We start from the raw sequence: 144,179 nt of genomic DNA on the forward strand, positions 1-144,179 counted from the left end.
TTCAATTTGTATTCATTCATCTTCCAATGTTGCAAGCATAAACATAAGAAATTCCTGAGCCTCTTGCTGTACATTTTGTGTAAATTATGAAGAACCAGAGGATTTCGAATGCCAGAAATACTTTGGATTTTAGTTTTATCCATTCTCAATTTTTCAAAAATAGAATGTAACAAGGAACAAAACGTTTTTTCATGATTCTCCGTAATTTGTTGTTGGAGATTTTCTAGAAAAAATACGACGTTCACAACTGCATTAGCATAGCAGTTGATACCTGAGCTGTTTTCTAACTGATATCCAACAATCTCTTCAACAGTGTCCTTTTTCTTTTTGTTTGGAATCTCAACATTCTGTTGATTTTTTTCTTCTTTCCAACCTCACTACAGAGTTTCTCATAAGTTCTTTTCGACATACTAAATGCTTTTCATACATAGGATATTCACCTAAGTTGGGAGCATACAGTCTTTTTAACCCATTATACTCTCTTACACAATTTGCATCTGCACTAATCTTTCTCTCATCAAAATCAATCAAATACAATCCAGATAAAGTTCTGACTCGGGACAATCCAACATATGCCATCCCCTCTTTAAACACAGTACTTCCAATGTTTAGCAAAGCACTGTCTACACTTAAACCTTGAGATTTTTGAATGGTCACCGCATATGCTAAAGAAAGAGAAAACTGTTTTCTATGAACATACAAGTTTTTAACAAGCAAAAAACGAACAGAACAACGTCCAATCTGTTTTACCTCTTCAATCTGATCAAATTTAATCTTCACAAATTCAATTCCATCTCTAGTTTGATAATTATTAAAATCAAAAACTTTTGCCATTGCTCCATTCACTAAACCTTTTTCCACATCCAAATGATGCCATAAAATTACCCGACAGTTTTCACATACATATAAATTATTTTCTAAAGCAGCAGTCTTAGATATAGATTTTTCCAATAAATCCAATTTTGTTTTTAATTTTTCTGTCAAAATATTAGTAATTCCTTTGTGCTCTATTTTATCAATGGCTTCCATTTTTATTATTTGTTGGTTTTCCAGCTTTAAAAGTTCTTCATTGAATGTAGAACACTCTTGCAGTGTTGGCATTCGGCAGATTATAGATTTATTTTCTCCGATGTTATTGAACATTATTTCCGGAGCAACATTTTCATTTGGAAACAAGTTTGTAAGTAGCCGACTTTGCAAAGCTTCTTTACCATGTTCTATCAATACACCAATTCTTATATCTTGAAGAATGCTTCCATAGTCTTCATCACTTGCCTGTCACATATTTTTAATAAGTTCTTTGTATTCAAAATATGACCAAATGTTCACGTTTCCAATACTTCCCAAAGACTTACTGCTGACTTCATGCACAAGTGTTTTAAATACTGGTTGCCCTTTTACAGGAGTAAGTTGCAGTAGATCACCAAAAGCTATCACATGTTTTCCTCCAAATAAGACATCGTATTCGGTTTTTAAAATTTGCTGCATTCTTAAATGCACAAAGACAAGCATTACATTTGAGACCATGCTCACCTCATCAATAATCAGAAGTTTCATTTTTTTAATACTCTTGAAGCTTCTAAACAAGCTTCTCCAGAAAGCTTGTGATATTCCATTTTGTTTTCATGTTCAACAGGTTGCATTAGTAAGCAATGTAATGTAATTCATTTAATGTTGTGTGCTGCTAACCTAGTTGGAGCAGTTACAACACAAGATAAATATGATTCAGTGGTTTTCTGTAGACAACTGGTCAAAACTTTAATTAAGAAACTTTTTACTGTGCCTGCTTTACCACTGATATTCATTTGAAAAGGTTTAAAAGATGCGCATGTACATTCTTTTTTTTCATGAAGAAAACCATGGTTGATCTGTTGTCTCACTTGCTGATATATTTCTTTCTGTTCAATATTTAGTTGTTATTCCAAGTTTCCTAAGTCCATAAAATCATGTTGAGCTTGATACATTGCTGTTTCCACTTCACTCATGGCGATTGCTGCTTCATTTTCAAGAATTGGTTGTCCTAGTGCATCTTGACCCAGTTGAGCAGAACTTTGACTATCTTGAGAACTGCCTCTAGCAATCTCAGCTGCAATAGTAGCTTCTTGTTCAATTTCTTGTTCAACATTTTGAGATAATTTGGAAAAACTGTGCATTCAATGCTATCTTTACATGCATTAAAAGAAACTTCATAGCACTGAAAATCTCCAAGTAATGCCAGTTCCGTACGCCAAGGCTTGAAGAGTTGCAGAAGGGCTAAATAGTAAAATTCCCTTTTATCAGGAGTATCGCAACTCAGTTTCCTATGATTAATCAGATTTCCTTTACTATGTTTCACCAAACATCCTTCAGAACCAATCACTGCATATTTTTCTTCATTTATGTTCTCTGTAATATTTCTCTTAAAAGTGTAATATTGCAGTACTTCATAGAGAAATATGTTTTCAAGATGATGACTTCAATTTGGATAGTATGTATCCAACATGTTTGTTTGAACAATATCTGTGCATTCCGGTTCATTTAATGCTAAATATTCAATTTCTTGTATAGATTTAAGTACTCTATTTTGTGTTGCAGCAAGACCTAGACTAACTCAAATTATTCCTCTTGACTTTGAATATAAACTTGCAGAGGACAACTGATCCGAACATTCATAGGATCCAATCTCTCGTTGAGACAGCATCTTCAAACTAAAGCTGTACAATTTCTTACTAAGACTCTTCTCATGAGAAATTTCTTCCCACATTTCTTTCAACCCCGTTGTTTTTTGTTCTTGTAATGTATTATGTTACATACCGAGCAACAGCAATGGAATTATCCACAACATCAGCATCCATATTAGCATTCCACATTGAAAAAATAACTAGATTATAATCATTAATATACTTTGATTGTTCACTTCTTTTTAAATTGTAAGTATTTTTGGGAGATTTTCTAGTGATGGCATGTCCCACTGCTGACATGAAACTGTTCACTCTTCCTTTGGATATTACTGGATGTAGAAATCCAAAACGACATTTGGTATAAAACCTTTCCTTCGACTTGTATTTCCCTCAACAGTTTTTTGCCATATCGATGAGTTTGAAACCGTAACACTTGTTGCCTTAAGGTGTTTTCTTCTCTTGTTTTTGGTATAGCACATGTAACATAGTCTTCAATAAAAGATAAAACAGTCTCATCCAAATCAGTTCCAAATTTGGGTGCATCCTTGATCCATAAAAGCATATGTATATGAGGAGCACCTCTAGCTTAACACTCCTTTCTCCCCAAAAAATCAATAACTTTTCCAAGAAGAGGAGTGTTTTTATTGCAGATAAAGACATCATAGCTTGAAACCTATGATTAAAATATCTTCACACATTTACAGGATGCAAGGAACACAGTTCTCCAGGTGTCTTGAATTCAATGTTTTTAAGATTTGAATTTGCTTATCGAAGAAATTCAAGTAAATCGTCCCATGAGTATTCAGCACAGTTTAGCGTAACAAACCACGTAGGAGTTCCTAAGTTCCTTAACATACATTTAAGTTCTCCATGACGATTATACCAATACTCATTAGTATCACATTGACACGCCATCAAATTAATCAATTGAGACTCTAAATGATCATCTCTCTGATGTACTTTGTCCATGAGTTCCGTTGCAGAAACATTTTGAAGATGAACTCCTGTCTTTAATATGTGGATTACTGCATATGAAAGTCCAGACAAGTCACTTTCAAACAAAAGATGAAATATATATGAGATACATTGTCAAAATCTTGGATCTTCTAAGTACAATCTTGTTGTCCGATATTCTGATGCGGGAATCTGTACTGGTCGTTCATCATATCGTCCACCTTTTCCAGTGGGAAAGAGCTGTGGAAAACCATGAGCTTCCAAACTTTTTTACCAAACACTCATGGGAGTCCCCTTCGCTTTCTTCATTTGGAATAAGTCAATAGTATTTCCCATCACTTTGGAATGTAAAGTATGTACACTATAATGTTCATACATTTCTTCAGTTTTGTACATCTCCACTTTTTCAATTTGGCCACTTGAAATTTCGCTATCATCTCCTAAAACTATTTCTTCTTCTTCCACATACACATTTTTGTAGTAATTATAGTTTTTTATGAGATATCACGTAGCCTTTTGCACTTTGCTCATATCTACTAATTCTTGCCATATTTTCCGACTCTTCGTAGGAACACCATTAACTAGAATAACTACAGGTTCAGTTTCCTCTTCCTCTACACCAATAGTTTCAATATTTGTCATTAAATCTAAAGTTAAATACACAACTCTTCCTTTTAATCCTCTTTGTAAATCTGTGGGAGGCAACTTACCTGTTTTCGGCTCCATACGAACAATAGCCTGAAATGGGTGCACAGATTGAATCAGAATGGACTCATAAGTATTTAAATCTACCAGCTCCAGAGGAATAGCTACCAACTCTAGGTTATTATGTACAGCTCTAGCTGGTATTTTGTTATCCTCCAATTTGGTATAACAATATTTACAAATACGTTGATCACTACCCAAATCAAAGCAATCTTCTACCAACAAATAAGTTGCAAATTCCTTCCACTTATCATTGTTTTCTTTTTCACTTTTTAAATACAAATCAACATTCCTAGTTTGATTTTTATAGTGAGTTCGTCGACAACAAATACAAACATAATTTGGTCTTTCACAAAAAATTACCATAAACTTTGTAATTTCTTCTTGAAACTTCTCAGTACTACTATCTTGCACGTCTTCTTCAACACCTACTTCTATGAATGTTTCTCTTTCTCTACACTCTTGTTCGGGACCAAAGTAACAAAACTCTATTTATTTGCAAACTTTTTTTTTATCTGATACTGACCCATGCAAAAGAGCACTGTTCAAGTCACTTAAAATTATTGCTGGACTTTTTGCGTAATACAATCTTCTGATTAACTTCCGCATTTGAGAGTGATGTACTGCTAACATTCTGAAATGATGAAAAAACACTTTGACACACTTTTCTAGAAAGACAAGCCAGAGAATGACCTTGCAAACCAGTATTTTTTCTCACTTTGCAAGGATCTAGTCCGTGCAGCATTTTAATCTTTTGTTTAACACTTTTTTTACTATACGCTCATGAGAAATTTCGTAAAATATCAATAGACTCCTGTCGTATACTACAAATACTACTACAATCCCAAGTATACACTATATCCCTAGAACTTCATCAGCTATCACTTCTTCTACATTCCTAGGAACCATCTTTTCTTTTTCAATTGGACAACCATTCTTCACTTCATAAGCATGACCACTGGTATCAACTGTGTGCACTAATGTATTGGTTTGAAAATAGCTCTCTTCATTAAAAAAAGGCTCTGAACTTGCACTGTGCTTCCATTCACCCCAAAAAATATCACAAAAGTTAATTCTGTTAATTAGTCTCTTCTTTTTACTTTTGGCCTTCATAAAATGTATTGGCTTATCTAATGATCAAATTCTGCTTAAAACTAAAATGAATAATTTCCTTTTAAATTCAAAAGCCTTCTCAACAATAGTTTCAATCTGTTTCTTCTTTTTTTAAAAATGCTGATCTGTTTTTTATATTTCTTACCATCTTTTAATAAATTAAGTACTACTCTATTGTGAAACATTCTTTTCCTTATTTCATCAAATCGATTCTTTCTCCTTTTACCATAGATTGTTTTTTGAAAACGTGATTTCCCATAAATTTCTCCTTTTTTCTTTTCATTCTTCTTTGTTGTTGAGGTATTCTTTCTACTTTCTACATTGTGCAAACTGTTTCTAGTCTTTGACAGTCTTTTAATAAATTATTTTGTTCTCTTACCGCAAGACTTTTTCTTTTTTCCCACATGTTGTAGTTCATTTAATTCTTGCTATTGTCTTTTCTTTAAATAATACTCTTTCTTTTGTTGTTTCCTCTTTACTGTTTGTTTAGTCATGGTAAGTCTTTTTTAATGATGATGAAGAATATCTGTAAAAAAGAAAAATTTAATATGATTAATATAAATCTATCAAATATACCATTTTATTACTAAACAAACACATTCTACATAAAAACCATTTAAACGCTGTGTTTTGAAATCACAATACATTTACTGCGGTACACAGGTACTAACTGGATAATTGTAGGAGTGAATGAGTAGTGTTTAGGGGCCCGATTAACAGAACTAACTTAAGACAAAATCCTAAACTACTAAATTGAAAAAAATCCTAATTTTAAGACTTTCGGTATTCACAGAAGGCATTTAGGAGTCCTAAAGTTAGGAGTCCTAACTATACTACTACTAAACTGAGAAAAATCCTAATTTTAAGACTTTCGGTATTCACAGAAGGCATTTAGGAGTCCTAAAGTTAGGACTCCTAACTTCTGTGAATACCGAAATGAGTAAGTGCCTTCTGTGAATACCAAAATGAGTAAGTGTCTTCTGTGAATACCAAAATGGTAGTAAGTTTAGGATTTTGTCTTAAGTTAGTTCTGTGAATCGGGCCCGGAGTGTTTAGTGGACTGTATGGGCAGTGGAAAGAGGATTTTAATAGTGCATGTATTAGTACCTGGGTCACTGCATAAGTACATGGGTAGTGACTGGGTGATTAGAGTGCTGGAAAGAGAGTACATGTGAATTTATAAGTGCTTGAGTATCGGCGCAGTGATTGGATAAGTATGTGGTGCTGGTTGGGTGATTGGAGGACGGGAAAGATCCTTAACATCGCAGTCAGTACACCGCAATGCTGTTACATCGCGGTCGTTACAACAACTGTGATGTTACCACGCTATGCCATTACAACGCAAGTCTTTACATCGACTTGCACTAGATGGCGTGCTAACATTACAAATAGTGTAGTTTACTATCCCAGCACCTTCCCTACTGTTAAGTGGACTGGAGTTGGAATAGTAAATTAAATTTTTTTAATGTTAGTACGCCATCTAGCGCAAGTAAATGTAAAAACTTGCGTTGTAATGGCATAGCATGGTAACATCGCAGTCATTGTAACGACCGCGATGTAACGGCACGTGTTGTACTGACTCACGTTGTTACGTCATACATCCTTGGAGGACTGCATAGGTGGTAACAGGGAGATGACTGAACTGTATAGGTAGTGCTCAAGGGATTGTAGAAGTGCATGAGTTACTGCCTGACTCATTGCATGGGTACATGGGTAGTCACTGGATGATTAGAGTACTGCGAGGAGAGTGCATGGTGAATTTATAAGTGCTTTCGTTTTGGCAAACTGATTAGATAAGGACATGGGAGTGGCTGTGTGATTGGAGGAATGCATAGATAGTAACAAGGAAATTACTGAACTGTATAGATAGTGCTCAAGGGATTGTAGAAGTGTATGACCTAGTGCCTGGGTCATTGCATGGGTAGTGACTGGATGATAAGAGTACTGCAAGGAGAGTGCATGGTGAATTTATAAGTGCTTGGGTTTTGGCAGAATGATTAGATAAGGAAATGGTACTGTTTGGGTGATTGCAGGAGTGCATAATTAGTAACAGGGAAATTATTAAACTGTATAGGTAGTGTTCAAGGGATTGTAAAAGTGCATGAGTTACTGACTGGGTCATACCATGGGTAGTGACTGGATGATTAGAGTACTGCATGGTGAGTGCATGGTGAATTTATAAGTGCTTGGGTATTGGCGCAGTGATTCGATTAGTACATGGTACTGGCTGGGAGATTGGAGGAGTGCACGGGGAGGGACAGTGTGATTGCTGGACTACACTGGTACTACCTGGGTAATTGGAAGAGTAAATCAGTAGTCTGTAGGTAGTTAGAGAACTGCAGGGATAGTGCACATGTGATTGTAGCACTGCATGTGTTAGTGCCTAGGTCATTGCATGAGTACATGGATAGTGACTGGATACTTAGAGTGGTGCAGGGAGACTGCATAGTGAATTTATAAGTGCTTGGGTTTTGGCAGAGTGATTGGATAAGGACATGGGACTGGCTGGGTAATTGGAGAAGTGCAAGGTAGTAACCAGAAGATTACTAAACTGGATAGGTAGTAGTCAAATAATTGTAGAAGTGCATGAGCTAGTGCATGGGTAATTGGATGAGTACATGGGTACTAACTTGATGATTAGAGTACTGCAAGGAGCGTGCATGGTGAATTTATATGTGCTTGGGTATTGGCGGAGTGATTGGATTAGTACATGGTACTGGCTGGGTGATTGGAGGACTGCACGGGGAGTGACAGTGTAATTTGTGGACTGCATGGGGACTACTTGGGTAATTGGACGAGTGAATCAGTAGTGTGTAGGTGATTAGAGGACTGCATGGATAGTGCACATGTGATTCCAGCACTGCATGTGTTAGTGCCTGGGTCCTTGCATGAGAACATGGGCAGTGACTGGATGATTAGAGTACTGTAAGGAAAGTGCATGGTGAATTTATAAGTGATTGGGTTTTGGTGGACTGATTGGATAAGTACATGGTGCTGGATGGGTGATTGGAGGACTGCATAGTTACTAACAGGGAGATTACTGAACTGTATGGAAAGTGCACAGGTGATTGTAGCAGTGCATGTGTTAGTACCTGGGTTATTGCATGTGTACATGGATAGTGACTGGATGATTAGAGTACTGCATGTAAAGTGCATGGTGAATTTATTGAGTGCTTGGATTTTGGCACAGTTATTAGATAAGGACATGAGACTGACTGGGTGATTGGAGAAGTGCATTGGTAGTAAGAGGGAGATTACTGAACTATATAGTAAGCCTGGGCGAAGCACTACGCTAAGCTCGCGTAGTTTGCGAAGTTCGCGCTACTTCGCACTACGCGAACTGCACGTAGCAGTAGTGCCTGTGTCATTGCATGAGTACATGGATGGTGACTGGATACTTAGAGTGCTGCAAGGAGACTGCATAGTGAATTTATAAGTGCTTGGGTTTTGCCACAGTGAATAGATAAGGACATGAGACTGGCTGGGTGAATGGAGGAGTGCATAGGTAGTAACAGGGAGATTACTGAACTGTATATGTAGTGATCAAGGTATTGTAGAAGTGCATGAGTTAGTGCCTGGGTCATCCCATGAGTACACTAAGCATACATGCAACTGTATATATAGTATCTGAACACATATATAACTCATTATATACTATCTAGTTAAGTAGTTAAGGGCAACATGCCACAAAGAGTAATATATGGTGGTTTATTTTTGAGTTACATCTTGACCATTCAATCTACAAATATGCGACATCATTGAACTATTCCTCACAACACACTTAAGAAAGAAGAGCAATTAACAACAGATTTAATGATTATTTTTAAAATCACATGTATCTTCAGCTTTGTATCTAAAATGATGTGGCATCATTCAACTATACCTTTGCTTAAACTACAAAAAGAAACCTAATTAACAGCATCTTATTTCACCATTCTATCTTTAATTATATGCCATAATGTAACTTTACCTTCTGCACAAACTAATCACAGAAACCTAATTAATAACACCTTATATGATCAACTTTAAAACGCCACAGTTGTGCTGCATCGTTACCAAAGTATCTATAAATATGCAGTATCATTAAACTATACCTTTGTAGAGAGAAGAAAAATTAAGCCTTATAAACTACACCTTATATGAACATCTTTCAAAAGACACATTTGTACTGCATCTTCAACCAACTATCTAAAAATATGAGGAATCATTCAGCTATACCATTGAACAGACTAAAAATATACATTTCACTATGCAGACTGTTTTTTAAACAAACTTCAAGTACAATGAAACTAATTCCAAAATACATCTCTAAATTTAATAATATATTTCAAACAACACAGTTTTAGAATAATGTCAAATCTTTTTTAAATAAACCTCAAAAATATATAAATCACCTTGCAAATAAATCTGTTGAATAAAAAATTTCACACACTCAGACAGAATTTTCTTTTACACACAGTCAATATAAATCACAAGACTCTGCAAGGTGAAACCAGTAATGGCAAGGTTTCCCTCTCTTTTTCCATACAAATATACATAAGCAACAAATGACATTGCTTCTCAGAGATTTTCAAATTGTAAAACACATTTCCATTGGTCACAGATAATAACCCTTAGCAACAGACTTCTTCGCCCCTTCTGCATCCTGTCAGTTTCAATATCAACAGGTCATGCAACATTCAACTCACAGGTCACAAGTTCATCACACAATGTTGCAAATGAGAACAGCAGGTGTGGTTGGCATTGCAAAACACGACCTTATCCTTTCTGCTGTACCTTTCAAACATTTTTTACTAACCAATAAAAAATTATTTTTGAATGCACAATGTTCTTAAACAGCCAATACAATCTCTACTTTCTTAAAAACAGAATGTTGTCCACCATTTTAGATATCTCTCATTCTACCAACTGACTACCTCAGCTACAGACATCTTTTCATTACCTACAGTCATCACTTCAAGATGTTTTCAGTGTGGATTGTTGGGAACACAGCTAGGTTTTCTGGTGTAAAAGGTATGCTGAACTCAGGGGTATTGACAAAGATCGAGCTTTGCAATATGTAGACATTAAATGGATTGGACAGAGGGGATTAAAGTGGCACCAATTGATGCCTGTGGTTAAAACCTTTTTGCATCTCCAACGCCCTGACCTCATGATTGTGCACTGCGGTGGCAATGACCTAGGCACATTGACTGGGATAGGTTTGGAAATGCTAATGAAGGACACCTTTGCAGGATTGATGTTGCTTTTCCCTCAAACTGCCTTTGTAAACTCTAACATATGTCAAAGACAGAAATGGAAGTGGTCCCATCAATGATGTCCTCAGATTGAGAAAGCTAGAAAAAATGTCAATGAAGCTGTTCCTGCTTACGTCTGAGAGCATACAATGGGCTCCATATATAACAACAATCTATGTTTCCATATGGAGGGCATCTACAGGAGTTACGGAGTACACTTCACTGATGAAGGGAACAGAGTGTTTCTCAACAACCTAAAGCTGTGCATCTGCACTTACATGTAGTTGCAAGAAACTCATAATAAACACAAGGGCTCTTTTTAGAGCCACCGAATAACCCAACATATAACCTAGGTTTAAATAAAAAAATCTCAATTATTTTTGCTTGGAGTCGTTCACCCAGCGTGACTTAGAGCCGCGCACCCATTGCATTCACACTAGGGAGCCGCGCTGAGCGCCGTGCACCCCTCGCGTTCACACCAGCTGGAAGCCGCGCACCCCCATGGAGTTACTCACACACCTAGTTAGGGACTTAATCCCCCAACTTAAAACATGCCACAGGACGTGTTTGTATACATGTCACATCAGGCCCCTTAAGTCCCCTTGAATCCTCTGGGTCCTTGGGGTCCAACTAGCCCACCAGGTACCTCCAGTAAGCACCACAGAGCTGTGTTGCAGAGGGCTCCAGAAGGGGGGGAGTGCGGCCCCTCTCCCTACTAGTGCAAAGCCCTGTGGAGGTGGTCGTCCCCAGGGCTCGGAGGTCCATAACAGACTCTCGCATTTCCATATTTAGTGGCCCGGGGAGGTGGTGGTCCCCGAAGTATGTGGGGGCTCAAGCCCCCCGCACAGGTTTTTATTTTTAAAAATAGAGAGGTGGTGGTCTCCAGGGCAGCATGGGGGGATTGTGAACCCCCACACATTTTATTTCACAGCCCTGGGGAGGTGGCAGTCCCTGGGGCTCTGGTGGGGCTGCATGCCCCCCTGCAGTTGTTTCTGCAAGCCCAGGGGAGGTGGCAGTTCCCGGGGCAGCATGGGGGGGCTTGGGACCCCCCAAGCATTTTATTTCACAGGCCCGAGGAGGTGGCAGTCCCTGGAGCTGTGGGGGCCCCCGTGGGCACCTGCTAATTAATTGGCAGTGCCCCTGAGACCTGGCCCACCCAGGGGCTTTTTGACAACGAAGCTCAGGAGCCCACGCTTTGTTTTTGTTTAATAATTTTGGTGGGATTCGTGACCCCAACGCGATTTCTGCCGAAATTATTAAACAAAAATGCTTGTGCACTGAGCACTGCAGAAAGAACCAACAGACGTGCAAAAAGAAGCAAGAGCGGGACAGGAAAAGGTAGAAGAGGTGCACAAAGAGGCAAGAGAGGTACAGAAAGAGGCAGGAGGGGCGCAGAAAGAACAATGAAAAGTGCAGAAAGAAGCAACAGAGGTTCTGAAAGAGGCATGAAGGGCAGAAAAAACAAAACAAGTGAGGTGTAGAAAGACACAAGAGGTGCAGAAACAAGCAAAAGAAGGGCAGAAAGGTAAGAGAATTGCTGAAAGAAGCAAAAGAAGTGCAAAAAGAGACAAGTGAGGTGCAGAAAGAGGCAAGAGAGATGCAGAAACTGGCAAGAGAACAGCAGAACGAGGCAAGAGGAATGCAAAAAAGGGAAGAAGGGTGCATAAAGAAGCAAGAGAGGTGCAGAAAGAAGCAAGAGAATTGCAGCACGAGAGGTGCAGAAAGAGGCAAGAGCAGTACAGAAAGAGGCAAGGGAAGTGCAGAAACAGGCAAGAGAAATGCACAAAGATGCCAGAGAGGAGCAGAAAGAGGCAAGAGCGGTATAGAAAGAGGCAAGAGAAGTGCAGAAAGAGGCAGGGGTGCAGAAAGAAGCAATTGAGGTGCAGAAAGATGCAAGAGAGGTGCACAGATGAGCAAGAGAAGTGCAGAAAGAGGCAAGAGGATTGCTGAAAGAAGCAACAGAGGTGTAGAAAGAAGCAAGAGAAGTGCAGAAAGAGACAAGTGAGGTGCAGAACGAAGCAAGAGCAGTACAGAAATAACCAACAGAGGTGCAAAAGGAGGCAAGAAGGGTGCAGAAAGAGGTTGGAGAGGTGCACAAAGAAGCAACAGGGGTGCTAAAAGAGTCACGAAGGGTACAGAAAGAGCAAGAGAAGAGCAGAAAAAAGCAACAGAGGTACAGAATGAGTCAAGAGAGGTGCAGAAACAGGCAGGAAAGGTGCAGAAACAGGCAAGAGAATTGCTGAAAGTAGCAATAGAGGTGTAGAAAGAAAAAGGAGAAGTGCAGAAAGAGACAGGTGAGGTGCAGAAAGAAGTAAGAGCAGTGCAGAAAGAACCAACAGATGTGCAAGAGGCAAGAGGGGTGCAGAAAGAGGCAAGAGAAGTGCAGAAAGAGGCACTTGAGGTGAAGAAAGAGGCAAGAGAGGTACTGAAAGAGGTTCAAAGGGTACAGAAAGAGGCAAGAGAAGTGCAGAAAGACGCAAGAGAGGTGCAGAAGGAAGAGAGTGAGGTGCTGAAAGAGGCAAGTGAGGTGCAGAAAGAGGCAAGAGAGGTACAGAAAGAGGCAAGGGAACTGCAGAAACAGGCAAGAGAAATGCACAAAGAGGCACGAGAGGAGCAGAAAGAGGCAAGAGAGGAATTGAAAGAAGCAAGAGAAGTGCATAAAAAGGCAAGTGAGGTACAGAAAAAGGCAACAGAGGTGCTGAAAGAGGCAAGTGAGGTGCAGAAAGGGGCAAGAGAAGTACAGAAAGAGGCAAGTGAAGTGCAGAAAGAAGACAGTGAGGTGCAGAAAGATGAAGAAAGGTGCAGAAAGAAGCAAGAGAAATGCAGAAAGAGGCAAGAGAGGTACTGAAAGAAGAGAGGTTTGTGCACCATTAGTACCAGTTTAACACCCACATTTTGTAATAAGTACCAGGTGACCATTCCAGCTTTGCAAAGGGCCTACCACCATGCAGTAACACATGATGCTGCATTTTCGGGAACATTTGAGCCGTTTGAGCTAGAAACAAGGCTTTTTTGATCAAATCTGCAGATTAGGCTGCAGATGATGGAAAATTTGGCAAATGCAGAAAATGTTTAATTATGTGAAAATTGGTGCAGCCGAACAGTCACATAATTCCATTCGCCCTACTCATCCCTCCGACTAGGTCCAGAAGTGCTCCTCAGTGGTTCCTTTTATATTGCATCTCATTGAATTTATAGTTTAGCTTCTATGGAAATGAGGAAGACTAAACGTGTGGTTACCACTCCACAACACAGACTACAATACCACATAATTACTCTCCAAAACACATATTCCCACTCCACATAATTCCTATACACTAAATACCACATACTTTCTATTCACATAATTTCACTGCACAACATACCACATAATTCCACTACACACAATGTACATCCACGCTCCACCCAAAAACATTATTAAAAAATGTTTACATTTACAACGCCAATAGCTCTAACTCTCGCAAATGCGAAACATATTACATTGCAAATGCTTCATTAACCGGTGGTCACATTTGCAGAGTGGTGGAGAAAGGGTGCTGGGCCTCCGACCAGTGCTCAGGAATTCCACTGGGTAGGACTTACAGGAGGTACCAGGAGGGCTTCTTAGACCCCAAAGTCCCTCAGGAGTAAAGTGGACTTCATTCCCCATCCCGTAGTCTGCCAGGAGGCGTGTTTGCAGAGTGGAGAAAGGGTGTGTGGCCTCCAAAGACATCTTAGCAATCCCACTGTGTGGGACTTACTGGAGGTAACAAGAGGGGTAGTTGGCCCCCAAGGACATCCTTGGGGGCTAACTACCCCTCCTATTATCTCCAGTAAGTTCCAGAAACCAGGATTGCTAAGTTCTCATAGCAGGCCATGACTCCTTTGCCCACCACTCTGCAAATGCATTCTCTGGTGCCCTTTTGGATGGGGATGAAGTCCCCTTTCCTCCTGAGGGTCCCTGGGGGTCAACTAGCCCTCCTATTACCTCCAGTAAACCCCATACAGCTGGTTTGCTGAGAGTGCTTAAAGGCCACACCCCCTTTTTACATCACTCTGCAAACACCGCTCCTGGTGCACTGCTGCTCGGGGGATAAAGTCCACTTGTGTCCTGAGGTCCTCAGGACACAAGCGGACCTCATCACCCCATCAGCAGTGCACCAAGAGGCACGTTTGCAGAGTTGTACAAAAAGGGGCATGGCCTCGGACCACCTCTCAGCAATTCTACTGTATGGGGCTTACTGGAGGTACCTAGTGGGCTAGTTGGACCCCATGGACCCTCAGGAATGAAGGGGACTTAATCCCCCAACCCAAAATGCAACAGGAGGCGCGTTTTCACAAAGGTGCAGGGAGGGGGCAGGGCCTCCCACAACACCGACTTTTCTTTTTCTTTTGTTTTTTGAAGGGGGCTGTGTGGCCCCCCTTCCCTTAATTATTTTAGAGCCCTGGGGACCCAATCACCAAGGGCCCCAGCGTTTTATCCGTTTATTTAAAAACAGAGTGGGAAAGGGGCCACTTTTGGCCCTGGGGATGCCATCCCCCGGGGCTTGGCCAGACTGGAGCTTTTTGAGGGAAAGGAAGCCGCATGGCCCACCCTCCTGAGGCCAATTCTGGCCCCAGGACTCCATACCCTGGGGCCCAGCCTCATTAAAAAGAAAACAGGAAGGAGGCCACGTGACCCCCCTTCCCTGGGACACTATTGGCCCTGGCAACCCCATCCCCTGGGGCCTGCCCTCTTTTTTTATTGTTTAATTAGGAGAGGTGGGCCGTGTGGCCCCCCTTCCATGGGCCACTTCTGTCCCCGGGACCCCATGCTCTGGGGCCGACCCTTAAGTTGGAGACCGTGGGGGGCCCCAATGCCCCCACATTCCCTGCCAGCTCTCCACCTCCTGCGAAAGCTGGCATTGTTATTGGGCAAGGGGAGCTGCTGACCTGTAGCTCCCCTTGCCCAAAAGCAATTCTGCTTTGCTTCTTTGAAGCAAGATCAGGTGTCCTGCTCTCACTTTTAAGAAGCAAAGCAGTGTTTGCTGTGGCAGAGCGGGAACCATACTCCCGCCCTGCCTTAGCAAACAGCAATGTCCCGGGGTTGGGCACCCCAGGACATTGTAGGAGCGGGCCCTGTGGAGTGGCAGTGCCCCGGGGCCATCGAGGGCTCCATGAGCGGCCCCCCTCCCAACTGATTAAAGCCCCTGTTAGACCCCTGTTTTTAAATAAATAATGAGTTACCCAGGGAGGTGGTGGTCCCTGGGGCATTGTGGCGGGGCAGAAACCCCCAACAATTTATAATTTTGATTTAAGCAGGGAGGTGGCAGTCCCCGGGGCTTGGCTTGGGGGGCCCCCATGGCCACCCCACCCATAGTGATGAATGTACGGGGAAGGTGGCGGTCCCAGGGGCATCATGGGGGGCAGGAGCCCCCATGCAGTAGAGCATGAGGCGTGAGGAGCGCCCACCAAGCATTCACTGCACTTCATATTTTAAAAATACTCTTCATTGTTATTTGCACATGTGTTGATTGTTCACTCACCACTACTCTTGTACTGCTCATCTCCGCTTCCCTGGTCCGATGCCGGCATTTTCACCGTTCGATCAGAGGGAAGCGGGGACACACCCAACATTGGGACGTCCTGTCTTTCGGATCACTTTGACTTCTGGTTAGAGGACGGAGCCTAACCTACTCACTTGCCCGGCCAGCTACTTAGTTCCATGCTGGGCCAGACGTGCAGCGGAGCGTACGGCGTGAGGAGCACCCACCAAGCATTCACTGCTCTTCCCTCCTTAGGTACCTGGCACAACCTACTGCCAGCGCTTTTTTTACATGACTTGAAATCGTTTGAAATCGTGACTTGAAATCGTTTTGTAATCATTTTTTAAAAAACAACGAAGTAGCTCGTATATTTTGCATACTCTTTCCTGCTGTTTGCACATTTGCTGACTGTTTTTATATGATCGGAATTCTCTTTTAGAAAAACGAAGTAGCTTGCATATTTTAAAAATACTCTTCATTGTTATTTGCACATGTGTTGTTTGTTCACTCACCACTACTCTTGTACTGCTCATCTCTGCTTCCCCGGTCCGACGCCGGCATTTTCGCCGTACGATCGGAGGGAAGCGGACACACCCCCATCATTGGGCCGACCTGTCTTCTGGATCACTTTGACTTCCGGTTAGAGGGCGGAGCCTAACATACTCACACGCCCGGCCAGCTACTTAGTTCCATGCTGGGCCGGACGCGCAGTGGAGCGTAAGGTGTGAGGAGCACCCACCAAGCATTCACTGCACTTCCCTCCTTAGGTACCTGGCCCAACTTACTGCCAGCGCTTTTTTTACATGACTTGAAATCGTTTGAAATCATGACTTGAAATCGTTTTGTAATCATTTTTAAAAAAATCAACGAAGTAGCTCGTACATTTTACATACTCCTTCCAGCTGTTTGCACATTTGGTGACTGTTTTTATATGATCGGAATTCTCTTTTAGAAAAACAAAGTAGCTTCCATATTTTAAAAATACTCTTCATTGTTATTTGCACATGTGTTGAATGTTCACTCACCACTACTCTTGTACTGCTCATCTCCGCTTCCCCGGTCCGACGCCGGCATTTTCGCCATTCGATCGGAGGGAAGCGGACACACCCCCAACATTGGGCCGACCTGTCTTCCGGATCACTTTGACTTCCGGTTAGAGGGCGGAGCCCAACATACTCACGTGCCCGGCCAGCTACTTAATTCCATGCTGGGCCAGACATGCAGTGGATGCATACAGCGGGCACGCCAGAGGAGTGCCAGAGGCAAGCCTGTCTGTGCCCGTTCGCGCCAAGGCCATGAAAAGGGCAGGAAATGCTGCCCAAGGCAACATAAGGAGTGTCTACACATCAGAGGCACTGAGAAACCTCAATAGTAGGAGGGACTGCAAGTGCCAGATTCCTCCTGAGGAAATTATGGGGGCCTGTTCCTGCTATCTTTGTAAAACTGATCTGCCTACAGGCCTTCCCACCCCAGCCTATAGCCCTATCCCAATAACGGCAAAAAATAATATTCAACTTAAGGGGGACTAATAAATGCAAGATCATTAAGCAAGCACTGCCAAGACGTTAGGGAGCTAATCACAGACCAACAGCTCAACCTGCTATTTGTCACTGAGACATGGCTGAAAGACTGGTGCAACCCTGATATAGCGGTCGCTCTCCCGCCCGACTATACTATCCACAGGAGAGATAGAAAGGATGGTAGAGGAGGGGGTTTGGCTATCATTTTATGGGACACACTACACTGCACTAGTCTGGATCTCGACACCATCAAGGGAGCGGAAAGCCTTGGCTTTTGCCTCTCCCTAAATGCCTCCTTATCATTCTCAGGTGCTCTAATTTACCGTCCTCCAGGCCACAGCGCTACCTTCATAAACTCATTTAGGGATGGCTTGAGCCGCCTCCTGCTCAGATACGCCAATTTCACCTTACTTGGAGACTTTAACCTCCATTTGGAAGATAGAACCGAACCAGGAGCAGATAACTTTCTTCAAATCACAGAATTGCTTACTTTGGCCCAACTTGTGGAGGGCCCAACACACCGAGCAGGCCATACATTGGATGGGGTTTGTTCTAACTTTGCCCCATTATCAGTTGGCTCCCCTTTACCCCGATTGGTTGGACCATCTCTTTGTCCCCCTTACACTTATTGTTCCACAGATGAGCCATGCACCTAGGCCACTGCCTGAATCCCAAAATGGACGTAAATGGGCAAAATTAGCTTATAACCCTAGGTAAGCAACTACTGCCCAAATTCTTACTCCCGTTCTAACAGGGAACACCGGGGTGGATTCACGCTGCTTCCACTCCTGGCTCACCACAGCATGCAATGAGCTTTCTCCTTTGGAGAGACCTTGTAAGTACAAAAAACCTAAAATAAAATTAAAAAACCTGGTTTATGCCGACCCTGGCCCAAGTTCATTTACTATGTAAGCAGAATGAGCGTAAATGGAGAAGATCGTACAACTTTGATGAAAGAATAGCTTATAAAAATAGCAGAAGGCTCTATCATCAGCAGATCAAATGTGCTAAAAAAGAGTACTTCTCCAAGAAAATTCAGGAGGCTAATCAAGACCAAAAAATCATGTTCTCGTCGTAATATCATTCACTGACCCTAAATAGCTACAGAAAGAGATACCTCCTTCACAAAATCTTTGTGATGAAATCTCAGCATTCTTCGAAGATAAAATAAAAAAAATTCAGAAGGACTTCCCTTTGGACATTCCCCAAGATCAGGATGCTGGCTTCGAGCCAGTGTTCGCTCACTCTATTCGGTCCTTCAAACAAGTCTCACTAGAACAGACCCACGAGGCCATAAGAACATGCAAATCAGGATCACCCCTGGATGCCTGCCATCCGATGATTCTTCATAAAATAATAGATATAGTTAACCCTGTTATAAACCAGATAGTTAACTCCTCCATCAGCACAGGCATAGTCCCTGATAAGTGGAAGCTCGCGCGCGTGAAACCACTGAAAAAGAAACAAAACATTGACCCCTCCATGCTTTCTAATCTCCGGCCTACTTCCCTACTCCCACTACTAGGCAAAGTCACAGAAAAATTTGTACATAAAGAACTGTCTAAATTTATTGAGGACAACGATATCCTTCACCCCCAACAATCGGGCTTTCGCCCCAAGCATTCTACCGAATCGGCTCTACTTGAAATAACTGATGCACTAAAAACTATAGCCGATAATGGCAAGAAAGCTGTTTTGATTCTACTCGACTTGTCGGCCGCGTTCGATACCATCTCGCACAGTATTCTCATGAAGTGACTCGAACGTGGCGGCATCTCAGGCACCGTCCTAGATTGGATAAAATCTTTCCTTACCAACCGAAGACAAGCAGTTGCCCTGGGTACCTTCCTTTCAACAGAACGTAACATGACAACAGGAGTCCCACAGGGCTCAACCCTGAGCCCACTGTTGTTTAATGTTTACATGACCCCTCTTATCCACCTGATAGGATCATTTGGTATTGAAGTCACGTCCTATGCAGACGATACCCAATTAATCCTTTCCCTTGATAACATCTCTTCTATGACCAAACTTAACTTCAAACACTGCCTAACCGCAGTTATTCAGTGGATGAGAGAAATCCATCTTAGATGCAACACAGACAAAAATGAAATTCTCCCTATAGGGAAAAACGTCCTTTTCCAGCCTGGTAAGTGGTGGCCAGAAGTGGCACCACCCCCCCCTGACACAGTCAAGGTAGCTAAAAGTTTAGGAGTAACATTTGACACTGCACTCTCCTTCCTCCCGCATACCACGGCAGTAGCAGGGACCTGCTTCAGCCTTATTAAATCTCTAAAAAAAATCTTTGACCTAATCCCACTTACGGCTAGGAAATCAGTGGTAGTTGCCCTGATACTCTCTCGTCTTGATTACTGCAATAGCTTATTGGCAGGATCCAGCAAATCTACTTTAAAGAAGCTGCAAGTTGTCCAAAATGCCTCGGCTCCACTTGATCTCAAACTCCCATGAAGATCCTCAGCATCCGCAGCACTACAAGCCCTTCATTGGCTCTCAGTGCTCAAAATAATTATTTTTAAAATCCTTTTAATCACCTTTAGAGCCAAGCATAAACTTGGACCCAAGTATCTCTCTGCAAGATTCACTCCCTATACCACAACTAGGAAACTCAGGTCCTCTACTGCCAATCTCCTCAAGCCACCCACCTTCAAATACAAAACTAGGGGTGGTAAAACAGTGGCTGTTTTAGGATCCAAAGCCTGGAACCTATTACCACTCCATCTGAGATTGCTGAATACAGAGACACTATTCAGGAAGGCCCTGAAGACTTGGATATTCACGGCCCCAGACGAGTTGTGTCTCTCTCTTATTTAGGAATTTTAGGGCCCCCCCGTACCTCCGACTACTCAGCGCCAGGATGACCCTTACGGAGTGACAGTCTGCGCTATACAAAAGCCGCCTTACATTACATTACATTACATTGCATTTTATAAGCCCTGGTCCCTAGGGCTGCCCCCCACACATAATGGGTAAAGGCCCGGGGAGGTGACGGTCCTCGGGGCTGCGGGGGCCACCGCGGGTCCCGCTAATTTATTACACATTGTCCCTGGGACCTGACCCACCCAGGGGCTTAAAGAAAAGGAAGCGCAGGAGCCCGAGCTTCATTTTTTAAAATATTCTCTGCTGGATTCGCGCATCCAGCATGATAATGGCCGATTTCTTTAAAAACAAAAAAATGCTTTTGTGGGACCTTCTGAGCAGGCCTAGGGGGTCAGGGTGTTTCTAGCCTGCCCCCTTTTCTTGTTTTTTGTCAAGTTTTTTAACTGTTTTCTTGTGACTCCGTCACAAGATGGCTGCCAACACTTCCTGGTTTGGTGTGTTGGCAGCCAATCCAAATGAAGCTCGTGCTCTTGAGGGTTCGCAAATCCTCCTCGGTGCTCGGATAAGGATATTTTTATTTTTTGAATTTCTCAGCAACTACTGAACGGATTTACACCTTTCTGACAAATTTAGTTTAATTCCGTCCAGTAGTTTGGGCTGTAGCCTGTTCCAAATATTCCTATGGAAATTAACATGGGTAAAACGTGTTTTCTCCGCCCCCACTTGACAGATCACCCACAAACTTTTACAACAGGAGCTGACCTGAGCTGGTTATTAGTTTTGAAAAATTTGCAACGATTCGTCAAACGGCACCAAAGATATTGGCAGAAGATAAACGCTTCTTGAATAGAAACAAGGTCCTAACTATAACTACCTCCTGGCGACTATATATATATATATATATATATATATATATATATATATGTAAATGTATGTAAATGTATGTGTCTTGTAAAGCGCACTGCTGCCCTGAGGCGTCCTGGCGCTGTAGACCGCTGGGGAACCCGTCCTGGCTATCCCTGTGAGATGGTCCCTCCAGGGTATCTCCAAGGTGAAACCAGGCATCCCCAGCGAATGTGGGGGGCCGTTGTGGAGATGAGGCAAGCTAATGCCCAGAGTTGCCGAGTGTGTTCCTGGTTAGAGTAGGTACCGAGGCGAGAATTATCAAGTCCGTTTTGACCCTGGTCCACGACCCTGCCGCGTCGGGAATTGAACCCTGGTCCCTGGCCGATTCTCTGCTTACGGATCTGCCGCCTCTAACCAGTGAGCCACACCTCTCCTATATATATATATATATATGTGTATATATATATTCACAGAAAAAAACATAGGTTTCAGGCACATTATAGTTAGGAATTAGCATTTAAAAAACCTCAGAAATTCACTGAAAAAACCATAGGTTTCAGGGGTGTTATAGTTAGCTGGACTTTTCACTTGTACAAAACCATTGAAATTCCCCCGTTATAGTTAGTTCAGCTAACTATAACTAGCGCGCCCGCAATGCACTGCTGATGACGTCACATATTACATCACTCATGACATGGTCAGTGACATCACTCATGATATCACTGATGACATCTCAAATGTGAATTTCTGAGGTTTTTTAAATGCTAATTCCTAACTATAACGTGCCTGAAACCTATGGTTTTTTCTGTGAATTTCAAAGGTTTTTTAAATGCTAATTTCTAACTATGCCTACAGAGACAGGACATGTGAAGAAAGAAGAAAAAATGCACAGAAAGAAAAAAAGAAGTGCAGAAAGAAGCAACAGAAGTCCTCAAAGACGAAGAAAAGTGCAGGAAGAAGGATAACACAATGAATGGCCCAGCACTCTAAATACAATTGAAATGTAAAGCAAAATTACGACACAAGTTAATGTCAGTGGATTCTATTCCATAAGAACACAGGAGCTTTCAGCAGAGTTATTTTCCATCAGATCCTTTTATTCAGAGATTTCTTTTTAACATGTAAAACAGACCATAGCCAACGCGTTTCATCCTCGCGGACTTCTTCAGGGCTATAAACAATATATATATATTTACAAAATGAATATACATTATTTACATAAATATACAATATACACATTCTATACAGTACAAACAATATTTACACCAAGTTTTATTAAATACATAAACCATGTTGTTTCCAGTTTCATAATAGCTTCAATGGATCCATACTTTACACTTTTATAAAAACTTTTAAAAAAACTGATTATTTCGCTTATTTCTTCTTATGTATAAATATAGGATCTTGATCACTCTGCTGATTCAATTATTATAATACAGACAATATGTAAACTATTTCTAAAACATTTCATTGCTTTTCTTTGTTCATACTCCTTAAAAAAAATTTATCTTTTTTTTAATATATCAAACATTTTTCTTTTTTTATATATCAAACATTTTTACATTCTTTCGGCCCAATTTCATACTAGGTAAACCATAATCAATAATAATATTATATAAATAGGTTTTTGCTTACCACTAAAAAGTAGCTTTATTTTTCGTGGTCTGGTGCAAATTATGGTGCAAATTTCTTTCTTTTTCAAATTCTTTGTAAATTTTTGTTTGGTATCTATAGAAGGGATTATTTGTTTTTAGAATACAATACACGTATATCTAAGATATATATTGCTAATCTTTTATATAATTTAATATAATTTGAATCCTTTGAAACCCACAAGAACTTAAACTTTATATAAACTCCTTGACTAGATAGCAGGGATGTGCTGTATAAACTTGAAGATTTTATCTGGGATAGCAATGATTTATTGTTTGTCACGTTAGACGTTGAAAGCCTATATACATGTATAAAAACTGACGTTGGATTAGAGGCTCTCAAGCATTTCTTATATAAACGAAATGCATGTCACTTGGAACACACTCTCATGCTTCTTGAAATGACTCGTATGATTCTCAATATGAATGCATTCTTGCATGATGATAAATGGTTCCTACAAAAGCAAGGTACAGCCATGGGATCCAGGTTTGCTCCATCTTATGCAAACCTGTTTATGGGTTTGTATGAGACGGAGCACGCCTGGGGACCAGGCTCAAAAAATTGGAGTAATAATATTATCTTTTTTGGAAGATATATAGACGATGTTCTATTAATATGGAATGGAGGGGTGAAAGAATTATCTGAATATTATAATTACCTCAACCAAAACAGATTCAATGTTAAATTGACTATGAAGTATTCAAGGGAATCAATTGATTTCCTTGATTTAAAATTGTATATTGCAAACAACAAAATACAGAGTGAAATTTTTGTGAAACCCACTGCATGTAACAGCATATTACATGCTGAAAGTTCGCACCCTAGGGCTACGATTAATGCCATACCATTTGGAGAAATGTTAAGGGTACGACGAAATTGCAGTGAAGAAAGCAAATTTAAAACCAGCATCAAAAACATCAAACAAAAATTTAGATATAGGGGATATACAAAAGAATGCTTAAATCAGGCTGAACTAAGGGCAATAAAAATAGATCGTAAAACCAAACTACTTCCAAGTCAAAGAAAAGAAAAGAAAAAAATGAATTCTGAAGAAATCCTCTTTATAACACAATATAATGCATATAGTGATCATGTATACAATATTTTGCGAAAAAATTGGCACCTGATTGCCACTGGACAAATGCCCTGTGGTAGTATATCTAAAAAACCAAGGGTGGTTTATAAAAAGGGAGAAACGCTAAGAAAGATACTCTGCCCAAGTTATATCAAGAGTGCAGATAGCAAACCCATCACATGGCTGCCCTGCAAACCTTCTGGATTTTTTGTATGTGGATCCTGTATCTCATGTAAATTTGGAAGCAATAAAAAAACAAGATTTAAATATAATACACAAAAAGAGTATACAATTAATACATTTATTAATTGCAATACAACGTACACAGTATATGTACTTGGATGTGCCTGTAATAAAATCTATATAGGTAGTAGCATTAGAAGTCTAAAAATCAGGATCCAGGAACATATAAGGGCCATAAAAAAGAAATATGATCGCTATCCCGTGGCAATGCATATACAGGAATGCCATCCTTCAGAAACAAATATATGGTTCCATGCTGTGGAACACATAAAAACACCAGATAGAGGTGGAAACCGGGAAGAAATTTTAAGGAAAGCGGAGGCAGGTTGGATATGCCGCTTGAGAACAGTAACTCTGGGTCTGAATACAAATGATGAATTGTATCATTTTTTGTAAAAATCTATGCCCTGGAATGGTATCCATCATGAGAAAAAAGTTTTCTTTCCGTCAGCCTGCTTTTCCACCCCCTCTGATTTCTGACTAATAACTATAGTCAGTTTTTTGGGCCTGAGCCGATTTGATACCTTGTTGTTCTTATCACCACACTGAAGAAGAAGCATAATTGCCTGAGGTTTTGGAATTATCATAATGAGATAAAATCATTTTGCGAGAATGATCAATACAGATCAATGTATAGAAACTGACACTATATGATGAACAATACCGATACTGAGCCATGTGCAGTTGGAACGTAATTATGTTAAGGCATGTAATAAACTTAGAATTCTCTATCTCAAGATGGCGTTTGAAGATTATCTCTAAAAACGGATTTTTACCTATAGACGCAGTTATATAGTTTTGTGATCTAACACACATGCTCGGTCTGAAAATAAGCAAAATCCGAAGACTTTTTAACATTAAAAATAGTGTACTCAATAGTGCTGACAAACGTGCAACAATATAAATTAATTTATAAAATAAAGAACGGAGGTTTGTAAAGGCTTGCAGGGACCATAAAATTCCCCATGTTAAGATAGCAGCCCAAAATACTTTCACAAAATGCTTCCCTTTATTTATAGACGCAGGTATATAGTTTTGTGATTTAACACACATGCCCGGTCTGAAAATGAGCAAAATCCAAAGACATTTTAACATTACCAGTAGTGTATCCAATAGTGCTGATAAACGTGCAACAATATAAATTAATTTATAAAATAAAGAACGGAGGTTGTAAAGGCTTGCAGGGACCATATAAATTCCCTATGTTAAGATAGCAGCCCAAAATACTTTCACAAAATGCTTCCCTTTATTTACAGACGGAGACGTCTTACTTCTTGACCATATACATGCATGGTCGAAAATAAAGAACGGAGGCTTGCAAAAGCTTGCAAGAACCTTAAAATTTCCCCACTCTAAGATGGCGGCCCAATATACTTTCATAAAATGCTTCCCTTCATTTGTGGACAGAGATGTTCCGCTTCTTAACCAAATACATGCCTGGTCTAAAATAAGCAATTTATAGGACATTATATTTAAACATCACCTATAGGCTATACAATGGCGCAGATATGCATGCAATAATGTAAATTCAATTGCAATACAAAGAACGGAGGTTCGCGAAGGCACTCTAGGACCCCAAAATTGCCCATCCTAAGATGGCGGTTCCAAATACACTTCCACAAACGTAGATGTCTCGTTTGGTTTCCGAGGATGCATGCCCGGTTTTAAAATAAGCAAGTTAGGGGATATTAAATACAAGCTAATATGTTCTCTATTATGTAGCAATTCTTTTTTTAAATATACTTAAAAATAACTAAGGAAACTCTGGGAAAACACACTCCAAATTAGGATTTTCTCACTCCAAGATGGCGGCGAAAAATACGCTGACAAACAGGACTCGTAACTCTAATCAACACAGGTGTATCGTGTTGTGATACCTTCTGGCGGGTATTTAAACTGAGCATTCAGCTCATTACCTTTCAAACTGACGCCACGCGAGTATGCCGGCTGACTGAATAATCACAAGTAAGTTTTTGGGAATTAGGTATGGGGTAGTAAGCTTAAAATATTAGTTTGAGCTCATTAGTGGATAGGAACTTATGGGTGTAATCCTTTGAAACCCACAAGAACTTAAACTTTATATAAACTCCTTGACTCGTATTTGAATTCGGTCTGTTATGTGGATATACTTATCCTCAATTTTGGGAAACGTCTCTTGAGATATGATTTGAGTAATTTACATCAACGCACATGATAGGATAAGGTTTCCACAAAAGATATTGTATACAAAATAAATCCCGATATTAAGAAAGTAATATGTCTGTCAGAAGTGAACATACACACTTAAGACCAGCGATACACTAAATGTTTTCCTTTTTCCTGCCTACTAGATAAAAATCGAATGAGGGGGGCTGACTTTGAATAATCCAAATACAGGCAGAACATTGCGGATTGAAAAATAAGACATTTGCCATATCTCTTTTACAGGTAAGGTTATCAAATTATATTAAATTATATAAAAGATTAGCAATATATATCTTAGATATACATGTATTGTATTCTAAAAACAAATAATCCCTTCAATAGATACCAAACAAAAAATTACAAAGACTTTGAAAAAGAAAGAAATTTGCACCATAATTGGATAGTGCACAGACCACGAAAAATAAAGCTACTTTTTAGTGGTAAGCAAAAACCAATTTATATAATATTATTATTGATTATGGTTTACCTAGTATGAAATTGGGCCGAAAGAATGTAAAAATGTTTGATATATAAAAAAAGAAAAATGTTTGATATATTAAAAAAAAGAGAATTTTTTTTTAAGGAGTATGAACAAAGAAAAGCAATGAAATGTTTTAGAAATAGTTTACATATTGTCTGTATTATAATAATTGAATCAGCAGAGTGATCAAGATCCTATATTTATACATAAGAAGAAATAAGCGAAATAATCAGTTTTTATAAAAGTTTTTATAAAAGTGTAAAGTATGGATCCATTGAAGCTATTATGAAACTGGAAACAACATGGTTTATGTATTTAATAAAACTTGGTGTAAATATTGTTTGTACTGTATAGAATGTGTATATTGTATATTCATGTAAATAATGTATATTAATTTTGTAAATATATATATATTGTTTATAGCCCTGAAGAAGTCCGCGAGGATGAAACGCGTTGGCTATGGTCTGTTTTACATGTTGAAAAGAAATCTCTGAATAAAAGGATCTGATGGAAAATAACTCTGCTGAAAGCTCCTGTGTTCTTATGGAATAGAATCCACTGACATTAACTTGTGTCGTAATTTTGCTTTACATTTCAATTGTATTTAGAGTGCTGGGCCATTGTGTTGTATCTATAGTGATTTGAGGCAGTCTGCCTCAGGAGATTTAGGGGTTTTGGATCTCCGGTCATTAGCACCATCTATAAATAAAACTCCACTAGGGATAAGTGCAATTTTTCTGCCCCGAACCTTGTTTTCTGCTTAAATAGGAAGAAGGATAACGTGCAGAAAGAACAAAAAGAAGAGCAGAAAGAAGCCTTGTTGCAAAATCATCCTGTACCCTCAACTTTTTCAGACGGATACTGGTGGTAACTGAGTCTGACTAACCAGTCCTAGAGCCAGTGCTATGTTAAAAGACCCTTAGAATACAGTGAAAACACCTACATACACTAGGGAACATTATGCATTGGGGTCCCCCTGTGATTAGCATGACCTCCTCTGTAAGCCCCTAGTATATAATAGGGCAGGGGGATTAAAACTACCTCTTAAAACAGGCCACAGGGCGTTTTTGCACACGTTAACTCAGGCCCCGTTCCCTCCCTTCACCACTGTGTAAACACGCCCTGTGTCCGTTTTTAGTTGGGAGATTAAGTTCATTTGAATCCTGAGGGTCCCTAGGGTCCAACTAGCCCACTAGGTATCTCCAGTAAGTGCCACAGAGCTGCATTGCAGAGAGGTGTAAAAAGTGGCACGGCCTGGACAACCTCTCTGCAATGCAGCTCAGTGGCGCTTACTGGAAGCACTTGGTGGGCTAGTTAGCCCCCAGGTGCCCTCAGTATTGAAGGGAAATTATATCCCCAATTTAAAACGTGCCATAGTGCGTGTTTGCACACGTCACCTCAGGCCCCGTCCCCTCCCTTTACCACTGTGTAAACGCGCCCTGTGGCTGTTCTAAGTTGAGAGATTAAGTCCCCTTGGATCCTAAGGGTCCCTATGGTCAAACTAGACCACTAGGTACCTCCAGTAAGCGCCACAGAGCTGCGTTGCAGAGAGGTGTAAAAAGGGGCTTGGCCTCAGAACACCTGTCTGCAGCGCAGCTCCCTAGCGCATACTGGAGATGCCTGTTGGGCTAGTTGGCCCTCAGGGACCCTCAGTATTGAAGAGGAATTAATTCCCCAACTTACAATTCGCCAGGGGGCGCATTTGCAGAGTGCTGCAAGGAGGGGTCGTGGCCTCCGGCACGATGCCAGTCTTTTATTTATTTAAATTTTTTAAGAAGGGGGGCTGTGTGGTTCCCCTTCTTATTCTAATTTATTGGCCCTGATGACCCCATCCCCCAGGGCCTGTCTCCTAATTATATTTTTTTGACCCCAATCCCCAGGGCCGGCCACTGTTTTTTATTATTTTTAAAAAATATATATTTATAGACACACCTAGGACGTGCTGGACAAACTGTACGTACCTATCACCATGACGATTTGCGTGATATTCATTAAAAGACGACTATGCATACAATGAATCCACGTGGAATGTATTTACACCACTAGTGAAGCTCTGACATGTCTGATGCCCTACCGTGCCTAATCCCGGTAGACACCCTTGTAGTTTATTTATACAAACATGGGTAGCTATTGACGGGCACATTTAATACACATGCACACCAAGCCATTCAAAGGGGATTCGACAAAAATTCTACCAAAACTATGCAAGAAACCCCCCTCACGGTTAATAAAACACACATCCACTGCCGGATGTGTAATACTTTTTATTTTACTCTCTGGAAAGGGGACGAACATCACTTGAGAGTCACAGCGCACTCCTGGCAGAGCCCAATGCTGTGTTACACCCACCATTGCCTGCTGAGTGCCACACACCTCTGTGTTGTATTCCACTAGCTAGTGCATATGCTATGACACTCTCTAGCCCATGTGCACTGTAACACCACCCCGTGAATATGTCATGCCACACTTGTCTTCGCATGGGTTATATTGCCCCATCTAACGTGCCTTCCTCGATGGCTATGTTATAACGCACAGTGCTATGCCATACATATTACAATCTGGGATCCATATCTTTGTCACAGTGCATATGCAACGTTACACTCCCCAGCACATATTTTATATTACAACTTTAGAGACTAGTTAGGTTACACAACACTGCCCTGTGCATATTACACTCCAAGGCGCATATCGCATAGCACGCGCTAGTGCCTGTGCTATCTCGCGCTCTCCAATGAATCTGTAATTGCGCACAATGTATTGCATATTATATTTCACGCCCGGTTCATCTTATATCACACTTTTTGGTGCATAGTTTATACAATACACTATATCTAGTTTTCATTTTCAATCGTGCTCCCAGGACTATGTTCTATATAACACTGTGTTCACCTACCCTTTTCACGGGCATTACATTTTGCGATAGGGGGTGTAGGGTCAGGGGGTGTTTCTTCCAAGTGAGCCCGGAGTCACAGTCACAAACGTCCTCTTCTTCCTGAATAAAAGTGAGATTATGCTGCATACTTGTTCATATTTTAAGTAGTTCGCACAGACACACGTTTTAAAAACAATAAAGTTCCTAATACCCGCCTTCTCTGAACAGTTAGCTTGCTGCCCCATCCCCCTCCTCCCTATCCTCTGTTGTGTGAATCCATGGACTAGCCTCCTCCCTCCTGCCATGCATGGTCTGATGTGCTGCCACTGCCCTCAATTTAGTATGATGTACCAGTCCACTCCTCCTGCCCTCCATTTCCCAATTCTATGCCCCATCATTGACCTCCTGCTTAAACTCTGTGCTTAGCTTGCTGCCCCTATTCTCCTTCCCCCTGCCCTCCGATGTCTTTGTGCATGCCCCTGCTCCATCCTTTTTGCCCACCATGTTCCATGGACCTGCCACTCCTATCTACTCTGAGTGTTCTGTTGAGCTGCCACTCCCCTCCCACCTGCCTAGCATTGTCAGATGACTGTAACCTGTCCCTGCCTGTCCACATGCCATGCCCCTATCCTCTTCCTCCTGTCCTACATGGTCCATTGTACTGCCACACCCTTCTGCCCTCCCTGGTCTGTTGTGCTGCAACTGCTCCTTCTGCCTGCCCCGTGCGGTCTGTTGTGAGGCCCCTTCCCCTGGACCTTCTTGTCTGTGCACAGGTCCTGACCCTCCCTTCTATCCTCCATCGTCCTTTGTGCATGCCCCTGCACCCTCCTTCTTGCCCATCATAGCCATTGTGCTGCCACTAACCCTCCCACTTGCCATGCATGGTCTTCTGTGCTGCCATGGCCCCTCCCACCTTCCCTGTGTGGTCAGTTAGCTGCCCCTGACCCCCTTCCACCTTCCCTCCATGGTCTGTGTGTATGCCATCACAGGCTCAGTGTTGCTCTTCATGGTGTGTCTTGCTTCTAGTGCCCATCCTGCCTGACCTCCATGGCTATGTTGCTGCTCCTGCCCTGCCCCCTTGCCCCCAGCCCTCTGTTTACATGTGCAGACCCCTACTCCCTCCCTCCTGGCTTGTCTGTTCCATTGTAATGCCCCTGATCCGTCCCTCCTGCCCTTTATGGTGTGTTATGCTGCAGCTTTCTCTCCTGTCTGTCCATTATGGTCAGCTAGCTACCATTGCCTCTTGCCCCTCTGTTCTCTGTTGTCCATGTGCATGGTCCTGTCCCCTCCCTCTTGCTTTCTATGGATTGTTGTGCTGCACTCCCGTCCCGCATGCCCTGTGTGATGTATTGTGCTGCTGCAAACCCTGATGCCTGCCCTGCAGGGTCAGTTTGGTGCACCTCTCCATGTCCCTCCTGTCCTCTGTTATCCAGGTCCATGTCCCTACCCCATTTCCTTCCATGATCCAATGTACCATACTTGCGAACATTTTGAACTTGGCAAGAGGGAGATTTTGAAAAAAAACTGGGGTATTGATTTTCCCCTTTGAGTTACATTGAAAAAGAGGAGATTGTAGATAGGAGACAGATCAAATAAAGCCCATTTGAGCTTAAAAACATTGGACGTTTCCTGGCTGAAACGGGTCTGTTGGCATGTATGGTTGTACTACCACTGCCTCTTCCTTCTGCCCACAATGGTCTATTACATTGCCACAGCCTCTCTTGCAAGTCCTGTATTGTTGGTTTGTTGCCCCTACCCCCCTTTCCATTGCCCTCCATAGTCTGTTGTGCTGCCACGGCCCTTCCTGCCTGCTCAGTGTGGTTAAATTGTTGCCTTTGCACCCTCCTACCTGCCTTCAATTTTCAGAGTCCGTGCCTTTGGCCTCTGCCTCTCAACAGTATCCTAATGAACAACTAGATTGCTAACATTCTATATTTATTACAAAAGTGTGGAACGCCTGACGTCATCTTGATGTAATCAAAACTGTAATACCTAGAGCATTTCCTTTAGAAATTACATATATGAGAGGGTATTATCGGCATCAAAATTATGGTTAGTGCTCTAAAACACTAAAATAAGGGCATATTTTCTGAGTTTTCAAATAGCGACAAAGCACTTTTAAATTATTTGTTATCTTTATGTTTTTTTATCCAGTTGACCACTTGATTAAATGTTGCACTTAGGGTAGAGGATGTGGTGTTACTTCCAGGACTGCAGACTTTGCAACTGGGGAACCAGGTTGGAGTTTCTGCTTCAGCTCGACATTCTGTGATTCTGGTCAAATCACTTAGTCTCCCCATGTCTACAACCAAAATGAATTTGTTCTTGTGTGATGTAACCAATGCTCATGTAATACCTGACAAGTCTGCACTATATAACACTGCAAAAACACAAAATAATAAGTGTTTTGCACACTTCTGTCATTGGGCTATATTTGGGCTACATCTGGGTGATTTTGGGCTACATTTGGGCTCTTTTGTCTCCGGTGGCCATCTTGGGAGATTTATTTGTTATGAAGTTTCCTAATTTCCTCATGTACTGCAGTCTCCTCAGTAGGAAATGCTTTCAGTTTTTTACTTTGATTCCATCATGAAGGTATTCAGATATGTCACACATTTGCCATAAATTCTGAATGTTAGCACTCTAGTTGCTCATTAGATCACTGTAGTAAAACTACTGTTCACCATGGAAGTCTGCTCCTGGTATTAAAAGTGCATGTTTCAGTCTGCATGTCAGAATTTTTTAATGAAATAGAAGAGGATTTGAGAAGTCACTCAAAATGTGCCCTCATTTTCTTTCTTCAGCATTAAACATAATTTCTATGGCAAAATTAACCCCCTCATTGTGTTCCTTTTTAAATTAAATGTTTTAAGTGTTACCAGTTTATTCCAATCAAGATGGGTTCAGGTGTGCCATACTTTTGTCATAATGAAGACAGTAGGCGCTCTAGTTGTTTTTAAGAACACTCTGCGACATTCTGTCATTGGGCTATACTTGGGCTACATCTGGGTGATATTTGGGCTACATGTGGGCTCTTTTGTCTCTGGTGGCCATCTTGGGAGACTTATTTGTTATGAAGTTTCCTAATTTCCTCATTTACTGCAGTCTCCTCAGTAGGAAATACTTTCAGTTTTTTACTTTGATTCCATTAAGAAAGCATTCAGATGTGTCACACATTTGCCATAAATTCAGAATGTTAGCACCTTTTTTGCTCATTAGATCACTGTAGTAAAGCTACTGCTCACCAGGGAAAACTGCTGCTGGTATTGAAAGTGCATGTTTCAGTCTGCATGTCAGAATGTTTTAATGAAATAGAAGAGGATTTGAGAAGTCACTCAAAATGTGCCCTAATTTTTCTTTCTGCAGCACTAATCATACTTTTTATGGAAAAATGAACCCCCTCATTTTGTTCCTTTTTAAATTAAATGTTTTAAGAGTTACCACTTTAATCCAAGCAAGATGGCTTCAGGTGTGCCATATGTTTATCATAAGTAGGACTGTTAGCACTCTAGTTGTTCTTTGGAACACTCTGGGAAGCTGCAGTAGAACACAAAGGAATCAACTGACAGTCTCTGCCCTTGTTGGATGTACATGTTTTACTGAGAATGTCAGACTTCATTCTCACATGACTGAGAAAGATAATGTGAATTTACAGAAAATAAGCTCTCAGTTTAGCTTATAGATCACCTTTCAAACCTCTGTGGGAAAAGCATGAGAAATTATTTTTCTCTCAATCATGATATCCCAGCAGAAGGCTTTTTCACATGGTGAAATCACCTTAGAACATACCACAATTCCTAAAATGAGTATGGTACCAGCAACAAATGATTTATAATGTAACTAAAGTCTTAAAACCTTCTATTAACTGCAATGCTTTTTAATGAGGTGCTATCAAGTATATCGGTCCCAAGATGGCTGCCAACACTTCTTGGATTAAGTGCTGACAGCCAATCAGATCTCAGGATGAGATGTGTGGTTAGGATCCGCCCACATATGTATATGATTTTACTTTTGATTTTCTCAGGAACTACTGAACAGATTGACACCAGACCTGCAAAAGGCACTTCCCTGACCTGAGGACCTCCACTCTGCCAAATTTCAAGTAATTCTGTTCAGCCGTTCGGGCTGTACCTTGGACTAAAGGTCCCTATGGAAAATTGCATGGGGAAAATGCGTTTTGGGACCCCCCCTTTTTTCTCAGCCCCCGCTTGACGAATCCCCCCAAGACTTTCAGGGTAGGAGCGGAGCGCCCCACCTATTTTGAAAATTTCGCGAGGATTCGTCAACCGGCGCCAAAGTTATTCCAAATAGAATGTTGCGGATTTCCTATGGAAACACGGTCCTAACTATAACTATCTACTGGCGACCGCCAGTAGATAATATATATATATATATATATATATATATATATATATATATATATATATATTCACTGAAAAAACCATAGGTTTCACACATGTTATAGTTAGCTGGACATTTTACTGATAAAAAACCAATGAAATTCCCCCGTTATAGTTACTGCAGGCAACTATAACTCACGCGACCGCAATCTTCTGCTGATGACATATGTATCTTTATGAAAAAAAAATATTTGTAATATATGTAAAGCTAAAATTTAATGGAAGAAGACATGGGCAAATAAGTGTCTAAATACAGTATTAGCATCAGCAGAGGATTGCGGTCGCGTGAGTTATAGTTGCCTGCAGTAACTATAACGGGGGAATTTCATTGGTTTTTTATCAGTAAAATGTCCAGCTAACTATAACATGTGTGAAACCTATGGTTTTTTCAGTGAATATATATATATATATATATTCACTGAAAAAACCATAGGTTTCACACATGTTATAGTTAGCTGGACATTTTACTGATAAAAAACCAATGAAATTCCCCCGTTATAGTTACTGTAGGCAACTATAACTCACGCGACCGCAATCCTCTGCTGATGCTAATACTGTATTTAGACACTTATTTGCCCATATCTTCTTCCATTAAATTTTAGCTATACATATATTACAAATATTTTTTTTTCATAAAGACACATATGTCATCAGCAGAGGATTACGGTCGCGTGAGTTATAGTTGCCTACAGTAACTATAACGGGGGAATTTCATTGGTTTTTTATCAGTAAAATGTCCAGCTAACTATAACATGTGTGAAACCTATGGTTTTTTCAGTGAATTAGCAAGGTTTTTTTAATGCTATTTCCTAACTATAACGTGTGTGAAGCCTATGGTTTTTTCAGTGAATTTGTACGGTTTTTTAAATGCTAAGTTACTTTACGCCATTTGTGGCGTGCGCGCCCACTTAACGCAGTTCGTTCCGTGCACGGTTTTTATCAACTTTAATAAGCCCTGTACATTTGGTGGCCTTCGGCCACCAAAAGCACAGGGGGTGAGGTCAATGTGGATAGTGTTTTTTTTATTTCGATTTTATAATTTCATGTTGCCAAAATTACGTTTTTTTCTCTATTAATAAGCCCTGCACATTTGGTGGCCTGCGGCCACCAAAAGCACAGGGGGTGGGGTAAGTGTGGATAGTGTTTTTTTTATTTTTATTTTTTTACCGTAAGCGTACGGTAAGCTTACGGTAAGCGTACGGTAAGCGTACGGTAAGCGTACCCCACGAAATTGCCGAAAAAAAAATAAAACCGTTTTTGCTCTTGGGGGATGTTTGGGGACTCCCTCAACATGACTATGTGGGAGGGAGTTGTCAAAACAGCCCCGTAACATGTTTTTGGCCATCATGTTTGATAAACAACACTCAGTGCGAGAGACAAAATGGCGGACGCCGCTTCCTGGTTTCGGCCGATTCGAATGTTTACTAAGATCTAAGAGCCAATCAGAATCGCGCTCGCGCACGCCACCGTAAGCTTACGGTAAGCGTACGGTAAGCGTACGGTAAGCGTACCGTAAGCGGGCTCAGATATATATATTGATTTAAAGGCTATTTTCTCAGAATCTACTGAACAGATTTACACCAAACCTACAAAAGGCACTTCCTTGACCTAGGGACTACCTCTCTGCCAAATTTCTAGTAATTCTGTTCAGCCGTTCGGGCTGTAGCTCGTTCTAAAGGTCCTATGGAAAAATGCATGGGAAAAACGCGTTTTGGGACCCCCCTTTTATCTCAGCCCCCGCTTGACGAATCCCCCCGAGACTTTCAGGGTAGGAGCGGAGCGTAGCGCCCCACCTATTTTGAGAAATTCGCGAGGATTCGTCGACCGGCGCCAATGTTATTCAAAATAGAATGTTGAGGTTTTCCTATGGAAACGTGGTCCTAACTATAACTACCTACTGGCGACCGCCAGTAGGTAATATATATATATATATATATATATATATTACCTACTGGCGGTCGCCAGTAGGTAGTTATAGTTAGGACCCTGTTTCCATAGGAAATCCGCAACATTCTATTTGGAATAACTTTGGCGCCGGTCGACGAATCCTCGCGAAAGTTTCAAAATAGGTGGGGCGCTACGCTCCGCTCCTACCCTGAAAGTCTCGGGGGGATTCGTCAAGCAGGGGCCGAGAAAAAAGGGGGGTCCCAAAACACGTTTTCCCCATGCATTTTTCCATAGGACCTTTAGACATAGCTACAGCCCGAACGGCTGAACAGAATTACTTGAAATTTGGCAGAGAGGTAGCCATAAGGTCAAGGAAGTGCCTTTTGCAGGTCTGGTGTAAATCTGTTCAGTATTTCCTGAGAAAATAGCATTTAAAAGCATATATATATGTGGGCGGAGCCTAACCACACATCTCATCCTGAGATCTGATTGGCTGTCAGCACTTCATCCAAGAAGTGTTGGCAGCCATCTTGGGACCAATATACATGATAGCACCTCATTAAAAAGCATTGCAGTTAATAGAAGGTTTTAAGACTTTAGTTACATTATAAATCATTTGTTGATGGTACCATACTCATTTTAGGAATTGTGGTATGTTCTAAGGTGATTTCACCATGTGAAAAAGCCTTCTGCTGGGATATCATGATTGAGAGAAAAATATTTTCTCATGCTTTTACCACAGAGGTTTGGAAGGTGATCTATAGGCTAAACTGAGAGCTTATTTTCTGTAAATTCACATTATCTTTCTCAGTCATGTGAGAATGAAGTCTGACATTCTCAGTAAAACATGTACATCCAACAAGGGCAGAGACTGTCAGTTGATTCCTTTGTGTTCTACTGCAGCTTCCCAGAGTGTTCCAAAGAACTACTAGAGCGCTAACAGTCCTACTTATGATAAACGTATGGCACACCTGAAGCCATCTTGCTTGGATTAAAGTGGTAACTCTTAAAACATTTAATTTAAAAAGGAACAAAATGAGGGGGTTCATTTTTCCATAAAAAGTATGATTAGTGCTGCAGAAAGAAAAATTAGGGCACATTTTGAGTGACTTCTCAAATCCTCTTCTATTTCATTAAAAAATTCTGACATGCAGACTGAAACATGCACTTTCAATACCAGCAGCAGTTTTCCCTGGTGAGCAGTAGCTTTACTACAGTGATCTAATGAGCAAAAAGAGTGCTAACATTCTGAATTTACGGCAAATGTGTGACACATCTGAATGCCTTCTTGATGGAATCAAAGTAAAAAACTGAAAGTATTTCCTACTGAGGAGACTGCAGTAAATGAGGAAATTAGGAAACTTCATAACAAATAAGTCTCCCAAGATGGCCACCAGAGACAAAAGAGCCCAAATGTAGCCCAAATATCACCCAGATGTAGCCCAAGTATAGCCCAATGACAGAATGTCCCAGAATGTTCTTAAAAACAACTAGAGCGCTTACTGTCTTCATTATGTCAAAAGTATGGCACACCTGAAGCCATCTTGATTGGAATAAACTGGTAACACTTAAAACATTTAATTTAAAAAGGAACACAATGAGGAGGTTCATTTTGCCATAGAAATTATGATTAATGCTGAAGAAAGAAAATGAGGGCACATTTTGAGTGACTTCTCAAATCCTCTTCTATTTCATTAAAAAATTCTGACATGCAGACTGAAACATGCACTTTTAATACCAGGAGCAGACTTCCATGGTGCAGTAGTTTTACTACAGTGATCTAATGAGCAACTAGAGTGCTAACATTCAGAATTTATGGCAAATGTGTGACATATCTGAATACCTTCATGATGGAATCAAAGTAAAAAACTGAAAGCATTTCCTACTGAGGAGACTGCAGTACATGAGGAAATTAGGAAACTTCATAACAAATAAATCTCCCAAGATGGCCACCGGAGACAAAAGAGCCCAAATGTAGCCCAAAATCACCCAGATGTAGCCCAAATATAGCCCAATGACAGAAGTGTGCAAAACACTTATTATTTTGTGTTTTTGCAGTGTTATATAGTGCAGACTTGTCAGGTATTGGAGTGCTTTACATGAGCATTGGTTACATCACACAAGAACAAATTAATTTTGGTTGTAGACATGGGGAGACTAAGTGATTTGACCAGAATCACAGAATGTCGAGCTGAAGCAGAAACTTCAACCTGGTTCCCCAGTTGCAAAGTCTGCAGTTCTGGAAGTAACACCACATCCTCTCCCCTAAGTGCAACATTTAATCAAGTGGTCAACTGGATAAAAAAACATAAAGATAACAAATAATTTAAAAGTGCTTTGTCGCTATTTGAAAACTCAGAAAATATGTCCTTATTTTAGTCTTTTAGAGCACTAACCATAATTTTGATGCCAATAAGACCCTCTCATATATGTAATTTCTAAAGGAAATGCTCTAGGTATTACAGTTTTGATTACATCAAGATGATGTCAGGCGTTCCACACTTTTGTAATAAATATAGAATGTTAGCAATCTAGTTGTTCATTAGGATACTGTTGAGAGGCAGAGGCCAGGGGCACGGACTCTGAAAATTGAAGGCAGGTAGGAGGGTGCAAAGGCAACAATTTAACCACACTGAGCAGGCAGGAAGGGCCGTGGAAGCACAACAGACTATGGAGGGCAGTGGAAAGGGGGGCAGGGGCAACAAACCAACAATACAGGACTTGCAAGAGAGGCTGTTGGAGGGAAGATCTATTATGGGTCAAGGAAGCTAGGGGCGGTCCCCAGATCCCCGGGAGCCACCACAGAACTGAGCAGGAGAGTGAGTCAGGGACAAAAGGGGCACCTTAATTTGAGCCGGGGTGCCTAGGAACTCTTGCTCCAAAAATGAAGAAAACAGACATATGAGACATGGAATTGGAGGCAGAATACAATGGCAGTTTAATGAGAAGATGCAACTTCAAAGAAACCGCAGAATAGAGACATAAAGTACAAAATACAGAATCCAGATAATCATACAGCTGTCATAATATTCTCTGTATCTCAATTAATGTACTGACAGAGAGAGAGAGAAAACACATCTATAAATGCATCATGAGAAACAAGTTACACCAAGGAAAATGTTACCTAGGAACACTCACGTTTACTCTTAGAGCAAGCATTCCTGCAATTACAATACAAAATCTTTTAAATGCAAAAGTAAAGAGAACAATGGTTAAACATAACATGACATTTCATATAGGTAAAATAGAATAAGATACTTCAAGCAAAGCAGAGCAAGACATTTTAAGCAAAGGAAGACAAGAGCTCCCAGCTCTTGGGGAAAACCTGCACTGCCTGTTAACCTACATACAGACGGCGAGGTAGTCCGTCGATATCTGTGGGTGCTCCCTTTTTATATCATTTTGTGGGCTCCTTTGCACGCTACATCTACCTACGTATGCTACCCAAAAGCTTCGTCTGCAGATTTTACCAGACATTTCGTCATTTACCCACTTAATGCTGACAATGGACTGGGTGAAAAGGTCAGTCTCTCAGGCCAATCGCTTATCGTAAGTTCCATAGAGCAAGCAGAAAATAATGGGTATTGTACGGGAATTCAATATATTCATGTATAAAATCTCCTCAGTTCTCCTAACTTGACGCTCTGCGGTTGCCACTTCCTTAAAAGCGGGAAACCTGCCCAGGAAGCAAGTACCAGTCCAGGATGCAGCCTACTGTATGTCGACAGCTTCAGGGGGATGTTGAACTTTGATACCGAGCACGGAGCACTCGGGTAGGGTGGGGGCTTCTAGTTTGGATCAGAAGGCCTCGCAGACCTGCCTTCAGACTGCTATACACTAAAATTGCAGAGCTATGGTCAATTTAACAAAGAGGCCTACATATTGAACAGAAGGGCCTACACAGGGGTTTTATGCTGGCTGAGTGGTAAGGATGTCTCAGGATAATTATATAGCAACACAGGACCCGCTGGTCAATTTAATACGGCCTACAAATGCAGCTGGCAGGGCAAGGACAAGGGTCTCATACTTCAGGTGTGGACAGAACGGGTCAGGGGCCCCCTGTGATACAAAATCTACCCTCCTTCAAGGCTGTGGCAATGTAATAGACCATTGTGGGCAGAAGGAAGAGGCAATGGTAGTACAACCATACATGCCAACAGACCCAATTCAGCCAGGAAACGTCCAATGTTTTTAAGCTCAAATGGGCTTTATTTGATCTGTCTCCTGTCTACAATATCCTCTTTTTCAATGTAACTCAAAGGGGAAAATCAATACCCCAGGTTTTTTTCAAAATCTCCCTCTTACCAAGTTCAAAATGTTCGCAAGTATGGTACATTGGATCATGGAAGGAAATGGGATAGGGACATGGACTTGGATAACAGAGGACAGGAGGGACATGGAGAGGTGCACCAAACTGACCCTGCAGGGCAGGCATCAGGGTTTGCAGCAGCACAATACACCACACAGGGCATGCAGGACGGGAGTGCAGCACAACAATCCATAGAAAGCAAGAGGGAGGGGACAGGACCATGCACATGGACAACAGAGAACAGAGGGGCAAGAGGCAATGGTAGCTAGCTGACCATAATAGACAGACAGGAGAGAAAGCTGCAGCATAACAGACCATAAAGGGCAGGAGGGACGGATCAGGGGCATTACAATGGAACAGACAAGCCAGGAGGGAGGGAGTAGGGCTGGGGGCAAGGGGGCAGGGCAGGAGCAGCAAGATAGCCATGGAGGTCAGGCAGGATGGGCACTAGAAGCAAGACACACCATGAAGAGCAACAGTGAGACTGTGATGGCATACACACAGACCATGGAGGGAAGGTGGGAGGGGGTCAGGGGCAGCTAACTAACCACACAGGGAAGGTGGGAGGGGCCATGGCAGCACAGAAGACCATGCATGGCAAGTGGGAGGGTTAGTGGCAGCACAATGGCTATGATGGGCAAGAAGGAGGGTGGAGGGGCATGCACAAAGGACGATGGAGGATAGAAGGGAGGGTCAGGACCTGTGCACAGACAAGACAGTTCAGGGGAAGGGACCTCACAACAGACCACACGGGGCAGGCAGGAGGAGCAGTTGCAGCACAACAGACCAGGGAGGGCAGAAGGGTGTGGCAGTACAATGGACCATGTAGGACAGGAGGAAGAGGATAGGGGCATGGCATGTGGACAGGCAGGGTGGAGGTGGCAGGGACAGGTTACAGTCATCTGACAATGCTAGGCAGGTAGTAGGGGAGTGGCAGCTCAACAGAACACTCAGAGTAGATAGGAGTGGCAGGTCCATGGGACATGGTGGGCAAAAAGGATGGAGCAGGGGCATGCACAAAGACATCAGAGGGCAGGGGGAAGGAGAATAGGGGCAGCAAGCTAAGCACAGAGTTTAAGCAGGAGGTCAATGATGGGGCATAGAATTGGGCAATGGAGGGCAGGAGGAGTGGACTGGTACATCATACTAAATTGAGGGCAGTGGCAGCACATCAGACCATGCATGGCAGGAGGGAGGAGGCTAGTCCATGGATTCACACAACAGAGGATAGGGAGGAAGGGGATGGGGCAGCAAGCTAACTGTTCAGAGAAGGCGGGTATTAGGAACTTTATTGTTTTTAAAACATTTTGTCTGTGCGAACTACTTAAAATATGAACAAGTATGCAGCATAATCTCACTTTTATTCAGGAAGAAGAGGACGTTTGTGACTGTGACTCCGGGCTCACTTGGCAGAAACACCCCCTGACCCTCCACCCCCTATCGCAAAATGTAATGCCCGTGAAAAGGGTAGGTGAACACAGTGTTATATAGAACATAGTCCTGAGAGCACGATTGAAAATGAAAACTAGATATAGTGTATGGTATAAACTATGCACCAAAAAGTGTGATATAAGATGAACCTGGCGTGAAATATAATATGCAATACATTGTGCGCAATGACAGATTCATTGGAGAGCGCGAAATAGCACAGGCACTAGCGCGTGCTATGCGATATGCGCCTTGGAGTGTAATATGCACAGGGCAGTGTTGTGTAACCTAACTAGTCTCTAAAGTTGTAATATAAAATATGTGCTGGAGAGTGTAACGTTGCATATGCACTGTGACAAAGATATGGATCCCAGATTGTAATATGTATGGCATAGCACTGTGCGTTATAACATAGGCATCGAGAAAGGCACGTTAGATGGGGCAATATAACCCGTGCGAAGACAAGTGTGGCATGACATATTCACGGGGTGGTGTTACAGTGCACATGGGCTAGAGAGTGTCATAGCATATGCACTAGCTAGTGGAATACAACACAGAGGTGTGTGGCACTCGGCAGGCAATGGTGGGTGTAACACAGCATTGGGCTCTGTCAGGAGCACGCTGTGACTCTCAAGTGATGTTCGTCCCCTTTCCAGAGAGTAAAATAAAAAGTATTACACATCCGGCAGTGGATGTGTGTTTTAATAACCGTGAGGGGGGTTTCTTGCATAGTTTTGGTCGAATTTTTGTCGAATCCCCTTTGAATGGCTTGGTGTGCATGTGTATTAAATGTGCCCATCAATAGCTACCCATGTTTGTATAAATAAACGACAAGGGTGTCTACCAGGATTAGGCACGGTAGGGCATCAGACATGTCAGAGCTTCACTAGTGGTGTTAATACATTCCACGTGGATTCATTGCATGCATAGTCGCCTTTTAATGAATATCACGCAAATCGTCATGGTGATAGGTACGTACGGTTTGTCCAGCATGTCCTAGGTGTGTCTATAAATATATATTTTTAAAAAATAATAAAAAACAGTGGCCGGCCCTGGGGATTGGGGTCAAAAAAATATAATTAGGAGACTGGCCCTGGGGGATGGGGTCATCAGGGCCAATAAATTAGAATAAGAAGGGGAACCAAACAGCCCCCCTTCTTAAAAAACTAAAATAAATAAAAGACTGGCATCGTGCCGGAGGCCATGCCCCCTCCGTGCAGCACTCTGCAAACGCGCCCCCAACAGGCATCTCCAGTATGCGCCAGGGAGCTGCGCTGCAGCCAGGTGTTCTGAGGCCAAGCCCCTTTTTACACCTCTCTGCAACGCAGCTCTGTGGCGCTTACTGGAGGTACCTAGTGGTCTAGTTTGACCCTAGGGACCCTTAGGATTCAGGGGGACTTAATCTCTCAACTTAGAACAGCCACAGGGCGCGTTTACACAGTGGTGAAGGGAGGGGACGGGGCCTGAGGTGACGTGTGCAAACACGCACTATGGCACGTTTTAAATTGGGGATATAATTTCCCTTCAATACTGAGGGCCCCTGGGGGCTAACTAGCCCACCAAGTGCTTCCAGTAAACGCCACTGAGCTGCATTGCAGAGAGGTGGTCCAGGCCGTGCCACTTTTTACACCTCTCTGCAACGCAGCTCTGTGGAACTTACTGGAGGTACCTAGTGGGCTAGTTGGACCCTAGGGACCCTCAGGATTCAAATGAACTTAATCTCCCAACTAAAAATGGACACAGGGCGTGTTTACACAGTGGTGAAGGGAGGGGACGGGGCCTGAGTTAACGTGTGCAAAAACGCCCTGTGGCCTGTTTTAAGAGGTAGTTTTAATCCCCATGCCCTATTATACACTAGGGGCTTACAGAGGAGGTCATGCTAATCACAGGGGGACCCCAACGCATAATGTTCCCTAGTGTATGTAGTTGTTTTCACTGTATTCTAAGTGTCTTTTAACATAGCACTGGCTCTAGGACTGGTTAGTCAGACTCAGTTACCACCAGTATCCGTCTGAAAAAGTTGAGGGTACAGGATGATTTTTCAACAAGGCTTCTTTCTGCTCTTCTTTTTGTTCTTTCTGCACGTTATCCTTCTTCCTGCACTTATCTTCGTATTTGAGGACTTCTGTTGCTTCTTTCTGCACTTCTTTTGTTTCTTTCTGTGCATTTTTTCTTCTTTCTTCACATGTCCTATCTCTGTAGGCATAGTTAGAAATTAGCATTTAAAAAACCTTTGAAATTCACAGAAAAAACCATAGGTTTCAGGCACGTTATAGTTAGGAATTAGCATTTAAAAAACCTCAGAAATTCACTGAAAAAACAATAGGTTTCAGGGGTGTTATAGTTAGCTGGACTTTTCACTTGTACAAAACCATTGAAATTCCCCCGTTATAGTTAGTTCAGCTAACTATAACTCGCGCGCCCGCAATGCACTGCTGATGACGTCACATATTACATCACTCATGACATGGTCAGTGACATCACTCATGACATCACTGATGACATCTCAAATGACATCACTGATGACATCACTGATGACATCATCCTTGTGATAGAGTGGCAGACCTCCTCTCACCCTAATATAACCTTTGTTATGTTATGTTATGTTATGTTATGTTACTGAGTTTTGTACCGCGCACAGCTGCCCCAGCAAAGGGGCGTCCTGGCGCCAAAGGTGAACACAACAACACAGTATGTAGTGGGATTACTTTGATTTATTAAAAAGAAACGTTTTAATAGCCCCTCTAAACCTGGTTAGATTATCCACAGCACGGATATCAGCGGGAAGAGCATTCCAGAGCTGGGCAGCTACCACTCGGAAGGAGCGGCCACCCGTCCTGGTCAGCCGAAAGCGAGGAACAACCGCCAAGTTCTGGCCCAAAGATCTCAACGAGCGAGAAGGAATGTACGGAGTAAGGAGATTCATAAGGATAGGAGGGGCCAAGCCCTTCAAAATTTTGAAGGCCAGGCACAACACCTTAAACTCAATACGCCGCACAACAGGTAGCCAGTGAAGAGTATATAATACTCCGGACACTGAGCAGCGTTTGGGCAACCCAAATATTGCTCTAGCAGCGGCATTCTGAACTCTTTGTAATCGCGCATGTTCAGCCTTATTCGTGCCTGCGAGCAGCGCACTAGCATAGTCTATTCTAGAGAGAACCGAGGCCTGGACCACCAGCTGTCTCGTACTGGCATCAAAAAATTTGAGCACCGGCCTAATGCTCCTGATGATGCCAAAACAGGAGGCAGCAACCTTCTTCGTATGGCAAGTGAAACTAAGTGCCGGGTCAAGCCATACCCCAAGGTTCTTTAACTCCAATACCGGAGAGGGAATCCCACCTAGCTCAGAAGGCCACCAACTTTCCTTCCAACAGCCAGGACGCGTACCAAACACCATCACCTCAGTCTTCTTGGTGTTCAATTGGAGACAGTTCTGATTCATCCAATTGGCCACCGAACGCAGCCCCTCACAGAAGTTACGGGCATCAATATCTGAGTCCCCACTTAGTGTGACCGCCAGCTGCGTGTCATCCGCGTAGGAAACCATTGTCAGGTCCCAGCTTTTGACAATAGCAGCCAGCGGCCTCACATAAAGATTAAAAAGAGTGGGGCTCAGAGATGAGCCCTGAGGGACCCCCGTCGTGAGCTGATGAGAGGTGGACTTACCGGGTGGTATTGCTACCCGGAAGGATCTGTTAGAGAGAAAGGAGCGGAACCATCCTAATGCCAAACCCCTAACCCCAGCTTCCTCTAGCCGCCTCAGCAAAATGTCATGGGACACCGTGTCAAAGGCGGCACTCAGGTCTAACAAAAGGAGTGCCGCAGTGTGACCGGTGTCCAGCACGGAGCGCAGATGTTCAACCATATACAATAGGGCAGTCTCCGTGCTATGAGCTTTGCGGAAACCATTTTGCGTGGGATCCAAGATATTCGCTTTATCCAGATGGTCCGCCAGGATCCCATTCACATGAGTTTCAATGACTTTGGCAGCCCACGGCAACAAGGAGATGGGGCGGTAGTTCTCAGGTTTAGTGGGGTCAAGGGTAGGCTTTTTCAAGATGGGAGTGACTACCGCTTCCTTCCACTTGGTAGGAACAGTCGCTGACCCCAAGGACAAATTAATGAGGGAAAGCAAGGGAGCACGACAAGTGTCCAGCAAGTTTTTAAATAAGGCCGGTTTGAGGGGGTCTGTCGGAGAGCCAGATTTAATTTTCTGGCTCAAAAAATCAAAACCCTCCTCTGATAGGGGGGCGAGACAGTCCAGGATCACATCCTTGGACTCAAGGCAATCAGCTGGTTTGGAGCTGTGCATAGCAATAGGGAAGGTTTGATAAATAGCTTGCACCTTCTGCACAAAAAACAAGGCCAAGCGTTCACAATGGGAATCAGTGCATATTTCAGCCGCAGGGGTCCTCTTATTTATAAGGTCTTTTAGGACCTTAAATATTAATTTGGAGGGGTTCGGACTATTCCGAAACTCCTGCGCATAAAAGGCTGCGCGTGTACGACACACCGCTCTGTGATATGCCTTGGAGGCAGTGAGGTAACTGATCTTAAGCGCGGGGTCATAGGCTTTCCTCCATCGCCTTTCCGCTTGTCTACATTCTCTCTTAAGAGACGCCAGTGTCTCGTCATACCACGGGCTATGGGCCTTAGTCCGGCAATTGGAACGTACACGGGGAATAAGAGAATCCAAAGCAGACTCAATCCAAGTGCAGAATGCATCATACCCACTGTCCACATCAGCGAAGAAGGGTAGAGAGGTGTTTCCTAAAAAACTATAAAAATCATCAAGCTTTAGTTTACACCACTGGCGGGACAAAGATGTTTTATTCTGAGTCACGTGCAGAGGATCTGCCACCGGGAGAACTGCTTTCACCAACATATGATCTGTCCAGGCCAGCTGGACAGGGTGGCCTAAAGTAATCTCCTCTAAGGAAGTAAAAAACGGGTCCAGTATATGACCCCCAGAATGGGAGGGGGACATCACTCTCTGTGTAAGCTGCAAAGCTTCCAGATCTGCTAGACAACTCCTAATCAAGGCTTGGGAGGGACAGTCGAAATGCAAATTAAGGTCACCAACCACATTAAAATTCGCACAGCCGAGAGCTTCCAAGCTAATAACGTCCGGGAGAGCGGCCCTAAATGCCGCGTCGCAGCCCGGAGGCCGATATATTAAAAGACCAGAAAAACTAAAACAAGGAGATAGCGAAATTCTGAAGCGAGCGCATTCGCAACCTGGAAGTGTTAATGCTTTCCAGTCACATGGAAAACGCCGTTTCACTGCCATAGCGATCCCACCACCTCTCGAGCCGCGATTGAGCGTTACCACGGTGTATTCAGGGGGGAAGGCAAGATTTAAAATCGCAGTGTCATCGTCTTGTAACCATGTCTCAGTCATAAACATCACGTCAGGGGAGTCATTGGTGACCATGTCAAAGATCTCCGCCTGATGTTTAACCAGAGATCTGACATTCAGGCTGTATATGCTGGCCGTGTTCCCCTCCAGCGCGCTCAATTGCCGAGCTGAAATATGGCTTGAGCGAATGCGAGCTGGAGGCGACAAGTGCCAGCAACAGCAAGTACACCGATAAGGACCCCTTAATGGTGCTACCGGCGGCAATGGACAGACAGCGCAGAGGTCGCGGATGGCCAATAAATCAGCTCTATCATACCTATAAGACGAAGTAGCCATAGGTCAGATAATGAGTCTGCCGCGCCCTGCGCCACCTTAGCGCTGACGGGCGCAGACGGGCAGGACTCTGGCTTGACTCAGGCGCGAGTCAGGCGCTACCGCTGCGCGTCACCGCTGCGCGCCAATACGAGCTTTAAGTAGGCAGAGAGGCGTAGCCGCGGCGCTGGAGCGCTAACCCCAGAGCCCAGGAAGTGCAAGGCGCCCTCAGCAAGATGGCGGCGGCGCGTCACGTGACCCCGTGAGCCCAGACCCGCGAAATGCGGTGCTTCAAACAATTATGGTGCGAGCAAGGGCCAGGGGGGGCGCAGCTATACTAAAAACAGGGGAAACGAACAAAAAATAAATCAAATCAAAACCAGGGAGGATTTAAAACTTCCTTCAGCAGGCACTACAGTGCGCGCAGCGCGAAGCCCTTGCACAGCGTGGTGTTACCTTTAGAGGCAGACACACCTCCTCACTCACCTTAAGTAGGCAGAGAGGCGTAGCCGCGGCGCTGGAGCGCTAACCCCAGAGCCCAGGAAGTGCAAGGCGCCCTCAGCAAGATGGCGGCGGCGCATCACGTGACCCCGTGAGCCCGGACCCGCGAAATGCGGTGCTTCAAACAATTATGGTGCGAGCAAGGGCCAGGGGGGGCGCAGCTATACTAAAAACAGGGGAAACGAACAAAAAATAAATCAAATCAAAACCAGGGAGGATTTAAAACTTCCTTCAGCAGGCACTACAGTGCGCGCAGCGCGAAGCCCTCGCACAGCGTGGTGTTACCTTTGATACACACATTCAAAAATAGAGACTTAAATTTTCAAAACAATGGACATACCAATACCAGTTACAACAACCTCTTCAGTAATTCTAAGATCCACATACACATCCACTCATTCACCAACAGTCCTATACAGTCACTCATACATGTACTCACTCATCATATGTACTCATACACCTATACATCCTGTTACACAATGCCACTCATCCATAGAGTTACTCACACACATAGTCACTCATGCTAATAAAGAATCAAACATACATTTACTTGCATATACAGTTATACACACACCACCATACTTACTTCTACGGAAACTTACACATACTTAGTCTTTTAAACAATCACTTATAGAAACACATACTTATTCATACAGGAACTCTTTCAATCTCTCACTCTCACATATACTCACATATATACACCAATAGTCACATATACTAGTTTAAAACATATGTAGTTACTCATAAAGACACTATTGAGACAGTCATTCACTCACTAACACACCCATACACACACTCATCCACCCATACAGTCCTGCACACATGCTGTGTTCAATACATACAAACAGTGAGTCACTCATTCATGCACCTATGCACTACGTAATACCCCCCACCAAACCATGCAGACACTCAGACTGATACTCAAAAAACCAACTAATAACCTATATAGACACCCATGTAGCTACTCACCAACCCATGCAGCCACTTATACACAAAGTGAGAGACTGATGCAGATATTTACATATTTAAACATTACTCACTAAGCCATGTATTCACTATGATACACTTAATCAGTCAGTTACACAATCAATTTTTCAAAAACAAATCATCCATTTAGACACTTATATACCCATTTATTCTTCCATCGACCTTGAGATATACATATATAAAACATATTTAATTTTCAGAAAAACACACATTCACTGGATGATGTCATCAGTGATGTCATCAGTGATGTCATTTGAGATGTCATCAGTGATGTCATGAGTGATGTCACTGACCATGTCATGAGTGATGTAATATGTGACGTCATCAGCAGTGCATTGCGGGCGCGCGAGTTATAGTTAGCTGAACTAACTATAACGGGGGAATTTCAATGGTTTTGTACAAGTGAAAAGTCCAGCTAACTATAACACCCCTGAAACCTATTGTTTTTTCAGTGAATTTCTGAGGTTTTTTAAATGCTAATTCCTAACTATAACGTGCCTGAAACCTATGGTTTTTTCTGTGAATATATATATATATATATATATTACCTACTGGCGGGCGCCAGTAGGTAGTTATAGTTAGGACCACGTTTCCATAGGAAAACCTCAACATTCTATTTTGAATAACTTTGGCGCCGGTCGACGAATCCTCGTGAATTTTTCAAAATAGGTGGGGCGCTACGCTCCGCTCCTACCCTGAAAGTCTCGGGGGGATTCGTCACGCGGGGGCTGAGAAAAAAGGGGGGTCCCAAAACGCGTTTTCCCCATGCATTTTTCCATAGGACCTTTAGACAGGGCTACAGCCCGAACGGCTGAACAGAATTACTAGAAATTTGGCAGAGAGGTAGTCCCCAGGTCAAGGAAGTGCCTTTTGTAGGTTTGGTGTAAATCTGTTCAGTAGATTATGAGAAAATAGCCTTTAAATCAATATATATATATCTAAGCGCGCTCCGTGCGCGCTGGGTGCGCGCACCTCGCCGTGCGCGAGCGCAATTCTGATTGGTTGTTAGATCTTAGTAAACATTCGAATCGTTGGAAATCAGGAAGCGGCGGCCGCCATTTTGTCTATCGCATAAAGAGGGGGTGATAAACAAAGGGGGAGAACTTGAAAAGGGGGCAGAGTGGGTAGAAATAGACCCAGTAGGCATTGTAAGGGGGTCAAAGTAGGACCTTGTAGGGCAAAAAAAAAGATTAATATGTTGTTAAAAAATATCGCCGAGTGCGCGCACCCAGCGCGCACCCGAAAAAAAACTTAATAAAACAAATTAAAAAAAAATCGCATTTAAGTGTTTAGATATAAGGTGGCTCTAAAAAGAGCCCTTGTGTTTATTGTTTGTTTTTTGGTACCTACAAGTAAGTACATGGCCCATCTAGCGTAACGTGGGCACGCGGTGCGCGTAGCGCACCGCGTGCCCACCGTGCGTGCACGCCACTAACTGCGTAAAGTGGGCGCGCGGTGCGCGAAGCGCACCGCGTGCTCACTGTGCGCGCGCGGTGCGCGAAGTGCACCGTGCGCGCACGGAACGAACTGCGTTAAGTGGGCGTGCACGCCACGAATGGCGTAAAGTAACTTAGCATTTAAAAAACCGTACAAATTCACTGAAAAAACCATAGGTTTCACACACGTTATAGTTAGGAATTAGCATTTAAAAAACCTTGCAAATTCACTGAAAAAACCATAGGTTTCACACATGTTATATTTAGCGGAAATTTTACTGATAAAAAACCAATGAAATTCCCCCGTTATAGTTAGTGCAGGCAACTATAACTCACGCGACCGCAATCTTCTGCTGATGACATATGTGTCTTTATGAAAAAAAAATATTTGTAATATATGTATAGCTAAAAATGTATGGAAGAACACATGGGCAAATAAGTGTCTAAATACAGTATTAGCATCAGCAGAGGATTGCGGTCGCGTGAGTTATAGTTGCCTGCACTAACTATAACGGGGGAATTTCATTGGTTTTTTATCAGTAAAATTTCCGCTAACTATAACATGTGTGAAACCTATGGTTTTTTCAGTGAATATATATATATATATTATCTACTGGCGGTCGCCAGTAGATAGTTATAGTTACAACCTATTTTCCATAGGAAATCTCAAAATTCTATTTTGAATAACTTTGGTGCCGGTTGACGAATTCTCGCGAAATTTTCAAAACAAATGGGGTGCTCCGTTCAGCTCCTACCCTGAAAGTCTCGGAGTGATTCCTCAAGCGGGGGCCGAGAAAAAGGGGGGGTCCCAAAACACATTTTCCCCATGCATTTTTCCATAGGACCTTTAGTCGAAGGTACAGCCCGAACGGCTGAACTGAATTACGTGAAATTTGGCAGAGAGGTAGCCATAAGGTCAAGGAAGTGCCTTTTGAAGGTCTCGTGTAAATCTGTTCAGTATTTCCTGAGAAAATAGCATTTAAAACCATATCAATATCTGCCGTGCGCGAGCGCAATTCTGATTGGTTGTTAGATGTCGGTAAACATTCGAATCGGTCGAAACCAGGAAGTGTCGGCCGCCATTTTGTCTCTTGCAGTCTGAGGGGGTGAAAAACAAAGGTGGAGAACGTGAAAAGGGGGCAGGGTGGACAGTTCCTGACCCCCTAGCCTTTGTCAGGGGGTCCCAGAAGGACCCCCAAGGGCCAAAAAAAGATTTAATTTTTTTTTCCGAAAAATCGCGGAGTGCGCGCACCGTGCGCGCACAGTAAAAACGGAAAAAATTGCGCGAAGTTCGCGCACCGTGCGCGCACGGTGCGCGCAAGCTAAAAATTCCATTAAAAAAATACATACATAAATTAGCATTTAAAAAACCTTTGAAATTCACTGAAAAAACCATAGGTTTCACACACGTTATAGTTACGAATTAGCATTTAAAAAAACCTTGCAAATTCACTTAAAAAACCATAGGCTTCACACATGTTATAGTTAGCTGGACATTTCACTCGTAAAAAAACAATGAAATTCCCCTGTTATAGTTAGTGCTGGCAACTATAACTAACGCGACCACAATCCTCTGCTGATGACGTGTGAAACCTATGGTTTTTTAAGTGAGTATATATATATATATATATATATATATATATATATATATATAGCCAGTAGGTAGTTATATATATATATACCACCCGAAACTGGATACTTCGATCAGAAATCCACAAGTACACTCCAACAAGTATGTAAAGTTTTCTTTATTTTAGATTGACAAAAGAACACGTTTCGACAACGTCCGTGGTCTTGGTCACCTGACCCTTGTGCTGGTCAGTGCCCCTTTATAGATACATGTGTGGTCAAAACATACCACGTGACCGTCTTCACAGACATAAACAAAATATTCTCGTATTTATAAATTAACCATGTGTTTAAAAGAAAGTTTCAAGTTGATGTAATAAAAGTTGTACTATCATTTAAGTAATTACGGATGTTTTGATTCTGTGACTTGCGTGTGGCATATGCTTTTGTATGAGCTATGCGATCTCTGTTCTACTTGCTCTCGTTTGTTGCTCACACTATGTGTGTTGGTCAAGTGACCATGTCTTAGCTGCTATGGTTGTATTTCTGATATGTTTAATAATGATAGTGACTTCCTAACCAAGTGATGTTTGTGTCGCAATGTACATTGTGGTAGTCTAGTCTAATATTTCAACTAATTGTAGGTTTAGTACCTGATTAGCAGTCAATATGATGTGTATAGTGCATTGTGTGTGCTCTATGGTCTAGCTAAGGTTTAAACTATTAATGAGTGCCGAATCGGTGTGTCAATCTTCCACTCTGGGTGCTCATAAATTAATTGTTGGTATGTGCATTCCTTGAGTGTCATCCACGTGGTCTCCCTGTAAAGAAGAGTACAAGCACATGCATTTTATGCAATGTCATGGAAGCCATTCTACAAACATTACAACATTTTGTCTTATTCACTTTACTAATATTGTAACAAACATTACAGTATTCTGATTATATGGTTCAAAACATCTGATTAGGTTGCAACTAGGGTTCGTAAGACTATTAACATATGTGAGACTAGTGGGAAAGGGTGAGCTGGTGTGTAGGGACAAGGGGGAAGGTTGGGAATAGGTGTGTGATGCTAGTTCTAACTGATTTTGCTGGTAGTTTAGTCTATCATAAATGAGAATGCATTTCTTCATCTAAATTTAACCCTCTGGGGAATTTGCTGCCTGCTTGCAAAATGAACCGTGACTCAAGTCTGCGGAGAGCTCCCACCCTGTTGCCGCCTCTGGGGTTCAGGTTTATACTGGCAAGTCCAAAGAATTTAGCTTTGGTCGAATCCCCATTGTGTTTGGCTGGGAAGTGTCTGGCTGTTCTGTAACTATGGTCTCTTTTTGTATTGCTCTCTAGTGCTCGAGAATTCTCTTCTTCACTGGAAATGTGGTAGAGACACTGTACCACAAGTTGCAGGGACAGACTATGACGTAAACCACAAATTCGGTTTGGCATGTTATAAACTTTTCCATGTGGCTTTAACTAGTCTGAGTGTGGTCTCCGTTACATTTGCACTATGTCTGCATGCCTTGCACTTACCACATCTACTAAAGCCCTTGGCTTGTTTGAGCCAATTAGGCTCCTTGGCTTGCAGGTGGCTGTATACCAAAATGTCCCTCACCGAGGTACTCCTCCTGTATGTTATAGAGGGGTTGGGTCCTATTTTGTTCCTCAGTATGGGGTCCTGCCTTAAGATCTCTCACATGTTTTTCAGAATCTTGCGCTGATGTGCTGCTTGACTGCTGCATCTTGTAATGAAGCGTACCGGTTCAGAACCTCCCTGTTTTCTGTCAGCTAGTGCTGTGGTTCTTTTATTTTTTTTAATTTTTTTTTAAATACATTTTTTATTAAATACCTGGTACAACAACAATAAATACATTTTAAACTGAAATCCATTAAAACCTGAAATACACAGATGTATAAAATGTTAAATCAATCAAAATACAGAGTAGAGTGTGGCTTTATACCAAAAGTTAGGAAGCATTTCATTAATACATAGTAAAAATCATGATGAGGGACCACAAAAAGACATCAAATTAAGTTGCAGGGGCATTACAAAAAATAATAACCTCCTGTTACCTGTGGGGGGGGGGGACTTCCTCCAGTCACTTCCCCATGTAGTATTCCGCACCCAGTCCTGTTTATAAATGGGAATCCCTCCACCCCTTGATGGGGGCCCAGATGCTAACCCCAGCTCCCTCATCTTCCTGCCTCTCCGGGTATATAAAGCAATTTCAATATTATGGATCCCCAGGAGTCTGGTCAGCCACATCTGAAAGGTTGGTGCTAGAGTGTCTTTCCAGCCTGCCGCTAGCAATATCCGCAGTACAGCCACACATATAAAAACAAAGGCTTCCTCCTCCATCTTGAGACCCATATTGCTATCAATTCCTGTTATCTTTAGGGTAGGGGATAGGTTGATCTTAAAATCTAGCAGCCTCTCCCAGAACTTCTCAATCTCCCCGCAAATTAAACTTAATTTATCGCATTGATGGAACACATGTACCAAATTAGCGGGCCCTTCCACACACCTTGGACATTTATCATCCTCCCTCTTACTCTATTCATATAATTTGGCAGGTGTATAATAAAGGTTGAAGAGGGTTCTGTAGTGTTGGGCTTTTAAATTTGTGGAACGAAACAGTTTCCCAGCTAGTTGCAGTGCTTTATCCAAATCCACATCCGGGTCGCCTAATTTCATCATCCAGGAGGCTTCAGATTTTTCTAGATCATCTTGTAGACTCGATAATAAAGTACTGTATACCATTTAAATTTTCGTTCCACTGCCTAATAAATACTCGAACAGATTAATTATACCCCCTGGAGAGATCCATGGTCTAATACCCATGAGATTATTATATATTTTTGAAAATGTGAAGCTTTGGTTTGCCTGGATGCCGAATTTCTGCTGAATGGAACTGAAGCCCATCAGTTGCTCCCCTTCCAAGATGTCCCCTATTCGTCTAACTCCTTGCTGCTCCCACACACTCCCCATCCTATCCTCACTAAGTTGCGGGAATATATTTGAATTCCATAGGGGTGTATAATAGTTTATTTTTGGAACTGCCAATGTTCTTTGTGTCACCTTCCATACCTTCCAAACACTATCCATTAACTTAGATTGCATTTTTTTTATAATACCGTCTATCGGTTTTCCACAGCAGAAGCCCTAAGGATTCTCTGGCCAACATCAGTTCAAAAATGGATGGAAGATTCTGGTTGCCATATGAGGTATTGGTCGGCCTTTTAGCAGAATCAAATAATATTGCCATCTGGCTAATCAGACAAGCCCATTGATAAAATCTAATATTAGGAATTGCCAACCCTCCCTTTTCCTGTGGTAGGGACAGATATTTCATGGAATGTCTGATTTTACCATACTGCCAGATAAAGTTCATAAATAATGTCTCTATTGATTTCATTAAACCCTCATCAATCAAATACGGGATGGAACGAAAAAGATATAACATTTTGGGGAGCATGGTCATTTTAAGTACATTGGCTCTCCCTATTATAGACAAATATAGAGGGGCAGATTTATGTTTCCTGGCGCATCCCTGCAAATCAGCAAGGAAGCGCCAGGAAAGATGTGTCACGCAAGTTTACCCTTGCGCCACACATGATGCGCCGCATTTACAATGCGGCGCATCATGGCGCAGGAATAAACAGATGCGTGACGCATCCGATGGCGTAAGGTTGGCGCAGTGCTTCAGTTGCGTCGCAAGCGCGACGCAACTCCAGAACTGTTCCAACCTACCCTATCCCTGACATGGTGCGTCAAGCCTTACGCCTGCTTCAAGCAGGCGCAGGGTTTTGGCGCATCAGCGTTGGGAAAGTGACTCAGTCAAATCTTATATATTTGACTGAGTCACTTTTCAGGGGCGTTCCTGCGTCGGAACGCCCCCCCCTCTGTCGACACGCCCACGTGAAACCTGACGCAGGTTTTACGTGGCGCAGGGCTTTACATCGTGACGCATCTCCATAGATGCGTCACGATGTAAATATGGCGCAAAGTGGCGCAGGGTTTACACCGCCGCTGCGTCACAAAAGTGACGCAACGGTGGCGTAAAAGTGGCGCATCTCCAATATAGATCTGCCCCAGAGTGTTTATTCTTTTTAAATCCGCCGCGATTGCTGTTAATAGCGGAGCAAAATTATCTTTTATAATTGTTTCCAGTACAGAGCTTACCCTAACCGCAAGATAGACTGCTGATTCAGTACATCTTACATCGCTCCTTATAATATTACTGGTGCAGACTATTTGAGTCTTGCTTTCGTTCAACATATAGCCAGAGCACCGTCCAAATTCACTCGCAATCTCCGTAATACCTCTCTTAGACCTGTCTGGGTCCGGGGTGATTATGGCCAGGTCATCAGCGTAGGCCAAAAGCTTGGTCTCAAACCCATTACTAACTATTGGTCTAATCTTATCGCATCCTAATAATCTCTAGATAACCGGATCTATGTACAGGGCAGAAAGAATTGGTGAACAGGGGCACCCCTGTCGCGTCCCCCTAGAAATAAAAATTCTTTCCGAGCTGTCTCCATTAGCTGGATTCTAGCCTTCGGCTCAGAGTACATGGCCTTAATAGCTCTCATTATTTTAAGGCCACAACCCCTCCGTTCCAATATCCCCCACAAATACTTCCACGTGACACGATCAAAGGCCTTTTCTGCATCTAGAAGGATCATGGCCATCCGACCCCCCGTGGCAGCCTGCACATCAAAAAGCGTGATGGCCCACCTAATATGATCCGTTGTCCCTCGGCCTGGGATAAAACCATGCTGCCATGGGGAAACCAGACCACCTATGATCCCTCCCAACCTTTTAGCCAGAACCTTCGCGTACATCTTAGTGTCCGTATTGATGAGGGATATTGGACGCTAGGATGCAGGGTTCTCTTTAGGTTTCCCTTTTTTGTGAAAAACTATGATGTTAGTTTCCTTCCAAGATTCTGGAATTTCACCAGAAAACATTATGCCGTTAAATAAATCCAGCAATATAGGGGCAATCTCACTCTGAAAACATTTACACACTTCGAGCGGGATACTATCGGGCCCAGCGGCCTTCCCTACTAATAAATCCTGCAGAGCTTCAACAATTTCCCCCAATTCAAAATCTTTCTCCAGTACTTCTCTATCCTGACTACCCAGGTGTGGGCCTGAATCTTCAAACTCCAGACTACCAGCGTCTGACCTGATCTCTTCTTTATATAATTTTTGATAGAAGTTCTTAAAAACCTTTAATATATCATCTGGCTCTGTATAGTTCCGATCCCCCTCTCGTATGTTTGTTATTGCATTCTTTGTGTTTTCCTGCCTAATTCGGAGTGCTAGAAGTTTGCCCGCCTGCTCTCCTGCCTCATAAACCTTGCCCATATGTGGTATTCATCGGCCGATTTCTGGGCTATCCATGTATGTATCTCTGCTGTCATAAGCTTCAGCTGGATCCCGGAGACCTCTTTCCCCAGACTAATATCTATCATATGTTGTTCTTCTGCAGCTGCTAACTGACCCACTAGTCTCTTATTTTCTTCCCGAGACTCTTTTTTTTCCCTAGCTGAAATGCTGATCGTTTCCCCTCTAAGGGCTACATTGAATGCATCCCAGACAATATTCCGGGATGCACTGTACCTGTTCATTTTAAAGTAGTCTTGGGCCACTTCCTTATATATTTTACAAATTTGGGATTAGCTAATTGCTTCCTCTCAAAGGTCCATCTTGAATGGCTCTTGTTTAGGGCGTCTATATCAAGCTGCAGAATTAATGGGCTGTGGTCCGACATTATTTTCGATAATTTCTAGATTTTAGCTTTTCTAATTTCTGTCGTAGAGCTCATAAAATAGTCCATTTTAGTATACTTCTTAAAGGGGCAAGAAAAAAATGCAAACCCTGGTTTATTAGGTTCTTTGTTCCCCCAGACGTCTATCAGCCCATGCGACTTAATTAATTAATTCAGTGCTCGATATACCTTAGGCTTACGGTGTACATAAGCAGTATTATTACCAAAGTCAGCAGAAATATTAAAATGCCCGCACACTATCATAGGTCTCGGCCAATTCGTCAGCTCTATTTCCAGCTGTTCAAATAAATCAGGATCATCTTGGTTAGAACCATAGATTGTGCATAATGTAAATCCTACACCAAGTTCTACCAGCGCCCACCTCCCTAGGGCATCTGCCATTTGGCGTTTTGCCCCCCCAGACCAGATTTAGCCAATATTGCAAACCCTCTGATAGTAGATGTCTGGGCGGAACAGGCCAACAGGTCAAATCCTCTGAAATTTAATAAATGCCTTTTTGCCCACGGTAAATGGGTCTCTTGTAGACATACCAGATCTATCTGGTTTGACCTAACAAATTGCCCCAACCGTTGCCTCTTCCTCCAGTCATTCAGACCCCCAATATTAACTGTACAAATCCTAAGCTTCCCCATTTTTCTCTAAGGGATTGCCACACCCCCTTTGACTTTAGCCATCCATCTGTTTTGTATAGAGAGCCTGAAACCAAAATACAAAATAACACCTGGTATTTATTTTCTTCCCTACAGTGTGCAGCCCCCCCACCCCCTCCGACCCCCTCCATTCCCCCCCTGCTCCTTCCCCTACCTCATGCTCTCTCACCACCCTATTGAAGCGCTCAGACATTGGTCTGTGCATATGATGTATGCAGCATTAGTGGCCTGGGTCCTTCTAAACCAGATCACAATAAATTTAAATTACCCCCTTAATCCTATTACATCACAAATCACGAACCACTCTTTTATACAATGATGCATTTTCTCCACATCCCCCCCTGTCCTTCCCTTAATCCTTAAATCCTTCGTGCCCGGCAGCAATTACATTCATTCGCTTTTCTTTCTAAGTTACACCAGGTTAACTTTATTTGTCTAAAGCGTCCAGATATTCTCTAGCTTTTATCTCCGATGAGGAATACCGGGTGTGCCCCTCATGGATCACCTTGAGTTGCGCCAGATTGATGAGTTAGATCTGGATATTTCTCTCCTGGAAGGATTTTATCAGCTGCCTCAGCCTCCGATGTCTTTCTACCGTTGAGTGGCAGAAATCAGGCCGCACGAAGAACGAAACACCACCACTTGATCTCTTTGCTTCTGGTCTAGCCTTGTCTGAGATTGCCTGCTGAAGGAGAAGAACACTAGATTTGCCCGCAGTTTATCACCCTCTTTTGCTAGCAACCGTGGCTTTAAAGGGGTGTGATGTGCTCTTTGTATTTCAGCTGCCCAATGCCACTCTGACAGCTCGGGAAAAGTGGACTTAAAGAGATCGATTACATATGCCCTGGTGTCGGACCCTTCCACCCCCTCAGGGACCCCCAACACCCTGAGGTTATTCCTCCTTTGTCTGTTCTCAAATTCTTCCAGTTTCCACAGGATATCTTTGATTTGCGACCCTTGAGCCTTCACCTGGTTTGATGCACTTGCCGCTTCTGCTTCAGTTGAGACAATTCTCTCCTCAAGGTTTGTCACACTCTCCCCTACATTTATACATGCCTTAGAAAGCTTCCTGACGACCTCTTGCATTTTTCTCAATGCAGCTTGCGCTTTACGGTTATCCTGGCTCGTTTCTTCCTTGTGAGAGGATAGCCTGGTGTATTACCTCCAGCGTAGGGGAGTCATGCCAGTTTCCGCAAGGGGTTTAACCGATAGGGGGCCAGATAGTGGTGTTACAGATGAATAGTCACATTTTGAGTCCTTTCTCCCCCGACCTTGAGGAGCAGAGTGCAAATTAGATTTTTTAGCTGTTATAGTGAGGTCCGGATCGCTATCCTCGGTGTCTGAGTCTAAATGACTGGCCCCTGGTGATGAGCTCAGACCGTCATCTGACCACTCTGCCCCGTCTGAGACACAAAAGAAACAATGACTGGGCTCCTTATCCAGCTCAATTCTATTCTTATCCCCTGCTAGCAGATCTGTTGCCATAATCGCATTACTCATCTCAAGTGCTGAGGTGGGAGGCTGCACTCTCTTTCCATCTCCATCTCCTCTTGGTGTATCTGCATTATCAGTAATATGAGTATTATTACCATCTTTACCATCTTTTTGGATTATATCCTCTGCCTCCTGCTCTACAACAACCACACGTGATTTTGGGGGGGACGGTAGCACCTTAGATGCTTCTAATGTGATATGCCTCCCATTTATGGCTGATAGGGAGACATTCCCCTCTCCGGCATCAATATCCAGACGGGGAGCCTCGATCTCCACCCCCTGACCTTGATTCGAAATAATGCCCCCTGTGGCCCTTGTGTCTGGAGTGTCTTGAGGCTCTTCACGAGTCTCTACCGGACTCACCTCCCTATTCCGCCTTCCCTTCTCACCGCCCTTCTCACCATTTGCTGCCGCTGCTCCAGTCTGCGGCTCCTTAGCCCGCAACAGTAGCTCAGCTACCGACAGGCCAGCCGGGCGATTTTTTCTTGCTGCTCCGCCTCTTCCTCTCCTCACTGTCGGCGAGTCAGGCGTGGGCGTCTGCTGCGGGTACCCCGGCAACTGCTCCGGCACACTCAGATCCGTCGGAGTCTCTCCATGTAATTTTCGGGCACCCGTTGCTTTGGAGCCGGAGGGGTTCGCCGCTATCTTCGGGGCCATTCTTACACCACTTCCTGGGTTCTGAGACGCCAGCTGGTCCAGGTATTTCTCCACGGTGCGCCTGATTATCCGTGAACCAAATTTAATCCAAGTCGCCCAGGGTCTGTTGCGGCGGCACGGTGATCTCAACATAGGGGAGTATTTTCTCTTAGTGGCTTAAGTGGTTCTTTTGAATTCAGTGCCTTTACAGGGGTTTCATATCACAGGACCGACCTGCCATGGCTCGCTAGTGCTGCAGTCGGCCTCCCAAGTGGCCGCCATTTTTCTCTCCGGCGTGGTCCCTAGTGCTGTGGTTCTAAGCATTGGATCCACTCTTTGTGGATCTTTGGCTCTCGCTTCTGCTTGTTTTAGTGCTTTAATAGGGTAGCCTCTCTCCCTGAATCTGGTTTTCATGTCTCTTGTAGTCTGTTCATATGCTGTTGGGGTACTGCAGTTCCTTTGTGCTCGGAGGAACTCACTGTATGGGATCCCCCACCTGAAGCTGGGTGGGTGGCTACTACTTCCATGAAGGATAGAGTTCCCTGTGGTCTTTTTTCTAAACAGGTTAGTGCTGATCTTTCCTTCTTCTACTGATAGTTTTAAATATAGGAAGTCTATAGTTTCCTTGCTGTAATTTCTAGTAAATTTCAAATTCACATTATCATTCAACAAGTCGAAAAACAGATTCAGTTCCTGTTCATTCCCCTCCCACACAAAGAAAACATCATCTATGAACCTCAGCCATTTATGTACATTACGATACCATTTTTCCGTGCAGTCGTTCCACAGCACCTGCTTCTCCCACCAACCTACCATGAGACTGATATAGCTGGGGGCAAAGCAGGTGCCCATGGAAGGCCTGTGTAATTGTCGGTAATGGTTCTTGTCAAATATGAAAATAATTTTCTTTTAAGCAAATACTTATCATTTCCATAAGCATATGTGTGTGTTGGAGCAGATTGATGTCTCTGTTCTTGAGGAAAAAATTACATGCTTTCAGTCCATCCTCATGCTAGTGTAGAGTGACTCTAAGTCTAGGCTAACTAGCCAGTTGTTGCCGGTCATGATTACGTCTTTGGTCTTAGCCAGGAAGTCGCTGGTGTCTCTGATATAGGAATTTAAGTCTTTGACATATGGGAATAGAAAATGGTTCAACGAAAGTCGACGTCTTTTCAAGAAGACTGTTTTTTGAGGATACTATAGGTCTTGCCGGGGGTTCATGGGGATTTTTGTGCACCTTTGGTAGTAAATAGAAGGTGGGGGTGGTCGGGGTCTCATAGAAATCTCCTCTCATCCCATGTTAGGAGGCCAACCTCATGCCCGTAGTCTAGTTTCTTGTGGTATCTCTGTTGCAAGTCAGTCAGATATTTCTTCTCTATTCTGCCATAGCATTGTAGATTGTTCAATTGTTTATATGCCTCCTTTGTATACATGGTTCTGGTCAGGAGGACCACATTGCCATTGCCACCCTTATCTGAAGGTCTTTGTCATCTTGTAGACCCTTGATTGCTTCCTATTGGGATTTGGTCATATTCCTGCCCTGTGGAAGGCTTCGTCTGAAACATGTAGGCTATGGTCCTGCAAAATTTGCACAAGGCATTTTATCTCTTATAATGGTGAAAGAACTTACAGAAAGAGGAATCTGATTACCTCCGAGTTGTGCCGCTTGTTTCTGGACCAGAGAACAATACAAGAAGGAGAAAGGTACCTTCTCTGGTGAATTGATTCATATATTACCTACTGGCGGTCGCCAGTAGGTAGTTATAGTTAGGACCACGTTTCCATAGGAAATCTGCAACATTCTATTTTGAATAACTTTGGCGCCGGTCGACGAATCCTCGCGAATTTTTCAAAATAGGTGGGGCGCTCCGCTCCGCTCCTACCCTGAAAGTCTCGGGGGGATTCGTCAAGCGGGGGCTGAGATAAAAGGGGGGTCCCAAAACGCGTTTTTCCCATGCATTTTTCCATAGGACCTTTAGACAGGGCTACAGCCCGAATGGCTGAACAGAATTTAATGAAATTTGGCAGAGAGGTAGTCCCCAGGTCAAGGAAGTGCCTTTTGTAGGTTTGGTGTAAATCTGTTCAGTAGATTCAGAGAAAATAGCCTTTAAATCAATATATATATCTGAGCCAGCTTACGGTGCGCTTACGGTGCGCTTACCGTACGCGTACGGTGGCGTGCGCGAGCGCGATTCTGATTGGCCGTTAGATCTTAGTAAACATTCGAATCGGCCGAAACCAGGAAGCGGCGGCCGCCATTTTCTCTCTCGCACTCTGAGTGGGGCAGCATAAATGAAGCCCAAAAATGTGTAAAGGGGCAGTATATTGAGATAATAATCACCCAGCAGTGATATACGGGCCCCCAAACAACCCCCAAGGCCAAAATAAATTTTTTTTTTTTTTTCGAAAAATCGCCGATTACGCTTACCGTACGCGTACGGTAAAAATTGGTTAAAAAAAAAATAAATATCCACATTCTCCCCACCCCATGTGCAAATGGTGCCCGAAGGGCACCATTTGTGCATTGCTTATCTATACATAACAAAACATATATTTTATCTGTCACAACGATGCTCATCATATGTTTCCTCCATGTGCGCACGGTGCGCGAAGCGCATCGTGCGTTCATGGCCCATCTAGCGTAACGTGGACACGGGGTGCGCTTCGCGCACCGCGTGCTCACCGTGCGCGCAGCGCACCGTGCGCGCACGGAACGAACTGCGTTAAGTGGGCGCGCACGCCACAAATGGCGTAAAGTAACTTAGCATTTAAAAAAACGTACAAATTCACTGAAAAAACCATAGGTTTCACACACGTTATAGTTAGGAATTAGCATTTAAAAAACCTTGCAAATTCACTGCAAAACCATAGGTTTCACACATGATATAGTTAGCTGGACATTTTACTGATAAAAAACCAATGAAATTCCCCCGTTATAGTTACTGTAGGCAACTATAACTCACGCGACCGTAATCCTATGCTGATGACATATGTGTCTTTATGAAAAAAAAATATTTGTAATATATGTATAGCTAAAATTTAATGGAAGAAGACATGGGCAAATAAGTGTCTAAATACAGTATTAGCATCAGCAGAGGATTGCGGTCGCGTGAGTTATAGTTGCCTACAGTAACTATAACGGGGGAATTTCATTGGTTTTTTATCAGTAAAATGTCCAGCTAACTATATCATGTGTGAAACCTATGGTTTTGCAGTGAATTTGCAAGGTTTTTTAAATGCTAATTCCTAACTATAACGAGTGTGAAACCTATGGTTTCTTCAGTGAATAAAGATATATATATTCATTGAAAATGCCAAAGGTTACAGCGATGTTACAGTCAGGAAATGGAATTTAAAAAAAACCTTAGAAATTCACTGGAAAACCAAAGGTTACACGAAAGTTATAGTTAGGCTCAGATTTCAATTGTACAAAACTACTGAAACTCAGCAGTTGTAGTTAGCTGAGCTAACTGTAACTTGCACTACTGTAATGCACTGCTTATGTCCTCACATATTACATCATTCATGACATGGTCAGTGATATCACTAATGATTTAAGTGATCACATCTCAAATGAAATTACTGATGACATCATTCGTTGACTGCAAATGTTTTTAAAAAGTTCATGTTTGTTAAATATGTATAGCAAACACTGGGGGTGAGTGTCTGTAAAGTTTCAGTGCTCCGTCCATCATCTACTTGTATTTGCTTCGTTCACCCTAATTTGTCAGGGTATGCCCAGACGTGGGTCCCTTGCTCACTTTTCCACTGGATTAAAGCAAGCCTGGCTGATCAGGGGTGTTACCCCGAAACTGGTCCCTGGATTCTTGTTGTCGGTCCAGGGAAGACCTGGCTTGGCTGTTTAGGTTGAACTATTCCCATAAGGAACAGGGTAAAGACTGATTTGCATATGGCTGTGTCTGAACTCTGAACTCAGGTGGCAAAGTGAGCTAAAGAACGATGATGGATTCAACCTATATCTGTGACTGGAGGTGAGTGTCTGAAAAGTTTCAGCGCTTCATCCATCATCTCTTGGTGTTTTCTTTGATATATACCAAGGTCTATTGTCCCCCCAAAACTGCTGGTGTTAGTGGCAGATACTATCAATCAGGTAGTAAACTGGATTCTAAATACCTCAATAAGGACAGCTACAGTCCCTAGTGCATGGAAGCAGGCGACATTCCTTCCACTTATGAAAAAGCCATCTGCAGACCCTGCTATTCTGGCCAACTATAGGACTATGTCCTTTCTTCCAGCCTTATCCAAACCTTTGGGGAAGCAGGTGATTATACAACTGCTAATCCTCTTGGAAGCAAATAATCTGTTACACCCAAGTCAATCTGTCTTTAGAGCCCACTATATTACAGAAACCGCACAGAACCCTAGATGGGGGGAGCGGCTGAACTGATCATGCTGGACATGTCAGTGGCCTTCGATGCTGTACTCCACACACTGCTGATTGACCGCCTTCAGGCCATATGAGTGACAGGCCATGCGTTGGACTGGGTAACGTCATTTTTAGCAGATAGAAGCTAGCCAGTTTGGAGTTCTCTGTGCTCTGCCAGTCCACAGAGGTGGATATAGGTGTTCCCCAAGGCTCGGTCCTTAGTCCAACGCTCTTCAATTTATATCTCATGCCCCTGGCATTTCTTGCATAAGAACTGGGAACAAAGGTGTTATCCTCTGACACGCAATTGCTTTTCTCCTGTAACAAGGGATCTAAGCGGAAGGTCATACAGATTAAAACCTGTCTAACCACAGCCTTCAACTGGCTAGCCAAAGCTCAACTGCAATGAGGAAAAACAGAAATTCTCTTCTTTAGGACATTTGTACCAAACCTCTGTCCAATTATTTTGCCAGACGATGCTTCCCCTCCAGGTCTTCAGAAGGACTCAGGGAAAAACCTGGGAATAAACTTTGACAATAAACTATATGTCTGCCCTCAAGTAAAAAGGCTGGTAGGCACATATTTCGGGATTATGAGATCAACTTAAGAAATGTCTGCCCTTGCTATCCTTTTCAGCAAGGAAAACAGTCATCCAGGCATTAGTTACTTCTAGAAAAGACTGTAGCAATGCAATCTTTATCAAGGCATTCTGGAGTACCTAATAGATAAATTGCAAGTAATCCAGAATGCAGCAGCTTGCCTTCTACTAAATATGCTCAGAAGGCATCACATCAGTTCACATTTGCGGGGACTCCACTGATTGCCCATCAGGGAGAGGGTCAAATTTAAGGCTCTGACATTGGCACATAATGCCTTGCATCATACAGTACTGATAACCTTAGAGCCAGATTTAGCTTCTTCAACCCTATTAGACATTTACGATCTACCAACATATTCCTGGCAGTGACCACACAGTTTCAGTGCCAAAGATCAGGGTATAGATTATTAACATTCCTGGGTGCATCAGCATGAAATCAGCTCCTGTTAGAACTACGTTCTATAAGTAATCCAGTGCTTGTCAAGAAGAAACTGAAAACTGGTTCTTTGTGCAGGTCTAATTTCCTGCCCTTCTGATGACTCTATGTCTGTCACTGGACACTCCTTGGAGGAGCTGTGCACATTATAAATCACATATCATATATTAGCATATTATATAATATCTATCATATCATATCATATCATATCATATCATATTGGTGAATCAGCTAATCGTGGGCAATGAACTCCGCTCTGCTAGCAGAGGCTGCAGAGATTTGTTAACTACACATTACATTGAAAACAAAGAATTAATGCAATAATTCTGACTCTGCCATGTAGGAGAGTTAGCTACTAAACCCACAACCCTTTGATAAAACAACTTTACCTTTACATGCTAAAAAGCATATAACCAATTCACAAAAGTAAACTCTGAAAAATACCAGGCAATGAGAAAGGTGATGATTTTGGGGTCACCTAGGGGGAGGGCAAGCAGATGCCTTGAACACAAAGAGCATATCATGCTGAACGATTTGGTGGTGGTCCCATCCTCCTCGGACCACCCCAAGCAAAGTTATGGACAAAAATACAATGCCAACGAAAGGCCCTGCAAAGTATTATGGAGTGAGATTCTAGAGTGCAGTGAATATTATAGTAGTAGTTCTCAGCTGAGCCCAGAGCCTGCACTCTAGAATATTGTCCCATAATGCTTTGCAGGGCCTTTGTTTGGGATTGTATTTTTGCCCATAGCTGCACTGGAGGTGGGCCTAGGAGGATGGGACCACCACTGAATCGTTCAGCATGATGTGCTCTTTGTGTTCAAGGCATCTGCTTGGTTCTCTCCCTAGGTCAGGGAGAACACCCAGAGGTAAGCCGTTACTTGTAGCCAGTTTGTACAGACATACCGAGCCTTTATCTTTTTAAATTATAATATATTTATTTAGGCTTTCCTTCGCTTCCCCAGACCGACTGCCCATGAGTTTTTACCAGGGCGAAGTTGTTTATTGATTAATTAGTACTGTTTGAGCGGAGAGCGAAGACTGCTTCTTGAATGAACCTCCACCAACCACGTAAGCTACTGGCTTTCATTCGTCATGCAGCATATTCAGCTGTTGTTTAATAAACTGCTTTAAGCTGTTCTGCGAGTTATTTACATCTATATTTACATAGATTTTTCGAGCCTTGCAGATATATTTGATGTACATTAATATTTGTTTGAAAATGCCTTGAGTATAGTATATACGTTTCCCCATAGAGACGTGGAGTTAGCATTCCGTTGTGATAAGCTCGGCTGAGGTTGGAGACCTTCACTTAGACCCTGAAGCAGGCCTGTTGGCAAGGTACATACGTAGAGAGTTGTTTTCTCTATCCTTAGACCTCATATAGAGCTGTTTGATCTCACATCTCGGCACATTTTAGCCCTTGGGATTACTTTGGTTTCGATCCTCCCTCTTTCACAGATACCCGTTTATCACTCACTGAGCATTGTGTTATAAGGAACTTGATTTTAATAAAGCTATACCTATGTCACCCAGTATTTGATACTGTTGAAAGGTACACTTTTCGGTTTCACTCTTAGCTCTACTGTTGTCCACAGCTTGATTGTAATAAATCAGTGACACACTTGGGAGAATGTGGTGTGGTTGATCCCCATATATATAAATTGTAAATATTTTAATATATATACAAATGTGTATATGTGAATGCGTACTTACTTGTGTCCTAGGTTTCCTTTGGCCCCCAGTCCTGATGAGGCCCTAATTAGCTGGGCTGAAACGCGTCGACTTGCTACAGAAAGAAGCCCTGTACAATTCGAATTTATGTATAAAAGGAAAAATTGCATCACCAGTAAATAGTAGGGTGCAATGATAAATACCCTAAGAGGTGTTGATATAAGGGCGATGTTAATTTATGTGAACTGCGAACTGTAATTTTGGTGCTTGTAATTTTTTTTGCAGCACAATTAATACTAGAGCTCCAAGGATTCTGTTTCCTGTTTCTAGATACACAAATATATTGCTTGTATGTATATTTTTTTGACGTCGTGTAAATACTTTTTTAACGTTGTGTAAATAAATGTGTATTGTTCGTGTGATAAAGAAACATACAAAAATGTATATATATAAAAATTGGATGTATAACGACATACATTGGACCTACAACCTAATGTGAGTGTATTTTTTTCGAATTAATATAATTGGTTGGTTAGAGAAGAACTTCTCATTGATGGAATAATTCAGGTTTCCATTATTTATAGAAATAATTATTGTTGTATCTATTCCACTGCATTATTTTTGTCTTTGCTTGGTTCTCTCCTTAGGTCAGGGAGGACACCAAAATCATCAGCTCTCTCACTGCTTGCTGTATTTTCATTTTCACTATTGTGAGATGACTATATGCATTTTTGCATGTAAAGATAGAGTTACTTGTTATTTTATCAAGGGTATGTGAGGTTTCTGTTTTATTAATGGGGATGAGATGGAACGGAGTTGTGGAGTGGAGTTTATGGAGTTTTTGTTCAATTCTGTAGAATTCCCTGTAGTGATACTCTGCCAACTACGCCCACCCTTAGAATCAGTGGGTGTATGAGTGCCTGTTTGGAGGATTCAGTGGGTGCATGACTGACTGTACAAATGAGTGATTAGGTGTGTCAGTCAATGTATGAGTGACTGGTTGTGTCAATGTCTGTATCTGTCTTTCAGTTGGTGTCTAAGTGGCTGTATCTGTGTGTATGTGTGGGTACATGACTGGCTGTATGGGCGAGTGATTGGTTGAATGTACATGTATAATTGTCTGGGTGTCTATGTGGGTGGGTGAGAGTGTGTGTGGCTGCCTGTATGGATGAGCAGGATGAGCGAGTGGGTGAGCCAGTGGCTCTGTAGGTGAGTGAGTATATGTATGAGGGGCTATATGGCTGAGTGAGTGTGTGCTTGGTAGTGTTGGTGAGTGAGTGCATGTGTCAGTGGTAAATGGGTTAGGAAATGGGTATGTGAAAGGAAGTGTAGGTGAGTGATGTGGTATGTGAGTGACTATGTGTGAGTGAGTGAACATGAGAGTGACTGTAAGGGTGAGTGTTTGCCTGTGTCAGCGACTGTATCGGTGAGTGAGTATGTGTAAGTATCTGTACAAGTAAGTGAGTATGTGGGTAACTGTATGGATGAATACATGGCTGCGTGATTGACTATATGGGTGAGTGAGTAGGCATGTGAGTAACTCTATGAGTGACTAACGCAGTGTCTGAGTGGCTGTATGGTAGTACAAGTGGATTTGTCAGTGGCTGTATTCATGAGTGAGTGGATGTATGAGTGGCTGTATGGGTGAGTGAGTGAATGTCTTTGTTGATTTATGAATCAGTGAGTAGCTGGGTAAGTACTGGTATGGGTATGTGAATGAGGTTGAGAATGGCAGTGTGGAAGTTGGAGTGGATGCATGAAAGTTTATATGGGGGTGTGAGTGGGTACATCAGATATTCTGTGGATTAAGTAATCAGTGATGTCATTAGGGATGTCATTTGAGATGTCATCAGTGATATCATGAGTGATGTCACTGGGGGCGTGGCTTGGGCGCCGATGGCGATGGTCGCCTGAGAGCTCGGCTCCGGGACTGAGCCCGTGATTATCCTGTAAATCGGCGGCTGCGGGGCACCCCGACCCCCGCATTTTGGTGACCAGCCCGACGGAGGCCTGCCGGGGCCCCCGGCGCGATCGGTAAGAGCGGTGACCCGGTGAAAATCGCAGTTAAGGGAACTGCGGAGGGTGACCCAACATGGCGCCCGGACTTCTTTGTCCCCTTGGCTGGATCCGATAGACTGGAGGACCGTCGCTGACGGCGGGGCGCTCCCTGCTCGGCAATCTCCCGGTGGGGATTGAAGCTGGACATCGGTCAGAGTGGTCTCTTTCCCTGGGGATTACACTCGGATGAACGGATGCCCTCGCCATAGCGGATCCCACGCGGGGATAACTGGGGATCCCGACGGGGGCCACACTCCCCGCATCGCACTTGGCTACTTTCTCCTGGCTGACCCACTCCCATGGGAGGCGCAACCCTTTGGAGCCGCGAGTTATCCGATAGAGCTGGTGACACTCGCTCCGGGACTCGGTCGGCCGTGTGGGCCTGCCCGGCCCGGCGACGATTGTCCCCGCCTCCTCCGCGGTGCCCCCGGACGGCACGGTGGTGGCACGGGCCGCGGCTGGGACGATCCAACGGGCCCTGGAGATGGGGATCTCCGGCACTCGACCTGAGGCCTAGCACCCGAGGGAGTCGTAGCCGGTGCCGACATTCGGTGACGCCTGCTCCGGGGCCCGGACGGAGAGCGGCCGACGACATGGGGAAACCTAGAGGCGCCAAGGGGACTGCCCCGGTCGTCTCGGACCTGGAGACCCAGGACAAGGAGGAACGCGGGGGCCCAGAGGAGGCCGGCGGTGCACCTCTGCAGCAGCAATTCGACCGCGTTTTGGAGGCAATAGCGACCACGCGCTCGGCCCTCCAGCAGGACATTGCCCAGGTGGCGACGAGCCTGGGTCTCCTTAGAGCGGACCACGGCAAACTGTCGGACCGGGTCAAGGAAGTGGAGGGCTCGGTGAAAACCTTGGAGCCGGCACAGCGCACCCTGGCCGCGGAAGTGAAAGAGGCCTTATCCCGGATCACGGTCCTCGAGCAGAGAGCGGAGGATGCGGAAGGCCGTAACAGGAGGAACAACATTCGTGTGGTAGGCCTACCGGAAAAGATCGAGGATGGCGACATGGTGGCGTATCTGGAGGCCTGGCTCCGCGACACGGTGGCCCCGGAGGGTCTGTCCTCCTTCTACACCCTGGAGCGTGCCCATAGAGTCCCGGCAAGGCCGCCGCAGCAGGGCCGTACCCCGCGGCCGGTGGTGGCGCGGTTGTTGCACTTCAGGGATAGGGACCTGATCCTCAATGCCGCCAGACACAACGGGCCATTCAAAGTGGCGAACAGCCAGGTGAACATCTTCCCGGATTACACCTATGAGACTCAACGCAGACGGTTCTCCTTCCTGGCGGTCAAGCGCGAGCTCCGGAGCGAGGGCATCCAGTACTCGCTCTTCTACTCGGCGAGGCTCCGCGTAATTGTCGATGACAAGACCCAGTTCTTCGACACCCCAGAGGACGTCTGTCACTGGCTCGAACTATATAGAGCGGGGAAAGGTGGACCCGGCTCCTCGCCTCGACGGATGGCAGAGCCGGGACAGAGGCGGAGATCCAAGAGGCCTCGAGGTCGTGGGGGCCGATCGGGGGGTCCCTCAACTGTGGAGACATCGACGGAGCGGAGGGGAGTGCTGGAGGTGCTGACGGCGCTGTCTGGGTCGCGGGACGATGCCACTGTGGAGGAAGGGGTCCCGGGTGACGAGGGGGGTTCAACGGACTCCGAGGGATCTGTGCCGGACAGTGGTCATATGCCGGAGATCACACCACAATCAGTGGAGGACATACTAGATGGACAGGGGTAGCAGGGTGTGCTTCTTCAGTTTGGGTGGGGGCCCGGCGGGGGGATGGCGGGGGACGGTAAGAGTTGCTGTCTATCGGGGTAGGATGGGTGGGGTGCCCTGGACTGGCCCCCTGGGGGGTTATTTTCGTGATATTGTTTTGGGCTTGCTCTAGTCCTGGTGGCCTGGGCGACGAGGGCCCATTGCCTCCGTCCAGCCCGCACCTGGCCCTTAAGGCCTTCCTGTGGTGGCGACTGCAGGATTAGTAGGGTGTAGTGGGTTGTTAGCGGGTATGGTTTGGATGGGAACTAGATGGTGCTATTTGGGTCCTGTTCTGGGGAGGGTGGATGGGGAGTTGATTAATTTTTGGGTTGTTCAGTTTTGGTTGGGGAAAATGGCCGCCATCAGTGCTGTGAGGATAGATGTCCTTGCATGGTTGGGACCCAGCTGGGGAGACTTTGCGAGACTGATATGGGACAATGGCTGAGGTTGCCAATCTGAAATGTGTTACTTGGAACGTACGGGGGCTTCATACAATGTCCAGGCGTCACAAGGTCCACGCTTACTTAGTGCGTAGGGGGATACAAATGGCGCTGCTACAGGAAACCCATCTGAACGAGGCGGAAGGGGCGGCGCTACAGCGTAGATGGAGAGGGCAGGTCTTTTGCACCTCGTACTCCGCGTATGCCAGAGGGGCGCTGATTTGGGTTAGGGCTGGGGTCCCCTTCCAAGTCACGAACACAGTGATAGATCCAGAGGGGCGCTATGTGGCCATTTCGGGGACTTTGGGAGGGAGAGACCTAAACGTTTGCTGTGTGTATGCCCCTAATGTCGACCAGACTGCCTTCCTTTCCAGGTTATCGGGCTCGCTGGCCTACTGCCTCTCCGGGCCCATCCTGCTGGGTGGAGACTTCAATTCTGTAGTGGATGTAGACAATGACCGCTCGCACCCACCCCTCCCTGACTCTCCGGTTCGTCGTTTGGCTAGGGACCGTCGGGACTGGCAGACTCACTGGGGCCTAACGGACATTTGGAGGGCGCAACACCCCACAACTAGGGACTACTCCTACTTCACGAGCCTCCATGAATTGCACGTTCGACTGGACGGATTTCTTGGCTCGCCCGAATTGGTTTCGGCGGCGGTCCGGTCCGAATATTTGACCAGAACCATTTCTGATCATAACCCCCTCTTGTTGGACCTTCGCTGGTTTCCCGGGGTACCAGCGGTGCCCACCTGGAAATTGCGTCCCGAGACCCTTGAGGACAGTGTCTTCAAGGCGGGTCTGGGTGACACGATCTCGGAGTACTTTGCGTCCAACGGTGGCACCGCGAGCACAAGAGCGTTAGAGTGGGACGCTTTTAAGGTGGTGGTGAGGGGGTACTGCATTTCTAAACAGGTCGGGGTGCGGCGAGTTATCCTCGCAGACCTGGAGACAGCGGATCGGAAACTCCGCGAGTTGGAATTACGCCGCCCAGGGCGCCCAGACTTACAGGTACGCACGGCGGAGGCGAGAGAGGCGGTGGCGGCGGAGGTCGAACGGCTCCGCTGTTTTGACTATAAAGCCTATACGGTTCGGTCCATCGCAGAGGGGGATAGGTCGAGCGCGCTGTTGGCTTGGCTGGCCAACCCTACGCGGCAGACTTCAATGACAACGTCCATGCGTAGGGCGGACGGAACCCTGGTGTATACTCAGCCTGCGATTCTGAGCTGCTACCGGCAATACTATGAGTGCTTATACCGTAGTCGCTCTGACCGAGACCCTGACCTGCTAGATAATTATTTACGGCCCCTAGAGATTCGACCAATGGAGCAGGAGGTGGCGAAAACCTTGGGGGCCGACATAGAACTGGGAGAGATCCGTAGCGCCATTAAAAAGATGGCGAGAAATAAGACCCCGGGCCTGGACGGGCTTCCTGTAGAGTTCTACCGGCCCATGCCGACCTCCTAGCCCCTAGGCTGTTGGTGGTATATAAAGAGGCAAGGAGGCTGGGGCGTCTTCCAGGCTCGATGTGTGAGGCCTTGGTGGTCCCGCTCCTCAAGCCCGGCAGGGACTCATCCGATCCGGGGTCCTACCGTCCCTTATCGATGCTGACGGTGGATTATAAAATACTGAGCAGCATCTTAGCCACGAGGCTGCTTGGGCACATGAGTTCCTTGGTGCATGAGGACCAGGCTGGCTTTATCCCCAGGCGTAACACGACCATGAACATTCGCAGGTTGTGCCGCCTGCTTGGGGAACCGCTTGTAGACGCCCCGTGCCCGGTTGTCCTATCAGTGGACTTAGAGAAGGCTTTTGATAGCCTGGAATGGGACTACCTTTGCACTGTGTTGCGGAGGTTCGGCCTCGGGGAGGGTTTCGTCAGATGGACCAGGGTGCTGTACGCCTCGGCGTCGGCCAGGGTCCGGGCGGGACCGCTGATTTCCTCACGATACCCGGTGGAACGGGGCACGAGGCAGGGCTGCTCGCTGTCCCCACTGCTCTTTGCGCTGGCGGTGGAGCCTCTCGCGTTGCATCTCCGGTCGGGGCCCATTACGCGGGCCTATGGACCCTGTCGGGCCTGCACTACGTCTCACTATACGCAGACGACCTGTTGCTCTTCCTAGAAGACCCGCTTGCTGCTCTACAGGGAGCTGCGACGGCGCTCACGGAGTTTGGGGAGGTCTCGGGCCTCCGAGTGAATTGGACTAAGACTTGTCTTTTCCCGATTCGCAGGGGCACCCCTACACCTGCTTTAAGTAGGGAGATTAGATGGGAACCCGACTGCTTCAAATATCTAGGGGTGTATGTTTATCATGAACCATCTGGCCTCCTCGATGGGAACATTGCCCGGGGCATCCGGGCACTTCGAGGCAGTATGGGCTTTTGGGCCACGCTGCCGCTCTCGGTGGCAGGGCGAATTGCTCTGCTTAAAATGGTGGCGCTCCCCCGGATGTTATATTATTTCCGGACACTACCGATCTGGATCCCACCGACCACGTTTCGACTATTACGGTCACTGATAGTCGGATTCCTCTGGGGCTCGGGCCGCCGGCGGGTGGCCCTCAAGACCCTGATGAGGCCGAAGGAGGAGGGTGGGCTCGCGGTGCCGGACTTCGAAAAGTATTACTTAGCGGCGCAGCTCCAGACCTTCACCCAGGAGATCGCTCGGGAGTTCCGGGGCCCCGAGGATAGGAGGGGTACGGGTATGGCCAGGCATGTTCTCTCCTTCATAGTGATGAGGCAACGATTGGCCTTGCAGGACTTGTCAATGGAGGAGCGGACCGTTCGCCTGTGCTGGAACCGAGCTCACGCCCGGGGACACCAGCGAACACCGTATGCACCCGAAATACCGCTGGGGATGCTAACGGCTTTGCCCCATGGGGGTGATTGGTCGCGCTTGGCGACCTGGGAGGACGCAGGTCTGCAGCTCATCGGTGATCTATATGAGGACGGGACGATCCTGCCATTCCAGGAGCTCATTGATCGCTTCGGGATTCCCCGCGGCGACTTTTTGCTGCACTCGGCCCTTGTTCGAGCGGTCCAGGCGCATTGGCGGTACGGGCAGGCGGAACCCCCTTTATCCCAGGTGTGCCAATACGTGATGATGTCCGCGGGCACGGTAAGGGCGGTCACTTGCCTTTACGGTAGACTGCTCAACGAGGGGCTGGCTCCCCTCACCACCCTGAGAAACCGATGGGAGGAGGACATTGGCAGGGAGATCCCGGAGACGACCTGGGCTCGGTTGGTGCGGCGAGCCTGGAAGGGCACACGCCACGCCCGCTTTCAATTAGTCCATTATTATGTGCTCCATAGAGCATATTTGACCCCGGTGAAAATCAGGCGATATTTTGCTACGGCATCGGCGGAGTGCCCCAGGTGCCCGGCCCAGGAGGCGGACCTTCTCCACATGCTGTGGGCCTGCCCGGGACTGTCGGCCTATTGGGAGGAAGTGGGGAAGACCCTGGAGGAGACGACGGGGCGATCCCTTTCGTTGGATGCGGCGGTGGGTCTCCTGCACTGGTTCCCTCATACCCCCAAGAATAAAATATCTAGTAAATTCATTGATTTGGGGCTGCTCCTTGCTAAACGGGAGGTGACCAGGAACTGGAAGGCACGGGCCGGCCCGACAGGGAGCCGGTGGCACAGCGAATTTTTGAAGTGGGCAGCAGGGGAGAGCACGCTTAGATACCAGCTAGCTTGGAGGCAGCGTAACGAGAAGGCCGAGGAGACAGCGCTGGAGTGGGAGATGCTAGTGCAGGCCCTTAGGGATTATTGCGCCCCCGGCGACGCCGAACGTGAGGAAGCGGCGCGCCCCGAGTCCCATTAGATGGTTGCACTTCTCAGCTGTATTGGTTTTCCCTATGGGTCCTCTAGAAGATCCGGTTGCGGTTGATACCGCGCGCTGATGGCGGGGGGGGAGGGGTTTTCCTGGGATTGGGGTGTTTGGAGGGTGGGGGGTTCTTTTGGAGTTATAGGCTTGTTTAGAAAAGCAGATGAAGGACAATGGATCTTCCGGGCCAACCTCGACATCCTCCGGAGCCCCCATTGAATTTCGCCGCCCGACCCCAGGGTTGTGGGCTGAATGGCTGTGTAAGCAACACCCGGAGGGGGATGGAGGGCTGTGTTTCAATGCTTTGGTTTGAGATATAATGTTGGCCGATCATGTAACGATTTACTGATTCCTGCAATAAAAATAATTTAAAAAAAAAAAAAAAAAAAATGAGTGATGTCACTGACCATGTCATAAGTGATGAAATATTTGAGGTTATAAGCAGTGCATTGCGGTAGTACATGTTATAGTTTGCGGAATATCACTGGTTTTGTATGAGTGAAATTTAAGCCTATTTTTTTTCATTTCAAAAGAATTTTATTATTTTAAAAGAGCAAATATGACACATAAGATATAAACCAAAGTGATACAATTGATATCAGACAATAAGATAATAAATACATTAATATAAAATTAATTGGTAGGAGAGCAATTCATTGTCATTCATTAATCTGCAGACATCAGATAAATAAATAGTTAAGGAGGGAAGGCCCAAAATGATGTCTGGCAAAGATATATATCAAAAGTATCACCTACAGATGGCAAATTAGGGAGAAGAGAAAAGAGAAGAAAGGAAGAAAGAAAAGACGGAAAGAATAGGAAAGAGAAGAGGAAAGAAAAGGAGAGACAGAAGGAAGGAAAGGAAGAAGAGAGGATTTCCAGAGGAATCACCCAACACACAAGACAACACTAACCAGACAAATCAAAGGGATATTGATCCACCACCCCTTCAGAGGCCAACTTCATGTATGAATCTAAGGCTTCCCATACACAAGAGGAAATAGAAGGAGAAAGATGAGCATGATCCACTGACGTATGAGCACTTCGTAGAAAGGAAACCCAGGCCCACCAAGTATGGTAAGAGACAGACGAAAAGGATTTCCACTCCATGAGAATTATCTTGACTGCAATAGTTAACAAGAGGTCCAGCAACTGGAGCTCCATGGGATCTAAAGGCGGAGGGACTGGGGCCGCCAACGGACCTAAGAGAATTAATGGAAGAGACAGTTGGAATTTGATGTTAAAGATGAGCATAAGATGTTTGTGAACTAAATCCCAAAAGGGTTGGAGAAGGGAACAATCAAGGAACATATGTTGAAAATCGCCTGGTAGAAGCCCACAACTCCAGCATAAATTGTCATCTTTGAGATTAAGTGAATACAGACGACTGGGAGTCCAATGAAGAAGATTAATAGAGAAATACTTAGACTGCGTTAGAGAAGGGGCAATTTTGTTACGAAGAGAAAATTTACCAATATCTTGCCAGGTATCAGAAGAGATATGGGCAGTAACAGTATGATCAAAATGATGTAACCATTTTTGCTGTGTGACAGTATGGGAAGGGAGTGTAGAGGACGATAAAAATTTATAAATCCGTGACGCAACATGACCAGTCCTGATCCAAAGCTGAAAGAGCGTAATCAGCGGGGAAGAAGGATGAAGGTCCCTATAGCACTTGATTTTTTCAGTGAATTTATAAGGGTTTTTTAAATTCCATTTCCTAACTCTAAAGTCCCTGTAACCTTTGTTTTTTTCAGTGAATTTCAAAGGTTTTTCAAATGCTGATTCCTAACTATAACTTGCCTGTAAACGTTGTTTTTGTCAGTGAATTTCTATGTTTTTTTAAAGTAGTAATGTTTTTTGCAGGTTGGTGGAGAAAGTGGGGCTGGGCCTCTGACCAGCTCTCAGGCATCCCACTGTTTATGTACATAACTGTCTGACTGGATCTTTGAGTAGATATATGCGTGTCTAAGTGGGTGTCTGAGAAGGTGAGTGAGTAGGTGCATGACTGGGTCTATAAGTGAGCGAATGAGCATCTCAGTGGATCTATAACTGGGAGCTTGACTGTCTGTGTGGATTTGTGAGTTGGTACATGGGTCTCTGAGTGGGACTGTGAGTGGGTGTGTCCGTCTTTAAGTGTATGGGTGACTGGATGCATAAGCCTCTGATTGGGTTTGTGGGTGGGTTGTGAGTGACTGTATGGGTATGTTAGTGTCTGAGTGGGTCTTTGAGTGGGTGTTTGAGTGTCTGAGTGGATCTGTGAGTGGGTGTACGAGTGTCTCAATGGGTCTGTGAATGACAGAATAAGTCTCTGAGTGGGTGAGTGAACAGGTACATGCATGAGTGTCTGAGCAGGCCTATGACTGGGAGGGCAAGTGTCTTGAAGGATCTGTGAGTGGATGAGTGCATAACTCTCTGGCAGGATCTTTGACAGAATATGTAGGTTACTGTATGGGTCCATGAGTGGGTGTATGAGTGACTCAGTGAGTCTGTGAGTACATACATGCATGTGTGAGTGGGTCGGTAAGTGGGTGTGTCAGTCTCTGAGTGGGTCTGTACATTGGTAGGTGAGTCTCTAAGTTGGTACATGATTATCTGAGTGGATCTGTGAGTTGGTACATGCATGCCCAGGTGGGTCTGTGAGTGGGTGTCAGAGTCTCTAAGTAGGTATGAGACTGCGCATGAGTCTATGAGTAAGTCTCTAAGTAGATGTTTGAGTCTGAGTGGGTCTGTACATGGGTATGTCACTCTGAGTGAGTCCATAAGTGAGTGTATGAGTACCTGAATGGGTATGTGAGTGGGCGCATGAATATCTGAATGAGTATGTTACTGGATGTATAAGTGTGCGAGTAGGTATGTGAATGGATGTTTAAGTGTCAGATTGTGTTCCTGAGTACATACATGAGTCTGTGTCAGTGACCGTGAGTGTGTTTAATTATATATATATTTTTGATACATTTTCAAAAATGTTTACGATGATGTCAATATTGTTGCGATGTCCCCACGATCTTACATGGGGGGCCACACGGGCATCATGTCATCGTCATGAATTTCACGTGTGATAGCAAAATTTAATTTTGGACACATAACTTGTGTCACTAACACCCCCATTTCTCAAACATGGGGTTAGAGTACCCTTTACCCTGACCCCTGATGTTAGCTTTCACAGAAATGTTCTGCCCCAGTATCCATTCCTGATTGATAAAATGGTGGCCGCAACATGCTGTTCAGATTGCGTCCAGCCAATCACAACATTCCTGCTGGTGCTCTTTCGCGGTTTACCTCAAACACATCACAATTTCACCGAGATCACGGAAAACCACCGCAATTTTCTGTTCAGGTTGTGTCCAGCCAATCACAGCATCCTCGCTGAAGTGCACTTTCAAGATTTACCTCGAACATGTAGGGATTGAACCACGATCACTGCAAAACTGCTGCAAAATATCCACGTCCAGAAATATCGCTATATTTTGTTCGGATTTAACTTTACAAAAACCATTGAACGGATTTGCACCAAATACCAAAACGTACACTGTGCGAAACAACATCTACCTTTCTGCCAAATTTGGTGGAATTCAGTCCAGCGATTCGGGCTGTAGTTTTGGCAACACGCTCCTATATGAATTAACCTTACAAACGCACCCTTATTTCGAGCCCCTGTTTCTCAGGCCCCACTGCATGGACCACTTCCAAACACACAGAGCCTACTTTGACACTTCTTTGGGAAAATTTCATGAAGAATGGACGACAAAGTTATAGCAAGTCAAAAAATGCTTTACCTAATGAAACTGGGTCCTAACTATAAACTACCTATAGTAGGTAATCACTATATATGAATATTCACTGAAAAAAACATAGGTTACAGGGACGTTATAGTTAGGCTCATATTTCACATATACAAAACCATTGAAATAGCTTTTTAAAGTGAATTTCTATGGTTTTTTAAATAGTAGTCATGTGTGCAGAGTGGTGGAGAAAGGGGGTTGAGCTCCAATCAGCTCTCAGGAATCCTGCTTTGTGGCACTTAGTGGAGGTAACAGGAGGGCTTCTTGACTCCCAAGAGCCCTCATCATCCAAAAAGACTTCAGGGCATATCATCAAGACCAGGCGATAGTTATCGCTCAGCGCTCTTAGCACGAGGATAATTATCGGCGGCCAACACTGAATTTTATCGCGGAGATAGCGTGCTATCAGCAACGCTTATCTCCAAAGCGATAAAATTCAACGCGCAAGCTGCCAACTGTGCGATTAACACTGGAAATCCAGCGATAATCGCACAACGTTTGTGATAGCTTGCTGATAGGGCAAGGCAGACTTAGCCATGATATCCACCTTCCATAGGATATCATGGCTAAGTCAGTTGAAAAGCATGAGTAAGGAAAGTAGCGATATCCATGGTTAGCGCTACTTTTCTTATCACTATGCTTGTTAGCAATTCTCTTGATAATTGGAGAAATTTCGGTTAGCGACATTTTTCCGGTTCTTTCAGGAAGGAACGCCCACTTTGCATCTCATTAGAGATGCAAATCTGGGCGTTCAGAAAACAGGCGCTAAGGCAAGGATTCACGCGATAGCATGACCTTGCTGATATAGCGATAAAATGATCGCTGCTTTTCGGCCGAAAATGGTGGAAGATGGTGGAAGAAGTGTGCTGTGCTCCATCTAAATGTCACTACTCATATACTAATTCTCAGCACAAATATGCCTTCTGGATGCCTTATGCATGCCTTCTGGATACCTCTACCCTTCCACTTTCCCAACCTAGTTCACCACAATATAGTACAACATAGCAAGGGCCGTATTACACATTCCACCTCAGGAGCGTAACAGGCATGTGACTGCTTTGTGTGCCTCAGGTGCACAATGCTATTACAGAAGGGGCATGGACACTTGTGCATCAAATTCTATAATACTGATAGCACTGGTGCACATGTTCAATGTGCTTCCCACAGGCCAGTGTGAGTTTGCGACTTCCCTGTGGGCATCATATTCTGCTTAATAGGGTGCACTTTCACTGTATGCCCCCAGCGCACCTTTTGAAAGATGCACCATGGCACACACAAGGAAAGTGCACCATATATATAAATATATACTACTCCCTTAGTGTACAATATTACCAGGCCATTTTCCTTCTGGAAGTGGTGGAGCAGTATTATCAAACCAAGTAGCACAAGCTGCTACTGAGACTGCCTGTTTGTCATGCTCCCTAAATTTCCATTCACAATTCCAAGGCTAATGCAAAATATTCACTAACTATTTTGAAAAGAAAATTAACACGGCAATTATACAAAATTTTTATAGGAGTAAACTCTTGAACATAAGCTTTGCCAGGTTGAGTTGTGATCTGGTTCCAATTCAGTACAGTGAGCATCACTGTATTAAGATAATTAGGTTCAGAGGGAGTTCCATGTATGCGGTGTCTGGAGCATTTTCCATTCTCTCCATTTACCACATAGCACATGACTAGCCCATCATTATACTTTTGGGGCCATATTCTCAAGAACATGTGATAACCAACACAAAAGTTACTTAATGCAACCCTCAACATCTCAGTCCATCGCGGGAAATCTACGCCATGTTAACCAGGTATTCACAACACAGCGGTACCATGCGATAGTCACCAGCCTACGCGTCAAATGGCCACGTTAAAATCAACAGCATGCCGCAAAAATGGGAAACACGACCGCAAAAACTGGCTTCGATGAGGCCAATCGCGATACAAAAATCAGCGAAAACCAGCCACAGGCTTGCAGATTTCAAAGCACTGCTCCCTTCCACACTCTGTCTCACAAACTCTCTCCTGAACAGAGCAAAGAATCTGGGCCCTCCGGGAAAATCTCATATAGTTGTGTCCAGACCCAACCCTCCAACATTGGCTGGAACTGTTTCCTAGCCAATGTCAGATCCCTCCCTAAACATGCGGTAAACATATGGGATCTCCTGACTGAAAATGATCCACACATTGGGTTTCTCACTGAAACTTGGATCAAACCCTCCTCTAAACCCTCTATTGCAATAGCTCTCCCAGACAGTTATCGAATTCAAAAACTCGACAGGACAGGATGGGCAGGGGGTGGTATAGCCTTAATATATAACGAAGTCATATCTAGCTCTATATTAGATCAGATGTGCACGGACGATATAGAAAGCCTAGTTTTCAGACTGGACCTACACCCTCAACACAGCTGGAAAGGGGCTCTTGTTTATAGAACCCCAGGCCCGCTACTAGATTTTACCAGCAAACAAATGGAGTTAATTTCCCCACATGTCATTTCCATCCGTAACTTCCTACTTCTGGGGGACTTTAACATCCATAGTGAGAATGCCCTCAACCTTGATGCCATAGCTTGCCTAAAAGACCTGGCCACAATCGCTCTCCGGAAGATCAACAACGCCCCCTACCCATCTGGCAGGACACACTTTAGATCTCATTTTAACTAACTCCATGAATATCATCTGTGGGGAAATGCACCCTCTGACATGGTCAGACCACTCTCTGGTGAATTTCCAACTTATGAGTCCTAGAAATCCCTCCACCCCTGCATCACACACCGCACGCTGGTAAAGACCTTGGCATAAACTGAAGCCCGACCAATTCCTTACCCCATTTTGCTCCTGGAACACCAAAACTAACACTTATAGTGTAGAGGAACAGCTAGCTCATTTCAATTCCATTGTATTAACCACCATAGATAACGTAGCCCCTCTGAAGCCTCAGACCCACCCACTAAAACACACTCCCACTAGCTGGTACTCCACTGTCCTACGAACTGAAAAGAGCCAATGTAAAAAATTCGAATGGAAATGGCGACACTCACACAGTGTGCAAGACAAAGAGAGATTTAAAGCCGCATTATCCACGTATCATAAAAATATTGAATCCGCTCGCAAGCTACACATCGCTCATCAGCTGGAGCAAGCTGGGAACAATTCTAGGACCCTGTTCTAGATACTGAGGTCTTACACCAATCCCAGGGCTTACGAAACTGCGGAAACTTCCTCTCAGTCACTTTGCGACAATATAGCTTCCTTTCTTACCCAGAAAATCGAAGCCATCTACCATAAAATCACCTTATCCAACGAAATTTCATTGCACCCTACTACAGCATATTGCAGCTCCTCTACTTTCCCTCACTCACCCCGTTAGAGGTTGAATCTTTCCTTACCAAATTAAATCTGGATCCCCTTTAGATATTATTCGTGCAAAAATCTCTTCCAGACTATCCGCATAGTAAGCCATACCCATCTGTACCATTCTTAATAGCTCCTTGAGGGTTGGCATACTCCCCTCAGAATGGAAAGCAGCTCAAGTTGTACCCATCCATAAAAATCTTAAGATCCCCGCCACTGAGCTGTCCAATTACCGCCCCATTTTTTTGCTCCCCCTTCAAAGCAAACTCATTGAAAAACACATAAACAGATATTTGGCTGATTTTATTGAAACCTCTCAATGCCTTGATGTCTCCCAGTCAGGTTTACAGGCCAAGCACAGTATCGACTCCACCTTAATTGAGGTAACGGACAACATCAGAATGGCCCTGGATAATGGTCAGACAGCACTGCTGGTGCTGCTTGACCTATCGGCGGCGTTTAACACCATCTTGCACCATATATATATATATATATATATATAACTACAGGCCTGCAATTAACACGCGTCAGGCGGGAACAATCACCATAAAAGTAGAAAAAAAACAGACAAACAAATGCCAAACAACAGCAAAGGACCATGGATGTTGCCGGAGCAAGTACAGAGGAGATCCAGAACCCGACAAGCCCCCCGGAGGACCTGCCTGGGACCTCAGGGTCAGGGAAGGGCAAGGAGAAGAAGATTAGGAAGAAGTGCTTCAGTCCGCAGGAAAACAGGATCCTGATAACGGAGGTGGTCGAACACCATCAACAACTGTTCGTCACCTCCACTGTGTCATTGGCAACTAAAAATGGACTATGACAGGCCATCGTGGACAAGCTGAATGCAGTGGAAGAGGATAATGGAAGAGGTCAAGAGGCGTTGGAATGATGTCAAGCGGAAAAACAATCTGAAACTCGCCAACAACAGGAAGGCAGCAATGTAGACTAGAGGTAGGAGTCCTGCACCACAGGAGGAGCTAAATGACATGGAGGAAATGGTGTCCACAGTCATCAGTGGGGAGACAGTGGTTGGAGTTGGGGGACCGGATATTGCTCAACAGGACTGGACACAACAGCACCAGGGTGAGTAACGACCAGGGACTGGGGGGACCGGGGGGATGGGCACAATGGCACACATGCACAATTGAGCTGAGCACATCTGCGGACAAACCATGCCCCAGACCCCAACTCCCACCAAGTATGCTACATGTCAGCACTGTATAAGCACAGAAGTCAGAGGCACACCGCATGTAAGGGATAAGGGGCAGCCAAATCAGAGCTGCAGGGGCGACTCTCCCAAAATACAGAACACACACATCACATGCAGAGCACATCAACACTGACAACAATGTGGCACAAACCGCAACACGTCCTCACCAGAACACAGGACACAACTGGTGCCAACTGGGTGTAGACACGGGCCAATCACAAGTGGTATTGCAGGAAAATGTGAGTTGATGATTTACAAGTACAAACACACAGCCGTGATGTTGTCAAAATGTCCACTGTCCTGCAGCAAATGGGCAGCCCCTCCAAAACAGCCACGATGTACACAGTCATGCGGTCTGTATGTAAACATTTACAATGCGACAACACACATGTGAACACATTGTTAAACTGCATCTCCCCTTCACATTGCAGAGGGACAATCAACACCTCCTGCAGAGCAGTCCCAACCTATCTTCCTTGATGACGAAGAGGACCACAACAGCCTTGACTCTGATGCCATCCAACAGTTCATTGACAGTCTAAGCAGCCCACCTTCATGGGCAGGGCAGCCCAGCTGGAACGAGGACACCCCACACCCTGCACAGTCCACACAGCAGGCAGCACCCACCACCTCGGCTGCCTCCCAGGACCCCCACGAAGAACACATAGCCTTCCAATGCCATGTGCTGGCTTACCAGGAGCAGCTGGCTGAACAGGTGCGGGAGGGCTTCGACTAACCCTAGGTGTAGTTTGCATAGTAGCGCTATGCTACACTACGCAACGCAAAGTGCACTTCGCACTACGCGTGCTGCGCAGTGCGGTAGGGAAAATGCTGTTCGCACTGATTGCACAGTGTCGGATGCTAGTCCGCACTGTGCAATCATTGCAAACGGCATCTTGCACAGTGCAAGCGGTCGTTTTCTGCCGCTCGAGTAGATTTGTACTCGAGCTGCAGTTTTCTCAACGGAGACTGGTAGTGAGAAACCTGACCTCCCCGCTACTAGAAACTAGATGCCATACGTGGGTGTCTATGTCCCATCATGGACCACTCACAGTCCCTAACAGACACCCACAGTCTGCTCCATGCTCTCCAACGAACCATGGCTGACATCGCCAGAGTCCTGACTGTGAGACAAGAACAACTGTCTAGTCCTAGTGGCTCCAGTGAGTTCGCCCGGGAGTTGGGACTCATGCGGAGGCTCATGAGAACATGGAGCGGGCCAATGCAGAAAGAGCGGCTGCCACGGCTGCACACCAGCGGGAGGTAGCTGGGTTTCACAATGACCTTAAAACCATCCTCATGGCATTGCTGCCACAAGGCCTGGCGCTGATGCATGCTGCTGCTACCACTACATCCACATCTCCCCCCTGAAGTGTCAGTGCCACACAGTGCGGCAGACATTCCACCTCCAGCCCCAGAGGTGTCACTGCCACACAATGCTGGGTAAAGGCCAGCATCAACCAAACGTGAAGCACATGAAACAGCAGAGGACGAAGATGCAGATGAATCTGCCCTCGTGGTCAGAAGGAAGCAGTAGCATTTATCTCCGCATCATGGCCGGTTTCAGCTTGGTTCTGCCCTCTGCCTCATCACCTTCCACTGTCCCCCGATACACTCTGAGACACTCACCTTGGACCTCGCAATGGAGCGCCATATTCTGTTTGATTGCCAATGACACAGCTATCAGACTGTGGACTGAACTCTTCCTCTTACTTTGGACTTCTCATTCCCTGAATGGCTCTGACTGGCCCTCCACGGGTTAACCTTTGAAAGTGGGGTTTGCATGGCCCTGTACTGCTCTGGATGCAACACTCCATTGAATCTGCATTAAACATTCCGAATCACATAGATGTGTCATCTCTATGGTGTTTCAAGTAGTGTTAGTAGGGATGAATGTAGGGTCAGTGAATTTCTCTTATGTCCATGTGGCTCATGTTATTGGACTTAAGTCACAGGATGACACATTGCCGTTGTCGTCCGGGAGGCGTCGGCACAACAACAGTGGTCCTAGGATGCTTGTTTCCGGTCCAGGGAGGACCTGGCTTGGCAGTTCGGGCTGGACTGTTCCCATGAGGCACAGGGTCAAGACTGATTTGCATATGGCCAGGTCTATACTGGGGGGCATGGTGAGCAAAAGAATGATGGATTTAACCCAGATCTCTTGACTGGGGATGAATGTTTTGATTTGTTCTGCATTCCGTCCATCAATAGTTCTTTTTGCATTTGTCACCCCGAGTAGGACGGGTATGCTCAGACATGAGTCCCGTGTTTTCCATGACACTGGAATCAAGCTATCCTGGCTGAAGAGGGGTGAAACCCCGAAACCGATCCTAGGATGCTTGTTTCCGGTCCAGGGAGGACCTGGCTTGGCAGTTCGGCTGGACTGTTCCCATGAGGCACAGGGTCAAGACTGATTTGCATATGGCCAGGTCTAAACTGGGGTGGCATGGTGAGCAAAAGAATGATGGATTTAACCCAGATCTCTTGACTGGGGGTGAATGTTTTGGTTTGTTCTGCATTCCGTCCATCAATAGTTCTTTTTGCATTTGTCACCCCGAGTGGGACGGGTATGCTCAGACGTGAGTCCCGTGCTTTCTATGCCACTGGAATCAAACTATCCTGGCTGAAGAGGGGTGAAACCCAGATACTGGTCCTAGGATGCTTGATTCCGGTCCAGGGAGGACCTGGCTTGGCAGTTCGGACTGGACCGTTCCCATAAGGCGCAGGGTCTAGACTGATTTGCATATGGCCAGGTCAAAACTGGGGTGGCATGGTGAGCAAAAGAATGATGGATTTAACCCAGATCTCTTGACTGGGGGTGAATGTTTTGATTTGTTCTGCATTCCGTCCATCAATAGTTCTTTTTGCATTTGACATAACAACAGCGACACATGCATTTGTTACTTCCTTGTCCAGCCCCGTACGGAACCACGCCCAGAGCCCTAAGGTCATCGTTCAAACCCGTATGCTGGACTGGCATACGCCAGGCCAGCACACTACGCTTACGCTCCAGGGGGGAAAACAACGCCACATGTGGCAGGACTCCCCTGTAGTGATCTGCCGCTCACAGGTCTAGTTGTCAGCATGCCACGGCCACTCCCTCATGGCTGGTTTACACCCACACCACACCCATCCAGCACACGTGTCACAGCGCATGTGATCCTGCCAATAAAAAGGGCCGGGGGCACATGCACAATGCCATTTCCAACCTCTCTAGGGGTGTATCCGTGTCGTGAGCATGTAGGCATGGGGGCCTAGGGGCCTGCTACATCACATTCCGCAGGCCTGGAGGGGACATGATGACGTCTGCACCACAAAACCCAATCATAGAGGGTCCATGACTGTGGGGGCACAGACTTGGTGGCATCGGATACACTGCAGCCAGCACAGTCACACCGCCACGGGACGGTGACTTTGGGTGCACTGAGGTAGGGGCACCTTAAGTGCTGAGCGGGTGTGCAGCCTGCGATGAGGCCAGGTGCACTCATATGTCCTCTGCCTGGTGGCCTGTGGAGTAGGGCTGCATGATGTGGAGGGTGCCATGACCGCGGGCCCCAGGCTTGTGGCTTGCAGCAGCACGTGGTGGGCCCTCATTGCTACACACCAAGGGCGGAAGGTGAGCAGTGAGGCCTGGGTGCGCAGGGGTGGGCATGCACCGCTGGGATGCGGGAGGGGCTGGGGTGCAGCTGCCTGGGTGCGCAGGGGCTGCCATGCACCGCTGGGTGGCAGAAGGGGCTGGGGTGCAGCTGCCTGGGTGCACTGGGGTGGGCATGCACCTCTGGGCGGTGGTAGGGGCTGGGGTGCAGCTGCCTGGGTGTGCAGGGGCAAGCATGCACCGCTGGGCAGCGAGAGGGGCTGGGGTGCAGCTGCCTGGATGCGCAGGGGCACACAGGCGATGATGTTGTGTGCAATTGTATGTACTGTTTCATTCATGTATCTGGACTCTGTTTCAGATGACGGGTCTGTCTCAGATGTGGGACCTGGTGAACTGCACTACATACCGGCACGTGGTTGGAGACACACCGGCGGCAGCAGGTGAGCAGTGTGGCCTGGGTGCGCAGTGTCGGCACTCTCTCTCCCAGTCCCTCTTTTCTTTTCTCTATCTCTCTCTCCCCCTCTCTGTCTGTCTCTCTCTCTCTCTCTCCTCCTCTCTGTCCATCTATCTCTCTCTCCCCCTCTCTGTCCGTCTATCTCTTTCTCCTCCTCTCTGTCCGTCTATCTCTATCCCCCCTCTCTGTCCGTGGATCTCTCTCTCCCCCTCTCTGTCCATCTATCTCTCTCTCTCCATCTCTGTCTGTCTTTCTCTCGCGCAACCTCTCTGTCCGTCTTTCTCTCGCTCCCTCTCCTTTGCTCTCTCTCTCCTTCGCTCTCTCTGTGTCCTTTGATGTGCGCAGGACACACCTTCTCATCATGATTTTTGTCTTGCAGACTGTGACCTATGGATTGTCCCGAGGGGAGCCGCCATGTGTCTTCATTTCTGTTCTGTGTTTATTTCAATAAATTATCATTTGTTGCTTCGAAGGTGAATGTGTGATGCTTATTTTTGACACATGAATGTCACCAGATGTGTTCATGCGGGTTATTTGTTATATGATTCCGTGTGGTTGATGTGACATATCTTTGTCCGGGGGTGTGTGCGGGGGTGCCCGGAGTTGGGCCCGGGGGGGAGGTGGGGTCCTGGGGGTGATGACAGTGGGTGTTGTTGCCGTCTTGGGGCTAGCTCCAGGATGCATGTTCTGTGGCTCCATGGCATCTGTTGTTCTTCAGGTATGGTTCTGGGCTGGGCTCTCTTTTGTGGTGCAGGTTGTAGTCCGACTTTGAACCAGGTCGGAGCAGGTGTTAGTTTCCTGGTGCTAACGCGCCTTATCGCATGTTTTGTGATCTTATCGCAAATCAGGCTGGTAGTTGAGAATGTTGTGACGTGGTGTTGTCGCGGCTTTTTGCTCGGGAACGCCTACTCTGCATCTCATTAGCGATAGTTGCCGGGGTCATCTGTGGCGATGTTTTTTGTGGATGCTGTCGCAGGAAAACTGGTGGTATAGGCTGTTAACACCAGCTTGTGAATGGGGAGATACATTTATCGCAACTTTGGCTGAGATAAAGTGCCGTTAACTCAGCGATAGCTCCTTGAGAAAATGGCCCTTAGTGGTCTGTCTCTCTAGAACACTAGAAAATTTGGTAGACAATTAGATCACATGGGCTTCATTTTGGTCTGCAATGAAGTATAAAATGGTTAAAATATTTTAAAGAAATTATAGCCTTCTTCTGAATTCCAATACATTTTACATAGCGTGAATATGAACACGTAATACATCAAAACATTAAGGCCCAAATTACGATATGGAGCAGATTTGCACTCACCCGATACTGTTGTGGGAAAGGAACCGCCTGACCGTGGGTCGTGGTTCTGCAATCCCAATTAATATAGTGCAATCAGAAACGTCCATTTTTGAATGGGAGTTTATACGTTGGCCTGAAAAAGCCCGCAACACAAGCTCCCATTGAAAAATGGAAGTTTGTAAACATCCCTGCACTGTGTGGCAGACACCCACATGGTGCATGGATGTTGATAGCAGTATGCGGAGGGCCGGGGTGAAGGGGGCCCTGTTAGGGGCCTTCAATGTCGCATTGAATGCCCGTCGGTAACCAACATTATAATCCAGACGGCGGAAATGTCGTCCTTAAGGGATTGTGTAGCCTTACCAACTGACCGACGAGCGAGCCTGTCGGTTCTGCATCAGATTTCCCACAGGTTTGAACTCCGACCACCTTCATACTAATACGGTGTTTGGACTTTAATCCTACCATGTCGGACGGGGAGGCTTTCTTTCCGACATCGTAATCGGCCTTTTAGTATATGAAGATAATATCTAAAGAAACAACATGTTACTGCATTAGCAAGCCACTACCTTTCAGTCATAAAAGCACCCAATACCAGATCAAATCGAGTTGGTTATTGCTAAAGAATGTTGCACATAGTATTATATATAATTTGGAAAGTTAGACTTGGGAAACTGTGATGTGGGCAAATAAAATGTGTATGGAAAATATAACGTGTGATGTGACAGCAAATTTTATTTCATCAAAAAACAATGCTCAACTATTTCAATCATTATATGTGTACTGATATATAAAAATGGAAAAGAAGCCCAACATCTTACATTTGGTAAAAGTACAGAGAGGTTTCATTTTGTTCTGCATAGAAATATGAAGTGACAAAAAAAATTCTTTCAAACAATAGCTTCTTTCTGAAATACAATTCATCTTTCAGTTCATGTATTATGAAGGAATAAAACCCTAGGGTCCCGATTAAGAGATGAGTTTTATCAGTGAAGGAAATTTCAGTTGCCGGAAAATAGCCAGTAAAAGCTTTGTGCAAAAAATGGCTGCATTACTGTCCAACCTGTTTTCCAGCCCCTGCCCTACTTTCAGAAATGAATTGGAAGGGGCTTGTAATGTTCTCTCCATCAGATGACAGTCTCCACTTTCCTCCCTCATCCTTACAAATCCTCTTCCCTTATTCCCTCCACCCTGCACCAGCACCCCAGTTACGTATAACAATGTCTGAGAGAAGGTGGTAAATATAAGTCTTAGGGCCACATGTATCAAACATTTTTTGTGTTCGCAAATGAGCCAATCTCAAAATCAACCCATTTGTGACCGCAAAAAATGCTTTACACATGTCACAAACCCTATTTTGCAATTCGGTAACCTGTTACTGAATCGCAAAATGGGTTTGAGATTCAGTATTTGGAAGGGGCGTGTTTAGCGAGTCCCTTTCAAATACCGAATCGTAACGGTATGTATGAATATTTAAAGAACGTGAATGCGGCGCAAAACATTCACAATTTACCACCAACTTCAAGTTGGTAGTAACGTATTCGCAAACGGGAAGGCGTTGCCAAGGGACCCCTTCCCCTTCTGCGAAAATTTATGCAAAAACGTTTTTTTAAGAGCAGGCAGTTGTCCCATGGACCACTGCCTGCTCTTAAAAAATTAAAGGGAAACTTTTAATTTTTTAATTTTGTAAATTTTTAAGGAAAACTGGCTGCTTTACAGAAAAAAGATTGCTTTATTTAAAAGCAGTCAAGGACATGGTAGTCTGCAGACCCCAGTCGGCTACCATCCCCGTGATTTTAGTGATTCCAGGGGGTCGCAAATTGCGACCTACCTTATTGATATTAATGAGGTAGGTTGATTTGCGAGCTCCTACGAATCGCTAAATGAAACTCTTGGAGTTTCATACATTTGAAATAGTGATTACCTACTTGCGATTCACTGAAAAACGCAATTAGGTCATCGCCATTCCAAATATTGATACCTGTGGTCCCCAGTTGCCAAGTAGCAGTGTATACCGTGTTGTATTCTGGATAGGTCCACACAGTTATTTCCCATTCCCATTGCCAACCCATAGTTGCAGAAATTGTATAAGGAAATTCGGCTCGGTATCGATAATTCTGCCTGCCAGGAATTCCACCTTATCCCTCAAACTCTGATGATCGGAAGGTAAAATGTAAACAAGCATTCTGGTACAGCACTAGCAAATAATTGCCTTTCAGCATGTAGACATTGGTGAATATCATTTACTTACCATCATATCCGATGACTGATTTTTGCTTAATAAATTTCATGAACCGTAAATTTGCAAGTTATATTTGTAAAACTTAAATATATACAAATAATCTTTGTGTGGAAATTAAACAGTGTGAGGAAAGGGACCACATCATTATTAAAACGTGTTACATTTATTTAAATAATTATTCTTACACTAATATTTTCATTAATAAATTAGAGAGACTAGTTATTGGAAAAACCTGACTATAATTTTATCATATGATAAAACAAACAACAACAGATTCATACCAACAGGGTTTGAACCACGACAGCCGTCTAATTTTTGATCTTTACCACAAGAAATACAATGTTCTTGGAAAAAATGCAAAAGAATCAGGAATGCACTGCATCTAATTCTGTGCAGTAATTATTGATTCTTAAAAGTTTCTATTATTGTGATATTCTGTTCAATTGTGAAAGATAATAATGAACACGAAGGAAATGAAAAGTAAGATGTATAGTTCCAAAATCATTTACTGTAACTATTATGTCACATAAGTAGGTGGTAGCAGCTACGGAACAGAAAGCGTGCACCATGGCCTGTGCTCTACCTCTAACCTTCCCAGCTTTCTGTGAAGAGTAGTGGCAAGAAATCAGTGGCTGCACTGTGGACAACTTAGGTACAGCAGCATCATTGGCAGAATATTGGAAACACAAATGTCACATGGACACAGTAGCGGCCCGTGGTGAGAGTGCTGCCGGGAGCTGACGGGGGGCGGGGGAGGGGTTAGTAAACTGCAGAATACGGCCGCACAGAGGTAAGTACACAAACAAATAAATAAAACGAATTTGGTTGCACGCGCTGCATCGCATATGGCGATGCAGCGTGCGCAACACATTTTTTAACTCAGGTGGATATTGTGCATCTGACGATGTTAGCAGTTTTTGACCTGCAGATAATCGTTAATTATCCACACATGAGTACTCATAGAATTTATTGTGATTTACAAAAAGGCAGGACATTTACTCCAAGATAAGACACAGTTTAGGGAAGTAAATGTCCTACCTTTTTTTCTTAAAGAAATGTAAGGTGGTGAAGTACTTAAATGAATGTTTATTATTATCTTATTGCAATAGCCAATACAAGATGCATGATTTAAGCCTAACATGAAGAAATGCCAGGCCATTCGAACATTCGAGTACAATGAAGATCAAAAATAAAAATACTCATATTTTTATAGCAATCAAGTTTACATATTTTGTACATAAAAAGACACAAAAGTGGAATATGATTTTACAGGTGCTGTTGAAGCTTTGCATCTCACAAGTTAGGAACAGGGTCTTAACTGCATATTACCCACAATGCACAGAGTTGCAGAATGAAAGCCCAACATATGTTTGACAGATCACCAGTTGCTTACAGTTGGTATAATTATGCAACTGCTTCCATGGTCAACCTGTAGAACAGCACTTCTCTTGTGGGCAAAAGGTCATTGTAACAAGTGAGATCAGGGCTGGCTTTAGGGAATTCCGACTGGGGCGACCACACCAGGTGCCGAACTCAAGGGGGAGAACTGTGTTTTTATATCTTACGGGTCTAAAGGCACCTGTTTCAGAGTTTGTGGTTCCAGCAATTTTCAGGCCACAATAAAAATGTCAAAATAACTGGTGATTAATGAACCTGCTGGAGGGAGATTGGAGTTTAGTCTAGTGGCACTTTTGACTCATTACTAAGTAGCGCAGAGGCAGCCGCAACCCGTCTTTTCGGGCAGAAAGCCATGCATCTCACCTTTTTTTCCCAACAAGAAGAGTGTCTGTCAGGCTCAGCAAAGGTCAACCTTTTAGGGACAGCCAGCCAGCAGCTTAACATGCGCTAAATGTTCAGGCTCCCTGCTGCTTGAGCTGAACTTCGCCAGGTGAAAGATGTTACAGTTCCTGTGGGCGTGACCTTTTCAACCTGGCAAAGCACATCAATGCTCCCAAGGGCCAATTGTCTATCGCTTCTCCTCGTCACAGAGTAGGGTGGAGTAAGCAACTCTCATTGTCTCCTCCCCATTCTGTGATGAGGTACGGACTGCTGCCTCCTCTTATTGGCTGAGCTAAGGTCAATCAGTGAGAGAAGTCGGCAGTCCCAACCCTCCTGAGACCTCCGAGGCTTCTCTCCCTGAGAGCTGCAGCAGGTAAGTAAGTGTAATGTTTCGTCATGAATGCGCATGTGTATGTTTGAGTATTCAGTAGTGTGTATTGTGAATGGGTATGTGTGTGAATGCATGGGTATGAGTGATTGTGTATATGTGCGTGTGTGAGCCCGCCCCCTCTCTGCTAAAATTACTGGTCACCACTGCTCAGAGGGTTAATATGCCTGAGCCAAAGCATGTGTTCCATGCAGATCATAGAATTGTATTTTATGTACTTAGCTCAATGGGTTACTGCTTCCTTCAGAGACATCCTTTTGTCACTTGCAGTTCTTGAACTACAATCCTAAAATAGCACAGTGAGCTATGTACTGTCATCAAATTGCTGAAGACATACGGCAAACTATAGGTTAAAAAAGTATGTTGATTGTTATCGTAATGTTGCTAAAAATAGTTTGTTTGGCTAGCAAGAAATGTGTTTCAGTAAAGCCATACCTAACCCCTGTGTTAGGTTTTAAATCTTGAGTTTGTCCTTCCCGCGGCCAAGCACCCTTAAAATATGCTGCCTACCAGTATGGATGACATGCGACTCTATACCTTGTAGTCTTCTTTGTCATATCTTACATTGCCTATACATTGATTAACACACTTGGAGGATTCATTGTCGCTGTATAATGTATGTGTGATGAAAAGTTCTCTGACACCCTATAATGGTAAAGAAGTGCTCTAAAACAAATGAAATATCTGTGAGAGAGGGGCTATGAAGAGTTGGAGAGACTGTTGAGCAGGACCGGACTAGCCTACCTAGAACCAGGTGTTTCATTTGGCTGGCAGGATAGGATCCAGTTTTACTGAAGGTGGGGGCTGGTTTTGTTGCTGATGACATGCCAGCCATCCTCCTTCTTGCAGCGCTTCTACATAAACAATGCAAATACAAATGGTTTTAAGTATAAGCACACTTTAAAATCTCTTGCTTCTGCATTATTGATGAGCACTGTAAGTAAAAATGTGGCTGGCAGGTCCCCAGGCACAGAAATGGCTCCCATGGCAGTAAAAACGGACACCACCCTGCCAGCCCATTGAAATGCTAAGTAGCCAATCAGGCCCTGCTGTGGGAGGAAGGTATAGTCTACAGAGTAGTTTGAGAATAATTTCTTTAGATAAACAGTGATTTACAGCTAGAAAACAATTCTTTAATTCAAGCACACAACTCAGCTTTTAGATCAACATATATATTTTTCTTTTATATATTTCTTTTTGTTGAAAACAGACTGTCATACAGTACATATAAACAAGGTGAATGGTTAATTAGTGAATATTATGATATGGGGTGATAAAAGTGAAAAAACTGTCAGCCAAAACATATATACATCAATAACACAAAATGGTAAACAATATAAATCAATCGCTGTCCAGGTATCTAGTTCCAGTAGTAACCCAAAACTTTAACTTTTTATGGTTACACTGTTTGAGGATATGAGTGAGTAACACAAGTGTCTTCATTATAGGGACATCACATAGGGTGGGTGGAGTAAAAGGTAGTCGTCTTATCAAGGCATCATAAACTACATATTGTGCCACTAAGATATCTTCATCACTCGCTGATGGTTCATTCTGCATCTCGGAACTCGGCAACAATCTTTGTATCCCTGGAGACGGCAGTTCCTCCCGCCATTTAAATATTGACTCTGAATCTGGAACCACTTCGATCGGTTCAACTTTGAAGTATTTTCTGACACCCCGGGAAATTCTGCTGCTTACTCCTGGAGTGCCCCGTAAGCACCTGCCTTGAATATCCCTTTGGAAAAGGATCAGCGCCCGCTCCTTACACATGATGAAGATATCTTAGTGGCATGATAAGTAGTTTATGATGCCTTGATAAGATGACTACTTTTTACTCCATCCAGGATTGGAGGAGTCCATTTTACCATTACTCGGCTGTCACACTGTATTTCTTTTTGTCCTGAAGAAGACCCTATGTGAGGTCCCTATAATACAGACACTTGGGTCGAAACGTTAAAGTATTACTCACTCATGTCCTCAGAAAGTGTAACCATAAAAAGATGACAATTCGGGTTACTACTGGAACTAGATACCTGGACAAAGATTGATATATATTGTTTATATTTTGTGTTATATATGTATCTATGTTTTGGCTGACAGTTTTTTCAATTTTATTACCCCATTTCACATTAGTCACTAATAAACCACTCACCTTGTTTATATTTACTGTATGAAAGTCTGTTTTCAACAAAACGAAATATATAAAAGAAAAAATATATATGTCTATCTAAAAAGCTGGGTTTTGTGCTCAAGTTAAAGAATTGTCTTCTAGCTGTAAATCACAGTTTATCTAAAGGAATTATTCTCTACCCTACGGAACTACTCTGTAGACAATAATGTCAATACCCAGGTTCCGAGGGACACTGGGTGAGCCTGTTGACTTTAATAGTGGGAGGGAGGAAGTCAATGAATCCCTGGAGAGGGAGGATATTGGGGGGGCACCAACAAAAATAGCCACACCCGGTGTCAACTGTACTAAAACCAGCCGAGCGAGATGTAATAAGTATGAGTGCCACAAGGTTATATTTTTATCATAGGTACATTTTGTTCGGTAAGTTAAAAGCAGATACTTTAATTTAGGCTCATATGCATGACTTACTTGGATAGTGAGACATTTTCGAGGATGCCTTTCCACTCAATGTAGAGATTTATAACTATGACTGTTCTTCTCTTAGAATGCAGTACATTTTTCAAAGGGTTCTTGAGAAATCCTTCTCCTCTGATCATACTCTGAGGGTGCAGCCCAGCAACCAAACCCACACTCTAAACTCTATATTCTATTATGGATTATTGTTTTGCCATCCTCATTTTCCCTTTTTCTCTCTTTCCTTTATCAGCACGAGGTCACTAGTCCAATTCGCTGACTCATGCTAAATCGGATATAGTGGGTAGGTCTTCCATATCTTCTGCAACGCCTTCATAGGTAAAACCACTTTAAATTCTGGGATATGAAGTCTTACAGTTCCCAATACAGGTGTAAGTTCAGCACTTACACTTGCTAAAAAGACAAAAGTAGCTGAAGGCAGTACACACTACACAGGCAGCTAAGAGTGAGAGTGATGAGTTGCCCACAGTGGCATAAAAAATGTCCTCTGTGGTGCGGGGATAGTGTCCCGAGCTCCAGGGGTCCCCTTTGGCTGCCATGGCAGGTCTCTGACCTGAGACCTCTGGACTGAGATTACAGCATGTGGGGGCTGCATGTACTGTGATGCGGGCCCCCTCAAGTTTCGTTATGCCACTGGGGGAAAGGTAGGGCTAATTGGTACCTCTGGAAGGAACTCTAATGGTGGTTTGCACAAGTTTTCCCCTAATATGAGGAATTGCTATACACATATTTATTACTAATAGATATTGTAATCTTTTGGTCTGCAAAATTAGCTAAATTTTCACACATACTAGAATGTGATGCCCTTGTTTTATTTTTGTGCTCGTAGGAGACAACTCTTTCTTTCCAGACTAACTAAAGATGTTGTTCTTTGCCTCTGGCACAGTACAATAAGGCTAGTATACTTTTATTTAAACAGCATCCATTCTGAATGTGTTAAAGAGTGCAGGCCTGCAAACTCAGACAGGGTGCATTATTTAACGCACTGAGGTTGGCTTCCTGAGACATTATACCAAGGTATGGGGTTAGAGCATTTCAACAGGTCTGTGAGAAGGGTACTCCTGATATGCTCTCTCACTAATGTGGTGTTATTAGTGATAGATACGAGCAACATCAGGTACAATCACATGGTTGAATTGTTTGTGTTTTTCACCATTCAAAATGTGCTTATAACAATGATGTGTTTCATCTGCTTAATAATTGCAGCTCATGTTTTATTTACAAACATTAGATCTTTTCTATAAATAATTGAAAATGTATTCTCGTAACTTTTCTTTGTGACACCTTGGGCATTCAGAAGTGCCAAACAAAAGAGATAGATCTGTTTCCTCAAATCCCTTGGAAATCGGAGTGGTTATGTTTGAGCTTACCAACAACATCTATAACTCTGAAAGGTTAGGAGTTTTGATGTGCTACCGTGAGCTAGCCACAACCAATATTTACTGATGATATGAGTAGACTCAGTCTCTATCATCATACACAACATCTTGAGCAATGCATGATGGGGACGTGAATTATGGTTAGTTTTTATAAACCTCACTGGCAAATTTGAGTGGGTTTTAGGTTTTGTCTTGTAGCAAAAAGTGCACATAATCTGCATTTTTTTCAGTGAATTTTCTGAGGTGTTTTAAACATATGTTAAGGTTGTATAACCACATCTAACCATAACCTCACTTTCACCTTTAGTCTTTTTTAGTGCAAATCTGGGATTTCTGAACACATACCCCATCCAACTGTTCCTTGTGCCTAAGTTACAAAAGACTGTGTGCAGCTGGGATTGCACATCAGGTCTGGACTCGCAGATAAAAACATTCTCCAGAAACTACCAAAAATGTAGAGTCCAGGAGCTAAAACTAGAACTCACGCCAGGAGCAAAGCAGACAACACCACAAGGCTGGGGCAGGGGTCAGACAAAGTTGCCTCTTTCTGGCCCACCATGCTGAGTCTCTATGGCAGTTCCATCAGGCCAAGACCAATGTTTCCATGCTAAGCAGTTTAACAGTTATTCTCATGTTCTAAAATGTGAAGCCCTAAGAAGGGCAGCAGCACCAGTAATAATTTCGTAGCTCTGGGTGAGCTACCAAGACAGAAGCAAACCAGCAAAGGTGCCCTCTCTGGAATTGGGGCACTCTAACTCGTTCAGGTAAAAAAATATGTGGTATGTTGAGAGTTGTACTTTAGTTTCTAGCGCTCATTGAGCTGGGGCATTTGTCTACAGGATCTAGGATGAATAGCTCTTTGCTACTAGGCTCTTTGGCTGCTTTGCAGCCAGATTAAAGAAATAGAATAACACAAACATGATCTGTTAAACAGTGAAATGTTTATTGACATGCACTTCATTGATAATCACTGAATACATTGTTGATTGTTTTTGATAGGTAGTAACATTCTGAAAGTGTTTCAATATTGATTTGTTTTGGGTTTTGGCTTTATATTTTCCTTTTAAATATTGTGGGGACACTCAGATGAAAGCCAGTGAACAGAATTTTATAAATGCTCCCATCATGTAGTGTTCATAGGCTTACAGGAGGGTATTGTATTTTTAGGGTTCAAGGCTTGATGATGCACAGAATATTAGAGATGCCTCAAGCACAGGATGATCCAGGGCTCATTTATGGGGTACCTGATCTGTTGGAGCTTTTGTTAGTTTGTGCCCCCTGGTAGTTTTGAGGCCCTTTATAAGGTGTCATGCACTTTCACTGAACAAAATGGTTAAAATAAAGTTATAATAGGCTTTGTTATAATGTCTTAACATATTTATTAAAAACACCTGAAATTGACATACAAAACACAACTAAAGTGCAGGTATGGGTAAAAACCAATAAAACAATAAGTCATGGTTGTCCCCATAATCAATAACGTGAACAATAGCCATGCAATCCATAACATATCTCACTCACCAAATGAATGTAAGTGTTTTCTTTGTTCAGAACCCATGCCCAACTCTCTGTGGGCAGCAAACTCTGGCTTCGGTCCTGTTCCCAGATCTGTATAGTCAGCCAGTTCCTTCTGTGCTTAGTCTTCGGCTGTGCACAATGGGATTTGGTGGAAGGGCCTCAGCCATCTATAGAGACCTAACCACCTTCATGTCTGCACAGTGCAGGTTGTCTGCAGGTCTCCAATCTGACATGGGCTGCAAAACCACACTGTGAACAGCATTCAGTCATATACAGTGGTAGGTGCCTGCAGGCCTGAATGAAGCTACTGTGAACAGCCAACACCAGCTACAGAGTAAGTCTGGGAGGTGAACTCTGCACTGCTCGCGGAGTTTGTGGAGTTTTCTGCACACTGCATTATGCGGAGCTCGCAGAGTTTTTTCCCTTGCTCACGTCCATCAACATCAAGTTGACGAGCGTGAGCGTGGAAAATCAACCTCGCGGCGAGATCTCTCAATGCGGGCGGTCAGATTTCTCATTGTGTGTGGTCACGTATGCTTGCGACTGCTCACGCTGAGAAAACGCCCGCTCGTATTGAGAAAGCTGCCGCTCGAGTAAAAATCTACTCGAGCGGTAGAAAGGAAGCAGCGCCCGCTTGCGTTGTGCATGATGCCATTTGTGATGATTGCACAGTGCGGATAGGCACCTGGCACTGAAAATCAGCGCGAACCGCATTCATCTGAAGAAACTCTGCTGCTCATGGAGCTCACCATAGTGAGGCAGAGTTTTCTTTGCCCTTCGCGGAGTTTCACATAGTGGAACTCCGCGAACTCCGCCCAGGCTTACTACAGAGGGCCTTTGGCTGTGTGCAGCTTGTGTTGGCCACAGGGCTCAAACCTGCTACTGGTGCCTGTCCCCATGAGTCTTGTTAAGTGGGCACCCACACCTGCTGCAGGTGGGCAATACTCACTGTGGTCTTCTTCCTGGCCCTGGGTTCAACCCACCATGGGCTGCCTGCTCCACTGCCTAATGGCCTTTGAGCAGTCAAGAGGAAATTTTTATCCTTGTTTATTATATTTTTTGAGTTTGCAAACCCACAGACCTTTGTGCCCTGTTTGGAAATCCAGCAGGGTTAATAGTCTTGCAGCAGGGCTTTTCAAACCCTCAGAAAGTCCAACAAGAGTCCTTGCCTTGTGATCACAGATACTGAGTCTGAGTCTGTCAACCTGCAATAAGAAGAGCAGTCCCTTTGCACTCCCCTACTCGTCTAAGCCTCAGGGTAAGTGGATATTCCTAGCTCCACATGCCCTTTCATTTCAGGACTGATGAACTGAGCCCCCCTCCTGTAATGGCAGCCATGTCAAAATTGTCCCTGTTGAGGCCAGTCAATCATAGACCTTGGGCCAGCAGACCTATACAATCAAATGTGTTAGTCTGCAATACTGTGTCCAGATATCTGGGATTTTTTAACTCTTTCAAGCACACCTATTGGACAAACAAATTGATGGTGGTTTTGAATAGTACCCTGCAGTTTCAAAATATTACTGAATCCTGGAAGGGTTCTGTAATCAACCACATTTTCAAAGGAGGGGGCTGGCACCAGCCTGAAAACTGCCAGCTAATTTCCCTCCCAGAAAATGAGGTGAGGTACTTTGCAAGCTTACTATTAAAATAGCTATTTCCCTGATCAGTGTATAAAGAAATTATACCACCAAATCAAAATGGCTTCACACAAGGCACAGGTACATCCACAAACATATTGGTACTTTTAGCTATATTTGATAAATTCACAACAAGTAACCAGCCTCTCTATTTTTGTTTCATGGATTTCAAGTCTGCATTTTATTGTGTTCAACGCAACTTTCTCTGGAATAAATTGTCACTTTGCGGAATACCTCTGCACCTTCTAAAAGGAATACATATGCTTTAAACTGAAACATGGACAAGAATAAAAATTGGGGGTGACACTTCACTATCAGGAAAAATATACACCAACCATGGCCTAAAGCAAGGGTGTGTTCTGGCACAATACCTATTTCTATTCTTGGCCGACATGTTCCTAGCTTCGGGCGAGGTAAATTCTCATGCCCTTAAGTTAGGGGGTCTCCACATCTAAAATGTGTTATATGTGGACAATGTCAGCGTCTTTGGCCAAACAAAAGTAGGCCTACAACGTCCCATTGATAAACTATTCAGCTATTCAACAAAAAGCTGTATGATGATAAATTAACAAAAGACTACAGTTATGTGAATTGGGAACAAAATACAGAAAAGGCTACAGGATTAAAACAAGGCCAACAGCTGGAATGTGCTAAGGACTACAAATACCTTTGTGTATTATTTGAAGACAAAGGCTCCTTTCGGCCACTTAAGGAGGAGATTCAATGGAAGGGCAGTTCCTTCACTTTGGCATTTTAAGCCTTAATGAGATCATTGCGGAGGTCCCACCTTTGCACCACTACTAAAGGTTCTTGATGCAAAATTTCTCCCCACTTATGAAAGTGAAGCTTTACGAGGTAGGAATGCAGCAGGCTTGGGGTCAATTGTCACAAAAGAGTGCAGTCTCCTATTTCATCTACCCCCCAATGCCTCTCCTGCTCTGACCCAGTTAGAGTTTAGTTTGGCAAGTCAAACAATCGCAAGAAAGGAGGAATATTTTAAAACTTAGGAGAAAATAAAGTCTTTGTCAACCAGTCCATTGAACAAAACTCATTGGTGTGAAAATTCAAAAAGCCAAAATGTTCCTATTCAGTTATACCTAAATTCCACCATTGAAACCTTGGGTGTACAAACACTGTGGGACCTAACATGCTCTTTTGAGCCTTTCCAAAAATCAATAAAACATGTAACGAAGAAGCTCTTGGCAGTTGGCGATAAGGCAGCTTTATCAAGTAGATCACACAGTTGGATGATTCTGAATTGATATAAATCACAAGTCTACGTGGAGGCTGGATGGTCACTGCATTTAATGAAAAACTTTATTAGGCTCGGCTTCAGTCACCAGCCTGCATTAGCACATACCTTGCCTGGGAAACATCCATTACAACGCAGTCATTACATCACAGTGCTTTTACAACACAACAGTTACAACACAACTGCCATTACATCACATGCCATTACAACGCATGCCATTACAATGCCTGTCACTACAACGCATGCTATTACAACGCATACCATTACAAGGCATGCCATTACAACGCATTATGAGGTAAGTCATGGAGATTTTTTAGTTTTAGGGTGGGTATGGGTTTTGGGGTAAATGGGAATACTAATTTTTACCCCTACGCTATCCAACACTTTCCCTACTGTTGCTCTCACTGGAGTGGGAATAGTCATTTTTACCCCTACATTATCCAACACTTACCCTACTGTTGCACTCACTGGAGTGGGAATAGTAATTTTTACCCCTTCACTATCCAACACTTACCCTAAAAGTATTATGCTTTGTAATGGTATGCGTTGTAATGGTAGTTTTAAAAAATGCATGGTAATGACATGCGTTGTAAAACCATGCGATGTAATGGTAGTTACGATGTAAAAAACGCGTTGTAAAAGCATGCATTGCAATTGTTTGTGTTGTAACGTCATATATCCCCTTTCCTTGGCTTTGGAATGAGGAACTGCTCACCCATAGGCTATGTTGTGTATCTAAGGAGCAGAAGGGCTGTGTAACCCCTTACCCCCAACCCTGTTCCTAATTCTGAAAGTATATTTTAATTTTTGTGTTTTTTTTATGCTGTTATTATGGTGTAGTATGCAGTACTTGGATTATTGCTGCACTCTCCTTCTTCCTTGAAATTTTTTTTTGCATTCAAAGGTTTTTATTAACTTTACATAATAAATACATTTTAAAAACTCTTTCCAGCCCACTCTAAAACGTTTGGTACTGCTAATGCCCAATAAACTACTTAGCAGATGTGTTGCAAATTAAGCACAGGCATTTCCTGCAATACAGTTATACCAAACTTAGTGTAATTCCATTCAGCTATTTTTCTGCTCCTTTTTTGTGAAATTATTCACATGAACTGCTATATGTTTATTGTTTTACCACAGTTTGTTTTTAATTTTTAGCAAGCTATAAAAAGGATAAATCGGTTTTCAAGTGAGTTGCACAAAAAAGCTACCGTAGTGGTATGCCAATTAAACAGCTATTTGAAATACAGAATTGAGCTAAAATCCAAGGCAGAGTAAAGGCAAATACACAGGGCCAGTCAACTCCTGGGATGTGCACAAATATAGTTCGAAAATAATTTGAGCTTCAGCTAGTCAAGACAGTCGCCCAAGCTAGTGACAAAAGCAAGATTTTCCGCAGAAGGAAGTCTTTTGCTTCCTTTCTGCTAACTGTGAACTGTGTCTGTGTCTGTCCTGAACGTGTCCTGTGACTGCTTGAAAACCTGGAAGCATGTCACGTCTGATCCTTTGACTATTAGAGGGTTTACGTGAAGTAAAAGGATCTATATCATATTTAGAGTTATGGACTTCACTGTGGAAGAGGCAGTTCACAAGATGGACCAGTCCTCACATTCAAAACACTTTTCTGTCTCTTGCAGTGAATGCTTTCTCCAAAGATGAATAATTCCTCTTATATATATTTATATATAACTTGTTGTAGAATCCTCTCAAGCTCTGACACTGTTATCCTCCACAAAACACTGATCTGTATTCTTGTCGTTGTGCATCTATGCTCTTTCCTTCTATTTGTATAATAGTGACATAAACGTTTTCCAATAAGGTGTTCTCGTCCAATTTCAGCTAATCTCCCTGTCAAAGGAATTCAAAAATCATTCATAAAGAAATAACTTCTGAGCATATGAATCTCATCGCAGAGAAGATTAGTCTGGTGTTTGATAGGAACTGTCGTATCTCTGTTGAAGTTCGCTTTGAACAGGATATATTACTTTCTTCAATTAGTTACATACCAATCGCAGCTTCTTGCAGTTTTCTTACCTATCCCTTGGAATGAAATGTGATGCTGGGCGTGACACTTTTTAGAAGATGTATTTTGCAAATAAGAAAGAAACCACATAATATTCAAGCCATATTCAAGTTAAACTTACATTCATTAAAATCATGGCTAACCACTAGTTATAATCTTCCAAGTATGGGTTAACACCACATAGTTTTGTGAGCAGTTGATGCATACTTTCTACACATCAATATATCTATAAAGCCCCTTATGTACAGCATGGAGTACATTGTTACTGTAAGTTGAAACAAAACGATAATAGGCCTGATTTGCAAATACTGATGTATTAGTAAGATTGATTTACTTGTGTAGTGCTCATGGCTACTACAGAATATTTATAATGTTGAGAAAACAATACAGTTTATAATAAAATTCACATTTGGGCTTTAATGAAAAATAAATATGATTGTAAATGCAAAAGTTATAGTAGGCAACTATATGTACTCCTATTTGTACCCAATAGCTGAAACAGCAGTGCTTGAAAAGCTGACATGACTAAAAGAAATGCTAAAGTTGTATTAAAGGTTAATTTTCTGACCTTTCCATGGATATCTTGTTCATAATGAATAATAGTTGCATAAATGTTTTCATCTAATTCTGCAAATCTTTCTACTTACTCCATGTTCTAAATTAATAAGTCTATCATTTAGAAAATAGATATGAAAATTCCCTCATGAGAAAGTAGTTTTAAACAATAAAATTAATTACAAGTAGATCAGAAAATGCACTAGATGATAATAGTAGCAACATTGAGCACCTGATATGAAGTCATTTCATTAGATAGGTGATCCTGTTCCCATGAGAGCATCAACAGATGATTGGCTGGCTGTGGAAAGAAGGAACCACAAGCTGCAACATTGGTAAATGTTTTGCCTATGCCATTTTCCCTTTAACTTGTTCCACATTGCTCTGAAACTTTACTGAGTTTATTGATCCTCTCTTTAAGAGAAGTTCAGTGTTGATTGATTATTGATTCACTTAGCTGACTTTTGATGCAAAAGTTTTAAGTTTGCAGATTCTTTCACTCGCTCTAATTAGAACTCTTTATGGTATGCTCTTAATGCTTTTATTATGACTTTTTGATTGTCTAATATTGATTATTGATTTCTGTTCATATTTGATGATCAAGAGTAATAAGAATTAACTTGTGCCTTTAAACAAAGACGAGTTACTAAAAAATTGGATTAATAAAACCCTTTAACCCATAAAAATAACTTTCATTATTGACTGAAAATAGGTTAGTGATTGTGATTATAATTTTAAGTGATGTACAGCTCTTGATCTTCTCTAAAACAATGACAAGGATACATGGGACAGAGACCTGGCTGGAATTGGTACTGATGACTGCAAACTGAGATGTAATTGAAGCTAATTCCTGCTCCAACAAACTGGTAGCAGAAGGATGGTTTACGTTATGAGAAGAGGAGCAGTGAATAATGACCCCAAGTTTGAGTAATGCCTGAGTCCCACAGCCCAAAGCCAACTGACGAGATGCGGTTTCTGTGGCATTAGCTTTATTGAAGGTGTGTGTATCAATATGGTTATCCTTAGAGTTGTTGTTGATTCTTGTTCACTTGTTGAAGAAGAGTGTCAGATGAAATTGTGATGTTTATGTTCTTATTGTGAAGAAATTGAAGAGGTTATCGGACTCTGAAGTAGTCCAAGATCCTGGGATAGATAAATAAGAGTTGAGTTATGGTTTTCTAGTCTGCTAAAGATTTGTGGTGTAAGTCGTGAGGTATCGTTGACTACACAATTACAATAGGCATCATAACGATTTGTTGTGAATATACTAATATTGGTTGGTGTTGGCAGAACCTATTTAGCAGAGGAAATGCTACATTGATTAGGGTGATTTCCCACTGGTAGAGATGTCATTCATGTGTGAGAAGAATCTTTCTGTGTGGAAAAGTCAGAAAACAGTTGGAACACCGTGGCCTCAGTCGCGCATGATCCGACTATGCAAGTGCTACATCATTTGAGTATGCGTGGTTAAGGCAGTGCGTGGTGTAGCTGCAGGCTGCTGCTGGGTGGAAGCAGGAAGATGCCAGGAAGAGAGCCAGAGGATGCAGTGAGGTAAGTGGGGTTGGGGCCAGGGCCAGGGCTGGACTGGCTACCGGGCGTTTTGGCATGCTGCCGAGCTGGGGGCTGATGTCACTGCGGTGGGGGCTAATTTTGTTGATGGAGACCTGTGTGTGCTTCGAAATCAACAAAGTAAAACGAATTTCGTTCCGCACACGCAGGTCCCCATCAATGAAATCAGCCCCCAGCTCGGCAGCATGCCAAAACGCCCGGTAGCTAGTCCGACCCTGAGTTGGGTGGTAGTTTTCAGGGTTGATGGTCAGGCAGTTTTCATTGTTGGGGTATTTTTTATGGCAAGTGTTAGGGCTAGTTTTCAGGGCTTGTGGGTAGGGCTAGTTTTCAGGGCTTGGGAGGTCTGAGTAATTTTCAGGGAAGGAGGGGCTGGATAGTTTTCAAGGCTGGTAGGGGTTCGGGTAGTGTGCAGGGCGGATGGGGGTTTGGGTAGTTTTTAGGGTTGGTGAGGTGGTCAGGTAGTTTTTTTTAAATTAGGGGTTAGGGTGTTATGCCTAAGGGCAGTGAAAGAGGTTGGGGTGGTTTTAAGAACAGTGCCAGAGTGGGAGGGGGTTGTGGTAGCGTATGTAAAGAGGCAGGGTTTAAGGCCTCAGGCTGGGGGAGAGGAATGGGTAGTCAGGGTGGTTTTCAGGACTTAGGAGAGGGTGGTGTCATTTTTAAGGCTCGAGGGTCAGGGTAGTTTTTAAATTAGGGGTTAGGGCTTTAGGCCCAGGAGTAGTGGAAGGGATTGGGATAGTGTTAGGGACAGTGCGGGGGTTTGAGTGGGTCAGGTAGTAAGGTTTTGGGCCTCACTGTGGGTGGGGCAGGTAAGGGGTTTGTAGCTTAGGGTGGGGAGTCGGAGTAGTGGCGGCCTTAACCATGAATACCCCTTTACCAATCATGCCTTTACCACACAATTATGTGGTAAAGGAATGCGTGGTAGAGGAATGCGTCGTTAATATGCATTCGTGGTTTGGGCTGCATGGTAGAGCCTCATATGGTTTAGCCATGCATGCCTTTATCATACAACAGAGAAGTCAGAGGGCATTAAAACCTAAATATTCCATTTGTTGGAATGACTTTGTTTTCTTCAGAGAGACAGACATAGATTGTTTATTTACTTTCGCTTTGAGTTCTAGAATTTTGCGTGTACAAGAACACAGTTGTAAAGAATGGTGAACCACTGAGTGGAGTAAAATCACACGTCATAATGTGCTGGCTGGGATTGGTTGGTTGGTTGGTGTACTGACATGCTGCAATTTGCTGATGACAACACACAGTGCCATGCTAGCATAGGCCAGTTGTTGTGTAATTCCCATATTGAGATTGGTTAACAAGTCTTTAAGTATGAAAGCTATAACAAGATTGGAGAAAAATAGATTTGATGTATACTGAATAGAATCAAAACATTGGAAACTTGAATTACGTTCTTTGCTATTTGTTGAATTATCCAAAAGCTTGAAAAGGTTTTGTGGAAGAGATGTAAAAATTCCATTACAAGAAGATGAAGAGGCACCTCCTGAGGACAAACCAGCACATTATATGGCAACGAATAGGGGGTTCCATACATGTTTGTGGCTTTGACAATCATGTAAAATCGCTGAAAATGAGGGAACTTTGAGTTTTCCAAGATATGGTATATTTTAATCGAGAATCATTGAAAGATTGAGAGAAAAGCAATATGAGATGAAGCCACCAACTAGACCCACACAGTATGAAGCATTAAATGTTTGGGAGAAAACAGCACATGCTAAGGAGAAGGAAAAATATCAAAGCAGGACCAAGAGAGCAGTGCGAAATTATGTGGATACTAGAAGAGATAAGGAACAGCAGAGGTGGAGGAAAACCATAGTCAATGGGAGTAGATTACTACTGAAAAACCTGAGAATTAGAAAAAGAATAAAGTACAGGAGACTGAAACCAAAAAATTAGAAATAAATCAGATAGTGATCCAGGGGATGACATTTTGGATGCATTGTTAGCCGCTTGCCCACAACCTTATGTGGCCCCTGTAACAAACACTGAGGGTGTTTCACCATCTAATGCAACAGTGGCTACAGCCCCTGTTGACTCAAATGCAACTCAGATCGAAAGACCATAACAGATGACAAAGCCTATAGATACAACAGTTTTTCTTGTGCTCAACTACATTTGTCTTGACAGCCGTGTTATCGATACAGGAAATTTTGCCCACCAAGTGCACTAACGGATGTTTGCCTTGGGACTGTCCATACAAGATTATATGATTTCAACATTCCCATTGTGCCTTGAAAATGTCTGAGTACAGACGAAACATGTGTTGGAATTTTTTGAAAAATCAATAAAATGTGAAAGAAATACATCAGAGTGAGACTAACCTTTTTAAAGACAGGATTTTTCCCTCATGGTTTGAAGAAACTGCAGAGAATAAAAAGACAGGTACTGCAGAAAGTCAAGTTCCCACTACACAAGAGATAGACAAGGAAAGGCTTTTATATGTCCCATGACTAAAAATATAGTTAGAAGAAATAATCAGAGGATTTTTACATCTTGGACATCATACCAGAAAAAAGAGTTGATATATTTGAGCAAACAGATTACTAGGCATCAAAAAATGTCCCATTGCAAAACAGTTTAAGGGCACAATTGGAAACTATTGAGACAATGCATTCTTCAGGAATGCGATTACACATTACTGAATTAGTAAAATAAATTCATAAATGGAGTGATTTGGGAAAATTAGAGAGCTAATGGCAGAAAAGCATGAGAAGAAAAAAAACAATTAGAGGCAGCTGAAGCAAATAATACGCCCCTGACAGGTTCTGCAGATAAAGGAGAAGCCTCAGCTTGAGAATACCAAGTGGAGGATATTATCATGTACCTTGAAGCAGAGGCAGTCTTGCAGCATTTACAAATTATTTTCCAAAACTGAGAGACAAACCTGTACAGTGCTATATACAAGTTGACAGATTTGTAAAGATCTAAAAAGTGCTGTCGTCTGATTTGAATATGTTCTTCAATATTGTAGTGGCAAATGATTTATGGTGTGAGTGTAAAACTGCAGTACAATAGCCATTTGCAGAACCAACAAGAGATGCCCATATTAATGCACCATTACATTTCTGAAAGGCAAAGTTCCTTCAAAAGATATTGACTGGATAAAGATTTAAAAGAACTTCACAAGAGCCGAAATATTTAGGGCATGATTACAATGAGTAATTGCTTCAAGTGTTCCAACAACACAGTGGACAGGGACATTCCAATAAGAGTATTATGGGATTATTTGTTCTTAGGTTAAGACCGAAATCAATATGCACATACAATAAAGTGTAATATGCTGGCAGAAAAAAACGTTAGATGAAATTCTGAGATATGCAAAATTTTGTAACAATGAACAAGAGATGAAACAGAAAAAGCTAAAGGAGAAATGTATGCTTGCCCAGATGAGATTGGCTCAGAAAGGTTTTCAGAATCAGTTGTTAGCAGGGGACCAGAGTGGAATGCAAGGTGATGGTTTGCAAACTCATGGTGTTCAATGCTGAAAAAAATTACCTCTTGTCATCTCTGTAATAAAATAGGACATTAGAAGAAGGAGTGTAGGCTGAATTCATTTGGAATGAGTGGAAATGTTCGAATGCAAAGAGGAAATCAAGTCTAGATGTAAAATGTGCCCATTCAGCAAATGTAATTGCCAATGCAGAGACAGGTTCCAATTATGCAGGTTCCACAAGCCAAATGGTCTCACAGAATATGGGAAATCCTAGATTTAATGTGAATCAAATTCCTAAAGTGAATCCAAACCGCATGTTAGACAATGATAGTTTTGATAATTTCTAGTGCTGGTGCCTGAGGGGGGAGGAAGATTGCGTACTTGGCCCAGTCGTAGAGGTAGACCCAGATGGACCATTTGTAGAAGGAGACGTTAATTGCCACCAAGTGTCATTTTTGATCAACACTGAAGCTACCGGTATAACTGTTAGAACAGTGGAAGTCCCAGACCTACCCCTCTCAGGAAATAAGATCCGAATTGTAGGAGTTACTAACAAAACGATAACGAACCCAATTTCAGAAAAGATCCAGGTAAAAATAGGTTAATTTGAGGAAAACCATCAATAGGTTGTCTGTGATTCACTTCCCGTAACCTTGTTAGAGAGAAACCTGTTGTGCAAGTTAAATTGCATTCACTATTTACTGTACACCGGATGGTGTTGAATTTTAGACTCATAATGTAAATGTTGAATTCAAAATGACCCAACAAGAAACAGCTGTAAAATTGCATCCAGTGAGGACTGTAGATGATGTACCGCCTGATTCATAAAGGACTGTGAACCCAGGCGAATGGGATTTTAAAGGAAAGGATATAGGATTTATAGAAAGTCTAGAACCAGTCCGAATCACAGGGAAATCTAATGCCGTATATCCGAGATACCACCTTATAATTTGACTACACAGACATTTGCAGGAATGACACCAGTATTTGATTACATGCTGAGGAAAGGTATTCTAAAAAACTTTGTTGGAAGCCTTGCAGCATTCCGATCATGGATTTGCAGAAGTCCAATGGTACATATTGGATTGTGCAAAATCTTAAAAAGATTAACAGTATTGTTGTTTTGCAGAATTATTTCCCATTGTGGACTTGTGTTAGGCCTTTTTCTCTGTTCCGTTGCATGAGGACAGACAGGATTTGTTTTCTTTTGTGTTCAGTGAGAAAGTTTTGGCATGGTGCACACAAGGGTATACTGAAAGCACATCTATTTTTAATCAGATCCTGAAAATGAATATTGAATCTCTGCAAATGCCTAACAGATCGGTTCTCGTGCAATATATATTGATGATCTGCTTGTGGCAGCAGATACAGGAGAAGCTTAGAACAAGATGGAATTGCATTGTTAATTCACCTGGCTAGTAATGGGCATAAAGTGTCTCCAGGTAAAATGCAATACTGTCAAAAAGAAGTCCAATACCTGTGATATATGTCATTGAGAAAGGAACAAGAAATGTGTTACTAGAGAAAGTGGCGACAATCCTCCAGGTGAACCCACCCAAAACACAGAAAGAAGTCGGGATGTTTTTGGAAATGGTGGGTTACTGCAGACAGTGGAGGCTGACACACTAAAATGTTCCTGATCCACTTCCATGGGACATTAACTGCTTGAACACTTTCCTAGAACTGAGGGAAAGTCTATGTTGTGCCCCAGCAGTATTAATGCCTGCTTACAGTAAGATGTTCACATTGTTTTGCAGTGAGAAGGAGGGTGTGCTCTCTCACTGCTTACTAAGATGCATGCAGATACATGAAGACCTGTAGCTCATTTTTTCACTACCCTTGACCCTGAAGCAGTAGGACTACCCAGCTGCCATAATTGGTAACTGCTGTTGGTGTCAGTATTGAGAGGTGTGAAAACACACTGCTGGGACATCCCTTAACTGTTATAGTCCCAAGCTCTGTGGATGTATTACTCACTCAAACAAAAATCCAGTACATGATAAACAGCAGACTTAAAAAGTACGAGCAGCCTGTCTACTTTGTTACCCATAAATGAGGACTCCAGTGGACATGAAGTTGAGCATGATTGCCTACATTACAGTGCTTTATACACCAAGCCAAAGCCTGACATAAAATACAAATCTTTGATTGAACCTGATTTTGTCATCTTTGTTGAGGGTTCATGTCTGAGGAATTTTCAAGGTACCTTGAAAGCAGCTTATGCTGTCTGTAAAATTCAAGAGGTTGTAGAAGCTCCATGGCTTCAAAGTGTTGCCTCAGCACAAGTTGCCGAATTAACTGTCCTTACAAGAGCCTAATTGAGAGTCCATGATTTTGGACAGTTATGGTCAAATTGAGGTTTCATGACTTAATTTGGTACACCCATTAGGAATGGAAAACATGTAAAAAAAATGCTCGAGACTTTTCAAAAGCTTACAGAAGTAGCAGTTGTTAAATGTGCAGCTCATAGAAGTGGCAATGGATATGTCACAGTTGGAAACATATTTCAAGACAAGGTTGCAGAGTATTGTGCACTTGTGTGCTGCATATTTAAAGGGGCTTATACAAATGAATCTGAGGAGAACACTGTTTCTCAATGTTGTTGCCAGTAGGCGATACATGGTAAGAGCTCAAGAGATTGTAGGAAGTTGTTTCAGAGCAGGATATAGGAAAAATACAATGACATTTGGATTTCAGTAGATAGAAGACCAGTTTAACCAGACAGTTTAATAATCCCTATGTCATGACATTTCCATGTCTCAACACACCTAGAGAGAGATGCAATGGTTAGATCATTCAGACAGAATTTGTTTAACCCTATATTCAGGATGCTTGCAGAAACATTGTGTCATCTCTGTGCGACAGGATGCAAAGGGACTTTATTGAGATTCCTGTTTGCATGGGCTGAGATATTTCCTGGATATAGTGTGCATTTTCTATCGATGGGTGAAATCCTACCCAACATGGAGAAATTACAGTCTCACTGAGGCAAAGCTGCTGTAATGAGAATTTATACCTAGGTACAGATTACTGGTTTCCCTTGCCTCCACCATGCTATCTCTGAGGAGGAAGAAAATTATAGTGAGAAGGAGATCACCATGATAATACAGTTCATAGTGAGGCACCAAAAAAGACTGCTAGGTCTACCCCCTACGCAAGAAGTGGGAGGATGAGAAGAGGTGGGTGAAGGAGAAGCACAGCAGGATAGAGATGGCAAGTGCTCTTCCTGCTGGACAGACTGGACCTTGCCCCCACCTCCCCCTACTCAAAAGGGATGTCATCTCCACAATTCACTCCCACCTGCTGCATGGGCTGCCTGTGAGATTCGACCTTAATGTGGTGCCAGGCAAAATGTGATGATTATAGCAATGCCACTAAATGATAAATCTCTGTGACACAATACAAGTGTGACTATGGATGTTGTCCCAAGTGAGCCAGACTCTCATGTCTCTCATTGTACTAGAAGCCACAGAATCATTTGTGATAGAAATGACAACTTCAAATTCCTCAGTCCCAAACAGTGGCCCATCACTGCTGGTGTATTCATCTAACACTGGTAAATGGCAATAGATAATGTGCCTTATTTACTAATCATTACTGTTGACATGTAGATGCTATTGAGTAAATAGCTGACAAGTTGCACATCTTCAACATTTCTGGGTTACATCTAGTGGCCTTCCCTTTTCTTTCCATGTACAGCCAGAGTACAGTCACTCAGTCACTGTCCCTGCACCTTCACAGAGGCAACATCATGGGTCACATGAACTCATTCCACCACCACAAACGGGTACATAAATATGGCCAGGAGAGGGTTCAAACTCCTACATGGTGATCAGACACCCATAGATATATAACATAGAATCCATCAAGAGTCCCAAACCTGTGATCTGAACTAGGAAATGTTGTGCATCACGTGTCGACTAGAAGGTAAACTGAAAACACACATTTTATTGTAGGGCCTGTGATGTTGGCCAGAAAAACTCCCTCTACAGCACTCTCTGGTACATGTACGGGTGTGACATCTGATCAGGCACCCCACACCAGGCGAATGCAGGATTCTGGTAAGTTAACATAATAATGACTTTACCTAATGCTCCAAAAATGCGGATTACATGTTTGCCGTATGTGGCTAATATCACTGTTGTCACTCATTTCCACATGCGCTCAAAACAGTATACCACTTCATAACATGTTGGCTAATGAAAGGAAGACTGATATTGAATATTGTCATGTGTACACAAACCAGGTTACATGTGGAACATCCGTTGATGCTAAGATCATTTGACTTAACCCTAGTGTTGCACCACTTGATATAGTACAGCAAATACTTATTCTGTTGCAACTTCTGTCTTTCAGGTGTTGAGGACTACAAGTCACTTCAGGAAGAAGGGTCATCCACCAGTGGCCGGTGATGGGTATTCCAAGGGGAGAACCCACTCATCTTTCAGGCAGCCTTATCAGCTGGCAGTAATGCATGCGAGGAAGTAGAGGAGGTTGAGGAGGAAGAAAAGGAGGATGAAGAAGATCTGATGCTGCTTGCAAAGGATGATAAGTCTGATTCCCTGCCCACCATGGTTGGCCCATTGGGCAAATAATCTAAGCCCACACAGCCAGAAATGTGCCTCCCATTCCACCGAGGATTACCCATTCCCAGCAGTCAGCCAACCAGCCACAGCACTCACCTACCCCAACATAAACATCAAACCTTTACATCACTCATGTCCAGGTCAGATGTGTTGGTTCCCCAACACAACCCTCTGATGACGGTGCCTTCTCTCCACCATCTGAGGGACCTACCACCCCTGGTGAGGATCAAGTATCCCGTAGGCACCAATCCTCTGACCACAGCCTCCATCTGGCCACTGCCCCCTTCTGGTGAACCTGACTGTTGTGTTCAAGGTCATCTATTGTGGAGGGGGCTGGAAGAGAGTCGTGGTCGGAGGATGAATTTTTCCAACAGCAAGCTGATGTGAGGCACGACATTCGTGCCATAGGGTCTACTCTGTCTGGCATGTCTGACTCACTACAGGACATTTGGCAGATCCGACAGATGGTGGAAAGAATGACCCAGGTTTTGGAAAGGAAGGATAACTCTTGGCAAGACATGTCAAAGAGGATAAATGGCATCATATCAATCTGTAAGCAAGAGATTGGAAGGCATCATGCCTTGGCCATGAAGATGATGGAGGGCATGCTGAAACTGTTCCAAAGTCTACCTTCATGGTCACTACATGGAGGGGAGCAAACACACCTATCTGCGCCACATCACACCCAGTCACCTGTACCACATCATGCACAGGCACTCCCCAAACTTCACGGGCACTACTCCTTTGCACATGCCCCCCACTGCACAGTCACGTCTCCCTCCTGCCCAGTCATATCCCCCACCTGTACAGGCACCATCATCCCCCTGTCCAGGAACCCCCCACCTGTCCAAGCAGCCACACCCCCTATCCTGAATCCTCCCTTACCTCTAAATGTACCACACTAACTGTACAATCAGCCTCCCCCTGTTCAGACTCCTCCCCCACCAGTACAGGCAGATGCACAACATCTGCACCGCACCATCAACACATTAAACGCACTTACTCACAGAGATCCTCACCACCACAACTGAGAAGTGGCAAACGAGCTCCCCCATGAATCATTGTAAAACTTTACCCACAATATATGTCAATAAAATATCTTACTAACAAGTCAATACTGAGTTGCTTGTTATGCGATGATGGTTAATTGGTAACCCTGGTGGTAGTCTATAGATGAAACGATAATTGTGTGTGAATGAGACATGTAGATTTGTAGGACTATCTGTGTGACATGGTATCATGTGGAAAGTATGCTAAAGTACTCCCAATGTCCACTTCCATACTTTGAATTCTGCGTATATATCATGAACTACACAAGAGAGAGACGATGTTCAAAATAATACTAAGATATTATTTAGGAAAAATAAATGCACTCAAATAACAGTCTGTAGTAACTGATCACGTAGAGACAGGTAAGTAATCACTTTATTAAGCTACAACGAGCCTCAAGACGAAGCGTCCAGGCCAGGATCATGTTACAAACTGCTGTTCACAACAATCTATCCTTGAGCCTGGAATCCAGGTTCGCTGGATTCCATGCCCAACACTCTATCATTATATAGAAAGCACTACACAGTCCATTGGAAAGAGAGACTGGAAATCAAATAATGGTAGGGGAAAATAAATACAGCACATCAGGAAGCGTAGGGAATCAGTCTATGTACAGGGAGGAAACAAAATGTCCACAATCTAAACATGGTCCAATCACTGGTCATCCTCATTATCCTACTTTTCCAATATGTGGAGGTCCTCTGTCTCTGTGGCCTCCTCCTGGCTGGCCAGCTCAGGACTAGACACCCCACAGGAATGGTAAACATGAGGGGAATGAGGCATACAAGGGGACACAGTGTGGCAAGATGAACAGGAGAGACATGGATGGTGATTTGGGAGGGACGCTGGACCAAGGCAGCCAAAATGGCTGCACCCAAGGAAAAAATGGTGGCATTGTGGGTGGCCATGGCTCTTGCCTGTTCCTCTCAGAACCTACCCAGGTCACCGCACAGTAGAATCCGAGAGGGAATACCTGGCTCACCAGGTGCCACCATCTCTGCATGGGATGCAGTCACGGGAGGAACAGTAAAGGGTGGTGTTTGGGTCTCACGTGTGGGTGTGGGGTATTGTGGGCAGAGCTTTCTCTCAGTGCATCTTGACAGTCACTTGAAAGGAAACTAGTGACAGAGGGTTCAGCTGGAGACCCCAATGGAATGGGAGCATCAAGAGATAGGGAAGGGTGGTGGCAGGCCCAGATGGTGATGGGGCCTGCTCTGGTGATACCCCAACTGTTACAAGTTGTTGTGTGTCGGGGGGAGTCCCATTCCCCCCCGGCTGGAGATGTTCAGACCGGTAACCCTCCCTCCAGTGTCTTCAGCCTCCACCTGATCTGTTGCAGTTGTTCGATGCTCTGTCCAGATGGGTGCACTAACACTGCCTGCGGATGTCTCCAGTCCCTCCCCTACATCCTCTTAACTGGAGGAAAGAGGGCATGTTTCCGATGCCCCAAGGATGTCCTGCTCTGCCACTGGTCCTGCTCCTGTTGTTATTGTCCAACTGGGTCCACTGAAATGGAAGGCAAAACATCATATATCTGGTGTGAAAGTCATTGCAAAGCAAGTAACTACATGAAGTAAATACAGACTTAGTTTTAATTTGATCTCACTGACCAATATGTTGTGTCTTGGAGCCAACTGTATGCGTCCCATCACTGTGATATCCTGAATTCAGTCACACATACACTTCTGTATTGACCAACCCTCACCTTCGGCATTATTGCAATCAGTGTTTCCTGACATTGCAACATAGTAATCTTCAAATATCAGTTTACAAGTGGAGACAAGACACAGACTGGATTGCTATATCCACACCAAAGCGTGGATCAATGATTATTCTTTAATGTGCAGTCTCAACAGTCTTACACTTACTATCAAAAGTCATCTGTTGTGTAGTATTGTTTAACACAACACAAATGCTGGTTTGGGTGTACATATAGAAACAGGGCCCTGGATATGACCTTTGCTAAGATGTGAATCTTAGTATTTGAATATCCCTTGACAACAGCAGTCACTCTACATAGCAAGTGGCCCATTTAGCATGTCATTACAGTGTTGTTGCTGTTGTTTACTGACTAGCACATGTGCATAGTTAGTACAGCTCCCTAGACATTCCAAATGACATTTAAGTCACTGTGGGGAAAATGTGCGTATATCGGCCCCCTTTCAAACAATGGTATCATTTTGAGCTAGACAAGTCTCACAAAGTCCACCTTTACTTCAAGGCACATAATTATATATTTTTCCCAGAAACAACACACACAAAAGGCATGCATGATACAGCATCCAACACCCAAGGGCCTCCCATCCCCACACTAGGCATTGCCTGGCCCATTCCTACCCAATTGCACACAGCAGTCATAATGCCCTTGGTTCAGCGGTAATGGTGTTGGCAGTGCATTTATTCATTCGAGTGCAACATGTGACTGTCATTTTCCCAGTTGTGTCCAGAACACAACAAGTCCCATAATTCACTCTGGTCAGTGCATTCAATGTGTTCCAACGAGGCATTGGCCTTATAACTACAGCAGCAATCGCTCATATTACGTGAAAGGTGACATAAGACATTAGATGGTACACCTCTGTCATCACTCACATCATACTACCACACACATGAAGCAGTCAACATGTTTACCAGGTCTCCGCAGCCCATACTCCTTCAGCTGAGCATGCAGGGTCAGCCAGGCTGCCCTCAGGACCCTCTTGTACAGTGGCGAAAGGCAAGGCATGTGCACACGGAGCTGGGAGGACTGGCTCGATATTTCCTGGGCCTTAATTCTAGCCAAGAGTTCAGGTTTCCCCAGTGATTGCAGCATGATCGGGCAGTATGGTGGAATATGCCCACTGCACTGCAGCACAGAGCAATGTTGGACCAGAGTCTTGCTTGCGCTGGACTGCTCAGCTGGTCCTCTGGACCTCCAAAAAGCTGAGGATCCTTATCAAGCACCCCTTCAACAAATACATCAAATTCTCCCTCACTGAAAGGGGTTGCCTTGTCATAAAGTCCCTCAGCCATTTTGGGAGTGTTTGGGTGAACAGAGCAGCAGGATGGCAGAAGATCCTATTAGGAGGTGAGGATGACTCAGAATGACAATAACATGGCGTCCTGCAACTTCCTGTCATTCACTTCCTTTGTATTTATCATTTCCTGTACTGAAACATTTGATTTTAACCCATTTTCAGAGTCTCCGGCCCAATTGCAGAGTTTCTGTTTCTGGAGTGGACTCTCCACAGTCGGCCTGAAGACTCCGTCCAAAAACCAATATTTTTTTCCCCAAATGAGAGTGAAAAAATAAAGATCACCAGCAACTGTAATTCAGGAAGGGATGAGGATTTGGGTACACTCTACATCACATCCCAGCACAGTTTGTCCCTTTGCATTATGGTACATGCGATCCATATTTTACGCTTACCTCAAAGTTGACTATAGTGTTTCACCAAAGTTTGGGCAGGTAATGCTGTTTGTTCATAAACACAAAGGGTCTGATTCACAAAGGGCCTTCAGTCTCATGGCAGAGGCCCCTCAGTCATGGGAGAGTCTTTGCAATGAGAACTCTGAGAATGGGGCCCTTATGAATCAGGCCGATGCATGTTTTTCTCGATTTAGTCCTTCATCGGCAGAGAACTCACTTCATTACGGGGAGTTGCAGGGAGCATTTTTATGGTCATTCTGAGTCATCATTACCTCCAAGCAAGATCCTCAGCCATCCTGCTGCACTGTTTAACCCACCTCCCCCAAAATGGCTGAAGGAGCTGAGGACAAGGCAACCACGCAATCTGTGGTACTGATATGACCATGAGGGGGTGCTAGATATGTACCCTTTACATGATGTGATGCTAGTGGAACAGAGGAGTGCTGCAGTGTACAACTAGATCTAGCATCAATTTGCTGCGTGCTGCAGGGTAGTGTGTCTTTCTATCTGCATTTGTTCTAGATGTGCCATTAGAGCAGAGTGTGTGTGCAGGTACAACATTACCAGCTAAGAGAGTGGTAGCCATTCCATGTGATATATCTCCCAAGGTACCTGGGAAGCTAGCATGGGACTGTGCTATATCATCATAGGGGTACATTCTACCTGCATGTGTGATGTATTCTGTATCACACAAAATGGCTAGTCATTTTTTAATGGGGCCAGTAGGTGTTAGTCTGATTCATGAGGGAGACAGTTTCTAATCAAACTGCCTTGCCAAGTTCTCCAGGTCTATTCATTATATGTTGACCCAGGCCAGATGATCACATTCAATTCTGGTACTTGTAGTCTTTTTCATTCCATAGCGAAGCATAAACACAAGTCCCAGTTTGCACAAAAATTACCAACAGGCATGGAGTGGCACATCACACATGGAGCTGGCAAGCATGGCAGCTATGAGAAAGGACTATCCATGCCATTACACTGGTCTACTTGAACCATGGTGTACACAAGACAGACTGTCGCATTTGTTGCAGCACACACACATTCAGGGGGTTTGCTTCACAAAGGCATCTGCACTCATGGCATAGACCACTCAGTTGTGGGAGAATCTTCACACTTGGGGCGGATTCTCAGCACTGAGACATCTCATTACAGCAATTCTGTCTTATGTACTGGCACTCCCCAACAACTGCACCACCTTCACTCCAAGGGCAGAGGCCGTTTGTGAATCAGGGCCCTATTGTCAAACTGTCCAGGAAAGTCTCACAAATGCACTGACATTTAATCCACTGAGGCAATGGAGTCCTTAGAGACACTGTCCACACTAATCACTGACATGTGCACATAATGCACTCTCTTTTGGCTCTTGTCAACGGCTGTAGTTTACAGACATTATATATGGCTTACAAAATAGTCTCAGGATGGAATTTATAGACAGAGCGTCAAATATCCAACTGTCATCCTTGACAATAGACTGCAAACCACATGACAGCCGAAAGACAACAGGTTGCTCAGGAGAAGAATGTGTCAAACAGCAGGTCATAAACCTGCATACCCTGTCCTCTGTTTTATATAATGGTACAGTTGCCCGGATTCAGACCTAGCTGAGGGCCCAGAGGTATGTGTAAGGCATAGCAGGCCACTATAATCTTGCACACAATTTCAGAGGAGTACCAGCACCACCACCCCTGTACAGTCAAGATATCTGAATCATGACTCCAGGAGACCAAAAGTGTGTTCTATGATACATATGCGTTCCCTACTGTACCTCTGCAGAGGTGTATTGTGTGGGGAGATAAGGGGAGAATGCATATGGAGCATCACGTGAGGAAGAAAATGAGGGATTATTTGTACATAGCACTCTTGCATCCGTACGCTACATGATGTATGGAATAGTACATGTTGTGTCTGTTGGGGACATATATGCTGCATGAGGAATAGTAGTATATGATTGGTTGTGTATATCACAAAACAAACATACATATCAGACATGTATGGTGCTTGGTACTTACCCAGAAGCCACATGTTTTCTAACTCTCCCGCTGCCATCCGCCGGCCAAGGGGTGGCCTACAGAAAGTGTCATGGGTACTGCTTGGGTACTGCTTGGGAACACTGCATGCACATCAGTAAAGCTACCACTGGCATCACAAACAGCCTGCACGTTAATAGAGTGCCAAAGGTGTCTGTTGCAGAAGATGTGTGCATTGTGGTGAGGTGGCTGAAGAGCCACATGAGTGCTATTGTACCTAGCACATGTGGAAAGTGGGAAAAGAAGTAGAACCTAGCTCCCCTTTGCCTCCTGTCCAGTGTATGGTGCATTTGTATGGGGAGATGGGCTCTCCTATATATGCAGCTCAGTACCTGATATGAGCATCAGGACAAGATTGCCTAAGAGATGCCCACAAGGTCACCAGAGACCCTCTGAAACAACCCCACAGCAATAAAATGGAAAGTTGCTAGGTTCTTGACATTGGCTGGGATGGCATGGGAACAGCTGGTCTAAGAGTCTAGATCCTGCTCCCACTCACAAACCATCTCGAAGATGACATCAGGGGGAAAACGGTATCTGGCACTGGCATCTGGGCTAGACATGCCAAGGAGGTTTATCCTTTGTCTAAAAAATCCTCTCTACTCTCCTCTTTCTTCCCCTCAAAACATCCTGTCACATGGCAAGGGGCAAACCAACAAACACATTCAGCGACATGTCGAAAGGTCTGAAAGGGTTTGTTTGTGGAAGCTCTAGTTTTATGTTTGCAAAAAGGGTGGGATTGGCTGTTGCACTAAGGAGTTTCCCCTGGAGCTGGTTGGGGGATATTAGGCACTAACACTGGTGTGTCAGGATGGAGAAAAACACTTCCTCCAGCCTGAGTGAAGAGAATCCACCGCAAATTCAAAAATTCCAGCCCAGTTATGTAAACTCCACATCAATGAAGAGATTCCTGCCCTAGTGCGGACGCAAAGATAGGAACACATAAATGCCCTTTGTGAATACCAAAAGTCGTAAACTTAGACTTTTGGCCTATATTTACCTTTGTAAATACGGAAAGTCATAAAATTACACTTTTGGTCTATGGTTACCTTTGGGAATTGGGCCCGAGATATTGTTGGGGCATGCAATGAGACTGCCTGCTGGACCTGTGAATGCACTTTTCAATCTCATAGATGATATGATACTCGATTACTGGAAAGGATTGGCTGATGTGGTGTCTACTGTCTCTCACCAGGTTAAAGCTACTACTTTGAATCTGCATCTGGAACAGTACCACAACCTTAGCCCTGGTGACTGGGTGTTGATCAAGAAGCATGTGTGAGGGGCGTGGTCTGGCCACGCAGGAAGATGGCCGCCTGACGGATGAGCTCCGCCGCGGGATGAGCCCTTAAGGGAATATTCTCACCTTCCACCGGCTTTCGAATCTCCTCTTCGTGCCCTGCTGCAACCGGAAGATGGAGGGCAGGCTTTGGGCGAGTTTCGGAGGCATGACAACGGCTCTCTGTTGATGACCGCCTCGACGATGTTCTGTGGTGATGTTGCCCGGCGCACTCTGCCTGACGTGTTCCTTCAGGCCGCCTCACTCTCCTCATGAAGCCGCGCCCCCGACGTTGACAACGGGCGCCTGCCTGGTTTCACTCTGGCCGCGCCTCCTTCAACATGCCTGCAGCAACGCCTCCTTCAGAGTTCAGGAATTTCTGACAGGAACCATGTTTTTTGCCGCGCTGTTCGTCAGCTACTGGTAGGGCTAATTTCTTCCATACTACTGTTGTAGCACCTTTGACGCGCATTTCGCACAGGATTTGTGCACTTCATCCTTTACATGGTCAATGGCTCTCTTGTAATGGGAAGTTCTGGTTCCTCAAGCTCAGCTGAAATTTACAAAAAACGGAACCTTCGTTCCTTTGAGAGTTGTTTCCTCTCATCTTCACTGCAACTACAATTTTGCGCTATTTGACTATTGTTTACGCTGGTGCTTCATGAAAATGGCTTTTTTAAGAGCAGACTGACTGACCTACATTAGACTGTGTCTCCTCATAATGTCGTCATAGCGCTCTTGTCAACTTTTTCAGTCAGGAATTGTGCCCTCTGTTCCTGTATGGTCCATGACTAATCTGCATTCTGGAATATTGATTAATTTAGTCCCGTCATAATCGCAAATTTGTCTGTCACCGCCATAAGCGCACATACGCTGTTTTTCATTCTATTACTGTTATATTTCTGCGCCCTTTTGACTATAGCGATAATTGATGCCTTGTTATTGCACAGATACCACTTTTTGAAAATATGCTTTCGCATTTCAGTGTTTGAAGGTGAGACATGGGTTTCTTCTTTTGGGGGGGCCAGTGTCCTACCATCATATATATATACAGTTATTAATTGTGCTGCTCTGTATATTCCGACACTTTGCCATATTTTTTGTGCTCACATATAAGTATTTCACCACACGGAAAGACGCCTTCACGTATTTTCAAAGTCTCCATCAAGCCTATTCTTCAAATGTCTGCTACCAAGCAAGGAAATAAGTCTCCTAAACCACTTCTTTTCGCAGAAGCTCTTAAACAGTCTACTACTATGCCAACGAAAGGCCATGCATCCTCCTCGGCCCTTCACGCTGCGCCCTCTAATGGTGGGCAAGCGTCGGCGGCAACTATGCAGCGTATTCTGCATGAAATAACTGAGGTTAGTCGCCGGTTAGATGACATGAACCTTACAATCACGTCCTTGGCTGAGGAGACTAAATCAATTAGAGCAGAAATCTCCAGCTTCCATGTGAAGGTTGAATCCCTGGACTCCAGAGTTCTGGCAATGGAGAAACGATTTGATTCCCTTCCAAACAAAGAACAAGACCTTTTATTCTTACATAGTAAGCTCATTGATTTGGAAGATCGTAGTAGGAGGGACAACATCCGTTTTTTTGGTTTTCCAGAGCGCATTGAAGGACAAAACTCCAGTGCATTTTTGTGTCATATACTTCCAAAGCTGACTGGCATTTCTTTCACTCCACCTCTGGAGATACAGAGGGCTCATAGACTTGGCCCCCCACGCAATGATCCTGCTGCGCGACCACGACCGATCATTGCCTGTTTTCTCCGTCACGATCAAACAAGACAATTATTGGCTGCTGCTCGGTTACAAGGTTCTTTTTCCTTTGATGGCCATCGGATTCATATGGCAGCTGATTTCTCTAAAGAAACAAATGAGCGGCGGAAAGCCTTTCTTTCTATGCGACCTCAATTACGTCAATTAGGCATTAAGTATGGCCTATTTGAACCAGCACGTTTTCGGATCACCAAAGATGGAGTTTCTAAGGACTTTCATGATCCAGAGCATCTTCAGCAATTCTTGGACTGTCTTCAACCTCAAGATATGGAAGTTCTCACTTCTTCTTCGCAGCAGGATCAGTCCCATTCTCCCTATAAGTCTTCTACTCCATTGCCAGACCGCAGCAGACGCCCTCCTAGTAGTCCTCGGCCTCGTGGTAGGGACCTTGAAAGACTTCACCGCTCACAAGAAGATAGGAAGTCAGCAATACAGTCGGTCTCAGCAGCCACATTCCCACAAGATTCACAAAGGGACAAGTCCCGCTCTCCTCTTAAAACCCCCTCGGATGCGGACTGAATAATACTTCCTCATGTGGGAAAAATCACTTCTTGACTTATTGGCAGTTTATCGTAGACTTCCGGTCCTTATGGGCCTTGTTTATATTGTTAAACCATTATTATATATCTTTGGCATTTTTCGCTGTTATAATATCTGATTGCCTTTTCTTTCTCACCTCTTTTCTCATTAACTTCTAATCTTACCTCTTTTCCTTTTCACTTTGCCTTCTGCTATATCTCTGCCTTATAATGCTATTCTTTTTTCTCCCTGTATTTCTCACTTTTCATGCTACAATTTTATTGCATATTCTCAACTGGTTTTGCAGTTACCCGGGTGCATTGGCGCCTAATTGTTTGATTATAGTTGTATCACCTTATTTGCTCGTATGCATATTGGTATAGATTTTTGATATATGTGTATGATATGTTTTATACGCTGAGGTTGCCTCACATTTAATTACTGTAGGATCTCTCTTCTTCTGTAGTGTTGCTTCTCAACCTCTATTTGGCTTTCTCTATCTTCTTTTGTTCTTTTTTATATCGCTCTTTTGGGCTTCTCTTCTATATTATTAATGCCTTCTTAATTGCTTCTCTCTTTCTGTGGGGTCTTTTCCCGCGGCGGCGCTCTAGTGCGCCCAGACCCGCGGGTAACAGTCTTACGGTTTCTTGTTCTTCACTCGCTATTATTCCATAATTTCTTTATCACTGTACTATTTTCTAAATCTTACCTCCTTTCGTCTTTATCTTTTTATTGTTTTCTTTATGCATTTTATCTAGATTAGAAGTACTACTTCCACTTATATTCTTTCTGTTTCCTCTTTCTCTTGTCATTTCTCTCCTTTTCCTTTTGTTTGGTTCATCACGTGGTTTTGTGCTTTATATTATCTTCTTCCTCCTGATTTTTGCTCTATTCTACTATGACACAGGCACATTCTCTGAATGCGATCACCTGGAATGTACATGGCCTCACCCATTACATAAAGCGGAAGAAAGTACTCTCCTATCTCCAGACCAAACATGTAGATGTGGCCTTGCTTCAGGAGACCCATTTGGATGCTCTGGAGTCGGACAAACTTTGCAGAGACTGGGTGGGTAAGGTTATCCATAGTAGTGTTCAACAAGACGATTCCTCAGACACAGGCCCTCTCCGCAAATGTGGAGTAGCAATCCTCCTTCGCAAATCCCTCCCGGTCACTGTCTCTAAAACATGGTCAGATGTAAATGGCCGTTATGTATTTGCCAAACTTAAAATTGGAGAGTCTCACATTTGTGTAGGGTCTGTTTATGCCCCTACGGGTACCAAAAAAACATTCTTTCTTCAACTTTCCCGTTTGCTGCTTGAAATTAATGCTTCACAATATTTGATTGGTGGAGACTGGAATGTGACGCAAGATCCCATTCTAGACAAAACTGGCCCATTAGATAGGGGCAATGCGTCAGACAGAGCCTTGTTGGGGGACATCATATCAGATATCGGACTGGTTGATCATTGGCGTTTTAGCCATCCAACGGATAAGGAATATACTTTCTTTTCTTCGGCCCATGGTACATTTTCTCGTCTTGATTATTTCCTTATTTCTCATAATACAGTTCAATTCGTTACAGACTCCTGCATACTGGAAGCGGCCTTGTCTGATCACTCTCCGGTTCTCCTTTCCCTTGATCTGGGTCTCTCTCGGCCTGGGCGTAAACCATGGCGTATGAGCATCCAACGCCACAGGACTCCTGCTGGTAAGGCCCAACTGCAATCTCACCTTCAAAATTATCTTTCTACTAACCAGGGGTCTGTCACCTCCAGCAGGACTCTTTGGGCCGCGGCGAAGGCTACTTTGAGGGGGCAATTAATGCGTGATGCAGCAATTGCCAATAAACAAAATGCAAGGAGACAAAGTGAACTCGAATCTGATATACAAACTTATTCTCGCTTATACGCCGCATCTCCGTCTTTACAAAACCGCAAATTACTAGAGCAAGCCCGAATGGCCTTAAATAGCCTTTTTACATCCAAAGCAGAATTCGCTTTACAGAAAATGAAAGGCCGGCATTACGAGCAAGGGGAAAAGGCGGGAAGGTTATTAGCCGCGCAGCTGCGTCAGAGGGAGGCGTCCATGGCCATTCCGGCCATTAGATCTACGCAAGGTCACCTGTGCACGAAACCTCAAGACATCGTTAATGAGTTCGCCTCTTTTTACGAATCTCTTTACACCTCCGATAGTAGAATGGACCCGGATAAAATGACAGCATTTCTTGCAAAAGTACACCTTCCTTCTCTTTCGGCGGAGGGCAGAGCCATCCTAGAGGGTGAAATAACCAGAGATGAGGTCTCTAGTGCGATTACTGCCCTGCCCTATCACAAGGCCCCTGGTGAAGATGGATTTCCCCCTGAGTTCTATCGCTGGGCAGGTCACAATATTATTGATACCCTGCATACCGCATTCCAGGAGGCGGATAGTTCATCTTCACTTGGACCTCTTTCTAACAAGGCTATTATTGTTGTGCTTCCAAAGCCAGGTAAGGACCCCCAGCTCTGCAGTAGCTATCGCCCCATCTCTTTATTAAATACTGATATTAAAATCCTGGCCAGCATCCTTGCTTCGCGTTTGCGTAAGGTCTTGCCTTCCTTGATACACCATTCTCAAGTAGGCTTTGTACCGGGTCGATCCTCTAGGAATCATCTGCGTTCTCTGGCCCATGCATTATGGTCGGCTCAACATCTTAAGGATGATGCGTTAGCCCTTTCACTTGACGCAGAAAAGGCGTTCGACCGCATCGAATGGAACTATCTCTTCAAGGTCATGGATAGATTTGGTTTAGGCAAGAAATTTATTGATAAGGTACGCTTATTATACGATCATCCTTCTGCTCAGGTAAATTGCGGTGGGTTTCTATCAGACACCTTTACTATTAAGAGAGGGACACGTCAAGGATGTCCACTATCCCCTCTTTTGTTTCTTCTGGCTATGGAACCCTTGGCCGCCACCATTCGTCAATCGGATGAGGTCTCTGGTGTCCCCCTTCCAATTGGACATTCTAAAATATACTTATATGCTGATGATATACTACTCACACTTACTCGTCTTCCCCGGTCGATTCCTTCTCTTCTTCACATTATCAATGATTTCTCCTCTTTTTCAGGTTATAAGATTAATTGGGACAAGAGTGAAGCTTTGCCCATCTCTAACGGTACCACCAAAGCAGCCATTTTTGGATTCCCTTTTCATTGGCAGCCTTCACGCCTTAAATACTTGGGTGTCCTCGTTAATAAAGGATTGCAAGACATGGTTGCAGATAATTTATCTCCTCTTATATCCCAAATGCAACGAGATTTTGACAAATGGAAGGCTTTGGGCCTTTCTCTTTGGGGCAGAACTCAGGCGGTTAAAATGGTTACCCTTCCGAGGTTTATATACATTCTAGGTATGCTTCCTTTGCAGATCCCTCTATCCTTACTTCGATCAATAGATGCCCAGATTAAAACTTTCATCTGGGGTACTATGAAACCGCGACTTGCTATCACTAAGTTGAAGGCTCACCAATTATCTGGCGGAATTGGTCTTCCTTCTATTGAGCACTACTCTCTGGCGTTACATATTTCCCAAATCTCATATTTTTTACCTGGCATCAAGGATTTACCACAATGGGTTCAAATAGAAAGACATCTTCTATCCTCGGAATCAAATCTTTCTCCTCTGTATGGTACTGGCTCTAGTCGTTCTGACCCAAAAAACCCGATACTCTCCGCCATGCATAAATCCTGGCAGAGAAGTCACAGATTATTAGGCTCAAACTCCAGAATACATGCTAAGGCTCCCTTGTGGAATAATTCGGGGATCCGTATTAATGGCCGTATGTTATCCTGGTCTGAATGGCGAGCTGCAGGTATTCTCTATCCGGATCAACTCCTACATGATGGGGATTTTAAGTCATTCTCTCAACTCAGGGTAGAATTCGATCTTCCCCTTCATCATTCTTCCAAATATCTTCAACTCCAACAATGTTTAAAGACCCATATGGGATCATCACCATGGCTCCTACAGGACTCCCCTATATTATCCTATTTGCACATTTGGGGGAAACTTAAGGGTGTTACTTCTGGTATATACAAAATTTTTTCATCTCATCTTTTTTCTAAATCTCTTTCACATGATCTCCAGCGTAAATGGCAATCTCGTCTCTCCATCTCCTTTTCCGATGCTGAGTGGGATTTGATTCTAGAGAGTTTAAATAAGGGAGCTCGTGAATCAAGGCTTAAATTTTGTCTTTTTAAAATTCTGCATGATTGGCACTGGTCTCCTGTCAAATTACACCAAGCTGGTCTTCTCTCGCATTCTAACTGCTGGAGATGCTTCAATTCAGGTTGTGATATTACTCATATCATCTGTGAGTGTCCTAGTATTCAACCCTATTGGACTTTTATTGGTGCTACCTTGAAATCCACCATGCCCCTAAAATTGCCACTTACATCTACTAACATTCTCCTACATGACTTACGTCATTCCCCAAAGCTCACGAAGCCACAACTCCGTCTTTTTCATACTTCAATTGCTACTGCCAAAATATGTATACTGCGTCATTGGAAATCAACTATGCCTCCATCACAGGAGGATTGGTTGGTGGCCATGATGCAAACTGCTTCCCATGAACGTACAATCTATAATCTTCAAGATCAAAATGACACCTTTCTTCGAATATGGTCTCCATTTCTTAAATCAAATGCTGCTGACCCTCCGGCCTCCACTTCTACTCAAACACACTAATTAACTTTCACTTTTCTGTCTTTTGTCTTCTCTTCTCCCTGTTCCCTCACAATCATTTGCTTCCTCCGTTGTGGTACTCCTCTGCTTTTATTTAATTATTTTTCCCTTTGTTCTATTTCTTTATATTTCCAGCACTCTTTATCCCACTATGTTTTTCTTCTCTCTTTTTTTCCCTATTGCTCACTCTTATTATATATTATGCTGGGTTTTGATATCTTTGCTGCATCAAGTTGTATTTATCTATTTAAACGCATATTTATATCGTATTTATTTATCAATTTCTTATTCCATGATTCCTTCTAACATGTAATTATTCTCTTTTATTTATTATTGCATATGCTCTAATGTATTTGTCTTATAAAATTCAATAAAAAATTTCAACACAAGAAGCATGTGTGAAAGTAATGCGTGAAGAGGAGATGGAAAGACCCCTTCCAAGTGATTCTCATCATGAACACTGCTATTGGGTGTGCTGGAGCATGAAACTAGGTGCATGCATCACAGAGTCAGAGAGTAAGGAGTCCAAATGAAAAGATAGTATTCTTTGAGCCAGAACCAAGAGCACTGGTGACTAAACCACCACAAGCTAGAAAATCGCAAGGAGCAATACCACAAGAGACACAACAGCAAGAAGGAGAAAGGGATGAAGAACAACAGTCACACCAGTCCAGATTCCTGTGATTTCACAAAGTGGCATGGAATTTTCTGAAGATGAAGAAGAGAAAAGATCTCAACTTGAGATAATGGTTGAGACAACACCGGAACATGATCTGGGAGAAGGAACAAGTACTTGATCAAGAACAGTCATCCTTCAATGCTGAATGGCCTCAGAATTATGGTCAAAGGAAATTAAAATCAAGTATGTCAGTTGATCGCATACTGCCAACCACTGCTGAAGGGACAGAGTCAAGCAGTATAAGTGACACAGAAAAAGATCAACAGGCGCCAAGAAGACCAAAAAGACCAAAAGTGCCTTTTTGAAGGTATTCTGGGGCATATCATCAAGGGCTTTATCTCCGCTTTTCTGGCTTTAAAAGCCAGAAAAGCGGAGATAAAACCAATGCCCTATCAGCAAGAGGGTGCTAACATGCGTATTCGCATGTTAGCACCCTTTTACACTATGCCTACCTTTGTATCTCTAATGAGAAGCAAAGTGGGCGTTCTTGACAGACACTACATGTCAGGAGAGCAATAACGTGTCTTTGCGCTATCAGCAAGGATGCCCTTGCATTTTAGCAGACATTAGTTTTTGGAGAAAACTGCTGTTTTCTCCAAAAACTAACGTCTGCTAAAATCCTGACTAAGCCACCCCTAACATTGGGGGTGGATTATGCTGATACGACCACAGGGTCGTATCAGCAAGGTTATCGCCCTTTCTCAGGGAACATCGCTGGGAAACCAGCGATGTTCCCTGCAAAACGGCGATAACATTGCTATCTCTGGAATTTTTATCGCCCTGGAGCAGCGCGTTGATGATAACGCGCTACCAGGGCGATAAAAAGCTGAGAAAGCTAGCGATAAGAGAATTATTGCTAAGCACGGCCAGCGATAATTATCCGTGGCCGTTGCTGATATGGCCCTAAATGCCTTAATGGACATACTACTCAAATAAGGTGTTAGATGTGTCAGTGGAAAACTTACTTAATCTGAGATCAGTACTTTTTGCTTTGAGCCCACATAAGATCACACACACAAAAATTGGGACAAAGCTGGACTTCTCAATAGAAACAAGAGTTTAGAGACAATATTAAATGAAAAAGTTCAAAAAGAAATACAAAATTTACATTATAAAATAATTAAGAAGTTTTCCCTAAGCAGAAGGCTGCTATAGAAGAGTAGAAATAAAACATTTAGAAGATGATGGAGTAGAAATAGGGATGACTACAAGAAGACTGTGGTACATAAAGCTAAAAGAATTAACAGCCAAAGAAAATCTGAAAAACTGCTTTAGAAAAATAAAAGAACATCTGAAAACAAACGGTTAAATTATTGTATCTTTATTTCTGCTGAATGATCTGAATCCGTGCAAAAATGTGTTTCATAAACAGGGATAGATGCAAGATCATTATGGGTATTACATTTTAGTAGCAGTGTTATGATCATTGCATTATTCATTGGTTTTTCACTCACACCAGAAAAAAAAGAGTATTATTTCTACACTTGCTCCTCTGACTTCTGCACACACAATAGATTAAACTAAATTAAAAGCTTCACTTCAATGATGAATTTTCCCTTAATGTGTATTCTAGGTTAGTTCAGGAATACACTCAGACATTAGATGCAAACAGTTGCCACGTCAGTGTACACTTAACTTCACTGACTGCAGAAGAAGTTGTATACCATCACACACACCTGTCATACACATTTACATGTAGTACTTATCTTAGCTTAGTATACACTCAAGAACCCTCTGAATATTGTTACTCAGATTATGACATGATTGTTTCAAAAGTTCCATTACAGAAGAGCATGAATCTACATCCAAAGGCAAAAAGAAATGGACAATTCTTGGCATTATTTTAGATCATCCATGCCTACAGGCACTGTTAAAAGAACAATTGATAGACATCAACTGTGCGTCTATAGGCTCTGTTAAGGCATACAAAAACAATGTAACTTTCTTTATGAGAGCCTTACAGAAAAAAATTATTATGAAAATAGATGGACAGAGAATAAACATTTCACATATTCGAAACAGAGAGGAGGACATTTAAAAAAAGGAATAGAAGACAAGAGAAGATGAATACAAAAAGAAATTGATCTATCTAAAATTAAAATTACGCAAGAGACAAAGGGGAAAATATGTGTGTATAAAAGAAGAAACCAAAATAGAAATATACTCATAGAGATTTTTAGTTGTATAATTATGGGAGGTACATGGCAAATTTTGCAAGGAGAAGAAACAGTCATTACAGGAGTATACTTTCTCGACAGGATGCTTATTTTCAATTACCAGCTGATTGGGAGGGTTTTTGCTTTTTAACTTTGCTGTTTCCTAAGATGTACCATGTATATAGTATAGGTGCTCTAACAATGGCATCCTCACACAGATATACACACACCATAGCTGATCGGACACAATTAGCTGGAGATGTTTTTGGAGCAATCATACAACCAGCTGGGGTTATTTTGAATGACAAAAAGATTACAAAGCTTTCAACAGTTCTAGATAAGTTGGTAACTAGCACTTCTGAAGTTTTATTCGTTGTAAATACAGAATTAGTGGTTAATAGATCAATGGTGTTACAAAATTGTTTAGCATTAGACATTTTGCTCACAGAGAAAGGCTGAGTCTGGAAGATGCTGAACGCTCAGCATTGCTGTTCCTATAAACCAGATGATAGTAAAACAATTCTACAATTCACAAAGAACATTTCTGATCTGAAACCTGAATTAAAATCCTTAGAAACACCTTGGGCTAGATGTACATTGATTTTTTGATGTCACTAACAGCCTTATTTGCAGAATCTATCCATTTGCGGCCACAAAAAAAGTATTTTTCCATGTACCAAACCCATTTTGTGATTGCCGAATCGCAAAACGGGATTGCAATTTGGTACTAAGAAGAGTATGCTAAGGGCGTCCGTCCTAATAATGACTCACAGTGGTATGTATGAATCTTTTGCAACCAAAATGCGGTAGCAGTACATTTGCTTTTTACCACCAAATTCAATTTGGTGGTAACCCATTCGCAACAGGACTGGGTCCTCAAGGGACCCCCTTCCCTTTTGTGAATGTATATGAAAAAAATGTTTTAAGTGCAGGCAGTAGTCCAATGAACCACTGACAACTCTTAAAAAGTGAAAAGAATACTTTTCATTTTTGTTTTCGGAACAAATACCAATTTCCTTTAAGGAAAAAGGGCTGCATTCTGAAAAAAAAACCTTTGCTTTATTTAAAAGCAAGCACAGACATGGTGGTCTGCTGAGCCCAGCAGGTGACCATCCCTGTGTTTTTATTGATTTCCAATTTCCTGCAAATTGTGACCTATTTCATGAGGAAGGTCAATTTGCGGCCCTTTGGGAAACACTAAAAGAGTAATACACACTGTATTACATAAGCGTTTGCAATTTCCTAAAAGCAAATCACAAAAATTCGCTATTAGGTTATCACAAATGAAAGTCTATGCACGTCTGGCCCCTAGTGTTTTAGAAAATCTAGGTAAAGGAGTTTCTGATAGTGGCAATTTGTTTCCAACCACTGGAAGAGGAGTTGTTAGAGCTATATTTGTGCCAAAAGTAATAACAGGGTTTTGTTTATTAATCTTGTTTTCCTTTTTATAAAAGTTGTAGATATTATTTAAATAGAAAAAAGAATAGAGAGAAAAACAGAGAGGTAAAGAGGTAATTAGAATTAAATTATCACCTCAGTTGTGTGTAACTAGAGGTTAATGGAATCTGAACATTTGAGAAGAAAGAGAACAGACTCAACTGAGGATGAGAGTGAACTCTAACAGATACATTTGTAAAGAAATGTGATGGTTTGATAACCATGACAGGGGAGGTAGGTTGAGCATTTTTATAATATCGAGAAAATAATACAGTTTATAATAATGAGCATAATTATTGTGTGGGCTTTAATGAAAAGTAAATAAGTGTTTAAATTAAAAAGTTGTAGTAGGTAACCATATTTACTTGTATTAGGCCTCAATAGCTGAATCAACAGTGCCCTACAAGCTGGCATGAATAAAAGAAATGCTTAAGTCATAAAGGATGTTGATTCTCTGACCTTTCCATGGACGTTTGTCATAATTAATAATAGTTGCATAAAAGCTTTCATCTAATTCTGCAAATGTTTCTACTTACACAATGTTCGCTGCTAATAAATGAATATATCTGTTATTTAGAAAATAGATATGAAAATTCCCTCATGGGAAAGTAGTTTTAAACAAGAGCATTTATCACAAGTAGACCAGATTAAACCGCTAGATGATGAGAAATAGTTGCAACATTGAAAGCTGCTATGTAGAATATTTGTTGTCCTGTGAGAAGAAGAGGAGTGATCCTGTTTCCATGAAAACATTGACACATTAATAGCTGGCTGTAGAAAGAAGAAACAACAAGCTGCAACATTGACAAAACGTGTTGTCTATAATAGTGTGTGTTCCTAGAGTAGGTTACCCCAGACCCTCATGCCATTTTCCCTTCTACTTTTTCCATGTAGCTCTGAGACTTTGCTGAGTTTCGTAAACCTCTGTTTATGAGAAGTTCTTCTTTGATTGATAATTGATTTATTTACCTAACATTTTATGCAAAGTCTATGTGTTTGTACTTTCTCTCACCCTGTCTAACTAGACCTCTTTATGAGTTCTGACTGACACCTTTAGGGATTCTTTCCTTTATGGTATGTGCTTAATGCTTTGTTTTATGATTATTTGATTGACTAATATTGATTATCAATTTCTGTTCATATTTGATGATCGAGATTAAAATAATAAACTTGTGACTTTAAATAAAGATGAATTTCTAAAAGATTATTAAAACCCTTTAACTCATAAAACTCTCATTATTGACTGAAAATAGATTAGCGAATGTGATTATATTTTTATGTGATGTACAGCTCTTGATCTTCTCTAAAACAATTGCAATGATCCATGGTTCACAGACCAAGTGGAGGTTAGCCCTGGTGATTGTAAACCAAGATTTAATTGAAAATAATTCCCGCTCCAGCATAGCCAATTCATAAATATCCGTTGAACTACATGAGTAAGTCACAGCACAATCTTTGTGAATAAATCAAAGTGCAAAATGTTATGATGCTAGTTTGGAGAAGTAAATTTCAGCTTATCCTGTGTTTATTTTGAAAGATGAATGCACCATATGATACATTAATTTATTTTCCTAGTTGTTTCGTATTTTAGAATTATTATTGCATTCTTATTTACTTTTCTCCTGTACGTCTGCCACCTGTAAGTGAATCACAGTTTATTTAGTTATGTATAACATGTATCTATATAGCCGTCACATGGGCAGGACAGGGCCTCACAGATACAACACATTAGAGTACCAACAGAACACAGAAGAGCACAATGGGGAACATCAGTCTTCAGTTGTATTTTGAACAAACAGACTTTTACTGCTTTCCAGAGAGCATGCAGGTTTGTATTAAGAATAATTTCTTCCATATTCTGAAAGATTGGTATGTGAAGACATGATTGACAGGAATTGATTTAAATTTTTTGTCTTTGGCAGCAGCGGTTTCTCCTTGAGGGCGGGGTAGCATCACACCCCACCCACTGCAAGCTGTGCAGTTACTTCCTCTTTCTATGTGTGCTGCATTGTGCAGAACACATAGAGAGAGGAATATGCCTCTTAAGATTCTTTTTGCATAGGAAGGCCCTTCCTACACAATAACAATCCTGCATGCAATGCAGGCACCCTTGCAACATGGTGCAAGGGTGCTTACATTGGCAATAGGATGCCAAAAGAGTGCCAGCTCAAGGGAAAATGGCAGGAATGTGTTGCATTGCCTTACAAACAGCACATTCCTACCCTTTCTCAAGCATGAAGTGCAGAAAGGTGACTTGCTGTGCTGCTTGACTTTTTCATAAATGGACCCTTAGGTGTAACTGTTAAAGAATAATTCTGAACTGTGAAGTGTAATGAGGTGTGCAATCTTGCAAGCATAAGTGTGTGCTAATAAGGCATTGATTGGAGCGTGTTTTAGGTTAATTTCTTCGACGGTTATTGTATGATGCATTATAGTTGTTTTGGTTTAAATTATTTGTGTGAACATCTGTGTCAAGGTTTGGTTAAGTGACTGGTGCGTCTCTTGAGGTAGTTATAGTGATAATAAATGTGTTTTGCAGTCACACATAAGCACATGTTGAGATGGGGAAGAAAGGAAAAGAGTATGAGGGAGTTGTATGGAAAGTGTAATTTTGTTAAGTTTCTGAAATGAATAGAGTGTTGTTGCTCGAGAAGAAGGTGACTGAAGACAAATGGTGAAATGTCTTGAAAGTATATTACATGAGATGAATGGTGGAGTACAGGAGGAGTATCGCTGGGTTTGACTGAAATAAATCCTATGAGTGCTAGTGCTAAGACTCTTTTGTAATAGCTGTGCAGGTTGGTGTGCAGTAGAGTGGTGGCAGAACATGGGTTCAACTTCTGAGTAAAATGAAATGTAAAAAATGTCTAATAAATTATTTTCTATGTCTCTGAATTCCTATGACTGATTATGGAGTTTAATAAATGTCTACAATTAAGAAGACAGTACAACCTCTATATTATGATAATAATATGTAGATTGGTCCTATATGAGTAAGTGGACATTTATATTTTCACACATGGAGCTCTTGATTGTGCGTGATGAATTGCTTGTTTTGAAGATCATGCTACATCCTCTATCAGCAGTGTAACTGCAGCACGGGTGGGCCCAACCCTACAGGGGGGCCCATTCAGCCAAAGGCTGATGAATATCTGTGAGATATAGAAGACTCAGGGGGCTCCTCGTCACTTTCTGAAGGGAGTGCATTTTTAGTTAAGACACTGGTTCTATTTACAATGTTCTCATATCTGAACCTTAATGTTTTTGGCTATACTTCAATAAATGGTGCTTTGAGTGATTAATGTTCTCGTTTACACAGGGAATGTAATCTGTTGTCATTCTTTGATCGCCGTAGGGAGTTTGCTTTTCGATGTCTAAAGAGGAACTTAGCTTCATCATCATGATGGTCACTGTATGTGTAGGCATATAGGTATTGGAGCTTGTGAAGCACAAAATTAGCTTTGAAGCAGTGGGATGCTGTACAAGGAACTGAAATGGGAAGTTTTCACATTGTGTAAAAGCTGAGGATTTCTGTAGTTCTCATGACTGGTCATAGCACGACTCGGTGAAACTTCACTTAGATCATGTGGTTTCCCTCTAGGATGGTGGTATGCTGGTTGTTATTTTCTTGTATGTGATTCTATACAATCTTAACATCATGCAAGGCAACACAATGAATGACCATCAAACTAGTAGTGATGATGCTGCACTTTGTGTCCAATTTTGTTGCGCAATTTCGTGCCCCATGTACATTCATAAATGCCCTTATTGTCTCACGTTTTGTTTGCAATGGCAGTTAAAAGAGAATCCCAAATCTAAATACTCTCTAATTCTTCAATACTTCAGATCAATATACATTGGAGCAGTAACAGCATGAGCTTTCATTTGATTTCCTTCTTAGAGACTAGGGGCCTTTTTGTATGAGAAGTGACTCATCGCTGTGTGAAAACAGCGATGCGTCACTTCTCAGTGTGCCCTCCTTGTGACATGATGGATGCGTCATATTTACTGTATGACGCATCATGTTGCAAGGAATGACAGATACGTCAGTATTAATGACATTTCTTTCAGCGCAAAACTGACGCTTTGCTGGAGTTGTGTCGGAAGCATGACACAACTCCAGCAATGCAGGGGGAGGGCTATGAATATAGCACTGCTTCACCCTTACGTCTGCTAAGAGGAAGGTGTAAGGATTTGACACAATGTCGTCCTAGAAGTGGCGCACTGAAATCTTATAGATTTCAATGCTCAACTTCTGTGAGGTTTGGATGTGGGGGAACGTCCACCCTGCATACATTAAACCTGATGCAGGTATTATGTAGTGCAGGGGTTTACAAAGTGACACATCTGCCTAGATGCGTCACTTTGTAAATAGGGCGCAACATGTCACATTTTTTACTCCACCGGTGCGTCACAAAAAGTGAGGCACCGGCGGCGCAAAAGTGTTGCAAGGGCTCATATACGAGCCACTAACTGAATACGCTATGTTGGAGATAGACTCACCTTCCATAGAAACACCAGGCCTACAGAAAATAATTGGTACCACTCCAGCCATAAGGGGACCCATTTCCTCTGCTTGCTCTTGAACCCCAGGCACACTTGCTATCCCACTGTTGCAGCAGGATGCCATTTTAATGCCAAATCTTAGCACATTCAAGTGTTCTGCACGGTAATCGTGCCACCCTACCAGTGAAATATACTGTCAAATTCCCTGCAGGAATGATGACAGACGATACCCATTACTGAAGTCAATGAAGTTTCGCTTCAGCCTAACTCAAGTGTCTTACCTGAAATACTCATTTTTTCCATTCAAGATAAATAGATTCCCTTGTGTCAAATAATGCGGTAGGTTTTCTAGCTATGCAACAATATCAGCTACAACTTCTGTGTCCGCTGTTGATAGCCATTAGCTGTGGTTTGGATTTTATTCTTTAAAGGTAGTTTTGAATTTTGTTTTATGAATATAAGTTTGAGATCAATTAATACTAGCCTCTCTTGTGCATTTGAGACATTTTGACATTCTGTCTATTTGCTACCAGAATAATACATGTTTGACTCCTTTCCACCTTTGCGGAATGTGAAAATACTGTTGCATCCAAGTATAGTGTTCACAACCTCATTACTCCCAGAAAGAAACAAACCTCTTACTGCCTTATCCCAAATTATTTGAATGGGTATTTCATTCTCAGCCCTGAAAATAATCATATGCTTGACTTCCGTACACTTTGGTTTTCTCAAATGGAATGAAAGAGCAAAAAGAAACAATAAAAAATTACAGAGGGGTTTTCAAGAGTAGTGGATTCCTAGATTAATCACTCGTAATTCTCATTACTCTTGAGTCCAGCTTTCCTTCTCATGTGCCACTGCTAACATGTGATGAAAGTTCTACCGGCTGGAGGAAGGCAATTCACATGGCCCTTAAAACATTTAAAGACTTACCTGTCCCCTGTCCTCTCAGGTAAATCAGCCTTTTGCTTGTCATGTTGTGGGGACACAATAACTTGTTTTCCAGAGCCCTTTTCCTATTTTATGTGGTGCTTTCCTGGAACTATTCCCTTCATATTTTCTGTAATGAAGGCATTTATTTCTAGAACAGAAGAATGATGGTGTTTATTTTTGTATATAATTAAGGGAGATGTGAATCGTAAAAAATGCAAAGTGGGTCATTTATGTGCAATGATATTCTCTTTAACTGCATATAAAAAGTGTTGTTAGATCAAATATGTTTTGTTTTTTAATTTTGAGGTACATGAATAAATATAATGTTCAAGACTAATAAGATCAAATAAAGCTTAAATACATATATTGAAAGTAAAAAGCTTTTAGCCCTTCTGCATCTTTGCCTGAATGATTAATTGATAAGTTGCACTGTTGTATCATGGGATATAATGGCATGTATGTTGCTGTTAAGATTCCGACAGTGCCTGGACTGTAGGGAAGAACACAAAATATCACAGCTGTGTAGAAATGAGATATTGCAGAGTGAGCTGAAGTGGGCAAAGGGGACAAGGTAAACCATAGCTGAAGCCTGTAGAGTCATGGGGATCAAGTTGTGCCCACAGAATTTACAAAATGAGGAAGACAAGCGGGAACTCAGGGCTCTTGGGAGAGAAATCCCTTGAGATCTTGATCAAGAATATCTCATGAGAAACAAATTGGTAGGTTTTACGGCTATTTCATGGCAAAAGGAACAACGGGCCCGATTCACATAACTAACTTAAGACAAAATCCTAAACTTACTACCATTTTGGTATTCACAGAAGGCACTTACTCATTTCGGTATTCACAAATGTTAGGAGTCCTAACTTTAGGACTCCTAAATGCCTTCTGTGAATACCGAAAGTCTTAAAGTTAGGATTTTTCTCAGTTTAGGAGTAGTGAAGTAAGGACTCCTAACTTTGGGACTCCTAAATAATAATAATAATAATAGGGTTTTGTAGAGCGCATAGTAACCCGTAAGTATCCCAGCACTAAGACCAGGACAGTCGAGAGGGTGAAGTGTGAGGGAGAGAAGAGAAAAAAAACGGGGATCAGGGGAATAGGTGTGTTTTCAGAAGTTTTCTGAACCGGAGGTAGTCTGGTTCCATCCTAAGATTACGGGGGAGGGCGTTCCACAATCGGGCTGCGTTCACAGAAAAACGCCGTCCGCCAGTGCGAGCCTTCTTCACTCTGAGAATAGTGATAAGGTGTTCATGGTCAGAGCGATGGGCTCTTGTGGCTTTGTAGGGCCTGATGAATTTTTTGAGAATGGGGGGGGCCTTTGTCCAGCAGGAGTTTATGGGACAGACAAAGAGCCTTAAATTTGACTCGCTCTCTCACTGGGAGCCAGTGAAGGTGCTTCAGAGCTGGTTTGGCCGAGGATCTAGCCGGAATGTTAGTAAGAAGCCGGGCTGCGGTGTTCTGTATCCTTTGCAGTTTGTTGAAGGTTGCTTCGGGGGCACCCAGATAGACGGCGTTGCTATAGTCCAGCCTCGAAAGGATGAGGCCTTGGATGAGCAATTTCTGGGAGACGAGAGGGAGCAGGGGCAGAATTTTCCTGATAGATTTAAGGAGCCCGAATCAAGTCCCAGCGATTTTTTGGGCTTGGGTCTTGAAGGACAGGTCTTTTTCTAGCCAGATTCCCAGGCTCTTGATCTTGGTCTTGGGGACCGGGGGTTCACCCAGACAAGAGGGCCAGATGTTAGGGGGAAGGGAGAGCCCCTTTTGACCCAGGAGTAGGATATCTGTCTTGGATCCGCTGAGTTTCAGCGACGAACTATTCATCCATCCCTGAATTTCGGAAAGGCAGCTATGGAGGTTAGATGGTTCGTGGTTGGGATGAGATAGAGACACCACTAACTGAGTGTCATCGGCGTAGCTGATGATTTTCAATCCGAACGGGATAACCACCTCCTCCAATGGGGACATGTAGACATTAAATAATGTCGGGCTTAATGAGGAGCCCTGGGGCACTCCACATTGGACGGGGGTAGCAGGGGAGAGGGTGTCGTTCTCCCAGACCTGGAAGGAGCGATGGTCTAGAAATGATGCAAACCAGGCCAAGGCAGTGCCCTCCACACCGATGTCTCTGAGTCGCTGAATTAGGACTCGGTGGTTAACAGTGTCGAAGGCCGCACTGAGGTCCAGGAGGATCACTGCCATTGATCCTCCTGCGTCCAAAATGCCTCTGGTCTCCTCCACTGCCGCAAGCAGGGTTATGTCCGTGCCCTGACCTGGGCGGAATCCGGTTTTTGGCTATGGTTTTATCCTTCCTCCATGAGCGCTCTGTTCTTTTACACTCCTTACGTAAGAGGTTAAGCTCAGGAGTGTACCAGGGGGCAGGGTTCACTCTTTTGACTCGTTTCAAGGTGGTGGTTTTAGGGAGGAGATCCTCCAATGAGTGGGTGAGCCAGGAGTTGAACTGGATGTCCGCAGTGACTGGGTCAGAGGCCGGGGGAGGAAGAGTGATCCTGAGTGTGGCGGCACATTCTTCCGGCGAGAGTTTGTGCCAGCGTCGGTCAGTTACCCGGATTTTAGACGGTTGGGTAGATGGGACAGAAAGATGCCAGTAAATGGGGATCAAGAAGTGGTCTGTCCATGGCAGGGGGAAAGGAGTGTGGGTTTTGAGGTCGGAGATATTGGTGAAAATGGGGTGCAGAAGATGTCCTTTGTCATGGGTGGGCTCTGAGTTCACTAGTCGGATGCCGAAGGACGTAAGGTCAAGGAGAAGTTCGGATGCAGTTATGTCCTTGGGGTCTAGTAGATGGAGGTTCAAGTCTCCCAGGATTTGAACATTGGGAGTAGTGGTTGCCATCTGGGTGACTGTATCAACAAGGGCGCTTGAGAATTTGGCTGGGGCTCCCGGCGGGCGGTATATCAGTAGACCAGAAAGGGAAGTTACGGGAGATATCTGTAGAGCAAAGTGGCAACTTTCGCAGTCGTCGATATTACCGTCGTTGGTTCTGCAGGAGAGGTGCTCTCTGTAAATTATTGCCAGGCCACCTCCTCTGCCGAGGGGTCTGTTCTGAGAATGGATTTGGTAGCCAGGTGGAAGAGCATTGACAATGTCAGAATCAGAGCAGGGGGTGAGCCAAGTTTCCGTGAGGAACAGAATGTCGATGGCATGATCATGGACAAGGAGGTTGATCTCGTGGGAATGTTTAGGAAGGGACCTACAGTTAAGAAGACCGAGCTGTAGGCCGTGGCATTCTACGGTGGTAAGGGCCGGATTGCAGAGGTCACAATTAGTGAAGGGTTTTTCTCCTGAATAGGTGTAGTTACACTTAATGTTTTTCGAGGGGTTTAGTGCAAGGAGCCTGTCTCTGGTGTAGATACGTCGGCCTGAGGGAGAATTGGGCATAGTGACCGGGCCTAGGGCCGGCTGGGCCCGGACGGGCCCAGACGGGCTTGCCTTAGGCGTGCCTTAGGCTGCGCTTGTCCGCTGCGCGTACGTGGAATGCACATCACTTATGGGCGGTGTTAGGGACGTGGCCTAATGCGAATGGGCGTGGCCTGAGTTCAGGCTGGGTAATGGCGGCAGATGCAAATTTCGCTCGCCCGCGGCAGCGTTTACCTCGGCTGCGCGGCGGTCAGAGGGTGTGAAGAGATGCCCAGGGGAGCACAATGCAAGGTAAGAATAAAGGTTTTTTTAAAAAGATCAAGTTGCACAAGATAATTAAAAGCAGCTTTCGGTAACAAACAAACAAGCTCCCGGCTGTGCCTCAGGAGTGTCGCGATCTACTGGCGGGCTCGTATTCAGTCTGTTTAAGTAGGCGAAGGGGGCGTGGCCTAGTGCAAATGGGGCGTGGCCTGAGGTCAGGCTGGGTAATGGCGGCAGATGCAAATTTCGCTCGCCCACGGCAGCGTTTACCTCGGCTGCGCGGGGGTTAGAGGGTGTGAAGAGATGCCCAGGGGAGCACAATGCAAGGTAAGAATAAAGGTTTTTTTAAAAAGATCAAGTTGCACAAGATAATTAAAAGCAGCTTTCGGTAACAAACAAACAAGCTCCAGGCTGTGCCTCAGGAGTGTCGCGATCTACTGGCGGGCTCGTATTCAGTCCGTTTAAGTAGGCGAAGGGGGCGTGTCGCGAAATGCCTTCTGTGAATACCGAAAGTCTTAAAGTTAGGATTTTTCCCAGTTTAGGAGTAGTAAAGTTAGGACTCCTAACTTTAGGACTCTTAAATGCCTTCTGTAAATACCGAAAGTCTTAAAGGTAGGATTTTTCTCAGTTTAGGAGTAATAAAGTTGGTCCTAACTTTAGGACTCCTAAATGTCTTCTGTGAATACCGAAAGTCTTAAAGTTAGGATTTTTCTCAGTTTAGAAGTAGTAAAGTTAGTCCTAAATGAGTAAGTGCCTTTTGTGAATACCAAAATGAGTAAGTGCCTTCTGTGAATACCAAAATGGTAGTAAGTTTAGGATTTTGTCTTAAGTTAGTCCTGTGAATCGGGCCCAACATTTCCCCTATATTGACTACTTCCCTGTCGATGGATAAGAATAGAACTACTAAGGTTAAGAATTGGTATTAACCCCTGTTATGCTAATGATGGGGTGAAAAGAGCTATGATTGATACGAAAGGGAAATGCGTTTCCAATCTGGGTACCACATGCAACATATTACACATTTTAGTGGATTGGCGGAAGGTTTTGGATATAAGGAAAATGTTTTTATGTCCAATTTTGTTTAAAGTATGGTATTAAAAATAGGTTACAAGTGGTAGATCATCTAACTGAAATGAATAATTTAGATATAGCAGGTGCCATGGGGAAGTTTATACAAAACGTTTTTAAAAATCCTTAAACGTGAACAGAACTGAAATTCATCTGTTATAAACATGTATATGATATATAATATTTTGAATAGAAAGATGGAATGATTAATGAATTTTATATGTATGAATTTTATGCCAGATTTTTTTAAGATAGGTTTTTTATGAGATTGTATTTATGGAAATTTTAGGTGTTTAAGGACTAATTGGTCCAAATAAAATTTAGTTTGAACTGAACTGATATATATAAATAATGAGGCTATTCCTCCTGAATGTAAAGTACTTATTTGTTTCTTCATTTGGAATAAAACATGCACCAACCGCATAATTGTTTCTCAACTTTTTTCTCTAAAGGTTTATGTTTC

The sequence above is a fragment of the Triturus cristatus genome, chromosome 4_2, assembly GCF_964204655.1.
Source record: "Triturus cristatus chromosome 4_2, aTriCri1.1, whole genome shotgun sequence".
In the NCBI taxonomy this organism is placed as follows: domain Eukaryota; kingdom Metazoa; phylum Chordata; class Amphibia; order Caudata; family Salamandridae; genus Triturus; species Triturus cristatus.